The sequence below is a fragment of the Sorex araneus genome, chromosome 2 (assembly GCF_027595985.1).
Source record: "Sorex araneus isolate mSorAra2 chromosome 2, mSorAra2.pri, whole genome shotgun sequence".
NCBI lineage: Eukaryota > Metazoa > Chordata > Mammalia > Eulipotyphla > Soricidae > Sorex > Sorex araneus.
The window spans coordinates 158,113,616-158,257,794 of NC_073303.1; the positions used below are offsets into that span (position 1 = coordinate 158,113,616).

At 37.0% G+C, this 144,179-nt stretch overlaps 1 pseudogene; it reads left to right on the forward strand.

Annotated features, from left to right (window-relative positions):
- The first annotated feature begins 52,071 nt into the window (after window positions 1–52,071).
- Window positions 52,072–107,812, forward strand: LOC129401709 (histone H3-like; annotated as a pseudogene).
- Window positions 107,813–144,179: the final 36,367 nt, after the last annotated feature.

Consider the following 144,179-nt stretch of genomic DNA (forward strand, 5'->3'; position numbering starts at 1 on the left):
CAACATTGGTTCTCCCTATCCACGAGCAGGGTATATGTTTCCATTTCCTCATGTCTTCTTTGATTTCATGGAGTAGCGTTTTGTAGTTTTCTTTGTAGAGGTCTTTTACTTCCTTGGTTAAGCTGATTCCAAGGTACTTGATTTTCTGGGGCACGATTGTGAATGGGATTGCTTTTTTCATGACCCTTTCTTCTGCCTCATTGTTTGCATATATGAAGGCCATGGATTTTTGGGTATTGATTTTGTAGCCTGCAACTTTACTGTATAAATCTATTGTTTCTAAGAGTTTCTTAGTAGAGGCTTTAGGCTTCTCTAGATATAGTATCCTATCGTCTGCAAATAGTGAGAGTTTGATTTCTTCCTTTCCTATCTGGATGCCCTTAATCTCTTTTTCTTGTCTAATAGCTATCGCAAGTACTTCCAGTACTATATTGAAGAGGAGTGGTGAGAGTGGGCATCCTTGTCTTGTGCCTGATCTGAGAGGAAAGGCCTTTAGTTTCTCCCCGTTGAGGATAATGCTTGCCGTAGGCTTGTGATAGATGGCTTCGACTATCTTGAGGAAAGTTCCTCCAAACCCCATTTTGGCGAGGGTTTTCATCATGAAAGGATGTTGGATCTTGTCAAATGCTTTCTCTGCATCTATTGATATGATCATATGGTTTTTATCTTTACTTTTGTTGATATGGTGGATTATGTTGATTGATTTCCGAATGTTAAACTATCCTTGCATCCCCGGGATGAATCCCACTTGGTCGTGATGTATGATCTTTTTGATGAGTTGTTGGACCCTATTTGCTAGTATTTTGTTGAGGATCTTCGCATCGGTGTTCATCAGGGATATTGGTCTGTAATTTTCTTTCTTAGTGGTGTCTATGTTTGATTCTGGTATTAGGGAGATGTGTGCTTCATAGAAACTGTTTGGGAGAGTTCCTGTTTTTTCAATTTCCTGGAAAGTTTGAGGAAAACAGGAAACAGGTCTTCTTTAAATGTTTGGAAGAATTCGCCAGTGAAACCATCTGGGCCTGGGCTTTTGTGTTTGGGGAGGTTTTTGATTACAGTTTCAATTTCCTTAACATTGATGGGTCTATTCAGGTATTCCAAGTCTTCATTGTTCAGTCTTGGGAGATTGTAGGAATCGAGGAATCCATCCATTTCTTTTAGGTTCTCCTGTTTTGTGGCATATAGACTTTCAAAGTAGTCTCTAATGATCTTTTGAATCTCACTGGTTTCTGTTATGATGTCCCCCTTTTCATTTCTGATTCGATTTATTAGGGTTCTCTCTCTTTCTTTCTTTATGAGTCTTGCTAGCGGTTTATCAATCTTATTTATTTTCTCGAAGAACCAGCTCTTTGTTTCATTGATCTTTCGGATTGTCTTTTTGGTTTCCATGTCATTAATTTCTGCTCTAATTTTTATTATTTCTTTCCTTTGATCTGGTTTGGGTTCCTTTCTCTGGTCCTTTTCTAAGGTCTTCAGTCGTGAAGTCAAGCTGTCTATGTGGGCCCTTTCTTCCTTCCTGAGGAATGCTTATAGAGCTATAAATTTTCCCCTTATCATGGCTTTAGCTGCGTCCCATAGGTTTTGATAACTCGTGTCCTCATTTTCATTTGTTTCTAAGTATTTCTTGATTTCTTCTTTGATTTCCTTTCTGACCCACTCATTGTTCAGCATTGAGTTGTTTAATTTCCAAGTGTTTGATTTGATTCTCCGTGTCCGTGAGTGGTTAGCTTCTATCTTCAGCGCATCGTGGTCTGAGAAGATGGTTGATACAATTTCTATTTTTCCGATTCTATTGAGGTATGTTCTGGGGCCCAGTACATGGTCTATTTTAGAAAATGTTCCGTGTGCACTGGAAAAGAATGTGTATTCTTTCTTTTGGGGGTGTAAGGCCCTGTATAGGTCTATTAGGCCTCTCTCTTCAATTTCTTCTTTTAGAGTCAGTGTTTCCTTGTTGAGTTTTGTTCTTGTCGATCTATCTAGAGGCGACAAGGCCATATTGAAGTCTCCGACTACTATTGTGCTGTTAGTGATGTCCTCTTTGAAGTCTGTTAGGAGTTGTTTTAAATATTTAGCTGGTCGATCATTAGGTTCATAAATGTTTAAGAGTGTGATTTCTTCCTGTTGTACCTATCCCTTGATAAACAGAAAATGACCTTCGCTGTCCCTTTTAATCTTTTTCAACCTGAAGTCTATGTTGTCGGATATTAGGATGGACACTCCAGCTTTTTTAGGGGGGTTGTTTGCTTGTAGGATTGTTTTCCATCCTTTAACTTTGAGTCTATGTTTACTCTGTTTGTTCAGGTGAGTTTCTTGCAGGCAACAGAATGTTGGGTTTAATTTCCGGATCCATTTTGCCACTCTGTGTCTCTTGATAGGTGCATTTAGGCCGTTGACATTGAGAGAGATTATTGTGATGGGTTTTGTGTCATCTTTCTGTGGGATTTGTTGTTCTTATGGGGCTCCTACTTGTCTCACAGTAGCTCCTTTAGACCTTCTTTCAAGCTTGGTTTTGAGTCTATGAAGTTCCTGAGCTGTTGTTTGTCCGAGAAGTAGTGTATGCTTCCTTCGAGTTTGAGTGAGAGTTTAGCTGGATAAAGTATTCTAGGTGAGGCGTTCATTTCATTGAGTTTTTTCACTATGTCCCACCATTGTCTTCGGGCTTGGAGAGTTTCCTCTGACAGGTCTGCTGTAAATCTGAGGGGTGCTCCTTTGTATGTGATTTCCTTCTTTGACCTTGCTGCTTGCAGAATTGTGTCTCTATCCATAGCATCCATCATTCTATGATATGCCTTGGAGTCTTTTTATTTGGGTGTCTTTTTGCTGGTACTCTTAGGACTCCTTGTATCTGGATGCCTGCCTTCTCCAGCTCTGGGAATTTCTTAGCAATGATGTCTTTGACTGTGTTTTTTTCATTGGGGTTACTTCCCTGTGGTTCTGGTACTCCAATGATTCTAATGTTGTTCCTCTTGAAGTCATCCCCCAGGGCTCTGATTCATTCTATAGCCATTTTGAGGTCTTTGGCCATGATTTGTTGTTGTCTATAAGCTTTCTGTAGCTCATCTTTTAGGTCGCTGATTCTGTCTTCGGCTGTAGTCATTCTACTGTTGAGGCCATCTAATGAGATTTTTAGTGCATCTACTGATTCCTTTATTTGTGTGACTTCCGTTTGTAGGTTTGAAATTTCTGCTCTCATTTCTTCCTGCATTTTCTTGGTAGACCGTTGCAGTGCTTCATTCATCTCCTCCCGTAACTTATTGAATGTCTGTTCCATGGTTGCTTGTAATAGGTCGACTCTCCTCCAGATTTCCTCTCTGAATTGTTTATCTGAGAGGTCGTAGATGTGAGTATCCCCTGATGATGTTTCTGGAATCTTTTCATTTCCTTCTCTTGGTGGAGGGGATTTTCGCTGCTTCTTCATCTTGATATGGAGGTGTAGAGTCTGAGCTTTGTGGTTCTTTATTCCTGTTCCCTCTTGTTGTGGGAAGGAGGGTTTCTGTTTGTGCTAAGCTTCCCTTATTCAGTAATAGGTTGTATAAAGTTAGACTAAGCTAGTGGGTATTTTGCATAGGTGATTGAGATGATTAAAGTGATTTTCAAAGAAATAGACAATACCTATTGTGCTAAGGTCAGAGATAATATCTGTGGAGATAGTATCTGCGGCCACGTTAGCGTTGGCCGCTCTGACAGAAGGCCACGCCCACTTTGAGACCACACCCACTGAAATACAGAATCTTCCTGGCGGGGTCGCAGTTTCTCTCAGGTCCGCGCAGCACAGGGAAGTGTTTCCCGGTCGGTCCTCACCTGTTTAAGACGCGTGAGATGGGGCAGTGCTGGTCTGGATTGGCCGCCGAGGCAAGGTGGAAGAGGATGCAGAGAAGCCCAAGCCAGCAGGAAGCGCCCTTGTGGGACAGTTTCTCAGGTCCTTGCAGCGCAGGGAAGCGATTCCCAGTCGGTCCTCACCTGTTCAAGACCTTGTCTATCATTTCTTAACCTTGGTCTTCTGTACCCAATTTTACCAAGTACTCTTATTAAGCTATCCTAAATTATTGCTGTCCCTTCACCTTGGTATCTGATCAAGTTCCTCACAATGCCCCTTAGATATCTAATCTTGCCTTCAAAATTTCTATTAAGTTAGTCTAGGAAGCATCCCTCTAACAATATCTTCTTTTATTTTACAATTTCATTTTTTAATTTGAAATCAGTTTTTTTACTTCTTTTATTTTTTAATTTATTTATTTTCTAAATTGTTATTATGACACCACGATTTACAAATTTGTTCATAATAGAGTTGTTTCAAGGCATACAATATTCCAACACCAATCCTACCACAAATGTCCCCTTCTCTCCACCAGTGTCCCCAGAGTTTCCTGCTAGTTCCCAACTGCCCCCTTGGCAGGCATATAAAATACTTATTTCATATTGCCTGCTCCAACAAAACTTTAAAAAATGCCAAATGGAATTATCAGAAAATAAACCAAAAAACTAAATTTGTAGTAATTGATTGCTACATAATTTAAACCTATGTAAATTAATAAATTCAAATCATTTATATAATACAGTATACTGCCCATTCTCATTTACATAACTAAGTTTTCAACTCTGGTCTAAAATATATTGCCTTAAATTTTATTTTGTTCTTGGATCTTATTGTAGCAATCATCATATCTACCCTAGTCATAAATGAATCTTGTTGATTTGCTCCTTTGGCAAGCATATAGCAAATTTATTTTATATTACTTGTTCCAAAAAAACTTAAAGGAATGAATGGCAAATAGAATTATCAGAAAATCACTGTATCACTGTATCATTGTCATCTCATTGTTCATCGATTTTTTCGAGTGGGCACCAGTAACGTCGCCATTGTTAGACTTGTTGTTACTGTTTTTGGCATATTGAATACACCATGGGTAGATTGCCAGGTTCTGCTGTGAGGGCGGAATACTCTCAGTAGCTTGCCGGGCTCTCTTAGATGGGTAGAGGAATCAAACCCGGGTAGGCGACGTGCAAGACAAACGCCTTACCACTGTGCTATCTCTCCAGGCCTATCAGACAATAAATCAATAAAAGTCAAGTTGTGATGATTAATTACTATATGTTTTTAATCTTTCTAAATCTAGTAGAGGGGAACTCTAGAGATACTCAAGCATCACCAAAGTGATACAGGTAATTTCTGGCATCATAGGGACCAAGTAGCATCACATCCTTCGACCTTCACATTGTACTACTGGACCAGTTGGACCAGAATTACTAGTGGGGCATTCTTGGTCCATCACCTTTTCCTTACAGAAAAAGAATTTCAGGAGGAGGCAAAACAGTGAAGCAAAATCGTTTTTATTAAGCAAAAGTTGCTTAGAAATATACAGGAATGGGGAGTGGGGGATGAAGGAGGAAGTAGGAAAGGCATACTTGTTCAAGAAAGAATATCAACTTGAAAGAGAAATCAAGCAAAGAGACAGAAGAGACCAGCAAGTGAGATCCCTCCAAAAGTTTTTTTTCTCCTGGAGTTCACTGTATACGTAGAAGTTAATGTGGATATTGCCACAGTAAAGCCTTGCACTGTTGATGACCTTCTCAAAATCTCATCCCTTGCCTCTTGATAGTCCATTCATAATCTCATAGATTATTCTGTAGCTTCTTTTCTGAGATGTCCACACTTATCTGGGATTGGCCTTGGAATTCTGCATATGAGTTTTCTCTTCAAAGAGCCCAGGATTTGCATGTCAAAAGGATTGGTCTTCGTGCTTTGGGCTGCTTTGGGGCCAGATAACCTCTGCTTAAACTTTTTTATTTACTAAAAGTACATCATCAAATTCTTGACTGCAACACACACACACACACACACAACACACTCACACACACAACTGCATACAACTCTGTATGAATGCTGCTATTCTGGAATGGAATGTTGGGGATGCTATTAACCCTTTTCCAGACTATTTCCTCATCTGCATTATGCTCAGTTACCTGTTATTTTTGTTTTAAATTTTGTATTATTACCACGATTTCCAGGTCTATGAGGTATTGTTTTAAGTTTGATACCCTTGAAAATCTATACTTGCCATTTATGTAATGAATCAGTATAAAGCAATCTTCTTTTCAGCTGAAAGGCAAAGGAACTGTTTTTGACTAAGTTTAGGAAACCAATGCACTTAAAGCTATTTATAGCTAATTCATTTTAGGTATTTGCATTGGTACCATCACAGGTAATTTAATTTTCACTAACATATGGGCCTTTAATTGTCACTTAAATGTCTTCAAAAATATTATACCATGAGGGCTAGGAGGCAGCTTGAATATGCCAGAAACCGACACATCCAGGTAATGCAATTAGAGACAGAAGACATTGCCAGTGTTTTAGAAGAAACCATAGCACTGTAGCACTATCCACCATTGTTCATTGATTTGCTTGAGTGGGTACCAGTAACGTCCCCATTATGAGACTTGTTGTTACTGTTTTTGGCATATCAAATATGCCACAGGTAGCTTTCCAGGCTCTGTGATGCAGGCGGGATACTCTCAGTAGCTTGCCGGGCTCTCCAAGAGGGATGGAGGAATTGAACCCGGGTCAGCCACATGCAAGGTAAATGCCCTACCCGCTGTGCTATTGCTCCAGCCCAGAATAAACCATAGGACTTTTAAAAGTAGTGAAGCATAACAGGGCTGATTCATGCATTCGCATCGTGAAGGACTACCACTAGGGCACCAACATCTGCTTGACAAATGCTTCTATTCAGTTTTCAAGAGAAGCCATTATGCTTCCAAAAGTATGCACTCCGATTAAAGAAAAAAATTGAACTCTGAATTACAAGAAGCATCTTCAAACAATACACCTTGAAACACTTTGAAAGCAAACAAGAACTTTGGTTATCAAAAGCAGCATAAGACCAAATTGTATTATTTTTCCTACAGCATAAGGAAATCAGAAGAATCATTAAAATTTGACCATAAGAAAAAGTTGGCTGTGAGTTTATTATATAATAAATGTAATCATATTTATTAAAATAAGCTATATATCACTCATAAAACCAATACTTGAGTGCTTTGAGATTTATTGGTGAGTCTTATGAGAATAGTTTTATATCTTAAAAGAGATGGCATCTTTAAGAAAAGTATGAGGCCACCAGTATGAGTGAATCAAGTATATCTGTTTCCTTATTGCTATTTTAACAAATGAGCAGAAAATAAGTGGCTTAAAAGAATGAAAATTTATTATCATGCAGTTCTGGGTGATCAAATGTCAAAAATGGGTTTTTCAATGTTAAAGTCAAGGTGTCAGGGGGTTTGTATTCTGACTGGAGGCTCTAGAAAGGTGTCCATGCCCTGCTTTCGTAATTTCAAAAAGCTGTCTCATCCATTTTGGTGGGAATGCCCAATGGTCCAACCTGCTTGAAAACCAATATGGACATTCCTCAAAAAACAAGAAAAGAACCCAAAAAGAAAACAAAAAACAAAAAAACAAAAAACCCAAAAAGAAATTGAGCTCCTTTGTGACCCAGCAATACCACTTCTGGTTATATACCCCAGGGGCCAAAAAAAACACAGCAGAAATGTCACCTGCATGTCTATGTTCATACAGCGCTATTCATAATAACCAGAATCTGAAACAGCATGAGTACCAAAGAATAGATGACGGATAAAGAAACTATGGTACATCTACAATATGGAATATTACAGAGTCACCTGGAAAACATGAAATCATGAAATTCGCTTATAAATGGATGGTCTGGACAATATCATGATGGGTGAAATGAGTCTGAAGGAGAGGGACATTGACTGCACTCATTAGTGGGATATGAAAAATATAGTATGAGAATCCAAGAACAGAAAAAACGGCTCATGTCACAAATATGTGAGAAGAGAGAAAGTAGGGCAGTTAGAATAGTGAAGGCACCACCATGACAAAAATAGTTGGAAATGATCACTCTGGATAAGAACTGAGTGCTGAAAGCTGGTAAAGGGATATGCATGTTAACCTTTCAGTGTCTGTATTGCAAGCCATAATGCCCAAAAGGAAAAGGGGAGATAGAGAGAGAGGGAGAGAGAGAGAGAGAGAGAAATGGGAGAGAAAGTGAAGTGGGAGAGAGAGAGAGAGAGAGAGAGAGAGAAATGAGAGAAAGAGTGAAGTGGGAGAGAGAGAGAGAGAAATGGAAGAGAGAGTGAAGTAGGAGAGAGAGGGAGGGAGAGAGAGAGGGAGAGAAAGAGGTGGATGGCGAGGACATTTGTCATAGAGGTGGATGGCGAGGACAAGGATAACTGGAGATATTGGTGGTGGGAAACGTACACTGGTGGAGGTGTGGGTATTCGACTATTGTATGAATGAAACCAAATCATGAACAACTTTGTAACTGTATTTCACAGTGATTCAATAAAAAAACAAATTGACTGAGACTGGAGCCATAGCCCAGCGGGTAGGGCGTTTGCCTTGCACGAGGTGGACCCGGGTTCGATTCCCAGCATCCCATATAGTCCCCTGAGCACCGCCGGGGTCATTCCTGAGTGCAAAACCAGGAGTGACTCCTGTGCATGGCCAGGTGCGACCCAAAAAGAAAAAAAAAATTTAACTAACAAAATAAATAAACGTTGCTTATGTTCCTGGGCCTGTGACAACTTCATTTTCAAAGTCAGCAATCACAAACCTTCTACCTCTACTTCCATTTTGGTGTTGTTTTCTGTTCCTAGTAAGAACCAAAGTGACTATATGAGCCTGATTAAATCATTCAAGGATAATCTCCCAAATTCAAGATCTCTAGCTTAATCACATTGGCAAAAATCTAGTTCCAGATTCCAGAATTTAGACATCTCTTTGGGAGTTATTCTCCCCATGACAAACGTAAGTTAGAGGTAAGTTGGAGACTGTTTGTCATGTGGTCATTTGAATTTCATCCCATAAGTGTGCATTTCTATAAAGTTGTCATCTATTTCTGATTCCTTCTTTCCTCCTCCTCTTCCCCTCTAAACTGTCATCCTCAGTTTCTGATTAAGTATAAGTTTAGTTTAAACCCTCACAACACAAATATTTTTCTACTTCTGTGTTCTGTGTCATTAGGTGTTCATCTCCCTCATTGCATTTATTTATTAGTTTATAAAGTAGTTTTTGAGGACCAGGGATGTGGCTCAGTAGTAGAGCCCTTGACTCACTTGAATTTTACTTGTGTGAGGTTCCGGGTTCAATCGCCCTCACCAGAAAAAAAAAATTAAAAGATTAGTCAGTCTTGAGACGAGCAGAAAATTCTATTTTGTTGTATACATGACAATCTTTGATTCTCATTTAAGAAAAGCCCAAAACTATAAGCATGACTGCAAAAAATAGTTTTTCACATTTCATAAACTTTGATTATAGCATATCCGAGTTTCATTCCACATTTTGGCTTTGGTGCTCCTGGTTTTCTCTTGATGTATAACAACTGTTGTTTAGGTGACTCATTCATTCTGCATTGCTTATTGTTGAACCTTCGTCAAGTTCAAACCGCAAGTTTATGGGTTTGAAAACAGAGAGTGATTCCTGATGAATGTCCATTGGTTGAGGAATACAGTTCAATTTTCTATAACTCAGTCACCTACAGGAAATCAATTTCTCAGTACTTATCTGCCTTTAAGTTTTGTTTTGTTGAGTGTACAGTCATGAGATTTTTTTTTTTTCATTACCTCTAGTTCCATTTTAAATTCATTAAAAAAGAAATTCTTAAAAAACATTCCTTAAAACTTGGTGAAATGTAAATATGCTGTTACAGCACCCCCCCACACACACACATACACAGTCCTTTATCTTTTAAAATGTGCTTCGTAATATTAGAAATCAACAAACGTGATACAGTGCCAATTTCTTTAGAGAATGCAACTTCATCCTTAAATAGAAGGGTCAAACCACAACACTAGCCCTTAACTCAGGGACCTAGATAACTACATCCTGAGGATTATGTACTATATTTCAATTAATTTTACCTTCATGATTTTCAAATAACTTCAGAAATCTCTACGGAGGCTGAGGTTACTAACACAATTAACAACATTAGTGATCAATGGGTGACTTTTTGTTTGTTTGTTTTTCAAAAATGAAGGAAGGAAATTTAAAAAAAAAAACCTATGTCAATGAAACTTTAAAAGTTTCCAATTTAAACATGAAAGCCAGGAAATGCAAGTTAAATATCTCATGGGAGCATTAGTTGGTTCATATTTCATGTGCTTCATTTTAAGGTTTAACAGTTAACGGTATAATTAGCAATCAAAAATATTTTATCTGTGCACTGTGGGTGTTTGATGTTATTACAAGATCCTTGATTTTTGCATTTCCTGACTTCTGCTCTTAAATGTCTAACCTTAATGCTGCATTATTGTTGTGTCTCACATTAGTTATTGATGGCTTGTAAATGAAATAGATGCCCTAGCAGGTCTTTTCTACCTCTAACTTCCGTAGATAATTTCTGCAGACACACATTTTATGAACCAATATTACAGAAGCTCTATAAAAACCATAATGGAAAACAACACAATTCTTGCTGAAATGTATGGGGGTTTCTAAAAGGTTTTTCACTTTGTAACAATTATGCTGAGGAGTCTCTTTGAAAGGTTGTTACTTGTTTTGCTTCTTTATGTCATCACATCAATTTTACCTTGAGCTGAAAACATTTCAAAAATTAAAGCTCCACAACAATTTCCCTGCAATCAAGGGCTTAAATGTAGCTTTAAAAGATCTACATTATTCTGCTCTCTCTAACAAATCACCAAGCTCCCTAGCAACTGACAGAGTCGACACTTACAGGTATACTAATTATGAAAATAATTTATTTGAAAATTAATATTTATGATTTTCCAGTGATACATTTTACAAGCATGTAGAAAAGTGGAAGCAGTTTAAATGCTGGAGGCATTTCTAATTTAAGATGTTATCAGCTGAAGCTGCTAACTTTCAAACGTCATAAGTAGTTTCATCAAAAATAATGAAAAATAATTCCACAGAACAAAAGTCACTTGTATGTTTAAAAACCATCTCCCCACAATCTGATAAGGAAGATTTATGCCCTTTATAATTGTCCTCAGAGAGCTTCCTGTCTCTCCAGTTCAATGTATAAGAATAAATAGGATTCAAAGTCTGAATTCCCCAGTATTTTCCTGTCTAAATCTGAACCCAATTATATATATAATGACAAAGTATTATTCACAATTCTCTCTCTCTCTTTTCCCTCTCTCTCTTTCATTCTCTATCCCCCCCCTTCTCTTTTTCTCCCTCTCTCTCTCTCTGTCTTTCTCTTTCTCTATCCCGTTCTGGAGTCTTCCCCTTTTACCTCCTCTATATTACCATGCCCACACCATAGCTCCTGAATCTGCTTGCTGCTTCACCATTCTTGTTATATTCAGTCTTTTGGTGAATAAGTGCAGAGAAGGAAAATGGCAACCCCCAGACTGACCCCTCAGAGTCTTCTTAGGTTCATCTGGCACCCCATTTGGTTCCCCTGTACCATAGCCATCTCTCCACTGACTTTTCTCTTCAACCATATTTTTGTCTGTTTCATTCCGTGTGGGTGTTCACAGTCCTGAGTTGCTGCATCCTTGTGAAGAATAATGCATACATTCAACAAATAGAAGAGAAATAGGCATGTTATTTGGGGTGCAGATACCTCCAAGATCTCCTTTTATATCTTTTACATGCCCTGGAATACAGCCTTGCACGTAGGACTGATCAATGAGTGTTCATGGATTAGTCGATGTTTGGGGTTTCTGAAGGCACGTTCTGATCATTTTAAAGAAGGCCAAGAAATTGATTTTACTTCACTTGGGTTTTAACCAAACTTCTTTCCTTTTCCTTCATAAAAGCCATCTCTTTCATTTATTTTTGTGTATCCATCACAAAATATCTCGAAAGCACGACATTTGCTTACGCGCAACCGATCTCTTATTGTCTAGTTCTTCCTCCCGGAGAACTTGGCAAGCTACAGAGAGTATCCTGCCCACAAGGAGGCAGAGCCTGGCAAGCTCCCTGTGGTGTGTTCAATATGCCAAAAACAGTAACAATGTGGGTCTCATTCCCCTGACCCTGAAAGAGCCTCCAATGCGGCACCATTGGGAAGGACGAGTAAAGAGAGGTTGCTAAAATCTCAGGGGTAGGATGAATAGAGACATTACTGGCGCCCGCTCAAGTAAATCGATGAACAATGGGATGACAGTGACAGTGATGACAGTGATTATTCACAGTAAATAAATAAAAGTTTGACCATTGTCAAATATTGATTCAGAACTTAGAGATAGAAATTTTCATATCATAAATTAGAGGTATGACAAAATTAAAGATATGGTCAATGGAAGAGCGAACTACAGGAAATGACATTTAGGGTCAGATTCTATTATTTTAATGTCCACCTTGTCCCTGGAGCAACAAATCTGCTTTTCACAATTCTAGATTGACTTTTTCATGATGTCTTCAATTGATCAGTTTGGTTCTTGAAGAAATGCTAAGATTTTTGATGTTATTTGTTTATATGTATTAGTTCAATTACTTATTATTAATTTTTGACACACCATGAGTTACAAAGTTACAGAGTTATTCATGGTTAAATTCCATGCATATAATGTTCCAACATCTTTCCCTTCCCTCCCCACTTCTTCCCTTCATCTGGATTTATGGCAGGCATATTTTTATTTTACCTTTTGTTTCCCTCTTAGGCACTGGATTTACAATTTTGCTACTAATAAGATATCATACACATCCTTTTGGGCTGGAGCCATAGTGCAGCGGGTAGGGTGTTCGCCTTGCACGCAGCCAACCCGAGTTTGGTTCCTCCTTCCCTCTCAGAGAGCCCGGCAAGCTAACCGGCAAGCTAACCGGCAAGTATCTCGACCACACGGCAGAGCCTGGCAAACTACCCATGGTATATTAATATGCCAAAAACAGTAACAACAAGTCTCAAAATGGAGATGTTACTGGTGCCCGCTTGAGCAAATCGATGAGCAACGGGATGACAGTGATACAGTGATACACTCACTTTACCTCCTTTCAGCACCTCCTCATTCTCCTCCTCCTGCAGGGTGTCCACTTTGCTCACCATTGTCATAGCATTCCCTTCCTTAACCTCTTCCTGCCTGGCCCCAGTGGCAAGCTTCCTACTGAAGACTAGTTCTCATGTGATCTTAGTTTCTATAACCTCGAGGCATTTGTTATTTCTCTTCTATGTTTCTTTGTTCCTCACATACGATAAATCATTCTGTGTCTATTATTTTCACCCTGGCACACTTCACTCAGAATGATACTCTCCAGATCTATCCATGTAGCAGAAGATTGCATAACTTCCTCTTTTATTGGCTGAATAGTACTCCATTGTGTATGTGTACTATAATTCTTTATCTAGTCATCTGCTCTCGGACACCTGGGTCGTTTCCAGATTTTAGCTATTGTGAATAGTGCTGCAATAAACATAGGAGTGCAGATGCCCTTTCTGCATAGTGATTTTGAGTCCAAGAAGTGCAATTTCTAAATAACATGGAAGCTCAATTTCTAGTTTTTTGAGGAATGGCCATGTTGCTTTCCAAAGAATGTACCAGTTGACATTTCAACAGCAGTGAATGAGGGTTTGAGTTCCATTTTTATCTAGATTTTCTATTTTAATTTTTATCTTTAGTTCTAACACTTAAAATGTAATACGAATCTTTGCAAAATGTACTTCGTCACACATGGATATCATTTAGCCACACATAAAAAATCAAAAACTAAAAATTAAATATATCCCAGATATATGTGTGCAAGAAGCAGTTAGATGGCATTATGCTTATTTCCAGATATGTAAATTATTTTCCAAAATTTTCCTACTCTAAAACTATAATTTAGAGATACCTCACCCCAAATATATTCTTTTACTATAATCTATTGAATCTTAATGGGGAAGCTGACACAGTATTATGAGTGTTCTCTATAAAAGGTGTAACCTTGGGACTGGATAGTACAGGAGTTAAAGCATGTGGTGAACCCCACTCTAACACCCAGCATTACTTATGAGCCTTTAAGAACACAACCATGAATAACCCCTGAGCAATGCCATATCCTCCCCCTCAACTCCTGTAGAAACCATTATTAGCTATTGACCATAATTTAACCCACCTACTAAAGTTGGACTGAAGTGATAGCACAGGGGGTAAGGTGTTTGCCTTGCATGCAGCTAACCTGGGTTCGATTCCTCCACCCCTCTCAGAAAGCCTGGCAAACTACCAAGAGTATCCCGCCCACACGGCAGAGTCTGGCAAACTACCTGTGGCGTATTCAATATGCCAAAAACAGTAACAACAAGTCTCACAATAGAGACGTTACTTGTGCCTGTTCAAGCAAATCAATGAACAACGGGATGACAGTGACAGTGACAATGCTTCAAAGATCAAAAGCATCATGGTAATAATTATTTTGCATACACATTTGCCGTCTGTATCAGGGTGCAAGCTTAAGTGGGGACATATGTAGCTCCACCTACCAATAGGACCTATGGAGACAGGGAGATCAGCTGGAACTAGAGGATTGATGCTGTGAAGATTCCCTGGAGACGTGCAGAGAAGCTTCAAGCTCTGTGTTCCTTGCCAGTGAACTTCTCATGGAGTTGCTCAAGTTCCCTCCAGTTTCATGATTATATGTTAAAATAGTGCCCCAAGAAAACTATGCAGAAACTTTAAGACTTTATTTTATAATTATCTTTACTACATATAAAAGCTCTGTGGAAGTCACAAGTTACCTAGCTCAAGGACAAGAAACACATATACCATCCTGAAAGAGCATCAAAGAGGGTGGAATCACTGGGCTATTTTGAAGTATGTGCAATTTCACACTATCCCACAAGTTTGTCAAAAATGTATCCATGACCCTAGCACCTGAATATTAGGCTTCCTTTCTTCATATCAAATCTTGGACATATCTAAAGAGACTTAAGCAAATAACACATACATTTTTAGTCCAGTCTTGGAAGAGCCTTTACATAACTTCATAAAACTTTCTGCAAATTTAACATATTCAGTTGCAGAATACGAATTTTAAAACTAGACTCCACGTGTTTTTTTTTTCACCAGAAAACAGGCATATTAACTTTTTTAGGCGTGTGTAAAATTAGTTAAGGAACTTACGATACATCAGCTTACTAAAAGAGAAACATGTGCTAGATGGAGCCTTTCTCCTGGACAACTTCCCAAGGACAGAAAAATATCAGTTTGTTGCTTTAAAATGCATGGGATGCTTCTATGACATTTATTTTCTTTGTGAAGCCAAGGTTTTCACTGTCTTGCATATATGTTATTTGAGGTAACTTTTAATTTCAATAGTTCAGGTCCATCTTTCAGTTGCCTTACATTGCAGCACTCCAATAATCTCTTGCACATTTTGATATTGATCTAGACATGCACTGTGAGTGAGCAGTTAAGCAGCGTGCGGTAAGGAGAAGACAGGCTGTGGTGTATGCCACTGCCCATCTCAGCAATCAATTTAAAATACCACAACTTTATCAATTGTTTGAAGATCTATATATGTCATGAAGACCCATCGCAACAAACCACACGCTTCATGTTTGTTGGGCTTTGATTCGATTTTCTCCACTCAAAGGGATTGCTGACAGGACTAATGGAAACACCTGCATCATGTTGAATTGTTAGAGCAACGCAAACATCTTTTAGTCTTCTTGCATGTTCTAAAATCTGAGTAAATCAGACTAAACTAAATTAATAGCTGTAGGCATAATTTTATAGATTTTTAAAAAGTACTAGAAATCAAATGGTGTGACTAGATATGAGTAAAAATTGAGGTCACATGCTCTTGCAGTATCTCTATTGATACTATATGATACTGTTAAATAATTTTCTAAATAGGAAAGACAATGGTAGAGATCAAACTTAGGCTAGCAGTTGAAGGTCCTGCTTTGAATTTACTTGGAACAGACATTTGCTTTATTTTTATGCTAGTGTTTGCTTACTAGCATATGGGCTAAAGCGTTATCTTTGTGAGAAAAATTCAGATTCCAATAGGGAATACATACTATTTGTGGAAGTTTTAATATAGATTGTAGTCTTATTTGAGGAAGTTTGAGGAAAGTATAGAAAGTATTACAATTGCCACTACCTTTCAAATTATGAGTTGACATTGTAAAAGAAAAAGAATTTTCCTGATACTTTGCTAAATTTTCACTGTTCCTTATCACACAAGGCAAATAAACAAAGGTAAAGTGCACAAAAATGTATGGGTATTCTGTAGCACTGTAGCACTGTCATCCTGTTGTTTATCGATTTGCTCAAGCGGGCACCAGTAACATCTTCATTGTGAGACTTGTTGTTACTGTTTTTGGCATATCAAATACGCCAGGGGTAGCTTGTTAGGCTCTGCCGTGCAGGCAAGATACTCTCTGTAGCTTGCTGAGCCATCTAAAAGGGACAGAGGAATGGAACCATGGTCAGCCGCATGCAAGGCAAATGCCCTACCCGCTGTGCTATCGCTCCAGTCCATGGGTATACATAACCTGTATTTTCATAGGAGATCCCCAAATTAACAAATGAAAGATCCCTCAAGGTGACTTATAATTCAGGCTTAGTTATCATCTTAAACGTGTATATATAAATGTTAATGCTACAATGTGATCTCACCACCAAAGTTCCAGTACCCTTCCACCATTGTCTAAGTATCTTTACTCTCTACCTCTTTCTCTTGGTAAACTCAGTTCTATACTCAGAACCACAAAATATTTTGTTGTCAATGAACTACATCTATTCACTCACTTTGTTTATTTTTGTATTGCTCATAAATGTGATAATCCCAGCAGAGAAAGGCAAAGGGTGAGATTCATCTTTTACAGGATAGTCTGATTTTTGAAAAAAATGAATGAGTCCTAGGAGAAAAGATGAGGTATTGTTTGTAGCAAAGTTTGTTTGGATAAAGGGGCTGGGGCGATAGCACAGCGGGTAGGGCATTTGCCTTGCACAAGACCAACCTGGGTTCGATTCCCAGAATCCCATATAGACCCCCAAGCACTGCCAGGAGTAATCCCTAAGTGCAGAGCCATGAGTAACCCCTGGACATCGCCAGGTGTGATGCAAAAAGCTAAAAAAAAAAAAAAAAGAAAAAAGTTTCTCTGGAAGTACTGTGTACTTTTTGACGCTTGTGATAAGTCCTGTTTGATAAAATTTTTTCAAGAGTAAATAAGAACAAAGTTTCCTTTACAAATGAGACTTGAATCAGAGAAGTTAAATGTAAAGAAACCATCTCTTTCTGGTTTGGGGATAGCCTGTACTGAATGCCACAGTAATATTTCTGGTTATTTTATCTACCTCCCTGTATCATTTTGGGACAACAGCGACATCGGTCAGGCAAAACCTTTGATTGAATATAATGTGGTCAATTTCACCATGATGTGGAACTGTCCACCAGGAGACTCCCATGTCCAGTGTTTAGATTCGGCCTTCTGGAACTGTGAGTTACCATGGATGGTCTTGGTCGACATAATGAATTCAGACAGTCTCTCACCCTGATCGTTCCATTCTAGGCCATGGATCCCAATGAGGAGTTCTTCGGGTGACCTTCTAGGACCTATCTTGGCATTAAAATCACCGACAATGATCTTGTAGAAGGTGTGGTCTTCTTTATAGAGCTTCTCCAGTTCCATGTAGGCCCTCTCAATTTCTTCTTCATCGTAGTTGGAAGTTGGTGCGTAGACGACGAAGATAGAAATTGCAGGCAGTGAGCCACATCTATTCAAGCATAATCGTCCAATTCGGGTTGTTAGGCATTCTAATGAATCGATGCTCATGGCCAAGTTCATGTTGAAAGGACACCAACGTCACCAACGCCTCTGTTGTCGCATGTTCCAAGGAAAAATTCTTGTCCAGTGTCGAAAAAGGCGTGATGCGATTGATGTCTCTTCGTTTTAGTCAGACCAATGATGTCGTACTTGATCTTCTATGCTTGCACCATCAGGTCCTCGATGGATGCTTCTGATGCCAGTGTCAGTGTGTTGAAAGTACAGACAATCATTTTTGTCTTTCTTCGTTTGGGCAGTCTAGTTTGTCCCCGAGATTTTTTCAGCCTCTCCTTGCTCATATCTTTCTTAATGCTGCTGTATTGGGAGCTTTTTCGGTGACAGGTGAATGAGGTCAATAGTTGTTGTTGTTGCATATCGAATACGCCACAGGTAGCTTGCTAGGCTCTGCCATGCAGGCAGGATACTCTCAGTAGCTTGCCGGGCTGTCCGAGAGGGACGGAAGCATTTAGCACCCTTACAGGTGTTACCAGGGTTCACACCAAATTTGAATCCTATCAAATATGGTGCAAGAATAATGGGTATTAAGTGTTTTATGGTGTGTCACGAGGCTGCTTTGTGGCCAGGTCCAGAGAGCAGCCTGGAGCGTGGCGGTGGCTGGGTAGTGGATGTAGTGGGGGTCAGCCAGTGAGGTATTTATCTGGCTTGGGTAGGGTGGGGTGTCTGGGTTTGACCCCTCCCTCAGATGCCAGAGATTGGAGGAGGCAGACAGAGGATCTTGTTTCCAGGTCTCCTTGAACCTAGAGATCAAGGTCGCAAAGTTCTGCTTACCTGGTTTTGTGGGGCTTCACTCATGCGCGAGGTTCGGCCCAAGTGTCCAGAGAGCAGCCTGGAACATGGTGGTCGCTGGGTAGTGGATGAAATTGACCACATCATATTCAATCGAAGGTTTTGCCTGACTAATGTCGCTGTTGTCCCAAAATTCCAAACAGGATCAGACCACCGTCTCCTTCGTGCAAAATTTTACTTCACAGAGTGGGGAGAAAAGTCTGCAAAATTTGAGTCTAAGAAGGCAACTCCCAGAATGACACCAACTGGGAGCTCTTTGGCACTACTGCAGCAACGTGGGAAGATGCCGTCCTTGAAAACATCGATGAGGAATACGATCGACTAGTTCAGCACCTCCATATTTGCGCGAAGAGTGCCGTGAGTGAGAAAGCCACAAACAGACACCTGTCTTCAAAAACTCTCGAGCTCATTTGTCAACATGGTTTGGGGCAAGCCTCAGGCAACCACAAGCTAACGTCCGAGCTCACAAGCTGTGCAGACATGCAATAAAGGAAGATCTCAAAGAGAGAGAGCAGCAGTGTTGGCCAATGCAGCAGAAGGCGGGAAAAGTATTCGCAACGCTTGCCTGTCCTTCGCCAACTACAAGACCAAGATGACTGCCCTCCGATGTCCCAATGGATCTATCACATCTTCCAGAAAGGCAATGGAGAGGATTATTCACAACTTCTACTCGGATCTCTTTGATAGCCATGTCCACCTGCCCACATACCAAATTCCGCAGGATGGATATGTCGTTCCCAACGTTCTCCCTTCTGAAATCCGACATGCCATTTCGTTGGTAAAGACACGTACAGAACTTGGTCCGGACAAGGTCAGACCCGAACAACTGAAGAATCTGCCACCAGTACTCATCAATACACTGGCTCGACTCTTCACACATGATCTGTCTGAATGCAAGGTTCCATCTCAGTGGAAAACCAGTAGGATCATTCTGTTGTACAAGAAGGGAGACATCCACGACATCAGCAACTATCGCCCAATCTGCCTGCTGTCTGTCATCTACAAGTTGTTCACTCGTATCATCTTTTTTTTTTGGTTTTTTTTTGGGGGGGTCACACCTGGCGATGCACAGGGGTTACTCCTGGCTCTGCACTCAGGAATTACCCCTGGCGGTGCTCAGGGGACCATATGGGATGCTGGGATTAGAATCCGGGTCGGCCGCATACAAGGCAAATGCCCTACCCGCTGTGCTATCGCTCCAGCCCCCTCACTCGTATCATCTTGAATAGACTAGGCAGAACACTAGATGAAGGATAACCATTCGAGCAAGCCGGGTTCCGAAGGGCATTCAGCATGATAGACCATATCCACACAATGACCAAACTCATTGAAGTTTCGCAGGAGTTCAAGATGCCGCTCTGTCTAACATGCATCAACTTAAAGAAGGCCTTCGATTCTGTTGAGAATGAGGCGGTCATCAAAGCCCTGGCCAAACGGGGCGTTCAAACTCAGTATATCAAAATCCTCTTCGAGCTGTATTGTGGATTCACCACCAGAATCTCACCATTCTACAGGGAAGTGATCATTGATTTAAAGAGAGGGGTGCAGCAGGGTGATACATTTCACGAAAACTCTTCAGTGCCGCCCTCAAGAACATCATGCGATGACAGGAATGGGAAGGAATGGGAGTGAAGATAGACGGTTGGCAATTACACCACCTCCGCTACGCTAATGACATTCTCATAACACCAAACATTAACCAAGTGGCACAAATGCTGGCCGACTTCGACCACGAGTGTGGAAGGGTCGGATTGCAGCTGAATCTCAACAAGACGATGTTCATGAAAAACGAACTGGTTCCTGAAGCTCCATTTGCTCTCAATGGAACAAACATCTCCAAATGTAGCAGGTATGTGTACCTGGGTCGAGAAATCAACATGAGGAACGACTTGGTGCCAGAACTGCGCAGGAGGAAGAGAGCAGCGTGGAATCCATTCAAGAGCATCGAAAAAGTGATTAAGAGAACGAAGAACCTCCGGCTTCAGGCACATCTTTTCAATCCCACCGTTCTTCCTGCACATGCCTCAGAGACCTGGGCTCTACGCAAACAGGATGAGAATGCTATTAGGGTATCCCAAAGAGGAATCGAAAGAGCTATGCTGGGAATATCATGTCTCACTCAAGTGAGAGAAGGAATCCGGAGTTCTGACCTCTGTCGATGGTCAAAAATCAGAGATGCTGTCTCATTTGCCAAGGCATCAAAAATCAGATAGGGCCGTCATGTAATGCGATTCAGAGATGACCACTGGACTAGAGCTGTTACCAACTGGATTCCACGGGATGTCAGAAAACCTCAAGGCTGCCCACCAACTAGATGGTCAGATGTGTAAAAACACACAAAAAAGAAAAAGAAAGGGCGAAGGCGACACCTCACCGGGGAGGTTGAATGGCGATGACGAGGCAGGTGAAGGAAAGAATGGAGCCAAGATGGTTGGTCTCAATCGCAGTTTATTTCAATCTTCTCTCTATACACTCCTGTCTCTCTCTCTGCTTCTCCCCCAACCCTCAATCAAGCAACCTTAAATCCCCCCACCCCCACATCCGGCTCCGGATGCAGTGGCGCCAGGGCTTATGCATAGGTGTGGTTACAATCAATAGGTTACAATCAATAGGGGGTAAAGTTCTATCCCTTAGGGGATGCTTTCACTAGGACAGAATCTCTCTCAGCAGGACATCTGCCCAAGAGCGGAATCCCATGGGTGTGTTTCTCCTCTCTTTGTCCAACTAACATATAAGTATTCATATTATGAATCATTTTGTATGGACATAGCAAGAGACGCATTAAGCTTATAGAATTGCTCTCCCCGGGGTCACCTCAATCTCAGACTACAATGCTCATGCCAGATTAGTCTTTCCTAGCCCTAGCAGGGTTCTAGTCTCGTCGTTGCTTTTGGATCATGACATGACATGCCCATGACCAAGCTCTTAACATATAGTTAAACATTAGGTGCTTTGGCCAGGCCCATCTCGATGCCAGGGTAGCACATAACTCACCGCTTGCCCTGGGTCCGTCCCATCCCTCGTCGGGACCCTGATTTTGAGGGTGTTATGAAGTAAGGCCAGCTGAGGTTTAAGTCCAGAAAGCAGATGCCTGGGAGTGAATAATATTTGAAGCCAATTAAATCCCATGTTACCAAAGCATATTAACAACTGTCTTTCTTTGTCCATACAAAAAGGATATTGTTTTAAAGTAAACTATTCAAAAGGCATAAGAGAGGAGAAAGACAGTATTAACTTACAATACAAGTACACTGTCCTAGCAAGGTCTGACCTTACAAATTAACAGAGTTTGATTAGAGGAAGAGGAAATAAACTGGTAGAAGTGGTTACAGATAAACAAAGGAATGGGAGTGACTCGGGAGCACTTTGATGGGTGTGACTGATAAACCTAAGCTCCTAGTGGCAAGGGGAGCAGGACAAACCAATGATATCCAACAGTCAGATTTCTTCGTCAAATCCCTGAATGAACAATTTGAGGTTCTTCCTGTTCCTGGAGCAAGCAGATACTATTGGGCTGCACTAGCTCGCGACAGGGACAAATAGAGACGTTGCTGGTGCCCGCTCGAGCAAATCGAAGATCAACGGGACTACAAGTGACACAAGTGATACCCTGTATCATTAACTCTAAAACCTGATATCCTTCCACTGTAACAAGGAGAATATGAAAAATTGAATGTACTTATGACTGGTTTACAAGGATACCTTTAGTTTCCATCCTTAAATCCAAAATACATTTACATTTTTATATCCAAAAATCTTATCAATCCTATTATTTAATAATGTAAGTAATTCACACTAATTGTTTCAATCAGCAACAGACTACCATGACACGCAAAAATATCATCTGAGACTATGATGACTAATTTTCTATTGTATTCTAGAGGCCCGGCAAAAAAAATGGTATTAAAAGTAACCAAATATAAATATGACACCCATCTAATTCTCAAATTATGTATTATCTAGTCCTCTTTGGGTCAAGTCATAGAGTAGAAAGCTATATAAATTAACTACTTTAACCTAGACCCATCCACAAAAATTTCTTTGAATTTTGTCTCAATATTCAGTCTGAAATTTATACCTATGGTCCAAATGAGAAGGAATCATTAAGGATGCCACCATGGTACTACAAAAATCAGGAATTATTGCCTTTTAGATTATTCAGTGTTTCTTCTCTTGAAACTTTTAAATAGAGAGTATATGGGTTCCTCTTTTGAAGCAGCTGAAGTTGTTTAAATATGACAAGGTCATGATTTAACCTAGACCCTACATTAATTTAAGTTTGGTTGACAGAGTCAGCTGAGAGCAATAGGATATGAAACCCTGATCCTCATGAAGAAATAATAAAATTTTAAGATTTAGTACCTGGAAGGACCTCTTAGTCATGATGTCAAGTAAACCATATCTGTTTACTGTTTTTGCCTCTGAAAATTTTCACAAAATTATTTGCAAAGGAATAAAATATAATAATGGAAACTAACTAATTGCAATATCTCCAACATCCGGGCGTGCCTGTTTCATTTTGAGTTCTTAAGAATCAGACTTCTTTATCTATTTCATTATCTAAGAAAACCAGAGAAATTTCTGGGAGTGAAGCCTCTGTCTGCAGCAAGGAAAGACTCATAAAAGGGATGTAGTACAAAAAAAAATAGTGCAGGGGAAAGAAGCAGTTACCTAAGTAATAATGAAAAGATAAACACTGAGGTGGCAAGTGAAATAATTCAGAGATTAAGGTACTTGTTTGCATAAAGCTAACTTTTGTTCTATCCCCAACACCACATGTGGTCCCCTGAGCACTGTCAGAAGTGACCAAAACACTGAGCCAGATTGAGTAAACCTTATGTACTACTAGCTATATTCCAAATCTCCACCCTCAAAAGATACCCACTGAGAGATGCATATTAACAAATACTTGGGCAGTAAAAATAGGAAAATTAGTTAAAATTAAGCACCCATCTCGACCCATTAATGAACACCCACATATTTATTACCTTTTAAAAAATCAGAAGTCTCCTGTATAAAATATTTTTGAGCACAAGGAAAAAAATAATCAAATTCTGACTTTATTAAACAGTTTAACTGTCACATATTTGCGGCTGCTTGTAAAGTATAGATATACTTTAGTAGGGAGGAGAAAAAAATGGGGATATTTGGGGGTGGGAAATGTACACTGTTGAAGGAACAGGTGTTCAAACATTGTATGACTGAAACCCAATCATTAACAACTTTGTAACTGTGAAAAAAATTAAAATAATTGAACTTTAAAAAATATAAAGTGGAGCATAAGAGGATCTAATACAAAAAGATTAATATCTAATGAATGAGACTTCAGTTTATCATGTGAGAGTGGGAATCACTGTGTCACTGTCACTGTCATTCAGTTGTTCATCAATTTACTTGAGCGGGCACCAGTAACGTCTCTATTATACTCAGATCTAAGATTATAGCGGCCTCTCCTTACTCCTCTTTTCCAACGATTGGAAGCTCTTTCAGGGTCAGGGGAATGAGACCTATTGTTAGTTTTTGGCATATCAAATACGCCACACATAGCTTGTCAGGCTCTGCCATGCAGGCGGAATACTCTCAGTAGTTAAGAGAGTGGGAATAGATAAGGAAATCATTAAAAGAAAGATGAGCAAGACTTCCCTTCCCCAGGATTTAAGGACATAATTTTAGAATGGTAGATTGGATTAAGTGTGCAACGTAATGGATGGAAAACAATCCCGTTTGGACATGTGACTGTAAAATTTTGGGTGTCAAGGGTAAAGAAATTTTAAAATCTAGAGATAAAAATCTAAACATGAAGGAAAATGACCAGTAGACTTTTCATCAATACTAAATGCTAGAAAATAATAACAATGAGTCCACATTATGAGAGAAAATAATTCTTAAACTAGAAGAAAGTCCCAGAATTATAGCTTGGATTAAGGATCTAGGACACATGATTAGAGCAGGGAAACTAGCTCTTGAGAATAGTGGTTTCCGAGAAAGAGACTCAAAAAAACTATGAGGGCAATAGATAAAAAAAAAACTGGATGTAAAGTACTTGCCTTGCAAGCAAGCCAGGTTCAATTCTATGAACACTGCCTGGTTGACCTCATACAACTCAAAATAAATAAAATAGAATATGTCAACCAAACTTTTAAGGTAATGGCTTATGAAAGCAATTAGTAAATAAATTATACCTAGCATATTTCATATATGAAAACCAGATTCTTTCCATTATTACCTTACATAATCAGCATAATGAAAAAACATCTTAACTATACAATTTTAAGCCTAATTTATAGGCAAACTATATATTAGATAACATAAACATATATATGTATATGTGTGAGTGTGTATGTGTATATATATATATGCATACATATACGATATATAAAATAAAATAAGAAATGTTGGTCATCACCCTTGAAGCAATGCAGATGGAACGACTGGTTCAAATAAAAAGCTTTGATTTTCTACCCTGCCACCACATCCCCTGCTCCTAGCAACACCAAGTCTGACAGTGGAGACATACAAGTACCACAGGGCCAGAGCAGTGCTGCTTCTCTGGGATCCCAGGTCTCCTGGCAGTGGCCACAATTAGAAAAGTCAAAATGACAGAAGTTTGAATATGGGGGAGGGCAATAGACAGGGTAACGGATACTGATATCAGTGACTTATAGAGTGAGGATTCCAGAGATATGTTCATAATTAATGAGAAATGATGGACATCTATCTAATTATCCATATATGTTGGTATTTAATTTTAGAAAATAGTGGAGCGATAGCACAGCGGTTGGGCTTTCGCCTTTCACTCAGCCAACACGTGTTTGATTCCTCCGCCCCTCTCGGAGAGCCCGGCAAGCTACCGAGAGTATGGAGCCCGAGGGGCAGAGCCTGGCAAGCTACACGTGTGTACTGGATATGCCAAAAGCAGTAACAATAAGTCTCTCAATGAGAGACGTTACTGGTGCCCGCTGAAACAAATCGATGAGCAACGGGATGACAGTGGCAGTGACAGTAGAAAATTAAAAAATAATAATGTAATTTAATAGGAAAATGGAGGAAATAATGGACGAGAGTAAATTAATAAAAACAAATACACAATGGATGACAGCTATGAAAACTAGATACATGTCAAAATATATCATTCTTTAGAAAGCTAAGTTGACAACTGGTAACACTGCTGAAAAGATGAAAAAAATGAAACTTGTGTAAGAGAGATTGGAGTAAATATGTAATGCTTTCATCATAAATAATTGTATGTGACTATTTTTAATTTAGTATACATATTTCTACAATAACAAAATGTATGATTGATTAAATATAATTGCCCATATACAAAAAGAAAGCAATAACATTTGCTAATTGCTTCAAGTATATGGTTTCAATTTGTCTGTAATATAACCATTCACTTTTGGAGTCCAACTTTGAGACTATTCACTGCATTTTGGCATCATGTTACTAGTTATCATCTAAAATATCTAGGAAGACACAAACAACCTGCTAGATTCTGAAATTGCTAATTAAAAATAGTTTCTGGTAGCAAATATGTCCTTCGTGAAGAATTTCACAAAATATTTCAGGAACTACAAAAATAAATTTCCCGGCAAAGAAAGAATAAAACAATGTTTTAGGTGAATTCCTAGAATAATGGAATTTGTCATAAAGCATTGAGAAACTGAAAGAGAAATTTTTAAAAACCTGAGTATCCAGAAGAATAATTTGCACTTATGTATCTATCTTAAGAATAATTTTGAGAATTAAAAAAATAAGAGTAAATTTGCACAAATTTATCTCATTGAATAAACTCTCTGGGACCCTCCTACCAAGTATATTGCCAAATGAATTAAGCATACCACAAAGATTGAGAACAATGATTTTTTTTTTCTTTTTTGGATCACACCTGGCAATGCACAGGGGTTACTCCTGGCTCTACCTACACTCAGAAATTACTCCTGGCGGTGCACAGGGGACCACATGGGATGCTGGGAATCGAACCCGGGTCAGCCGTGTGCAAGGCAAACACCCTACCCGCTGTGCTATCACTCCAGCCCCAAACAATGATTTTTAAGGAGGGCTATTTCCAAGAGAGTGTAAGAAGATCCTTCCCAGAATCCCTGGCTTAATTTGCACACTTTGCTGAAATCAGTGAAAAAATAATTGAGAAAATAGGTAAAATATGAAAATTTTATTGCAAGAATTAAAACACAACAATGAGCACAAACATACAGTTCCTAGGGATTAGTCAAATTGAAGGCTGAGTACGATCAAACCAGGATCAGCTGTATGAAATGCAAGCACCTATCCCTCTGACCCTAACCAATAGTTTTCTGTGCTATTTATCAATGTTGAATATTCACTGTGGACTACAATGATGTTTATTTATGTTTTAATTAATTTTATTTGAAGCACCATGATTCATAATACTGTTAATGATGGGGTTTCAGTAATATGTGATTTAAACACCACATTATCCACCAGAGTGACCATTTCCCTTCACCACAGTCTCATGATCCTCTTCCACCTTTGACCCCCCACTCCCCAATCTACACACTCTCCCTTGGAAAGTTTAGTTCTACAGACCAGTTCTGTAGACCAGTTTTCAAGTTCTGTAGTCTCTGACCTTTTGTTATTCTCACATTGTATTTTATATGACAGTGATCATTCTGCTTCAGTGCCTCTCCTTTTGACTGACTGGCATAAATCTTTTGCTGTTTTTAATGTTGTTTAAATCTTAATAAATTTGACAGTATTCTTATATTTATAATAATTTGTTGGTGTACCCATAAGGCCTTTGAAGAATGCTAAAACAGTTTAATTTATGACTTGGAGCATTCCCAAACTGTAAAGTCATTCTAATTTCTTCTCAGCAAAGGCCAAAGACCAATTAATAAGTTAGGAATTTCAAAACATCATATCTTTTCTTTACACACAAAGATATAGTGGTACTAATAACTTTACAAATTAAGTTTTACTTCACACCTATTTCAAGAAGGACTGGCGAAAGCAGTGAACTTTTATTTGAAAGTAGGCTCTGTGTGTGTGTGTGTGTGTGTGTGTGTGTATGTGAGAGAGAGAGAGAGAGAGAGAGAGAGAGAGAGAGAGAGAGAGAGAGAGTACACGAGAGTGTGCATCAGGGACAAGACTAATACTGATAGATTCCAATGACAATTGTTGCGCATTCTAAATGTAGCTTGACAAAATGACATTGTACCAAAGAAGAAACAATTTAACTATTGTTGAGACTAGAAGAGGAAGTTTTGCATATTTGTAATCACTAAAAAAGAAATAAGGAGGATCAGAGAACTAGTACAGAGGGTAAAGTGCTCAACTTGCATGCAACTGGCCTGGGTTCAGTCCCTGGCATCTCATATGGTACCCTGTGCCAGGAATAATCCCTAAGCATTGTCAGGGATGCCCCTAGGGAAAAAAAAAAAGAACTAAGACTAGAAAAATGCCAGTCTTCCTTCTAAATTCATGGAACTGAAAGTAAAATTCAGTAACATTTCACTGTCTTTGTTTTAGTCTGATTTTCTTTTCCCTTCATTTCTATTATAGTCCAAATGTTGCAGGAGTATTTCTGCTGATTTCCTATCCTTTGCCAAGAAAGCAGTGGCCATACCTGAATCAGATAAGTAATTATACTCCTCCTCTACTGAATTTATAATTAAACTCTAAATAAAATGAGCTAACATTTTATTTAGAAAGAAATAACATTTGTCATTAAAAACATGAGTACAGAATAAAATTGGTGTGCAGTACAGTACAATAGTACAGACTAGTACAATAGTACAGAATTAAATTGGTAAATTAAAAACATTAACACATAGTAAAATCATATTCCCTGTTTTTCAAATATAGATAATTATATAAACTACTCTTTATCCTGTTTGATACTATAAAGATTCAGGGAGCTAGTATAATAATTACTTGCATCTAGCAACATTATACACTTGTTTAGGCTAATTGATTTACCCTCCTTTTTATTATTCATATTTTGATCATTCTGGATGTTGACTGTTGATGGGATTACACACACAGATGGGGTTCCTCTGCCCGTACCTTCATGCATGAGGCCTGTCTGAACGTGTAGAGGAGCCTCCAGCATGGCTGCAGCTAGGTTCCGGTGGTCTTCGGCCGCCTGGTGCTCTGCTTGGGGTGGGGAGGGAAGCTGGAGCCCATCCCCTCCGAGGGGCCCGGGGGAAGACAGCCAGGCGTGCTGGCAAGAGACTCTCTTAAAAGCAAGCTCTCAGAAGAGAATGATGCAGAGAGTCTCTTTAGCCTACTTCTCCCTCTAGGAGAAACTGGCAATCTTCTGAGTTTCCTGCCCCCATGGGACAGCCTTGCAAGCTCCCTATGGTGTATTCATATGCAAAATCCAGTAACAAGCTGGATCTCATTCCCCTGACCCTGAAGAGCCCCCCAGGCAACATTGTTAGGAGGGCCAAGTCAAAATAGACTTCTAAGATCTCAGGGAAAGGACGAAATGAGAAATCGGTGATTAACTGGATATTGTGTGTGTGTGTGATTTTGATGATTCTACTTCAAATGTTTACTGCACTTTTGTTTATTGGGAGATATATCATCAGACTAATAAAGATCAAAGATTATATACTATTTTCAAATTTAATATTTTTGAGAGTGTTCACACTTAGGATAATCTTAATTTATATTATTATTCCTATGTTTTAGTTATTTTGGTATCTGTTTGCTTGTTTGTTTATTTCCTATTTTTTAATGGGGAGGATTGTGCCATACCCAAAGTTTCTCTGGGTTTTCTCCTGGCTCTCTCAGGTCATAGCACCAGCTGCAATGCCAGGAATCAAATTGGGGTTGGCTGTGTGCAGGACTAGAGGCTTAAGCCCTATATTACCATCTGGCATAATTATTTCAATTTTAAAGACAAGAAAATAGGTGGATTCAATGAATTTTTAGAACAACTTGTGTTTAATTGTGAATCCAGAACTGTAATGTAAGCCTAGATGTTTCTTACAATAGTATTATAAAATAGTCACTTCCACAGAAAATGAAGTTAGTATCAGAGACTTGATAATATTTTCCCTGATTTTTCCTATGGTATTACTGGAGTATGTAATTCTCTCTGTTTTCACACACACACATCACACATACACACACACACTCACACACACACACACACACACACACACACCTCTTCTCTCTCTCTGTCTCTGTCTCTCTATCTGTCTCTCTGTGTCTCTCTCTCTCATACATACAGACACACCTGCATATGCATACACACACACCTAGACATCAAAAGATGCATGAATAAATACAAGATGCAAAATGAAACATTTACCTAAGTGGTTCTTATGCCTTCTTGACTTCTGTGACAATGATATTTTTACTCTCTTTCAAATCAAACTGGGAAAGTTGCAAGCATGCACATAAGGTCCAGGGAACAATGAAAAGCAGTGGGGAGTTGAAGTTTCTCTCATTTATGCCATCTAAAATCAAAACTAAAGGACTACTTTAGAGGTAAAGTCAGAGGTTTTTTCAAAATTATGACATATTAAATCTTTTAAAATTTGTCTGCAATGTTGTGGAGGCACCCCCAAACTTTTTAAAAGGAAAATGTATATTAATAAACCTGAATTGGACATTAACAAATCTGAAATGGTCTAAGTCAGCAATGCAGTTTGAAATATACATTTTTGATTTACAAAATCTTCCCAGATTCCTACCAGCATAGGAAGTTAAGAACAGGTTCACATTGGAAAATGCATTCACTTTGCTGAATTTTAATTCTCATTACTGGAAAGTCTGTATGGCAGATATTAGTGTGACTTGCTAACCACAGAAGTAATAATAATCAAGCAAATGTTATTTGGCAAAATAAAACATTTTAAACTGTTTTAATAGGAGGAACACTGTTTAAATATCCATAAATTTTTTAAAAAAACAATGAAAATATTCTTATAGAATTTACAGCTCTATTTGCTCCTTTCCACAGTTGGTTAATTTATCTTACTACTTATTTAAGTGCTTTAATTAGGGATCTGCTCAATCATCATATTTCATTAAAGGTGGTCTTGAACAGAGCACAATAGGAGGTTGTGACTGTACTGTAGTGCTCCCTTATGATTAGATACTCAGTAAAATGAAATGACTGCATACCGAATAAATAGATTTTTATAATTAAATAGCTTTACTTAAACTAGCAAAATTGACTGGCAAAAGTATGGTCTGTCTTACTCAGCATTAACAAGTTCCTGTTTGCATTCTGGACTTTTTGCCCAGCTATTTTTAAGCAACCCTAATTGTAAATAGCTTTTCCTATATTCAGAGCAATTAAATATTTTAAGTACTCTATAAGGAAAGCCCAATTTATCATTTTTATTGGCTCTCTTGAAAAGGGCATTAAGACTATCATTTACAAATGGAGTAGAGGACCACTAAGTTTAAGTGAATTGACCAAGATCTAATCATAAGAATAATTTTTGAATAATGTTTTTAAATCACAGGATGTTCTTGAAGACTTTTAAAATAAAGTATTGTGTGAAATGAATCTATTTCATCATTCTATTCATGAAGATATTTAACTCTAGTTACTACCAAGAATTGAAGATAGTAAAAAATTATGAAAATTCAAGAATTTTAGGGTAAATATCACAAAAACCTTAAACTACAAGGACCAAAGATAAAATACAATTCCTATTACATGACTCTGGTTTGATTCAGAAGCTACATCTGTACAAATCTGTTGCATCACTCACTAAGTAGTATTACATGTTAACTTGTGCAACATTTTACATATAATTAACTTAGCTCTACTATTGTTGTCAGTCTTGTTACATGCAACCAGAGAGTATATGCACATTTCTATAATTCTTATTTTCAGGATTAATTAACAAACAGTACATAGTTATGGACCCCATCAAAGCAAACTGTAGTACACCCATTTACATATGGGCTCTATATTTCAATTTAATTATCATTCCACATGCCAAAAAAGTCTTTTTGCTTATATCCTGTAGAAAATACACCAACTTAAGTGATTTATCTCCCAAACCAATCTTCTGCTAATAATTATAGCCAACAACAAAAAAACTGTCAAATTATTAACAAGTAATGTTGAATTACTGTAATCCAGACACTGTTTAGTAATTTTTTTATCGAATCACCATGAGATAGAACATTACAAAGCTATTCATACAATATTCCAACACCCATTCCTCCACCAGCACACATGTTCCAGCACCAGTGTCCCCAGTTTCCCTAACACCACTCCCGAAATACACCCCCACCAGAGCCTTCCTCTATGACAGGAAATTCTCTTCCTCTCCCCTTCTTTGGGGCATTGTGGTTAGCAACATAGACACTGAGCAGTTATCATGTATATCCCTTTTCCTATTTTCAACACTCAGTTCTTATCCAGAATTATCATTTACAGCTATTATTGTAGTTGAAAATGGAGAACTTTTTCTGAACCCTTCCCTATCTAAACTACCTTCCACTTCACACACAACATGGTAATTTCCAAATATTGACCAGTCTTCCTGGCCTTGGATATTGTTTTCATATTATTTTTATATCCCGCAAATGAATGCAGTCATTCTATATCTGTGCCTCTTCTTCTTGACTCATTTCACTCAGCACGATACTCTCCATGTCCATCGATTTATAAGCAAATTCCATGACTTCATTTTCCCAAATAGTTGCGTAGCATTCCGTTGTATATATGTAGGATAGATTCAGTAATTCTCTAGTGCAAATTTAAACAAACACAGACAAAGAAAGGAAGGAAGAAAGAAAAAAGAAAGAAGGAAGGAAGGAAGGAAGGAAGGAAGGAAGGAAGGAAGGAAGGAAGGAAGGAAGGAAGGAAGGAAGGAAGGAAGGAAGGAAGGAAGGAAGGAAGGAAGAAGAGAGAGAGAAGGGAAGAAAGAAGGAAAGAAAGAAGGAAAGAAAGAAAGAAAGAAAGAAAGAAAGAAAGAAAGAAAGAAAGAGAAAGAGAGAGAGAGAGAGAGAGAGAGAGAGAGAGAAAGAAAGAAAGAAAGAAAGAAAGAAAGAAAGAAAGAAAGAAAGAAAGAAAGAAAGAAAGAAAGAAAGAAAGAAAGAAAGAGAGAAGAAAGAAGAGAGAAAGAAAGAGAGAAAGAAAGAGAGAAAGAAAGAGAGAGAAAGAAAGAGAAAGAAAGAGAAAGAAAGAGAGAGAAAGAAAGAGAGAAGAAGAGAGAAAGAAGAGAGAAAGAAAGAAGAAGAAAGAAAGAGAGAAAGAAAGAGAGAAAGAAAGAAAGAGAAAGAGAGAAAGAGAGAGAGAAAGAAAGAGAGAAAGAGAGAGAGAGAAAGAGAGAGAGAGAGAAAGAGAGAGAAAGAAAGAAAGAAAGAAAGAAAGAAAGAAAGAAGAGAGAGAGAGAGAGAGAGAGAGAAGAAAGAAAGAAAGAAAGAAAGAAAGAAAGAAAGAAAGAAAGAAAGAAAGAAAGAAAGAAAGAAAGAAAGAAAGAAAGAAAGAAAGAAAGAAAGAAAGAAAGAAAGAAAGAAAGAAAGAAAGAAAGAAAGAAAGAAAGAGGCTGGAGAGATAGTACAGCAGGTAAGGCACTTGCCTTCCATGCAGCTGTTCTGGGGTTCCATTCCGAGCATCCTATATGGCCACCTGAGCACTGCCAATCTACCTGACCAGAGTGCTGATTTATGCACTGCAAATATCTCATTAATTTTTCTTGTCAAGCCTCAGCCTTCATTACTAAGATGGGGCATACTAGAAGGAAGGTTAAATAACAGATTTTCTCTGTATTAATTAAAAATGTTGAAGATGTCAACAATATCGATGTCAACAAATCTCAAACCATGGGCAGGCACTATAGACAGTAGATGTAATCTCAACAAACTTGACTGGTCCAGACGCAAATTTTGTTTCTCCATCCCACAGGAGCTCTCCACTTCACTCTAGTGCTGTACAGGGTATCCTCCTCAAGTACCACATTGTTTCCAAAGCTTTGGTTCCCAGAAGTCTTGTGATTTACCCTCCATGATAAACTCAATATATTTCAGTGGAAATTCTGGTAATATTTATAGACTTTCTGCAAATCAAGTATTAGTTTATGCACGGAGTACCATTTTTTTATTTATCTTGATACTATTGTTGCCCCCCAATTTTTTGAGATTTAGGCTATTTTTATTCTATTGGTTAAAAGCACATTAGATATTTTAATTAACACACATTTTTAGAATTCATTAATAAAGTGTTTTCATTTCTGCCTATATTCTGGAAGCAGCAATTTTTTTCTCTCTTACCAATCTCTTACTTTCTGTTCTATCAGTAAAAAGTGCTTAGTTTCACATCTTTTATATATTATCAAGTTAAAAATCATGAAGAAATTCCCTATACTTCATCATTACTATCATTTGAAAAGCACAACTTTTTTTTTTGTTTTGATGCCACCCCCAGCTATGCTCAGGTCTTACTCCTGGTCTTGTGCTCAGGGATCACTCCTAGTAGGACTTGAGGGACTAGATGTGGGACCAGGGATTAAATCCGGATCAGTCTCCTGTAAAGCAAAGCACATTATTTACTCTACCATTGTACCGTACCCTGGCTGTTGCTACTTTTAAATTTAGTAATGGCTTAATAAGTATAAACACAAAAAATAAATTGTCTCTAATACTTGTTCCTAGGGCAGCATTAATGCAGCAGATAGATTCCATCCTGAAGCAACAGATGGATACTTTCAGATTAAGAGAAGTTTGAAAGCTAAAATGAGATATTGTCAGTTTTAGTGCCCAGAGTTTGATCTCCTATTAATAAGTGATTTTAGAGTAATTGAATTTATAACAAACACACTGAAATATATGTTAACAAAATAGTTTCTTGTGAATACTATTCTTCAAAAATAGTTTATGGTAAGAATAAACCTTGTTGGATATTTTCAAGAAAAATTATATAATGGACACAGTTAATGAGAGCTGCAACTATGTTTTGAACAATAACAAATTAATGGCAAACAATATAGTTTGATAAGTTTTCATTTGCAAAGTTTCAAAATAGCTTTCAAATTTTGCACTGAAGAAAGATGTAAACTATGTATTCACTTTTTAAAATTGATCTTATCTTATTAAATATCTGCCCCAGAGTATCAGAAGGAGAAGGAAAGAAATAGAGTGGAGGAGAGACAGAGAAGGATCAAAAGCAACAGGTAGCAGAAATCAAAGAGATTCAGGTACACTGGTCGCGCTGAAGAATGGTAGAGCCAAATATCCAAACCACCAGTCGAACAACACTTAAAGCATGAGATAAAGCATGAGATCCAAACACTAGTAACCGAACTTAAAAAGGTAACTATATATTTCTATCAGAAACACGAGATTAAGCAAATATTTAATAAGAAACTGTACTTTGAAGTTGGCCATCTGACCAATTATGACCAAGAATTTCTAAAAATTGCTATCAATATCAACTCTCATAAAAATACTATTCTGTGTTAATGTTTTAGCTGTATTTTTATAGCAAAGATCATCAAAAATAAAATAAGTAATTTTTAAAAAAGAGAAAGTTAATTGAGGAGCATTCCAAACCTCACTATACATCTATGTCCCTTCTCACAGGAAGTGTGGTAATGTGTCAGATTTTGCCAGTGATTTATCTCTTTCGTGTGGTCTATTAATAGGTAGAATTTTTAACTTTCTGAGTAGTTTTGGTTGGTTTTAAATCTAAAAGTTTTCTTCTACTGTGAAACATCCAGACAAAAATAAACCCAAGTAGACTAAACTTCCAACCAAATATAGAAGTTATATTTCCTCAGTGTGTTAGATAAATTTATCAGTCATTCTTTATAAAAAAGTGATCCTCTCTTTGGGATACAATATATGCACCGATTGGCGTCAAGAAATTTAGAAAGTAAAATTTTGAATGAAAGACACATATTCTTAGAATGAATACTATTTACAAAGAAGTTGAATAGATGTCATCTTTTCATTTCTTTTTCCCCTTTTCCCTTTTCTTTTTTGTTTTTAATTTTTCAATCAAATCACCCTGATATACAATATTCTTCATGATTGAGTCTCATTCATACAATGTTCCAACATCCATCCCTTCACCAGTGTACATTTCATGACACCAATATCCAGTTTCCCTCGCACCGGTCCCACCTCACAGTTGGCCTCTATGGATGGCAGACTCCTCTCCTCTCTCTCTCTCCCTCTCTCTCTCTGTCTTTTGTGTGTGTGTGTGTGTGTGTGTGTGTGTGTGTGTGTGAGTCTTGGACACACTCTCACTTTCTTTTCCTTTTAGGCACTGTGGTTTGCAATACAAAGAGGTATCATGTTTATCACTTAACCTTCTTTTAGCACTCAGTTCTCGTCCAGAGTGATCATTTTCAACTATCATTGTCATAATCTAGGTCCTTTCTATGTTCTAACTGCTCTCTCCCTACCCTTTACACTTCTTTGTGAGATATAAAGAACACAGGATGGGAATATATATTTTCTAAGATGGCTTGCAACTGATCTGTTGTTGCATTATAAAAGCTAGTCAACATCACCAGTCATCAGGGATATGAGAATCAAGAATACAATGGGATATCACCCCACGTTAAAGATAAATGTGGGGTGATAAATAAATAAAATTTATTTATTTTATTTATTTAAAATAAATAATTTTAAATAAAGATAACAAATTCACTGTCATCCCATTGCTCATCGATTTCTTCGAGCGGGCACCAGAAACGTCTCTCATTGAGAGACTTATTGTTACTGTTTTTGGCATATCCAATACGCACGGGTAGCTTGCCAGGCTCTGCCGTGTGGGCTCAATAATCTCGGTAGCTTGCCAGAAAGATAACATAAAATATCTTTAATTTTATAAAGATAAATATAACAAATAACATAAAATAAATTTAGATATTTTATATAATATATAAAATATATTATAAAATATAAATATATAAATATATATATATATATATTTTGGTTTTTGGGTCACACCCGGCGATGCACAGGGGTTACTCCTGGATCTTCACTCAGGAATTACCCCTGGCGGTGCGCAGGAGACCATATGGGATGCTGGGATTTGAACCCGGGTCGGCCGCGTGCAAGGCAAATGCCCTACCCACTGTGCTATCCCTCCAGCCCCATATTTTATATATTTTATATAGAAATATAAAATAAATAAAAATAAAGATAACAAAATCTGGAGAAGATGTAGAAAAAAGGAAACATTTGTGAAGTCTTGAGAGTGTAAATTGATGGAGATTCTATGAAAAACAGTATGGAAATTCTTCAAAGAAAAATACAGAACTGTCAGAGTACCCAGCAATTATACTTCCAATTTTATTCAAAGAAAAAAATGACTATTTCAAGAGATACCTTGCTTGTTTCAGTATTATTCATAACAGCCAATACATATAGGCGACCTGTGTCTATCAGAGGCTGAATGGATCAAAAAAAAAGTGTGATGTTCAGTCATAAAAAGCAGGAAATACTGCCATTTGTAACAACATGAATGAATCTGGAGGTAATTGTGCTAAGTAAATTAAGTTAGACAAAAATATGTACTGGATGATCTCACTATATATAAAATCTAAATACATCTCAGAAAGACTTGAGGAATGGGGTGGAGAGGACTGTAAGTAGGGGATGCAGAGTGAGGGGATGCTGAGACAATGATAGGAGTGAACTGGCACTGTGGTAGAGAGCTGAATATTGGTGTTGAATATTGGATGACTAGTATTGGCAATATTACAAAATTGCAAATAACTGTAGCTAAAATATTTTTTTTAAATGAAACTCAGAATAAATGGATAGATTGATGGTCCCCAGAGGCAGATTATGAAGAAAATAGAGGAAGCTGGTCAAAGGATGCAACCTTGCAGGATAATGAATAAGTTCTGGGGGTCTAAAAATAGGATGAAAGTACAGTTAACTAATCTATTATATTCTCTCTTTCCTGACATTTTTCTGGAGGTACTGTTAAACCTCAATATACAGTACTGTTTCATGCATACATGACTCCAATACCTCTCCCATCACCACAGTGCCTGATTCCCTCCATCAGCATCTCAAGGATCCCTCCCAACCCTTGGTTCCATCCCTCACCCACCACTACAGTGCCTATTTCCCTACATCAACTCTCAAGGACTCCTCCCAACCTTTTGTTCCATCTCTACCACCCTTCCCCATCAGGTAAGCTCAGATCTGCAGACCAACTATTGGGTTTTCTTGCTCTGGCCATTTTCCACTCCCTTGTTATGTTTCTTTATACCCTACATATGAGAGAGTCCATTATGCATCTGCCCCTCTTTTTCTGATTGACTTTACTCAGCATGAGACTCTCTAGTTTACAGAACTGTTCTTATATTCTTGAAAGTTACTAAGAACACCAAACACAAGAAAATTATAATTATGTAAGCAATGAGTCAACTATTTTGTTAATTATTTTGCAATTCAGTAGAGTATATCAGATCAGTATTTTGTGCATTTTAAATGAACATAATACTTTATGTCAGTTAAATTCAATAATGATTTTCAAAAGAAATAAATAAATGTGCCAGGAAGCACAATAATTTGGGCTTTTGGCATGATCCTTAGGTCTAACACAGAAATCTGATACCTAACATCTTTTCTATTTGATTTTTTGTTTGTTTGTGTGGTTGTTTGTTTATTTGTTTGTTTGGACCACAACTGACTGTGCTCAGGGCTCACTGCTATCGCTATGTTCAGGGTTAATTCATGCCAGGACTAAGGATACTATATGGGGTACTGAAGATTGAACCTTGGTTGGTTATGTATAAGACAAGTGCCCTATCCACTGTACAATCTCTCTGGCCCCTATCAAGCAACTTTATCACAGGTACCAAACTCACTGCCTTGTGTCCATTAAAGTCAACGAATTCTGGCTGAAGACAAAGCCATCAGGGCTAGCCTGCTATTGACATATGGAAGATGTATGAATACAGCCTCCTGATGTTCAAGAAGGAAGTAAGAACTGGAAGATTACCAAAAGCCAACAGCTTTCCTTCTCTCTGCAGGCATATAGGCAAAATAAATCATTCCTGAGATGGTGTTTAATGTTTTATATCTTTCTACTTCTATTTCCAATAAAATTAAATTGACATACATCTAGTTACTTATGAGATTGAGTTCTTACTGCCTTCTCAAAGGCTGGTTTACTATTTATAACTGTGGTTAGCTATAGTGCTTTTTTTGTTTTGTTTTTCTTTAATGGCCTTGATAATAGTGGAGACATTAGAAGCGATTATGTTTTCTCCAATTAGTGAGTTTTATTTTGAAATCCCCTGGGGTAGAGTGGGTGGGGCTTTGACAAAACCATTCCGTAGCCCCATGCTCTGTTCTTTTCCAGTGACTAGTAGGGGTGCAGTCCTTATGGCTCTTGGCACAGCATCCTCATGTGAACTATACTATGCTTATGCCGACACATCAAGAGTGAAAATTTTTATGAAATGCAGTGTTAAATATACTTACGTATTCTGCCTCATACTTTTATATAGCTGTGATTGCTGTCACTTCACAAACTTTAAATTGGTATTGAATCATAAATCACATTCATTGAACACTTAACCATGATTGGATCTATTTGCATATTTCTAACATAAAATGATGATGTGTAAATGTCCTAAATGTCAATAAGTTGTCATATAAACCTTATTCCTTGACTCCATATTTAGATTATTTTAGGTAAAAATGATATAAAAAGCATGTGGGGTTGGAAAAAATGCAAAATTCCCTAACTCATTACATGAGTGATCTAGTCAAAGCATTTAATCTCTAAAAAATCTCTTAAAAGTAAATATTTTATGTCATCAGTAAAATAACTTAAGTATCATAGTATAGTTAATCAGGATGAAATAAATGTGTGCAGTTAAACAATGTAACATGTGGTGAGCACTTAATAAGTGTTAGCCATAATACTGTCACTGTTACTGTCATCCCGTTGCTCATCAATTTGTTCGAGCGGGCACCAGTAATGTCTCTCATTGTGAGACTTATTGTTACTGTTTTTGGCATATCCAATACACTACAGGTAGCTTGCCAGGCTCTGCCATGTGGGCATGATACTCTCAGTAGCTTGCCAGGCTCTCCAAGAGGGGTGGAGGAATCAAACATGGGTCAGCCGCGTGAAAGGTGAACGCCCTACCACTGTGCTATCGCTGCAGCCCATAGCCATAACAAAAAATTTTTAATTTTATAACAACTAATCAATATTATAAATAAGTTTATTTTACCAATTTTATCAATAAACTCTATAAGTTAATTTTATAAATACAAATGTATTAACAAATTGCTGGATTATTCAATCATACTGGTGTTATAAAAAACAAAAGAAGTAACCAAGGTTTCAAACCCATTAGTATATGCATAGCCATTATAAACACAGAATCAAGCTTGTGATACCATATTATAAATTCAATTATATACCACCTTAAAGACACTTTCATATTTTCAGGGTTCATATTTCAGTATTAAATTTTATGTATTTTTTAATCTTTTTCTAATGTTGAGTTTATATATAATATTACAATGGAAAATAAAATAATTGTATGAGAATTTGTATAACAATAATTTGAACCAAGCAGAACATTTTACAAACTTTTCCAATAATATATAATACATTATTTTCATAGATTTATTTTTTAATTATAAAAATTAAGATCCCTTATACCAGAAAATGAAGTATAGAGAGTCATTTTAATTCTCTCTCAGAATAGTCCAGAGCTTCCTAGATAGAAGATTGCTGTAATCTTCTAGAACACTTTTACTGAGAAATCTTTCCTTCAACTTAGGCAACAACTTGAGCAGCTGAAATATAAAGCTATAAATTTGAATTTGAAGAATGACATCCTGGACCTCTGGGGTGATCTTGGAAGGAAGCAGTCCATGTTTCTTTTTTTTAACTTTTTTTTATATTTTAAAAATTTTATTGAATCACCATGAGATAGTTACAAGCTTTCATGTTTGGGTTACAATCTCACAATGATCAAACACCCATCCCTCCACTGGTGCACATTCCCCACTACCAATATCCCAGGTATACTCCCCCTTTCCCACCCTCCCCCTGCCTCTAAGGCAGACAATATTCCCCATAAGCTCTCTCTACTTTTGGGCATTATAGCTTGCAACACATCTCTTTCTGACTCATTTCACTTAGCATGATACTCTCCATGTTTATCCATTTATAAGCAAATTTCATGACTTCATCTCTCCTAACAGCTGCATAGTATTCCACTGTGTAGATGTACCAAAGTTTCTTTAACCAGTCATTTGTTTTAGGGCACTCGGGTTGTTTGCACATTTTAGCTATTGTGAACAGTGCTGCAATGAACATATAGGTACAGATGTCATTTCTACTGTGCTCTTTTGCATCCTCAGGATATATTCCCAGAAGTGGTATTGTGGGGTAATATGGAAGTTCAATTTCTAGTTTTTGAAGGACTGTCCATATTGTTTTCCAGAAAGGCTGGACCAGTCGGTGTTCCCACCAACAGTGAAGGAGCATCCCTTTTTCCCCACATCCATGCCAGCACTGGTTGCTTTTTCTTTTAAATGTGTGCCAGTCTCTGTGGTGTGAGATGATATCTCATTGTTGTTTTGATTTGCATCTCCCTGATGACTAGTGATGTGGAGCATTTTTTCATGTGCCTTTTGGCCATTTGTATTTCTTTTTTGAGGAAACTTCTGTTCATTTTTTCTCTCCATTTTCTGATGGGGTTGGAGGTTTTTTTCTTATACAATTCTACAAGTATCTTGTATATCCTAGATATTAATCCCTTATCAGATGGGTATTGGGTAAATATTCTTTCCCATTCTGTGGTTTCTTTCTGTATTTTGGTCACTGTTTCTTTTGAAGTGCAGAAGCTTCTTATTTTGATGTAGTCCCATTTGTTTATGTTTGCTTCCACTTGCATGGTCAGTGCTGTTTCGTCCTTAAAGATGTTTTTAGCTTCATTGTCGTGGAGAGTTCTGCCTACATTTTCTTCTATGAACCTTATAGATTCATGTCTGATATTGATGTCTTTAATCCACTCTGATCTGACTTTTGTGCCTGGCATTAGACAGAGGTCAGAATTCATTATTTTTTCAGGTAGCTATCCAGTTTTCCCAGCACCACTTGTTGAAGAAGTTTTCCTTGTTCCACTTTGCATTTCTTGCTCCTTTGTCAAAGATTAAGTGGCCATATATTTGGGGGTCTGTGACAGGATATTCAACTCTGTTTTATTGGTCTGCAGGTCCGTTTTTATCCCAATACCATGCTGTTTTAATTACCACTGCTTTGTAGTACAGTTTGAAGTTGGGGAAGGTGACACCGCCCATCTTCTTTTTTCCAAGGATTGCTTTAGTTATTCGTAGGGGTTTATTGTTCCATATAAATTTCAGGAGAAGAAAGAGACATTAAAAATACAATCCCATCAATAGTACCTCAGAAGATCAAGTACCTTGGAATCAACTTAACCAAAGAGGTGAAGGACCTATACAAGGAAAATTACAAATCACTACTTCAAGAAATAAAGGAGGGCACTAGGAAATGGAGACACATCCCCTGCTCATGGACAGAGAGAATTAATATTATCAAAATGGCAATACTGTCCAAAGCACTATGCAAACTTAATGCAGTCCCTAACAGGGTACCCATGACATTTTTCAAAGAAATATGCAGTCCATGTTTCTACCCTGCTAAAGTCCCTGAAGCTGCATCACACCCCAAAAGCAGATACCATGCTTAGGACTGGACTCCACTGCTTCATGAATGAGATTCAGAGATGCCAAAATGTGAAAAAATTTCAGATACACTGGGTTGTTTGGGCTGGATACCACTGGCCTTCCAGAAGTGCCAGGAGTCACACCCACCACTGACGCTGCCTTGTAAATTCACTGCCCAGTTAAATATTTTGGATTTTCTGAAGCAACATCTCCAAATACTACAATGGCAACATCCCAGTAGGAACACACCAGATCGGATGGAAATGTACCATAGACACTAACTAAGCTTGATTAATAAAAACAGTAACACAAAGGCTCAACTAGCAACAACAGTTTGGTAAATCCTCAGGCAAAGCCTTAATGTCCGCATGATGAGATAAGACAGTTTTCACAAATTTTCTTTCCCTCAAACATTGTTTGATAATTCTATTAGTCATTTAGTGGTAACAAGCAATATAAACTTAATTTTTTTTTGGCCTCCTGCATGGGCAGGCTTGAGAAATGGTTTGGAAAATGGTAGAAAATGGTAGAGTGAAGATCACAGCAGTTGTAAGATTAGTGTTGAAATTCTGAATGCCTGGAACAAATGCATCATGAACAACTTTCTAAAACACGGTGTTTAAATAAAGTGGGTTAAAAAGGAATAACAGCTCAGTAACAAGTGAGATAGAGATAATGCGATTCTCTTCTATCCAGAAGTAAAATTTCTTCTAGGCATTATGGGCATTATCCTTCTGAGCATTATCCTGGGAGTCTCAGGAAATCAGAACTGCAGGGGATAGTAGAATGAGGAATGAGTGTCAGGTAAGAGCAAAGTGGACTTTCTTGAGGATTCTACTCCCTGATGCGTTTCCTAAAAAAAGACATTATGAGGGGCTGGAGTGATAGCACAGTGGGTAGGGCATTTGCCTTGCACGCGGCCGACCCAGGTTTGAATCCCAGCATCCCATATGGTCCCCTGAGCACCACCAGGGGTCATTCCTGAGTGCATGAGCCAGGAGTGACCCCTGTGCATCGCCGGGTGTGACCCAAAAATAAAAAAATAAAAAAGACATTATGATCTGTCAAAATTTTCAGGAAATATAATGAGAACTTTAGCATAAGAACTGAAGGTGCATTTTACTCTCTGAGGCCTAACTGACATGATACAACTATTAACAACAGTAATACAGTCAGTGAGAAATGGTAGTGCTAGGACCTACATAAAATCAACAGAGTTGAGTAGGCCTGGAAACACGTTCTGCTGACAACAGAGTCTAGGAAGGCAAACTGTGGTGGCCAAGAGATCATACTATATCAAGCACAATATGAAATATGTCAATAAATGAGAAAAAACACAAAGTGACAAAAGAATTCAGAGAAGCGTGATATTTTAAAACTCAACATGGACCAATAGACTTCAGGAAATTAGTTTTCATCACCAGGAAGAATTTAAGCTTTAGGTTTTCAGAAAGTCACTAGGGAAGATGCAACATTTTAATACAAAGCATGAATTATTAAACAGTGCAGAAGCCCTATAGTTAAAAATTGAAGCACAGGGTAGGTGGGAGGGAAACAGAGATATTGGTGGAGGGAAGTGGGCACTGGTGAAGGGATTAGTGTTGAAACATTGTGTTCTTGAAATAGAACCATAAATAAGTCTATAATTCACAGTCACTTAATAATTAAAATTGACAAAAATTAAGTAAAATAATAGTAATAATAATAATAATAAACTGAAGGACATCGAATGACCCTCGACTGAAAAATCAGGTGCAAGAAACACTTATTTTTTGTTAAAGGTAACTATGATGTAAGATTTTAGAGAAAGTTCCACTGATAAAGGGAAATAATTGGTATTCCAGAGAAGCATTGCCACCAAAATGGTCCAATGACTACACACTCAAAGAGAACAGTATTAAATGAGGGTTACCAAATGCAAAGCTGTAGCCAAACATTTGGTGAGTAAAGAGTTGGAAGATTGTTTACCTGGAACTCTATTATTAACAGTAATATAAATTTTGGTATGTAAATAAAAAGCAGCTATTTAAGAATATGGTTGTGCACTTAAATTTGAGATTATTTCCAAATAATCTTTTTTTTTGTTCACACACATATTTATACTTCTTTTTTCTTTCTTAAAGGTACACATATTATGGGTTACCATTTCTATTGTTTTATTGAGTACCAAGAGATAATTCAAGTTCATGTTTTAGAGGTTCATCTTTCAAGTTCATCTTTCAAGTTCATCTTTCTTTAAAATATACATTACACCATTTTCAAAATGTTTTTAAAAAAGTACCAAATAAGATTTCCAAAAGTAAGATAATGCTTATATTTAGATAAAAATTTAAAAGAGCTATGAAAACCTATGAAAAACTATAAAACTATAAATATGGGCATTTTAACATGAAGATATTATTTTTTAGGATACGAATATGCATTTGGTGACCATGTAAACTATAATGAGTGAGGATATTTGGAGATAAACTAAATTCAATGAATTTCTTTAAATGAATCAGATCACCTGTATCACCTGTCACCTGTTGTCCCTTTGCTCATTGATTTGCTCGAGCGGACACCAGTAACATCTCAAGTCATCCCTGTCACGTGCTAGAGTAGCCCATGGCATCTGCTCCATCGAGGAACGTGAAGAGCATCAAGCTGTTCGTTCAGAGTCTTGATGAAGAAGTCTGATTATCTCGTAGGTGGGTGGCCACACAGTCTTTTAAATCCACTCAGTAACAGCTCTTGTTCAGCTGTGGTCTCCAAATAGCATTACATGTTCAACCCATCTGATTTTCGGTGCCTTGGCAAACGACACAGCATCCCTGATTCTCGACCATCGACAGAGGACGGAACTCCAGATTCCTTCTCTCACTTGAGTAAAACATGATATTCCAAGCATAGCTCTTTTAATTCCTCTTTGGGAGACCCGAATAACGTTTTCATCCTGTTTTCATAGGGCCCAAGTCTCTGAGGCGTATACTAGTGCAGGAAGAGTGGTGGAGTCAAAAAGAAGTGCCTGGAGCCAGAGGTCTTTGTCCTCTTAACAACTTCTTCAACTCTTGAAGGCGTTTCACTCAGCTCTCTTCCTCCTGCACAGTTCTGGCACCAAGTCATCCATCATGTTGAGTTTTCAACCCAGGTACACATAACTGCTGCATTCAGAGATGTTTGTTCCATTGAGAGCAAATGGAACGTCAGGAATTAGTCCGTTTCTCATGAACATTATCTTCCTGAGATTCAGCTGCAGTCCAACCTTTCCACACTCGTAGTCGAAGTCGGCCAGCATTTATGATGCTTGGCTGATGTTTGGTGTTATTAGAACAATGTCACCAGCAAAGAGGAGGTGGTATAGTTGCCTACCGTCCATCTTCACTCCCATTTCTCCCCATTAGTCATCACATGATGTTCTTGAGGGTGGAACTGAAGAGTTTCGGTGAAATGGTATTGCCCTGCTGAACTCCTCTCTTTACGTCAATGATCCCTTCCTTGTAGAATGGTGAGATCCTGGTGGTGAATTCGTAAAACAACTCTCAGAGGATCCTAATGTACTAAGTTTGAACGCCCTGTTTAGCTAGGGCTTCTATGACCGCTTCAGTCTCAATCAATCAATCAATCAATCAATCAATCAGATATAGTAGGAAATTGCACTGGAAAAGATGGGTGTTGGAACATATATGACTCAAACCCAATCATGAACAACTTTGTAACTGCATATTTCACTGTGGTTCAACTACAAATAAACAAAAATATAAATAAATAAATCAGATAACTTTCTAATGAATACTAAAATATTTCTAATTGATCTACATGTTTCCTGAAATTGAAATTAAAGTTTCCAATAATATTTTCAGAGAAATAATGGAAATAAAAGTATACTTAAAAGTTATATGAGAATTCATGCTAAAGTCACACTAACATGTACATAAAATGCAGAAGAGATAAGAGAGCAGGAAAATTATTAGAGCAAATACCCTGCTAAGAACAATAAAAGGAGCAACTGTAAGAGAAGCAACCCTGCCATCAATTTTATTTTTGACATAATGATGCCTTCATAGTTGAACCCTTTGGAGATAGCCTCTGAGAGACCATGTCACAACAATCATGTGTGAGATTCTGAACAATGCTTTGATTTCTATGGACACAAAATTTTGTCGCTATATGTAAAACTCAAAATAATATTTTGACAAAACTTTTAAGAACTGAATATTTTCAGTCTGCAGTAATACAAATTATTGTCTAAACATAGTCCCCCAAAAATGATTAAATGCAGCCAAAGTAACTCTGTAACTAAAGGGGGGAAAATAGCTGCTAATTTTGCTTTTCCTTTCAAGTGAAAAGTCATTCTTCTGCCTCAGTCCTATAGAACCATTTTGTAATAATTAAATAAAATAATGTGATTATGGGCTGCGGCGATAGCACAGTGGATAGGGCATTTGTCTTGCATGCCCTGACCTCGGTTCAATTCCTCTGTTCCTCTGAGAGAGCCTGCAAGCTACCGAGAACATCCCCCCACACAGCAGAGCCTAGCAAGCTATCCGTGGCATATTTGATATGCCAAAAATAGTAACAACAAATCTCACAATGGAGACATTACTGGTGCCCACTTGAGCAAATCTATGAGCAATGGGATGACAGTGATACAGTGATATATACATAGACAATTTTCAGTAGGCAATCTCTTAGGAATCATAAAAGATTCTGTGCTCTCTTATGTATGAATTCTACAAATATGAAATTAGGAAACTCTTGTTGCTCGGGCTTATTAATTATGACTTTCTAACATAAGGTACAGCTCTTGATTGTAACAGAGAAATTAGATGATACCACCCAAGAGGAATTAAATAAATAATAATATCTAAGTTTCTTGCGGTAGAGCCTGGCAAGCTACCCGTGCATATTGGATATGCCAAAAACAGTAACAATAAGTCTCTCAATGAGAGACATTACTGGTGCCCGTTCAAACAAATCCATGAGCAACGGGATGACAGTGATACAGTGATCTAAGTTTCTATAAGACTATAAGACCAAGCTCCCGGAAGCCACTTTGGGGCCGAGCAACTTCTAATAGCCTGTTCTCCCTTTTAGAGAACCTGACAAGCTACCAAGAGTCTATTGCCCCACAGGAGAGCCTTGCAAGCTCCCCATGGCGTATTCCTATCCCCTATACAGTTACAGATATATACTTACCTCTCAGAGAGCCCGGCAAGCTACCAAGAGTAATTTGCCTGCACAGCAGAGCCTGGCAAGCTACCAGGCATATTTGATATGCCAAAAACAGTAACAATAGGTCTCATTCCCAACCCTGAAAGAGCCTCCAATCATTGGGAAAGATGAGTAAGGAGAGGCTGCTAAAAATTTCAGGGCCGAGTGTAATAGAGACTTTACTGGTGCCTGCTTGAGTAAATCCACGAACAACAGGATGAGAGTGATACAGTGATCTAAGTTTCTATTTAGATAAAATGTCCCACTCTCCCAAGAAACTTAGAGTTGAATAAATATAAGAAAAATTTAGTGAAAGTGCAAATTTAATCACACTGACATTATCAATTCAGGTCATATACTCTAAACAAATTTGAAAAAATTATAAATTTATTTATGAAACTGGACAACTTTAACATTCAGCCTCCTTATCTGGAAAATGTGAAACAATGCTATTTTGAAGCTTAGAAAAACTCCGAATAGCAATACAAAATAAAGTAAATATATCAGTATGATTTTACTAGGCAATAAAAATTATCACTCTGAGGCTGGAGTGATAGCACAGTGGGTTGGGCATTTGCTTTGCACGTGGCTGACTCAGGTTCGATTCCCAGCATTCCATATGGTCCCCCGAGCACCACCAGGAGTAATTCCTGAGTGCATGAGCCAGGAGTAATCCCGGTGCAACACCGGGTGTGATCCAAAAAGCAAAAAAAAAAAAAACTATGACTGAATACTCGATACCACCAATAAAATATAGAACTAGTGGTTAAGGCAAATTGAAAATTTCTGAAAATGCATATTCCTATGCTAGAATGAAAATGCCCACATTTTTTATCTCAGGCCCACCTCACAAGGATGCATTAGGTTGAAAGGTATGTGGTAGAGAAAAACTAAGTGGCATAAACTCATGAAGCAGAGCCAAAGAGAAAATCTTAATGATGGATCACTCACCTGTTTCCCCCACTACAAGAATATAGGTCAATTAATCAAACACTCAACAAATATTTAATGAGGACTCTGTGTATGTTTATCTGTGCAAGTCAGCATATTATTACATGCTCAGATTTTGACTAATATTCTATTGAGAGACAAGTAATATTCTTTTCTGTTGATTTTGGATACTTTATAAAACTATACATACAGAAAGACTGAAATCAGTAAGTGTATTATTTAGCATATACCTAATGTAATCTAACATTCTAACATGTATTGTCTATTGTATTTGAAAGTTTTTGTTAAAGTCTGCCTTAATAGTATATGATTAGCAAAAAGAGTACATCTACAATTGAGTACTCTGTTTAATAGAGAAAAGTAATTTATAAATTAATATTAAATCTAACACTGAATTTAAATATATATTTTTATTGAATCACATTAAGATACAGTTACAAACCTTTCATGTTTGAGTTTCAATCATACAGTAATCAAACACCCATCCCTCCACCAGTGCACATTCTCCACCACCAAAGTCCCCAGTATACCCTCCCTTTCCAATACTCCCCCTGCCTCTATGGCAGACAATTTTCCCCATACGCTCTCTCTATTTCTGAAAATTATGGTTGCAATATAGATACTGAGAGGAAATGTATTGGTTTTTAACTTTGCTATAATTATTTCTCATTTTGGAAAGAAAATAAAACCTAAAAGTATCTCTTACAAGTTTACAAATCAGAATAGTTTATTTTTTCCTTTTATTTCCTCTTATTTATAAAATTATGAATAATCCCTCCTTATTTCCATTTTGAATATAGTGACTTATGGAAAGAAAAAATATCCACTTAGCTTATATTAGCTATTGATAAAATTAAATAGCTCACTTCAAATACCTTTCCCTATAATACTGGTTAGAGACAATGCAAATCTTCTTGCTAAATTGCAAGATTCTAAGATTGAAAAAGAAGAAAAATTATCCACAGCATGAAGTAATGGCTCTTAAAATGCAAACATTGAAACAAATTTCTTAGAATGTTCATCACACAAAGTAAAATCATTTAAAATGGTGTTTTGATAATAATGCTAGTTTGAATGAACGTTTCCAGTGGGATAACGGCAAAAAAATATATGAAGACCAGTTTAAAAAGTAAAAATACCTTCTTTGCTAATATAGCTCACAGTATATTTAACTAAAAGGTAGGTAAAAGAAGAAAATGAGAATTTCAAAGCACCCCATGATAGTTGCTTGAATTTAATATCTCCCGTTTCCTTAGTTTTTTTTTTAAATTTATCTGTATTCAAAACAACTTTATCCACTTAGAATGAAGCTTTTTATTTGGGAAGCACATAGAAAATTCATTCAACCCCAAAGAACTTTTTTATTAGAACTATTTAAGTGAAACTAAAGATAAAGTAGTATTTGAGGCCATTTATACACAGTAGCACTGTAGCACTGTTGTCCTGTTGTTCATCGATTTGCTCGAGCGGGCACCAGTAATGTCTCCATTGTGAAACTTGTTGTTACTGTTTTGGGCATATTGAATACACCATGGGTAGCTTGCCAGGATCTGCCTTGCAGGTATAACACAGTACTCAGTACTCAGTTTAAATTAAAATTAACACAGGCCAAATCTAGAGACGTAGAATAAACTTATAAGATCTAGCTTAACTAACTGTCTCAATCTCTACATCTTAAATCAAACATCACCTTCATTATGAGGCTAATTTGCAATCATCCAATTTAATAACTTGTCTTTTCATGTCATTTTAATGACATTATCTTTATGTTTTCCATCTCTAAGAGCATTTGAGGATTAAAACCATTCACATACACAGAACGTTTTTATCAGGTATATGACCTGAGATTTCAGAGTGAATATAACACAGAACATTTTTGCCTCAGAAGTTACGGCTAAATCAAATAAATAATTAGACTCTTTTCTTACTGATAAACTGGGTAGAAATCCTGGATAAATGTAAGAAGCCAATCTCTTATGAGATCACTGGTGAGAACAAAGGAACTGGCAGACAGTGAAGAGAAGGGGAGGTACTCCGGGGTCTTAAGACCGTTATTCAGTAATCTTGAACCTTAAGCTGTCATAACCTTTAATGTGAAAGCATTGCAGTAGTTAATAGTGACATACATGTAGACATCAGCTAAATATACATCAGCATTTGGAATCCCTGAAATTACAAATATAATGATGTATTATAGTTCTTGAGATAGGATAATATTTTTATCTTCATTTTACACATGACATGTATAACGTGTTTGTAGTGGGTACCCCATAAGTACTGGAGTGAGCTGTGGCAGTCCCCACTCTGGGCCCACTGGGGCCCGGTAGCCTTTGCTTGTTTGTTTATTTCTTTGTTTGTTTTAGTAAATAGGTAGTTCCTTTTATTATTATTTTTAATTGGGTCACTGTGAGATAGTCTATATCTAGAAAGATACATAGATAGATAGATAGATAGATAGATAGATAGATAGATAGATAGATAGATAGGTAGATAGATAGGTAGATAGGTAGACAGATAGATAGATAATCGCACGATACAGCCGCTCAACATCTGATAGCCTAGTTCTCCCTCTTGGAGAACCTGGCAAGCTACCAAGAGTTTAGTGCCCACTTGGGGGAGAGCCTGGCATGCTCCCCATAGCATATTCATATGCCAAAACCAGTAACAATGCTGGGCCTCATTCCCCTGACCCTGAAGAGCCTCTAATCAGCACCATTGAGAAGGATGAGTTAAGAGAGGCTGCTAAAATCTCAAATTTCAAGACTAGGACAAATGGAGACATTACTGGGCCCACTCGAGCAAATCGATGATCATGGGGATGACAGTGACAGTGATTTTATTGAGACCCAAAAGAACTAAACAACAGATCCAAATTCATGTAACCATAAGTTTCAATAAAATATTTGTGAGTATTTTGGAGGGGAAAGGGATTGAGGTCAAACTTGGAGGTTTTAATGGGTTACTCCTGGTTCTGTGCTCAGATCTGAATCTAGACTATGCTTTGGGAAGCAAACAATATAAGGGACCTGATTGTACTTGACTACATTTGAAAACATGTGATTTTACTCCTGATAAATATAATATGTATAATTCTTGAACTTGAACTTAAGCAATCTAACACCAGATCTTATTCTCTCATAGTGTGTCATTTTTTCACAATTATCTTAAAAAGAAAAAAAAATGGTTATCCATGAACTATCAGATTCCAGTAACTATAGGAGGCAAATATAAAGGGGAATTGAAATGTAAATTAAGTGTAATTTCAGTAAAAATAATGTTTTATCAAGATGTACTAAAAAGCATGGATAGCTATAACTCAGAGATGTAGAGGTTTTTTGTATAAACTGAAAGTGAAAATGCACTGTTTACACATATTATTAAACAATTGCTCCAATTTTCCATGTTGTTGTTTGAGAAGACAGTAGGTTGGAAACAGGAGTTTGTCAAGTTTCCAGAAACATCCCTGGGGATGAAGCAGCAGTAGTTCCAACTGCAACTTGGCCAACACTCTTTTCATCTTGGAAGTAGACGATTAGCCATGATTGGAGGTGACTGCTAATGACAGCAGGAGAAAACTGAATCAGTTCTGCCAGCAGTTCTTCTAAATGTGTGATGGAGGAAAGCAGATACAACACTTCCCTCCTCCCTTTCTCCATTGCCTCATCTTACCAGATAGTAACACACTTCCTGGTTCTGCCTTCAACTCCTTGGGACTGGTTCAGGATACACTATGGTCCAGGTTTTACCTTCAAGAGTCTTGTAAAAAATGTTTATTGAAAATGAATCAATTTTATTACTCAGAAACAAAACGTAGCCCTTGCTTCCCATTGCTAGGTTCAAGTTGTCTTATAGTTAAAATAGCAATTGGGCTTACACTATCTCCTTCAAACCATTCTAAGAAGAAAATACTCTTCCTTTGATGGAGATGACACTCTTTGTTTCAATAGAAAGGAATAGAAACTACAGGACCTGAAATTTTTGTAATTCTGACATTTAAACTCATTCTATCCAAAAGTATAAAAAGTTAAGTTTATATTAATCTTTGCATTTTTCAATATGTAAATAATACACATATTAGGTGAATAATCTCAATCCAGTAAACAATTGATCAGCATTTAATAAACTGGAAAACAATACCCACGGGAGCTGAAAAACCAAATCCCTTAACACCAGCTTTCCTTTCAAATGAACTCCAGGTGGCAGCCAGACAATTTTTGACATGAAAAAAACCTGACACTTTACTGGAAAACAGATTCCAAATATTAAGGGGGCGGAAAAAAAAGATGGGACATTCAGTAAAGAATAGACAATGTTGTGCTAAAAGGCTATGTTGTTTTGCCAGAAAAAAATTCAATCTGTGTGCAAAATACCTCTTCTCATGTCTTTTGATCTGATGTAGCACTTGTCCAAATAGATGGGCTCCCTGAAGGGAAAACCCATTTCCAACACTGAGCAGTTTTAACAAATGCAAAGCACTCAACCTCAGGCTTAAATATCCCAAATGGTCTTTTGCTGGTAACAGGAGAACAAAATCAGTGTTTTACTCAGAAAACAGCTTTCCAGGCTTTTCTCTTCTGTTCCATTTGTGCATTGATATGAAGATCAGAGTCGTTGACTTGAATGTGATTTAGAATCTCTGTGCAAACAATGAAACATTAAACACTTTCTAGTCCTCTAAAATTTGTATTCAGACTTTTCTCCTTTCTGGGTATAATCACAATCCCATCAGTATTCGAGGGATTTGCGCACACAGACTGCTTCTGTCAAAATTGTAGCAAGTTAATGCATTCAGATATAACTTAGTTGTGCAAATGATTGCCTGAGACGGGGGATGTAACTCGGTATTTTGACATATGTCATCTTTTATGGAGCACAATATCTTTTTGGTTCTATTTTTTAGACCTTTTGGTTTCAACTTAGTCACATGAAGACTTGGAAAAACAAAATTATATGTTAAAAAAAAACTAAAAGGAAAAACAAGCTTGGAAAAAATAACCCAAAGTCAAAAAGAAAGGCAGACGCCAAAAATCACCAAGTACTATGGCCAAGCAAGAGGAGCAAAAGCTTTAGTCGAGGTAAAAAGTCTTTGGACTTTGCTTCTTGTCTTTTCAAAATGATAGATAATTTTGTGAGCATTTATTCATTTTGTGAGATTTAATAAGTATTGTTTTCTTTCACCACTTTGCCAATTTTCTTCAAAGGAAATTGCTACTTCAGACTCTTCATAAATCCTGTTGCCTCTATGAATTTCGTTTCCTCATGGGTAAGATGGGAATAACAATGCCTACTTTGTGGTGTTGGTACGATGGTTAGAAATAATGAATATATATATGAAAATCACCTAATGGTGCCGGGAACATAATGGAAGCCGTCACTATTGTTATTACTTGAAAGCTATATCTGGACATGTAAATTGGAATAAAACACTGAAGCCGTTTTCACACTAATTCAAACATAAGAACACATTTTCTTGCAGATTCAATGTAATTGAGGTAAATGTTAGAACATTTATGTGAATTATCAAGATACATAAATTGTTTCAATTTTCCACTTTCCATGTCCAGATATAGCTTTTGTGCATTGCCCCAGAGAACCTAGAGACTTTAAAAAACTTTGCCCATTACTGAAAACTCTCAGCATTAAGTTTAACTAGCCTTAGTACATAACTGCCAATATAGTGCTGGACAAACTCTATCCATTAGTAGAGCTATAGCCTCAGATATTAAAACCAAGAAAGCTAACCTTATATATAGGTCCAAAGCATATCCCTCTTTTAAATTTAAATCAGTGAAAATGAAATTTGCTTGAATACAAATAAACAAACAATGGGGCCATTTTCAGAAATATATTTGTCGTAATTCACCATAATGTAACTTTCAAGAGCATATTAAGAAAATTTACAGGAAAAAAGTAAATTCTGTAAGAAAATGAGGAAAAAATGATTTTTTACTACTTAAATTTTTCTTTTATGTCTTATATTTTGGTCTCTTGGAACAAGCTTAACAGCTGTTCTGGGAAAAAGAAAATAGGGAAAATGTTTCTCTAAGAAATAGTGAATTTGAAAAGAATATTTAATTTCACTTTAAGCATAACTATTCCTTATCAAGTTGTTTAAAAACTATTTTAAAAGCTCTGCATACATGAAATGTTATTGAACAAAGTTTAAAATCTGGAAATTATCAATTCTATATTTGTATCCTAAAATTAGTACAATATATCAGCATAATGTTAGAGAGTTCACACTAAAACAAGACTCAGATATTTAGACCTCTGTTCATTATAGGATACTAAACTTTACAGAGGATCCATTATTCTCATATATAAAATGAGAGGACGAGGCTAAGTTGTACATCCAACCTTCCAGCAATAATTCCTTTACCATGTAATTCACCCTTTGTTCCATGCCAAATAACCATAATACAAATTCAATTTTAGAAACAAAATTATTTTCATTCCTAGATTGGTCTAGGCTGGAACTTTCTGGATTATATCACTAGACTAAAATAAATGATGGAGAAGCTCAGTTCTCTAAGCATTGGAATCAAAAGATGAAGAAAAATGAATCAATAAAAATGAAAAATTTCTGGGGAGGACAAACGGAACTCAAAAGAAAAGGATTGTGTGATTGGGAAAGATCATATATTACAAAGAATATATAGTTGGAGCAATAGGACAGCAGGTAGGGCGTTTGCCTTGCATGCAGCTGACCTGGGTTTAATTCCTCCATCCCTCTCAGAGAGCCTGGCAAGCTACCGAGAGTATCCTGCCCACACAGCAGAGCCTAGCAAGATACCTGTGGCGTATTCAATATGCCAAAAACAGTAATAATAAGTCTCATAATGGAGACATTACTGGTGCCCGCTCGAGCAAACTGATGAGGAACAGAATGACAGTGATACAGTTGTACACTGTATATGGTTGTATACAGTGTTATAGTTGTACAGAGGCAAATCAGATGGAAGAGACATCACAGGGAAGCAGACTTTTCTGTACAGATAATACAGGTAAGAAAGAGAAGCTCAGTTCTCTAAGCAATGGAAAGAAAGAAGTTTTATTTTATAGTTATTTTGATGGGGGGCTGGAGCAATAGCACAGTGGTAGGGCATTCGCCTTGCACGCGGCTGACCTGGGTTCGATTCCTCCACCCCTCTCAGAAAGCCTGGCAAGCTACCGAGAGTATCTCACCCACATGGCAGAGCCTGGCAAGCTACCTGTGGTGTATTAGATATGCCAAAAACAGTAACAAGTCTCAAAATGGAGACGTTACTGGTGCCCATTTGAGCAAATCGATGAGCAACGAGAGGACAGTGATACAGTGATAGTGATTTTGATGGGGAAACTTAGAAATTATTAAATTTAAATTTAAACAAGAGAGCAAATTTCTTTGAGATATTACGTGAGTTTGAACCCAAGAAATGACTAAGCAGCTCCAGCATGGCTGGTAAATGAGTGATCTAATTAACCTGGTAAGAATAGTCATCTGGTAAGAAATTAGTTACTAAACAAATTTATTTTAAATTAAATTGAATTACGAGACAATAAGTATGGCTATGACTTTGCATGCATAGACATAATTTACTTCAGTTTTCAACAATTTAGATCCTCATTCAGTGAAACATCTTTACTATTTATTTTATTTTATTTTGTAAAACACTTCCGTGTGAATTAGCTGGTGAGTTGTAGAACTCGAGTGAAATAATAAATATAAATTAATCACATATATTTATATATACATATATAAAACAGATTCAAGAAATACATTCCAACTATACTAATACCCTGAGTAAGGATAATACAAAGTGGTCAGATGCATAAATAAGACTTCTACTTGAAAGTTACAGAAATATTTGAGTTCTTAAATGTAAAAGTGAAATTAGAAGTATCATTTCCATCTAATTTTCAGAATAGGAGCTTCCTAAGTGACTCTCAGGAGTCTGGGGACACTTCCACTGAACCTGACAGTTCAACATCAGAGCAATGCAGTACTGCAGCCCAGTGAGTCTGGGTTCCCCTGGGTTACACTGGGATGGCTGAGAGGCCATGGAGTGCCTTAGCTGTAGCTCAGAGCTTTGAGCGTGCAATACATTCATCCCTGACCCCTGAGTTATCTCCACCCCTATATTTACATATAAATTTACATATATATCTCTACATATGCATATTTACATATATGCCCAAGTAGCTCATGGAAGAGCCTGGCAAACTCCCCATGGTGTATTTGATATGCCAAATACAGTAACAAGGGGCCGGAGCGATAGCACAGCGGGTAGGGCGTTTGCCTTGCACGCGGCCGACCCGGGTTCGATCCCCGGCATCCCATATGGTCCCCCAAGCACCGCCAGGAGTAGTTCCTGAGTGCAAAGCCAGGAGTAACCCCTGAGCATCGCTGGGTGTGACCCAAAAAGCAAAAAAAAAAAAAAAAAAAAAAAAAAAAAAAAAAAAAAACAAATACAGTAACAATAACAGGTCTCGTTTCCCTGACCCTGAAAAGAGCTTCCAATGGCTGGGAAAAATGAGTAAGGATAGGCTGCTAAAATCTCAGGGCTGGAATTAATGAAGACGTTACTGGCGCCTCCTTGAGTAAATCGATGAACAATGGGATGACAGTGATACAGTGACACAGTGACCCAAATATCCACTTCCTTTGCTCTCAAAATCTAACTTCCCCTGTGTCTTTCCTTTTGGGGTGGAGGTAGAGGGAATCAGCAGTTTTATGTTACTCATCTTCCCGTCCTTCACAGGCTATTGTTCACTTCACCTCTGGCATTTCTCCCCAGGTCCCCATCTGGCATATTATGTATTGTCTCCTCAGAGTGGGGTGAGATGATAGTGAGATGCTGTTCTATAGTAAAGCATGTTCATCCCATGAAACTGAAGCAGACAGGAAGAAAGGGAGTCCCTAGCAATGAGTTGTTTCTCAAGAAGCAATAAAACCCAGATGTGATTTACAGAAGTTAGTCTGCCACCAACCCTGAAGTAGTCCAAAAGCGTGAAGAAAGGATTTTGCAAAGACCAATCCCTTACTCTATCCTGAAGCTATGGCACCCTGAGAACTTGGGTGATAAGGACTATATTCTGTGCCATGCAGATCAAATGGACCTCAGGAGCAGTTTGACAGCTGCCTTGTGAGATTAGTGAGAGGCTGGCATCCACACCACAGAGAGTTTGTAGCAGATAAAACCCACCTCCACACACTTCCCCAGGAAGATCAAAATGGGTTAAATCTCTCTCTCTCTCTCTCTCTCTCTCTCTCTCTCTCTCTCTCTCTCTCTCTCTCTCTCTCTCTCTCTCTGCTTCTCTCTCTCTGTCTCTCTGTCTCTCTGACTCTGCTTCTCTCTCTCTGTCTCTCTGAATCTGTCTTTTTGTTTCTGTCTGCCTGTCTGTCTCTCTCACTGTGTGTCTCTCTCTCCCTTTCTCTGTCTCTCCAACCCCTTGACTTCCCACTTCTCCCACCAACTTCATATGGGAAACTTCCAAAAGACCTACTTCATTCCAGTAGCCATTCTGGCTACCTTCAATAAAATTAAGTTCTCTACTATACCATCCTATAGATTCACTGAAAAACCCTGGCAATATTAAGGAAAAAACCAAGTAGGCTATAAAAACTCCAATCCAATAAGAAATAAGACATTTCCAGTTATGGGATAAGTACCTAACAAGCTGCTTCAATGTCATAGCTGTATAAAAACTAGCTTCTTTGATGCAATATTATTTGATTTTTCAGTCCTCAGATTACTCCACTTTTTCTAACTTCCACTTAGCATTAGGAAAATATTACTGAACATGAAAGAGATTATTCTCAACAAAGATCATCTATCTGCCCCAACATAAGCCTCTTGTGAGAGTCATTAATTCAGAATGATACCCTGAGGGTTTTCAACTCATCAACCTATAATGACTGATATAATTCAAAGTTTTACAGAACAAGTTACTGTGAAACGATTTTGATCTGGGCAACTTTCCTTTAAAACCTCCCTACTAAAAAAAAAAAAGGCGGGGGCTGAAGAGATAGCACAGAGGGTAGGACATTTGCCTTGCACGCGGCCGACCCGGGTTCAAATCCCAGCATCCCATATAGTCCCCTGAGCACGACCAGGGGTAATTCCTGAGTGCAGAGCCAGGAGTAACCCCTGTGCATCGCCAGGTGTGACCCAAAAAGCAAAAAAAAAAAAAAAACTCCCTACTAATAGTAGGTGCCTGTGATTCTTTTATTCCATTAATAGTATAAATTAGGATTGGTAAGAAAAATGAGACCAGCTCTAGATAAGTATGATCTAGTTAGTAGAACACAGACTGTTTTAACATTAGAAATACCAGGGAATAAAAGTCAGTCACTGTTGACTTCATGGAAGCCATAGCCAAGAATCAGAAAGAAAGGCCTCCACTTAGGATGATATCTACTTATCTCTTCGAAGTGGAGGATTTTCAAAGTAGCCCAGTTTTATGTCTCAGTAGTCTACGGTCACCACTAAACAACAATGGCTTCTTTTCCATATCCCAAATATTATAGAAGTTCCACTCATTGACAAAATTTCATCAGAAGTCTACTAAGAAACGAGGCCATCTTCAGAGAATAGTTTCAAAGCTTGGAATAATTCCCCATAGCTAATGTATATTTTTTATATTTATCACTCATACAAATTCATTGAGCAATTCTCAAATTTTCAAACAAAATAAAGGCAAGCATATGATTTTACCTAGATGTACCACTCTTCTGTCTTTCCCTTAGAAGGTGTGTTGGACTTTCACGTTCCATAATCCACAACATTTAACTGTTAGTGTCATTGCTATTCTAACTCGACCATAATTTTCCTCTGTTGTTCAGTTAAATGAAAATAGATAATTATCATACCTGATAAAAGCTGTCTCCCTAAAATCCATAGGTTAAAATTCTAACCCCCATGTGATTGTATTTGGAGAGAAGACCTTTAAAAAATAATGAAGGTTAAATTCAGTCATCAGATTGGGACTCCAGTCTGATAAGACACGTTTCCTTACAAAAAGAGAATGAGGCACAAGGGAATGTATACACATAAAATGAGCCAGATGAAGACATAGAAAGAGGATAATTTTCTGCAAATGAGTAAAAGAGGCCTCAGGTGAATTCAACCCTGATGATGCTGTATTTCACTGCATAATCATCATAATTGTTGCTTCAGCCCCAAAAAACTGGCTTACCACTTTTTAATCACAAAGTCATCACATGATACTATTCTGTTTTTCAGTTGCTTCAATGGTAAGAGTAACAATGTATTTACCAATATAATATAGATGTATAATTTTGCCTTCTTATTCATTGTGATCTAGCCTAGAACTCTCAATGCATGCATACATTTTGCCAGAATGCAAATATACTCTTTAAGGATCACTTGTTCTATTTCTAAGAGTAATCACCAGTTCATGCCCATAAGAAATATTAAGCACCATTCACTGGAACTGTTATCCACATGGTTATTTAACAGTTAGAACCTATACAATAGAAAATAAGAATCAGAGCTTCCAAGACACTGAAATTTCTAATACACAGATCTGAATATGATTCACAGTGGTTAAGGACACATTTATTTTGGTGTTGAGGACAATGAAACTACAACAGCCTTCACTTACAAAATATTCAGACACATAAGATTAAATAGCATAAGTTTACATTTCACAGAACTGTGGTAAATTTTCTCAAAGTAATGTTTTTTATTTAATTTTATTAAATCACCATGTGTAAAATTACAATGCTTTCAGATTTAAGTCTCAGTTATACATGCTAAAACAACCATCCTTTCACCAGTACCCATATTCCACCACCAAAAAAAAAAAACCACCAAAAACCCAGTATACCTTCCATCCCTCCCACCACCCCCCCAAACTGATAAATTTTACTTTACTTTCTCTTTACTTTGGTTACATTCAATATTTCAACAAAAACCTCACTATTCTTAGGAGTTCCCCACTAGAAGTCAGACCTGTTGTGAAGAGATATGAGGTAGTGTGGTCACGGCCGCGATACAGATTTTGGATTTCTGTATTTTAGCAACTATGTCCAGGGAAATTTCTTCCAGATATTGGATCATTGCAAGCTTGTAACTCTCATCTGCGGTCCTCATAATATGGCTGTCACCACACCCTTCATCCCCGGCAAGGAAAAAGGCAAGAGAGAGAAAAACCTTTCCCCTCCTGGGCAGGCATAGGGACTCGACTTAGTTCTCAGTCTGGAGACATTATGCAAGGAGCTGCCCATACCAAAAGTAGTTTAGCTGGCCTCTGGAGTCATGCTCATGCAGCTACAGAGAGGCCGAACACGTGCGGCCCCCAGGATCACATCTCGGCAGTGAACCTCAAAGTAATGTTTTGATAGCAATGTACAATAGCAACTAAAGTGTTCACTTTTCCTTCAGGTTGGAAAAATGATCATTAGATTGTTGTGAAGAAATAATGGGTCTCAACTCCCAAGTACCCATGCATCTTAATATTGCACAAATAATAGCTTAATAATAAATGATTTTAAGTAATACTGAGACAATTTTATAAAGCTTTGTTATGCCCCATGTTTAAAAAAAAAAGTACACTGATGAAGGGATGGGTGTTGGAACATTGTATGACTTACCCAATCATGCACAACCTTGCAACTGTACATTTCATGGTGATTCATGAAAGGAATAAATTTAAAAGAGATAGATATAATATAAAATAAATATGCAAAATAAAGCATAAGATCTGTAATGATTATGCAATGAAACAAAGTATCTCTTCCTTGTCTTTTCAGTCTCTATAATTTTAAGAAATAAATTTTTGACATTTGTGTCACTCAACTTATGGCATGGGGGGGGCAGGGGTTGAGTCACACCCAGTGATGTTCAGGGCTTACTCCTGATTCTGAACTCAGGAATTACTCCTGGTGGTGCTCAGGGAACCATATGGGATGCCAGAGATAAAACCTGAGTCAGTTGCTTGCAAGGCAAACAACCTACCCTCTGTACTATCACTCCAGTTCCAACCTATGAGATTTTATTGTAAAACCCAAGAAAATTAACACATATTTAACCACAGTCAGTCAACGTACATAAAACAGCAAGAAAGAGGCAGAGAGAGTTGGCAGATACATTTATTGCATAACTAAACAAAGATGGAAATACACATGGTCATGATGTGTAAGTTCTATGAGTTGCCTAGGTTTTGTATATTAATTCCCACAATTGTGTACTAAAGCCACAAATTACCTGTATTGCCATGATTGCCACTATCAGATAAACAACTCCCTCATTTGCTTCTTGATTTAGTGGCCTAAGGCACCAAGTGGTAAAATCAACATCTGGGTAAATGTATCCCGACTTTAGTCACCTAGTGTGATTGTTCCTTTCTTTGGAAATAAGAATTTTTCTATCTATAGATCCGAAACATTCAAGAGAAAGAAGTTTTAATTTTATGAGAGGAGAGTGAGTGAATCCACTCTACTTTGATCCCTTGGCTCATTGACTAGTATTTTAGCTATGAAATAAATTACATTTTTGGCTTTTTTTCTCTCTGGAGAAAGCTGTAATCTCTCCTGAACACATATCTCTCTCTTTCTCTTCCCTTACATCTAAGTTTCTTTCAATAAAAGTACTTTGTTAAACTAAAATGGACAAAAAGGGGAAATAACATTTGTCTAAAGGAGCCGAAGAGTGAGCAATCATACTGGGCCCAGTAGTACAGCTACTCAAATGTGGCAGAGTTGCAGTCTGCCAGAGTCACAGCCTTTGCTGCTAGGGGCCATATAGTATAGTAATCAAACTCAGGGACTTCAACATATAGGGAATGGCCTCTAGCCCTTTGAGTTATATTGATGGCTCCAGGGGAAAAAATACAATACATTTTGTGAGATCACCAAGTCAAAGCTTATATTATGTCATGTATGACAATTCCTCAAACACACAAGGGTTGTCACCCAGCCATTTTTGTATCCATTACACCATTACACTGTTCTATTCAACAGCCTGTATTTTGGGATGATGAGATACATGATAAAACCAGTGAAAAGCCCAATTCACCACATTCTCACCAAGGATTTAAGCCTAAGGCTTCTATTCTCCTTCTATTGTACAGTAATAGCCTTCTTTTTGTAGCTTTGCTTTTCTTTTGTTTCATTTTGTTCTGTCTTTGTTTCCTCGGGTCATATCTGGTGGTGCTTAAGGCTACTCCTCTGCACTCAGGGGTTCCTTCTGACAAGGCTCAGGAAACCATAATCAGGTGCTGGGATCAAATCAGCCAAATGCAAGGCAAGCATTCATTGTGAAATGGATAGAAATTGCACTATGATCCTAGTCCCATAATAGCCTTCTTAGCCTAAAGTGAAAATACCTTGATGCATTTAGCAAGCCCTGAATGACAGTACACGAAGAAGTGTTATTTAGGGCAGGAAGGAAGACTATCTTTTCCAGGGAGAACAAATTTCTGTTTGTTCTATGATAAAAACATTAATACAGTCAATTTGTGATCAATAGGTTAACTGGTGAGTGATTGTCCCCCATAGACAGTAGTGTATTATCATTGAGACAAAGGGCTCAAAGATGGACCCCATTAGTTGCAGTCTGGCTGATTAGCAGTGGAAGCACCTATTTCATGTCTGTTAAAAGAAATACCATAAATTTGAGTCCATGCAGGATAACTTTTATTCCTACAGCCATATCTATTTTAGTCATTGGTCCATTGTACCAGTAAAGTCTAAAGAAAGAGGCTGTGCTTGGGTATTATTCACATACTGAATGGGGAGTTTTACATGTTTTTATGTTTTTTTTTTTTAATCCTGCAAATGAGCACAATCATTCTATGTTTGTCCCATAGAAATTGAATAACATAAAATGTCATTAATTCATATGACAATCATTCTATGTTTGTCACTCTATGTATGTATGTAGGGGCCAAAAGGACTGGTCCATGGTAGGAAGCTTGCCACAAAGTAGGAGGGGGGACGCAGTTAGAACAGAGAATGGACCATTGTGACAATGATAGTTGTAAATGATTACTCTGGACAAAAATCTGAGCACTGAAATGAGGTAAGATGAAATGCATGATATTGTTATCCTTTCAGTAACAGTATTGCAAACCACAGTGCCTAAACGGAAAACAAGAGACAGAGAGAGAGAGAGAGAGAGAGAGAGAGAGAGAGAGAGAGAGAGAGAGAAGGAGAGAGAGGAAGAGAGTGTCGGCTGCGGAAGCTAGGGGTAGGGGTTGGAGTAGGCAGGCAGGATGGACACTGGGGACATTGGTGGTGGGAAATGTGCACTGGTGAAGGGAAGTTTGTTGGAACATCACATGAATAAAACATAATCATGAACAGCTTTATAACTGTATATCTCACGGTGATAAAATATATAATAGTAATAGTCCATTGAGGAGGAGAGGATTCTAAAAAAAAGGAGGCTTTTAGACCAGGGAGATAGTTTAGTGCTAGAATAATTGCCTTGTATATATGAGGCTGCCTGGACTTTATAAGAAAAGGGAAAAAAAGAAAAAGAATGGAGAGAAAGAGACAAACTGACATTCATGGATATAACATCTGTCTATGTAATAAATGAAAGCCTTACCTTTAGAATTTCTCTTTGATAAGCATTCATATATTACACAATTATTCTTGATTCATATACTGTTCATAGTTTTCCAGACAAATGAACCTATGTACAAGGTTCACATGCATATGATCTATTTCTATAGAGAGATAGAATATAAATATGCACATATTTATAAAGAGAGACAGGAGACAGACCAAGGCACAGAAACTAGAGAAACTGTGAGGAATTGGACACTCATCTGCTGTCAGTTACCTAACAAAAACTGTGATGACATTCTAGTCTGAATAAAAGACATGAGAACCATAAGAATCACAAAGATAATAAATAATCCAAATGTAGGAGATCAGTGTTCCAGCTGGAAGAGATCTGCAGAGAGAGTGAATTTTCCCTATACTACTAGATCTCCAATGGACTGGGATGATATTAGTCCAACTGCCCAATCATCCAGATTGGTGAGGACAATCTGCTTTATTCTGCCCATCAATTCAAATTTCATGCCTTTTAGAAATGTTCACAGACATTAAGAATGACTATAGCCTGACAAATGTTGCCATTTAAAAGTTAACAGCATCCCATTCAAAGAATATTATTCATATATATATATATATATATATATATATTCCTTCTCAGATCTTTTTGTCATTATTCCCCCAATCTTTTAGTTTCTAAATTTCTGATCATCTAATAAAATAGTTATCTTCCCTATGATGACTTTGATATATCTTTAGCTATCCATCTTTGGCAAGGAAAGCAAAGTGCTCCAAGTTCTAAGTTTGGCTCAGGGGATATCAATGTTTGAGTGCTCAATTCTTTAGTTGTGTCAGCATATTTACATAAGAATCTGTAAACAAGGTTAAATATTTTTACTTCTGTGTCTACTGGTAATAGAAAATGCACCATAAAGTTATAGTATGAGTTGAAGAACAGGCAATATCATAACAAAAGTAGATTTAAACCTCTGACCTACCTACTGCCATCTACTCATACCACTAACGTGCTTAAGTCAGGTCTCATATCCACTTGTGCATAATGAGATATTCCTGCTGCTGCCTGAGCCAAAATTATGCCTTTGGCAGTTATATGCCAGAGTTTGTAGTGGACAGTTTAATCGCCTTAGTTAGCCTTCTTCAAAGGAGAATAATTTCATAAGACATCAAAGGTTTTCTCAAAAACCTCCAATTAGCATTCAGCTGCTCAGAAAGTAACAAGAAAATGGAAGATATCAGTATTCTAGGGTGGACCTGGAGGTGGCATTTAAGTCTATAAGTAAGATACATTCCAACTGACTCAAGGCTCTCTGGAAATCCAGAGAATTCGATAAATGCAGTTTTAATCCCTCCTCTTCACCTCATCATTACAAATGCAGCTCTCCCCACGACAATTATAATATAGATAAATGGTTATTTCTAGATCAACAGCATCAACATCACTGGGGAATTAAATGCTATTAAACTGTGATTTTGCTTAAGTCTGGTAGCTATATTAATATATACCATAAGTTTTCTCAAAAGACTAGATTTTATTTTTGAGTAAGCAAATTATTCTCTATATAAATTGTTTTTTTTTTTGCTTTTTGGGTCACACCCAGCGATGCTCAGGGGTTACTCCTGGCTCTGCACTCAGGAATTATTCCTAGCGGTGCTTGGGGGACCATATGGGATGCCGGGGATCGAAACCAGGTCGGCCGCGTGCAAGGCAAATGCCCTACCCTCTGTGCTATCGCTCCGGCCCCTATAAATTGGTATTTTAAGTATAATTTAGCAATTATAAAATTCTTTGTAAAAATTGGTGAATATTTTTGAATTTTAATTACTAAAATTTGAAGCTTTAAAATTATAGTGATGGGATATGATGCCACCAACAAGTCAACCTGTACCTGTGGGGCAAGTGCATCAGCAGCCTGCTGGTGCCTTCAGAATCCCTGACACCCCAAAATTGCCACTGTGTCTTTGGCCAGACGGCAACAACTTGGGACCAAGTTTACCAAGAAATTGAACGGCCAAAAGTTAGGTATGTGGTAGCCATGCCCACAAACCATCTCCGACTCAACTATACAAGCTCATTATTTGATCTTATTTCAGAGATCTGTAGCTAAATCTCAGAAGAGACCAAAAACCACAGTTAATCTTGGACCCCTGCATGACTGAACAGACATCAGAGGGGGGCAGGTTGGACTGTGCCTGCCCAAGCAGATCCCCCAGCAGCTGCTTGTTTCCACAATCTAAACTCACCGCCATACCCCCAACCTGACTCCAGCATCTCAGGAAAGACCTCACCAAGATATAATCTGCAGAAAATTCAGGTATGCGGGTTTTGTGACTAAAATCACCAGGCTTTCATGGAGTTGGGGTTGGCTACCTCCCCCCACTTTCCAATACATGGAAGCACTGACAGTCACCCCATGAACCAACTCCAGCGCCACCCTGTAAACTCTATTACTGGCCTTGCTTGAGAGACCCATAAATAAATCCCAAAAGAGATCAAAAGCCAGAGACACAGCAGAGAGTCCCGAAGGACACCAGAGAACCAGAGATCACTCCAGACTCCAGACCGAGCCAATTTCAAGGGGTACCCCAGATGGATACTGCACCTCAAGTGCAGTTTCCCCACCTACTCCAGAGGGAATCCTGGCAACCAAGAGCTTCCACAAGCAAGGCCCAGGAAGGAGGGTTCTAGGACTAAATTTCCATGCCACATGGCAGCAGAGGTGCTAGGCTGTCCCTCCTCAGCTCTCCGCCCACTTGTCGCCCTGGCTGTCAGCCCACAGTGTGCCTCCGGGTGCCATCTTAGCACATCAAGAGCCCTGGTCCAGAGACACCCAATTGAATTCCAAAATGGATTAGTGCCCTACAGAAATGTCTCTGGAACCAAACCATTTACAATCTAAGATTCCAGAAGTGCTTGGCTGCAGCACCCAAGACTTTCAAAATGAGCAATGGACAATGAATGATCTAGCATCTACCACTGACATGAAGGCTTTAATGGTGATGGGAAAATTCGAGCAAAACATAATGCCCAAAAGTAGAGAGAGAGTATTAGGGAAATTGACTGGAATTGGAGGGGGTGGATATACAGGGGACACTGGTGGTGTAAAGTGTGAACTGGTGGAGGGATGAGTGTTCGATCATTGTACAGCTGAATCTCAAACACGAAAGCTTTGTAACTGTTTCTCATGGTGATTGAAAAATATATATAATGAGTGATCAGTTTACAATCAGGATTGATTCACTAACGCATAAGTTGTCTTCAACATTTTGGAAAGATTATATATGTATATATGTGTATATATTGGCTATTTATTGCTTTGTCACAAAATAACCTCCCAAACTTAGTATCTTGGAACAACAAATATTTATTACTCTATAATATTTGTGATCTAGGAACTCAGGAGTGACTCAAGTGGGTGATTTGACTAAAGGTCTCCGAGGACATATACTAAGAAGTTAGCAAGTCAGGGCCATAGAAATACATTGTGCTGAGTACATGAGGTAGGGTGCTTGCCCTGCATATAGACAATGTGGATTCAATCCCAGGTATCTCATATTATGGCCAGAGCCTCTTTGGTAGCAACCCCTGAACACAGAAGGATTATGTCCAAGTCATGAGAAAGTAGGACCCCAAAAGCAAAGGGAAGGAAAGAAAAATGTTAGGAATGGGTAAAATTTGATCCGAAGACTTGATTAATAAGGATGCATTTTCAAACTAACTCACATGAATATGATGCCGTAATACTTCTTTGCCAACTACTAGTCACAGGACTCTGTTTCTCTTCAAATGGGCCTCGCTATGACTGCTTGTTTGATTTCACATGCCAGTTGATTTCCTCACAGTGATTGGAGTGTGTGTACGTGTGTGCATGTGCATACGTGAGAGAGATAAAGATGGAAAGTGAAAGATAAAGAGAGAGGATAGAGTGAGAAGTTCTTATACAGAGACCACAATTCTTTGTATAGTATAATCTTGGGAAAAACTTTCACTCACTTGTGCCATATGCTGTATGCTGGATGATGTCCACAACAATATGCCTAACTACAGTATTTAACATACTGAATAATTTTCATGTAACACCCTTCATCTTAGATGACTATCAATCATATTACACAATTCTAAAATTCAACACAGCTCATAGCTAGGTATATTCTGGAAACTTAATCAACTTCTGAAAAGTTCTCTACAAATAAAATCTTTGTCAGTATGTTTTTCAACACCCATTTTCCTTTTTTTTGACTGTGAATTCATCAGGCAGGTACTATTTCTTATTCATGCTTTTATTTCTAGCTTCATGAACAGTGACTTACAAAAAAGTGCTAAAGTACATACATATTACTGGAGCCAAATCATATTATAATTGTCATCCCATTGCTCATCGATTTGTTCGAGCGGGCACCAGTAACGTCTCTCATTGAGAGACTTATTGTTACTGTTTTTGGCATATCCAATACGCACGGGTAGCTTGCCAGGCTCTGCCGAGCAGGCTTGATACTCTCAGTAGCTTGCCAGGCTCTCCGAGAGAGGTGGAGGAATCGAACTCAGGTCGGCCACGTGAAAGGCAAAAGCCCAACCACTGTGCTATCGCTCCAGCCCATTATAATTGAAAATGTAGTTATATTGCTTTACTTACAAATAAATTATATATTTAAAAATATAGAAGTTCTATAAAATAAAATACACAAATATTAAGTGTATTAATTAGTAATTTTTGATCATTAAATATATTCATGTCATCCTAAACAATATAGAGAATGCTGTCCCCATGTCTGAAAATTCCCATCTACCAATGGGAGTTTTCCTCTCCACTTCACATATTATCTAATTTCTTTATGTTAGTTCTACCTATTCTTAAATTCTATATAAATGAGACAAGCTTATACCAAATTCTATGTATTTATGTGATTTTATTGCTCAACATAATGTTTTATGAGAAATACATTGTTGTTGCATATGTCAATAGTCCATTTCTTTTTACTGTTATGCAATACATTAGTGAATGAATATACTTCAATTTGCTTATCCATTCTCCTCTTTCAGTACATTTGGAATTTTTCCACATTTGGTCATTATGAATAAAGTTGCTGTCAATATTCTTTTATGATTATTAAAAGAATAGACATATGATTCTATTTCTCTTGGGTAAATACTGGAGAGTGAGATTTCTGGATGACATTGTTTTTAATTAATCAAAAGACTTCTTTGTCTTCCAGTTCTGTTTTGGAATTTAAGACCTAATTTCTCAAAAGAATAGAAAGCAAAGAAAAAAAAATGAAAAGATTAGCTTTCGCAGTTTCTGGAGTAACCAAAAGCATTAGATAGCCTTTCATTGTGTAAGGTTTGTGTGTATAGCTGTGGAATGAATTCTCAACACTGCAAAGAGGTACCTCTGCAATATACAAACACTGAGAGATGAGGGGCTGAGAGAGTGAGGGAGCAGAGTGTTGAGAGATAGCAATGGGAGAAATGAGAGCACACTGTAGCATCATAGAAATAAATTGCCTTTCTCCCTATTCTCCTTAGGAATTAGACACAGTTAGAGGTTAAAGTCCTTTAATTACTTCTATTATCCCACTTTCAAGTCTTGAAAAAGTATCTTGTTCTTAATATCCATACACCTCTTATGGCTCTATTTTAGTCCACTTCACTTATTCCCTTAGTTGACAACTACTCATTAAATATTTACTATTTTGCAGGAAGCATTTAAGTAACTAAGGAAAACACACTAGAAAAAAATCCCTCATATTACTAAATATATTTTCATACAGATAAGCAAAGTATATATTTCACTAATATTTTTTGTCACCTAATGAATTGCAATCATATTACATCTTAATTCCTTGGAATATTGAGTAGTTTCTGCCACTGCTACTCTCACATGATAAGTGTCCATTTTATGATTTTGAATGCATAAGTCGAAAATATCCCGTAGTTTGAAGAATAAAGCAGTAATGTTTTTGTGTGTTTGTTTTGTGCCACACTGTGTGGCTCTCATGGTTTACTGCTGACTCTGTGACTGGCTCTGTGCTCAGAGATCAACCTTGCTGCAGATGATGGAACCATGCAGGGTATCTGGGAACACACCTGAGCTGGCTGCTTGCAGTATGAGTACCTTACCCACTATACTATCTCTTTGTCCTCTAAATAACGATCATTAAGTCATAACAATCATTAGGTGTATTAAGTCATAACAATAATTAAGTGAGCACATAAATAAGGATTTTCCAGGAGGCATATTAGTCATCTGAGCTAGACTAAAATTTTATAATTTAAATAATTGTAGCCACATTATATAGTCCCAAGCTAAATTAAAGTCTAGTTTTTCCTAGAAAAGTTAGAACATTTTCAGAGTGAAATAGAACATCAAATTTAACATAATGTCAGACATGTAATAATAGTTAAACAACCACTAAAGCAAATTACTTCATATTTCACTTATGTTTAAGTCTTTAGCGTGAGTATATTTCTAATAAAGGGAAAATCGTGTTTTATAAAATTCACCTGAGTGGAAAAAAATCTCATGTCTGAGAACCATTCATCTAAGAAAGCTGCAAATCCCAGGTTTTGCAAGGTCATGCTGCTTTCAAAGTGACTGGGATCAAAGGGTTTTAAGAACACTAGAAATACTTTCACACAGGAAGACACCACATCAAGGGGCTATCAAGAGTGACCCCTCTGAGATGATAATTCATTGCTAACAGACCTGCTTATATACAATCTTATTTCACCTTTTCCTGATCATGAAAGCACTAGTTACACATTTTAGGAAAAGTAAGCATATAAAGTAATAAAAAAATTTGGATCACACGGCAAAATCTCTAATAATATTCATGTTTCCTTCTGATCTATTTTCTTTGCATATTTTTAGTTTTGCTCTTGTATTATAAAGAAAAACTGTAACTGTTTTCCTTATGCAGACTACAATTTATGCTTCTACACTAGGTCATTACAAATCTCATTATACATTCTCTTAATGACTCTTAATATTTCATCTCTTTCCCATCTGATTATTATAGTGTTTGCACTTATTTTTTACTATTCTAAATCAATACTACAGAGGGCCAGATATGTTCGCCTAGTATGCAGCCAACTGGGGTTCAATTCCCGACACTCTATATGGTCCCCTGATGATGCAGGAGTATTGCGGCACAAAGCCTGCCCCAGGTCCCACTGAGGCCTTGTAGAGACCCCCAATTTTAAGTTATCCCTGAACATGGAGCCAGGAATAAACCCTGAGCACCTCTGGTGGTGGCACCAAAATAAAAACAAACAAAAAACTCAAATTAATGCGACATTAGCTATTCTGGACTTTGAAGAATTTGTTGATCATGCAGATTTTTGCAATTTGTGCAGGCAACCCAGACTTTTACTTAGGATTTATTCTCAGGAGTGAAATTAAACAACATGTATTTTCAAATAGTATATAATCTGACAAATTTGACACTTAAACGTAAGGTCCATTCCAGATATATAATATTCTCTAAAAAAACTATTGCAATCTAATGAACCATGGTAATCTGACATAGGATTTGATATAAATATAGAATTTATATTTCCATATTTAATACATTATCTGACCCTACTAAATTTTGCAATTTTATGTCAGTATTTTGTAAAAAGCAGCAAATGTTCTTTAGGTGGTAATAGAGATACAGTATACTCTTTTAAAAGTCGATATTATTATTATTATTATTACTTTTATTGAATATGAACTGGAGCGATAGCACAGCAGATAAGGCATTTGCCTTGCACGCAGCAGACTCGGGTTCGATTCTTCCATCCCTCTCAAAGAGCCCAGCAATCTACAGAGAGTATCCCGCACTCAGAGCAGAGCCTGTCAAGCTACCCATGGCATATCGATATGCCAAAAACAGTATGTGCATTATGGTTATCAATAAAGGTACTAAAAGATCATCATGTTTGTTCAGGGCATTCAGTATTTTTATTGGGAAGGTAAGACTGGAGTAGCTTTTTAAACTGCATGACAGCTTAGGGGTGTGAATGTGATTATCAAGGCTTCCAGAAGTTCAGGGAGGTTAGGGGAGGTAGCCCATTTCTACCCTGAGAAAGCCTGGAGATTGCAGTCACAAAAGCCTCATACCTTAATTTTCAGCAGATTATATCTTAGTGAGGTCTGTCCTCAGATGCTGGAGTCAATCTCCCTCCATTTACCTGTTTGTTCAGCTCTACATGGGTCCAAGGTTAGCTACAGCTTTTGATATCTTCCAAGATTTATTTATGGATTTCTGAAGCTAGGCAGGTAGAAGAGTTTACATGGTGGAGTGGAAGTTGGTTCGTGAGAGTGACTGCCAGTGCTTCCAGGAATATAGAGAAGTGGGGAGAAATAGCACATCCCAACTCCCAGATAACCTGGAGATTTCAGTCACAAGCCCTTCATATTCAAATTTTCAACAGGTTAATATCTCAGTGAGGTTCGTCCTGAGACAGTGAAGTCTAGCCAGGGGCATGGCAGCAATTTTGGATTGTGGGAAGAAGCAGATGCCGAGGTACTGGTTAGGTGGGCACGAGGCTGACCCACTCTGCTTCCATTTATTTATGCTGGTGTGTTCAGTCTTGCATGGGTCAAAAGTTAACTTCGGCTTTTGATCTCTTTAGAGATTTATTTATGGGTCTCCGAAGCAAGGCCAATAAATGAGCTTGTATAGCTGAGCCAGAGGTGGTTTGTGGACATGGCTCCCACATACCTAACTTTAATTTCTCTGGAAACTTGGTTCCAAGTTGTTGGGATCTGGCTAGAGGCACAGTGGCAATTTTAGGGTTCAGAAAGTCTGAAGGCACCATCAGGCTGCTGATGCCCTCACCCCAAGGCTACAGTTTTACCTGCTTGTGGCACCACATCTCCCGGCATATTATATATGCATATAACATTTTTGCATATTATATGCAAAAAGGCATATAATATGCAAATTTTGCATGTTATTATGCAAGAAATTTTAATGGGCCAAAGCTGAGTGCTGAATTTAAATATTTTATCTCATTAATTTCATTTCTGTTAAAATGAAAGGATTTTTCCTAAATATAAAGTAATCTAATTTAACATTAATAGATATTTTTTTCCTGTTGAAGATGTGCTAAACTACATATATACCTATAGACAAAGAAAAGCATACCTACTGAACCTTCCACTGTAGTTTTAAACTACCCTGATACATTAGACATGAGAAGTCATAAAGAGAACACAGCAGGTAACAAAGAAAACTGAGGTCAAAAATAGTGCAGATGAGCACTTGTCAATATAAACCCAGGCCAAAATTCAAAAACTTAAGGCTATGGTACTATTTGGTACTATTTGGGGTCCTGTTTTCTGGAATTTCATTATAGTAAAGCTGGGGATCTATTGAATCCTTAGGAATACAGCAGACTCAGGTTATCTGGGAAAAAAATAAGACTAAAACCTGTAAGAATCCTATCCAAAGTCTTTATTAAAAAGTTTTCAGGACTTGGGCTGGAGTGAAAGTATAGCGGGTAGGGTGTTTGCCTTGCACGTGGCCAACACAGGTTCAATCCCCAGCATCCCATATGGCCCCCCAAGCACTGCCAGAAGTTATTCCTGAGTGCAGAGCCAGGAGTAACTGGGTGTTACTGGGTGTTGCTGGGTGTGACCCAAAAAGAAAAAACAAATCAGGACTTAAATAAGATGCAGATATCAACACATGATTTTAGGTGAAATTAAAACAACTTATTCTGTCTTGTCATTAATTAAATGAAAATTAATGTCTAACCCACTCGGGATGGGAGATGCGTGCTGAAAGTACACTATAGATCAAACACAATGGTCACTCAATACCTCTATTGCAAACCACAACATCCCAAAGGAGAGAGAGAACAAAAGGGAATGCCCTGCCACAGAGGCCAGGTGTGGGGGGTTGGGGTGGGGGGTGGGAGAGATACTGGGATCATTGGTGGTGTAGAATGGGCACTGGTGGAGGGATGGGTACTGGAGCATTGTATGACTGAAACATAAGCATGAAAATATATAAATCTGTAACAGTACCTCACGGTGATTTACTAATAAATTTTTTTAAATAATAATAATAAATAAATAAAAGTATATCATCTCATGTTAAAAGATTAATGTCTAGCCTATAGAGATTAAAACAGTAAATTTTTTACTGTTTTAATGTAAATTTGAGACAGTGCATAAGAGTACTTAAGAATGAATGCATAGGTGTTCTAAAGCAATTCTTTTTTATTCAAATGCCAAGCAAATCCTTAGTAAGAAAAACATTCTTCAAGTTGTATAAAGAGCCTAATTTTTAAAATGGAAATGATTGTTGTCATTTCTAATATTGTCTTGCTCTATAATTCACAGAAAATTGATTTGTTTCTTTACTTTAAAAAATAATAGTTCAATGGGCATGTATTGAGCAACTGCTCTGAGCTAAGTATACTGACAGTTATAGCGATTACAAAGACAGGTAAAATGATTTCTTCTTGAAGGTATTTATTATCTAGCACTGTTTTAGGGCTCAAAATAATAACTGCACTCTGACCAATTGGGTACTTTCATATGTAAATTTCAACAAACATCCATTTTATCTTCAGGTGCAGACTTCTATAATTCAAGTCAATCAAAACACATTTATCTTCAGCCAACAAAATTACAAATAGTATAATTGTTTCCCTTCAACTGATGAATAAACACTTGGGTTAATAAATTCTACTCATGTAACACATACGTAGAAAAGCCAGGGTTTTAGGCAAGATCAAAGTTAAGTGTGTCTATTTATGTACGGAGAAAAGCCACGTTTCTGACACTAAAACCACTTAAGTTGAGATATCCAACAAATAATGTGACTATATAGAACTGATTACTGGAATATGTAAAACTTCATTTGTATCCACACCCAGATATGCTTCTCAGGGCTTACTCCTGGCTCTGTGCCCACAAGTCACCCCTGCCAGTGATCAGGGGAGAATATGGGATGCCAGGGATCGAACCCAGATCAGCTGCGTACAAGGTAAGCACCTCACTCACTACAGTATCCTTAGCCTCAATAAACTTCATATTTTCAAAACAATTCTTTCATCCTCATTTAGCACTCTCACCATAATTAGCTAAAGAATTTACTGCAACAATTGTCTTCCTCTTTAAAGTTGTTTCCCATTTCCAATTCACTTTCAACTATTTCTAATCTAACAGTCATTCCAAGCACTCTAAATCACTTGCTCTTGTCAAGAAGCATGGACCCTTCTTTACCCTCTTCTTATTGTACTTGAATGTGTCTCAGATACTTTCAACAAAACTGTTATCAGATACTTTCAACAAAACTGTTTCTGGAATCACTTTCCTTATTCCCCTTTCATGACACAGCTTTGCGCAATCTTACTATATGCCAGCATTTCCTCATCTCCTCTGATGACCTAAACTGGTAAATGTTATTAAGTGATTTCTTAGATCTAGGAAATTTTTCTCAGTCCATACCTTATTCTGTGCAATTCCATTAACTTTTATATCTTTAAATGCCATTTATATTCTGAAGATCACCAAACTCATTTATAAACTTCCAGTGACTTCCAGTGATCTCTCATCTGAGTACCAGAAATATATAACCAATTGTATATTTTACTTTCCCATTTAGTTATTGAATAATCATTTTGATTTCCCCTAGTCTTCCCATTTTAAACATATGACACCATAATCTTATGCAATTTCTAGATTCAAAACATTAAGGTGAAAAATAAATTAAGGTGATTCTTAAAGCCTCATATTTCTCACTTTTTCTACATCCAACTCAACAACAAACTCTAAAGTAATATAGAATTTACTTTAAATTTAATTTAATTTTTTAAATAATTTTTTTCACTCTTTCCGTCTTTAAGATGTGTTTTCCCCCCTGTAAAATACGGTGTATGAAGATAGAAACCCAAACTCTGTTTTATCAGTATTTTATCCCTCCATATCCTATAATTTTGTCTGGTAATAGAAAGTACTGTTAAACAAGTGATTAGCAATTGATTGAATGACTAGCAAAACTAACAATTTCAGTATTTTATTCATCAAAGTATATTAAAAATTCACCATGTGCTAAACATCAGCATAATTCTTTCTATTAGGGTTTATAAAAGACAAGTTAAATATTCTCTTATTTAAAATTAGAGAAATGTGGAATACAGGTGGCTGTAACAAACTTCTGCCAGGGGGAGACCAGAAGAGAACCCTGGCAGCTCTCCCCATTGGCTGCCTCCTGGGTTGGGGGGGTGGTCGATCCCAGGCTGCTCACCCAGCCAGAGCGGCCTGGGCCATGGGCCAGACGGAGGAGGAAACGAAGGCTAAACTGGTTGATTGATCAGTTGCCATTTATTCCATCTTCCAACTTTCTCATCCCCCGCACTCCTAGCTCCATCCTCTCTCTGGATCTACCGCTTGATCCTCCTTCACTAGTCTCTACCCCTACTTGTCTCTCTCCACCTTGCCCTCTAGGCTACACACAGCAAGGCAGCAAAATCAACATAAGAAAGCCCTTCCTGAGGGCCCAGCATTCCAAAGCCCTTCCTGACTACCAGCAGGCAAAATACCTCTTAAGATTTTTCTCCTTCCTTAGTCCAAACACTCATTAACATCTTAATACTAGTTATTTTTGTATGGACACATTAAGAAATACATTGAGGCTTGTAGGGCAGGTCTCCTGGCAACATCTTGCCACGGACTCAGACTGCAGCACTCAGGCCAGATTAATCATGCCTAACCCTAGCAGGGTCCAAATCTAGTTATTACTTCCTGGATCATGACAGCATTTGTCCATGACCAAGCTCTTAACTTATAGTTAAACATTAGGCACTTTGGCCAGGCCCATCTCTGTGCCAGGGTAGTACATAACTCATTGCTTGCCCTGGGTCCGTCCCGTCCCTCATTGGGACCCTGCTTTGGGGGATACTAGGAAGTAAGGGCAGCTGAGGCTTAGGTCATGAGAACAGATGCCTAGGAGGAAAACAACATGCAGAGTCAAAGGACTCCCAAGTTACAAAAGCATAGCATTTGCTACAGTCTTCCTCCTGTGCCCATACAAAAGGACCTGGCTCTGAATAAACTATGCAAAGGACTCAAGAAGAAGAGAATAACAATATTTACAAGTCAACAGAACACAAAGAAAGAAGTTACAAATAAACACAGAGGAGTGGGAGCACTGTGATGAGAACAACCCAATAAACCTAAACTACCTGATGCTATGTTATCCTACATAACATAGCAAAACAACTATGTGTCAATTAGGTGGCAAAACAACTTTTCAAATGATATGCTTATTCATGTTCCAAGAGCCTCACGCATGAAGGAACTAGCAGAGGAAACCAGGTGTGCGGGACCAGGGGCTGAGATCTCCAAGCCTGCTCAGATCGGGACTGAGCCTCTCCCACCCAGATCCCCCATTTTCCAGTAGCTAGGCAGTCACACCCAGAAACTGCCCCGGAGCCCTGTAATCCCATCAACAGCCAACATCTAGAGAATATAAAACCAAGCTCCCAGAAGCGACATCTAATAGCCTAGTTCTCCCTCTTGGAGAACCTGACAAGCTACCGAGAGTCTATTGCCAGCTCGGGAGAGCCTGATAGAGACGTTACTGGTGCCTGTTTGAGTAAATCAACGAATAACGAATAACGGGATGACAGTGATACAGTGATACAGTGATGCTTAATTCAAACTCTCTAGAAAATTGAAGCTAAAAGATTTGCAATCTACCCAAATTACGTAACTTAAAAGTATGTTACACTGACCTCAGTTGATACATGTCGTTTCCTGTAGATTTGCTTCTCACATTATGAAAACACTGTAATGAGAATGTGAGGAAAAAAAATGTCTCAGATTCTAGAATGCTGTTGTAAATTTAGGAAATGTCCACACTGGATGCCAATGTTAAATATGAAGCATAGATTTTTATACATTTTGATTAAAAAAATGATAATAAGTTTCATTTAAAAAATTTTGAAGTATTTGATGTATTTGAAGAGTATGCAATAATTTTTAAATTAGACTATATAGATTTAGGTTAGATTAGATTAGATTAGATTAGATAAATTAGACTAGTTAAGCTATATATACTATATATTCAAAATCACCATAGTGATTCTGATGGATAAGTTTTTTTTTTTAAAAGAAAAACTTATTGTAAGCAAATGCATCTGATTAAAGATAGGCCACCATTCTCTCCCATGATTCCTGCATATGAAGGAATATGAATAAAAAATACATAGATAAGAGTCAAGAGAATGAAATTAGGAAAAAATTATCAATAAAATTGACCCCAGGAATCTAGAAGGTGAGGAGTGTTTGGAGATATATAAATGAGGAAGACACAGATAATGCATAGTTCCAAATGTTCGCAGAATTTGCATCTTTGTAAGAAAAATCACCATCCCTGCAGAATCCAAAAAGATCACTACTTAAAAATATGAAATATTTGGTAAGGCATAGAAAAAATTGAAGGTGAAGTTGGAAGATAATAGCATATTTGTTTATAAAAGGGTTGAGTTAACACCAAATGGTCAAAATTCAAGACTTAAAATTCTTCCATGCAATGAACCGAAAGATTCCTTCCTAAAGTAATTAAAAGTACCAAACAAACATGTACAGAATGATTACAACATAACAATCAGATACCTACTCAGTCCTCTAAAACAGCTCTATGGTTGAGAATCTAATCCACCCAACAATGGATTGGATTAGTCTAAACTATTTTTTTTTTTTGCTTTTTGGGTCACACCCAGCAATGCACAGGGGTTACTCCTGACTCTGCACTCAGGAATTACTCCTAGCGGTGCTCAGGGGACCATATGGGATGCTGGGAATTGATCCCAGGTCGGCGCGTGCAAGGCAAATGTCCTACCCATTGTGCTATCGTTCCAGCCCCAGAGCTTTTTATTCATTGCCTGAAAATATAAATAATCAAAAATTGCCAAATTTTTAGTAGAAACTTCCATATAAAAGAGACAATAATTAATGAAAGGCTAAAAATATCAAAGAAATAGCAATAGTGAAAATTTGAGGAATAGGGAATAAAATAAATACATAATTTTTAAAACCCATATTAAAATCTTCAGATAGATAAGATGAAATTTTTACAGGGACAATTATTTAGAACTGAAGAACCTATCAAGGTATTTGCAAACTGAATGGAAATAGAACCAAAACTAGGAAAAACAAGTGATATGTCAAATACTAAGTACAAAAATAAGATTTTTTAAGGAATACAGAAGACAACAGTTTATCAAAAAAGAAGCAGCAAGAAAATGTCAGTAGAATTGTCAGCAGCAACACTGAATGCTTCAAAACTGTGCTTTGAAGTAATCCTTTAAAAGGCATGAGGAAAAATGACTTATAGCCTTGACTTCTGCATCGTTCCAGACTGCTCATTACCTAAAAGAGTAGAATAACCACTAGGGAAAGCAAATGAATGTACTATCCAACTGAAAATAATAATAGACAAAACACTTTCTGACTCAAAAAAATGCACCTCCTACACATCTTGACTAAGAAACTAATTGAAATATGTGTTCTACAAAAGGAGAAGATGTGTGTTGTAGGCCAAGAAAGACTAGAAGATAGCATTCTCATCCAAAAAATAATTAGGTAGGTGAACATCTATAGCATTTGTAAGATGGGCTTTATGGTACCGAGTTATAAAGTGCAAGAGAGACAGAACTCTGGGATCATGGGGAAATGTGGATGAGGGAAATAAAGGATGCCTCCCCCTCAAAAAAAAAGAAAAGAAAAAAGAAAAAAAAAGTTCTCATGCAAACCCATGAAGGGAATAAAGGCAAAAAACGTAAAGGGAAAAGGCAACACCGCCCCCCCCCCCCGTCCTCCCCTCCCCCAGCCACCGATCCCCAAAAAAACAAAAAACAAAATCTCACAGGAAATGTTTTGGTAGTATATAAAATAAAATAAACATACTTATCATTTTGAACCCCGAAAAAAGTAGCAATGGATCATAATACAGACGTGAAATATGCTGTGAGACTATTAGGAAATAGCAGACAGTATTTACTCTGATAAATGTTTGTGTTAGTGTATGTAAAGGACACCCTACTCCCTAACTGTCGATACAGACCTGGACAGTCAGATCACCAGTATCTGTTAGAAATAAAGTCAGTGGTGGTCCATTTTTCAAAACAAAGCATTTAACCCTGAATGGAAAATGATTGATAGAGTGTTGTCATAACGATTCGCAGATGCGACAGAGTATTTGAGCTAAATAGGGTGTGAGAAGGCAGATAAAGTCAAAGCTGTGTTGCCAGAAAGCATAAACTTTCCTGGAAAATTTTCCTGCCAAAAAATAATGGTGGGTGAAAACAAAGTCCCCGTCTAAAAAACCTGGTCTGGAGGGCTGAGAGACAGTACTGCAGGAAGGATACTTGCTGTGCGCACAGCCAACCCAGATTCAATCCAACAACTATAGTGAGTTTTGTGTTGAAATATGGAACGTAATCAAGGTAAAGAGAAAATGAAGTGAAATTCATTAGTTATACCGTAAGGGGTGGGGGTGGGGGCGGGGGGTATACTGGGGTTTTTGGTGGTGGAATATGGGCACTGGTGAAGGGATGGGTGTTTGAATATTGTATAACTGAGACATAAACCTGAGAACTTTGTAACTTTCCACATGGTGATTTAATAAAAAGTTAAAAAAAAAAACACTGAAAAAAAAAAATTGTCTTCCAGTGTACCTGCCTACCAGATCTCTGACCTTGCAAGACTGACAACAGTTGCCTCTGTTTTTCTTTGCTTCATGTCTTCCTGTTCATTCCTCAGATGTATAGATTGCTGTGCATGTCTCTCACATATTCAGTTCAAAAAACAAAATACGTTTGAATGGGAGAACTATCTGGAGTTGTTCATCAAGTAAAATGCAGGATTGAACAGCTAGTGGCTGTCCTTTCATCGTTTGTTTAAAAAAATCAGTGGAAATAAAAAGTCCTAATAACCTCATAAGAGCCCCAAAATACTGACACAACTTTATTTACAGCTACTCATAGAGTTTAGAAAGCCCATCAGACGCATGTTTTGCATACTGAAAACAGTTAACATCATAGAAAAACTTGCATTACAAGATAAACTTACAGTTTAATTTTATTCTCTTATGTTCTTATATAAATGGGGTTTGGCTTGAAAAAATGGAACATATTTAGAGATAAGAGTTAAAGTGACATTTTCATTTTCCCTCTGGATTTATGTGTTTTTGAGACATTTTGTAACTTTTGTGTCTAACTATTTTTAAAATTACAGCAATAAAATATTTAAAGAAAGAAGTTTATGTAAGACAATTGCTGAGAGAAAGAAATCCAAGAGAGCTAAAATACCAGCACGAGGGAAGCAGGACCATTTTTCTGGGGGGAAAATCGTCGGATTAAGAACAAAGAAATGAGGATATTTGATGACAATGCAGAATTTTGTCTGGGCCTAGTGATCCTGGAAAATAGATACAGTTAAATTAATTTTTCCGTCTTTGGTTCCACTGCTACTCCAGGGGGCCAATCTATGTAGAGATGAGATGACAGGTAGAAAAAGAGCTTTACCAGCAGTAAGCCGACTAGTTGGGAGATGGCAAATTCAGATACTAAAAAAATAGTCTTGCTCGTATGTTCACAAAAATCAGTTTATATAGAACAAAAAAAGATAATATTAGAAAGTCCCCAGTAGTCAATAAATTCCCTTCTCAGCTGACCCCCAGTGGTTTACTCCATTGTATCTGCAAGTCTAAACAATTTCTGATTAAGGGTTTAGTCTACATCTTATTTTCCCTGTATTAAGCTTTTGGGAAAATGTAGATAAGGGAAATATGTTTTTACATTCTCTAGATACCCTGCCCAGAAGAGTTTGTTGGATTTTTGTTTTTATAAAAAAATAAAAATTAATTCAGCTCAGTTTCTTTGGGGCCAGTTTCACATTCAGTGTTACAAAAAATTGTCTTTTTCAGAGAAACACCTTTCCCCTTAAAACTTAGATGAAAATACAGATGTCCTTTGTCTTCCTGTGATAAGGTCAGATTCAGATCCTACAAATACCCATTCTTTGTCTTATTAAAGATAAATGATTAGGGATTCTTCGTGTTTCAGTCAAATATTTGGCTAGACTTCCTTTCCCAAGTCCCTAACTTCATTCTTCTTTCAATCTGAGCCAGAATAGATCCACTTCTTCATTTATAGAAAATAATTAATGTAGTTTAGGTCACATGTCTGTAATAATATTAATGTTTATCGGTTTGACACATAGCTACCATACCTCACTACCACCATGGTACCCAAGACCCTCCACCAATGTCTTCAAATCCACTTCTTCATCTCCTGCTACTTGGTATTCTCAGTTCTATAATCTAGGTCCAAGGGTTTGTTATCATTTTATACTATCTATTCCTTTGTCATGTTTTTCTCTATATGCCATGTTGAGTGAAATCATCTAGTATTTATTCTTCTATTTTGCTTAATATGATATTACTGAAAAAGTGGATTTATTACTGAGCAGTGTATGAAAGAGTTGCATACAAAGCTCCAAGTGCTTAATAGGTAGTATTTATTTAATAGCAGTAATAATGTAGTTTTAGATCTCCTAATATTCTATGTCTTGGATTTACACTGTTCTAGGCTGGACCCTGGGCACCTTATCCATCAAAGGGCATGCAGGTCTCTCCTTGGTCATCTCTCAAGTTCACTGCTAATCTCTTGTTGCTTTTCCCCTAAATAATGTAGAGTCCATCCCTGGATTGCACGGCCTACCTCTTGAACCATGGCCCAGAAGCTTCCTGTATCTTAGGCATCCCTTAGTTCTCCATACATGAGTATGGCCGAGAACCCAACTGTCTTGTAATCTGCTGAGGTGCAAGTGTAGGTTCAAGAAAAGAGTTGCTTGACTTAGGGTTTCCTTCCAGGACTTACTATCTGTTATCCCCAACTACCTCATTGTCTATTTTCACTAAAAATCTTTTTGGGTGAGATTTTTAATGACTGATAAAATTAACTAGATTACCTGCTACTTTCCCCTTCACTCTCATTGTGACAATGATATCCTCAAAAATATCCTTCTTATCAATCCTTCCTAGAATGTATGAATCTCAGGATGAACCATTTTCTTGTTTACTGTCTTTTCAAAGTCTCACATATCCCACTTCCCTGGCCCTGGTTCCATCTAGCTCCAACTCTAAAACCTAACATTCAAGATGCCAGCAGAATGCATAGACCCAACATTCTCATTTGCATTAGTCTCCTTCCTCCTATAACTGCAGTCCATGCAATAAAGTCTTGCAATAAAATCAATCCTTACCTAATTCGAATTTTGCTTCATTCTGTTGATAATGATTAAAAGTTCAAAGAATTAAAAAAAAAGCCTCTAAGGTAAGACTAAAGAAAAATGTCCGAAGTATAAAAACAATACAAATTCCTAATCTGAGTTTGAACCAGTACTCAGACTTAGGGGTGTGGAGGGAAGAGGAAAGCTTGCAGGAGGAAAGCTTACTTAGAGTTCATCTTGATGTCTGAAAAGCCCACAGAGTGTTCACACAGAAAAATCTTAGGCCTCTTGATTCAAATTAGTGCTAGAATAACTCTACCCAGAACGAGAAGAGAAAAGGAAGGGCAATGTTATGGACAAAGGTAGCAGAAAACCAGACACCCTGGGATTATACCTGCAGTTCACAGACAAGTGATAGTGTATAGCGTCTGGAAGATAGTGTGCTGAATGCTGAAACAAAACCATCTCTAAATCCCAAATCCAAATTGCCAATGCTTGTTGATCAAAATAACTGTCAATCCTCTCCTTCCAGGCATGTATCACAATGGCATCCTTAATGAGAACTTCAACGTGTGTCGAATCTGAAGTAGTACAGAAGTCATAGGAAGAACACCTTTTAGACTGCAATCCTTATGATCTTTCTCAGAAAAATAGTTCATGCCTTAGGCAGAGAAACTAAGAACTAAGCTTTTGCTACTCCTCCTAGAACATTGTTAAAATAACTGCAGAGGAATTTCTGATCTTTTTTTCCTGAGGCATTAATTCAAGAAAGAGCCACTATTTTTAGGACACAAATTTGTAATGATCGAAGTCAAGTCCTGATTATCATTCTTAGTATTAAAAGCAGTACAATATTAGCCTAAAGCAGTAATTCTCAACTACTAAGTTGGGAGGAAAGGAGTAATAGAATCAACAAGTAGGGTAGAACATTTTTTTAATAATTCATAACAAATATATTCATATCACATTCTTATGTCCTTTGTGTTATTTTATATTTTCAAAAATTTATAAATTAATCCTTTTAAAAATACATTCATTGCAGGGTATTTAAATTTTGGGAAATTTAGAAATCTCTAGTTTAGGATTTTTAAAAATAATCACTGTGTCACTGTATCACTGTCATCCCATTGCTCATTGATTTGCTCCAGTGGGCACCAATGACGTCTCCTGTAAAAAACTAAGCACGCAGATGGGCATGTGCACTCATAGGCTCTCAGAGCAGCTCTGTCTCACTGCCCATGTTCACTGCTCTGGAACCATTGTGTGTGGCTGTTGGTCAAGGGCAGGCGAAGGAAGGAAGAAGGCCACATTAACTTATAATATAAGTTCAGTGTCCTAGAAAGGTCTGACCTTAAAATTAACAGAGTCAGATTAGGGGGAAAGCTGATTAATGTTTTGGGGAAGAGAGCATAGAGAAGTGATTTCAGTTAAAAAAGGAATGGGAGTTACTCGGGAACACCTTGATGGGTTTGACTGGAATAAGCCTAAACTCCTTGTGCCGAGGGGGAAGGACACTGCAACGTCATCCTACAGTCTCCATTGTGAGACTTGTTGTTACTGTTTTTTGGCATATCTAATATGCCATGGCTAGCCTACCAGGCTCTGCCATGTGGGTTAAGTCTCCTGGCTTGTATTGTCCAACCAGGAATATAGGGTGCTTATCAGTACCAAGGCAAACATAAACATCAGTCTGGCTCTTTTAATATACTCAATAACATATTGCAACTATTCTTTCTTATCCACATATGCGTAGTTTTTCTACCTGTGAATAAACCATAATATCATGGTTTATTTAAATTATTTTATTATTACTATTATTAATAATTATATTGTTAATATTATTTTTAATATTATGGTTTATTCACAGGTAGAATAACTATGCATATATGGATAAGAAAGAATAGTTGCAATATGTTATTGAGTATAATAAAAGAGTCAGACTGATGCATATGTTTGCCTTGGTACTGATGCACCCTAGATTCTTGGTTGGACAATACAAGCCAGGAGACCCCTCCCAGTGAAGGTGTTCTCACACTGTGGTCATCTTTCTCCACATTACCATACTTATAACACACATGTGATATGCAACCATTGTATATTCCTCAACTGTGCATGTTCACCATTTTTACTCACACCCATGCATGTGTTTTCTGAAAAACTGCTAAATATGTTTAGACTGATATGGCTTTCTTACTGTACCAAGCATAAAAGCAGCGCTCCACTTGCTCTCTTTGAAGCTTTGAAGCTTACAGACTCCGCTGGGAGACATTCTCCTGAACTAAAGCTGGTTACCTATCAATAAAGCTGTCTTTCTTCTCCAATCAGTTGACCCTGAGCTTTTGGGAATGACACAAATAATGAAACTAATATTATACATATTGATGAGAGAACACATTGAATAATAGATGTATTCCTATTATATATTTGGGAGATTCCAGTAAACACTGAGTAGTTCACTGAAATAGTTAATAGCTTAAATCACCTCTATAAATATCCTGTTAAAAATGAATGATAATGAGAGAAATGAACAGGGAAGTTCAGCTCAAATATGGAAGCTCAGCAGGAAATTCACAGATAAGTCATATTAGTGTGAATGTCACACAAATTCATATTGTTAATTTTCTTCCTGGGTTAACTTCAAAAAGGTTTTGTCCTGTAGATGTGGATTTTCCTTAGTACATGTAAACATGCCTTGCAAAGGACAATCTGTACCCAGGTTTCACACAACTTTCTTTGAAACAATACCTATACCAAAGAGATTTGGGGGAGGCAGATTTAGTTCCCCTACAACCCTTTGAACCATATTCAGCCTTTGGAAATGAAAAACAGAGACCTATTTAAATGAGGCCAGGGGGTTACAGAGTGCAGAAACATGGGTGAAGGAGCAAACAAAAACACTTAACCTTCATTTCGCCTCACACTGAATGCCTTTTAGATGGGACTGAGGGGTTGGTTCTCCTAGATTCTTGAACTTTGGGTTTCAATCCCATATGAGGTTTCGTAACTGAATGTAGGGTTTCAAGAACTTTCTAAAATCTGTTTGACAATAAGTATTCCTCAAATATCATTTTAAGTAAATATTTCATTTATGGGGCTGGAGCCATAGCACAGCAGTAGGGCATTTGCCTTACACACGGCTGACGTGTGTTCAATTCCTCAGCTCCTCTAGGAGAGCCCGGCAAGCTACCGAGAGTATCTCGCCCTCACGGCAGAGCCTGGCAAGCTACCCATGGCGTATTCAACATGCCAAAAACAGTAACCAACAAGTCTCACAAAGGAGACGTTACTGGTGCCCGCTGAGCAAATAGATGAGCAAGGGGATGACAGTGACAGTAATTTAATTTATATATCTATTGTTTATTCCAAGATAGCTCAGTTACTTAAAACTTCCCCAGGCAAAAATGAATTGCAACTAGAAAAATTTAAGAAGCCCTACCCTAGAGGTTACAATAAGGGGTTGTTAGTTTTTGATTTGGGGAAAATTAGCATGGATGTCAAAATAAAGACACTATTTAATCTGTTTTCTCTTCTGCTCTTTTTTGTTTCCAAACAACCATGTTCCAATCCAAATAATTAATTGATTTAGTTTAAGGAGAGTACAAATAAAAACACCCAGCAGTCAGAATTAGGAAGAAAAGCACATATTCACATTTTCTGCCAGGTACAAAAATTGTTTGTCATTTATTGTCTTTGATCTCATCACATTATTTATTATTCCAATGCTAATGCGCATGCTTTATTCTCCCTTTAGACTTACAAAATACTCAAAGATAAAATTATTTAGAATATAAAAAGGGTAAAACAGAATTTCGTTTTGTTTTAGTTTTGATTCTTTTGTTTTGGTGTCACACCAGCAGTGCTCAGGGCTTACTCCTGGTTCTGAACTCAGAAATTACTCTGAAGGTGCTGTGAGGACCAGATGGGATGCCAAGGATAGAACCTAGGTAAACCTCATGCAAGGCAAGCACCCTACCCAACGTACTACCTCTCCAGCTCTAAGGCAGAATTTTTAATAAGTACAGGGTCCTTCTGAGAGTAGACCATGTAAAAGGTATTTAAAATATATCCATAAATATGGTGCTAGTATTTCATCTGGAGAAACGCAATAAAAAATGCAAAAAAAAGTTGCCACAGCACTATATAGCAGTTATTACCATAGAGAAATGTGGGAGCTTATATGCCATAACATATAAAATATGTGCAAAAAAACAAAGATTGAGCTTTTTTTCTGTATTAATGGCAGTCTGAACAGTGAGTTCAAAAAATGCTGGAAATTTATTACATTCCTATTAATTTTGTCATTTGGTAATGCTTTTTAGTTTGTTGTTCAATAAATTGCTTTTTTTACAATGAAAATAAAAGAAATAGTGCTTGCTTATTTTTCTTTTAATTCCAATGGTCTGTTGCTCAAGAAAATTAATGATACACACATTATTTATAGTGTGTTTGTCACTGTTTACACTCAACAATTTGGACTCGTGGTAATTTCATTGACTCTTTGAAAAACAGGTGTCAGAGTCAGGTGAAGAATCATCAGCATACACTTCAAAAGTTAATAGGCATTTTAAGAAAAATTGCTCAAAGACAGTAGTTTAACATGTACAGCTGTGCAGCCCTATGAAGCATAACTTTTCATTAAGATCAAAAGATTATGCTTATAAATTAATTTCATTTATTTTTGTAAACCTATGAATTGTAAAATGACTGTTGTTAGTGGGTTGGCTTCATTAACTGTAAAACTTTGTAAATAGTTAAGTGACACCCGTTATTTATTTATGTTATCTTATGCTACAAGTAGAAAGCCAATTAATTCCAAAAATGATTTAATAGTTTCATCCAAATTATGGCATCAAAAATTGAAGTTTTAATAAACTCTTTATGCCAAAGATGAAATATTTGACCATGTTTTTAATCAAATTTAATGAAATATAATCTAAGCCTGATCCAATTCAACCACTTAAGTGTATTGATAATGAATTTTGGCAAATGCTCGTACTTACAAAGCCACCTTGGCCACAATGAAAATGCAGAATGTTTAAATCATCCCAAACAATTTGCTATTAATGCTTAATAATCAATTCCCGTGCCTAGGAAATCACTGATGTAGTGTCATTTCTGTTTAAAATACAAAAAATAGGCTACAAAATGTAGCTCTTCATTCTTGGTCAGAGGAGGCTGTGGTTTTTGTGATTTGTTTTTGCTTTTTTGCTTTTTTTTTTTGGGGGGGAGAAAGGGCAGGGATAAAGGGGAGGCCATAACACAGACTTAATTCCCAATGTGCTTCCAATTTTAACTTCTCCCTAAAGTCACCTTAAAACAAATAGTCTGTAGTTCTGTAATCTACGTGATAAGACCACCATGTTCTTCCTAAAAGGAGTGGTGACTTTACTGAAATAATCTTCCCTCTCCTAACAGCCTCTGACTGCAAAATGCCTCTGTTTTCTGCAGTTCCTGAAACTGAGGAACTGTTTCTATCTGCTAAATGGGTGCTTTTCAATTTGAGAATCATTTACAAAAATAAATTAGATCTCTAAATTTTGACACTATAAATTATAGCATTATAGATTTAATATAAAGGAATTATGCAATAGTACAAATGGAATAATGCATTATATATACTTTTGTACCTAAATCCTTTTACCCAGTAAAACTTTTTCTGATTTACTTATGTTATTTTATGTCCTTCATTTGTTCTTTGGTTGTTGTAGAGTATTCAACTGGGAAATTATACAAAGATTTATTTATCCATTTACCTGTTGACATGAGTGTTTTCTGTTTAATATTATCATTATTCAAGCTACTGTGGTATTAATTGGTATTGATTAGTGTCCCCAAAAATAGGTTCAGATGGACTTTTTCTAACATATATATATATATATACATATATACATATATGTGTGTACCAGGTATTTTCTACTACTTGTCACCTTGGTATTTTATCTTGGTATATCAAACTAAAGTCAATCTAGGTCTTATAGGTGTTGGAAGAAACTGTTACCATTACTTAAAGCATGCAGATCATCTAGATTTAGGATCATTTAGAGTCATCTCAATAAGGAGTATTATTCTTTTGTCAGATAAGCCAATTTTAAGGCAAATTCCAGAAGCAGAGTTTCTGAAGTTGCTGTCTTCTCCTTGTGTGAAACCACTCCTCTCAGCAAGAAATGTGAAGCAGAACAAGGAAAGCCTCTTCAACGAGTGGTGCTGGCAAAACTAGACAGCTACCTGCAAAAAATAAATAAATAAATAACTCTGCCCTCTATCTAATGCCAGGCACAAAAGTCAGATCAAAATGGACTAAAGATTTCAATATCATACCTGAATCCAAAAGCTACATGGAGGAAAATGTAGGCAGAACCCTTCATGACATTGAAGCAAAAAGCATCTTTAAGGATGAAACACGTCTGACCAAGCAAGTGAAAACAAACATAAACAAATGGAACTACATTAAATTAAGAAACTTCAGCACTTCAAAAGAAACAATGACCAAAATACAGGAGACCCCACAGAATGGGAAAGAATATTTACACAATATCCATCTGATAAGGGGTTAATATCCAGAATATACAAGATACTAGAAGAATTGTACAAGAAAAAAACCTTCAACCCCATTTAAAAAAATGGGAAGAAGAAATGAATAGGAGCTTCCTCAAATAAGAAATACAAATTGCCAAAAGGCATATGAAAAAATGCACTACATTGCTAATTATCGGGGAGATGCAAATCAAAACAACAATGAGATATCATCCCACACCACAAAGACTCACACACATCAAAAAGAACAATAACCAGTGTTAGGGCAGATGTGAGGAGAAAGGCACTCTCTTTCATTGTTGGTGGGAATGTGATGGTCTAGCCTTTTTGAAAAACAATATGGGCATTCTTTCAAAAACTAGAAATTGGGCGTCCATATTACCACTTCTGGGAATATATTCTGAGAGTGCAAAAAAGCACAGTAAAAGTGAAATCTGCACCTGTAGGTTCAATGCAGCACTGTTCACAATAGCCAGAATCTGGAAACCACATGAGTGCCCAAGAACAGACAACTGGTTGAAGAAACTTTGGTACACCTACACAGTGGAATACTATGCAGCTGTTAGGAAAGATGAAGTCATGAAATTTGCTTATGGTCATGGAGAGTTTCATGCTAAGTGAAATGAGTGAGAAAGAGAGGAGCAGACATAGAAGGACCACACTCATTTGTGGAACATGAAATAACATAAATAGCATAATATGAGACTGACACTCAAGGACAGTAGAGACAGGGTCAGGAATATTGCTCCATGGTTTTACTTGACCAAGCAAGTCCCATAAGCAAATGGGACTACATTAAATTAAGAAACTTCTGCACCTTAAAAGAAACAATGACCAAAATACAGAGAGACCCCACAAAATGGGAAAGAATATTTACCTGTCTCATGAGCTGGGGTACAAGGCAGCTGGAATAGAGAAAGGATCACTAAATCAATGATGGTTGGAAGACTTTGCTCAGTACCTGTACAGAACCCATAATACCCAAACCAGGGAGAGAGAGAGAGAGAGAGAGAGAGAGAGAGAGAGAGAGAGAGCAAAAAAAGTGCCTGTCATAGTTTAAGGCTGGGTTGGGGGGGGGCAGTAAGGAGTGTATATGGAGGGATGGATCTTGGAACATTGACTGAAACCCTACCAAGAAAGCTTTGTAACTGTTTCTCACAGTGATTCAATCAAAAAAAAAATAAAACTAAGAAACAAAAATAAATGATGTTTGGAAGAGAAATACGCAGAGTCTCTTGCCCACATACCTGGCTGTCTTCCCTGGGGCCCCTCAGAGGGGGCGGGCTTCAGTTTCCCTCCCCGCCCTGAGCAGAGCTCCCATAGCCAAAGACCTCTGGAATCTAGCCACAGCCATGCTCAAGGCCCCTCCCAACATGTTCATACGAGCCTCACGCATGAAGGTACCTGCTGAGGAACCCAGGTGTGTGGGACCCGGAGCTGAGACCTCCAAGCCTGCTGGGATCAGGACTGGGCCTCTTCTGCCCAGATTTCCCATTTTCCAGTAGCTAGGCCGTCACACCCAGGGACTGCCCCTGGTGCCGTGGAATCCCACCAAAGGACCACATCCAGAGACTTAAAACCAAGCACCAAGCTCCCGTACATCTTATAGCCTACTTCTCCCTCTAGGAGAACCTGGCAAGCTAGCGAGAGTTTTCTGCCCACATGGGAGAGCCTTGCAAATCCCCCATGGTGTATTCATATGCCAAAGCCAGTAACAATGATGGGTCTTATTCCCCTGGCCCTGAAAGAGCCTCCAATGAGGCATCGTTGGAAAGGATGAGTAAAGAGAGGTTTCTAAAATCTCAGGCTACGAGATATGGAGACAATACTGAGACCACTCGAGAAATTCGACGATCAACGGGATGATGATGATGATGATGATGATGATGATGATGATGATGATGATGATGATGATGATGATGATGATGATATAAGAGAAATCTTTCTGTACCCTCTGGTTCTGACTAACCACTCAGTATGATACTCTCTAGATTCATCCACATAGCAACAAATTGCATGATTTTGTCTTTTCTTATAGCCAAGTAGAATATCATAGTTTCTTTATCTAATAATTTGTTCTTGGACCCCTGAGATGTGTCCAGATTTGGGCTATTGTGAACAATGAACATAGAAGCACAGATGCCTTTTATGAATTAAATTTTTAGGCAGTTGGGGTAGATACCAAGAAGTGGAATTGCTGAGAAACAGGGGATCTCTAATTCTTAGTTAGTTTTTTAAGTTTTAGAAAAATGCCCATACTGTTTTCCCAAAAGGTTTAATTAATAGACATCCCAAAAAACAGTGAATAAGGCTTCCTTTTCAACCATATACCAGCCAACACTAGTTGTTTTAGTCCTTTTTTTAAAAAATTAAAAATTTTTTTTATTAGTGAATCACCGTGAAATACAGTTACAGGCTTACAAACTTTCGTGCTTGCGTTTTAGTCATACAAAGATCGAGCACCATCCCTCCACCAGTGCCCATTTTTCCACCACCAATGGTCCCAGCCAGTTGTGTTCTTTTTACTATGTATCATCAGTCTTATTAAGGAAGGTGATATATTTTTACTGTCTAAATTTGCATTTCCTTAATAATAAGTGATAAGAGCATTTTTCTAATACCTATTGGCCATCTGTATGCCTTATTTAAAGAAGTTTCTGTTCATCTTTTCTCTCCATTTTTTGCTGTGGTTGATTACTTTTCTTGTTCAGTTTTATGTGTTTCATATATCTAGGTTAACCCTTTGCCAGATGAATAGGTGGAAATATTTTCTCCAAGTCAATGATCATTTTTCATTTTAAAGTGCAGAAGCTTCAGTTTGGTCACTGTTTCTTTTGAAGTACAGAAGCTTCTTCCTATCACTATCACAGATGTCAGCCCAAAGTGAGTTGAAGTCCTATACATCAGATCTGAAGCCGTAAATTGTATTGAGGAAAATATAGTAGAGCATTTCATAACATTGGATCTATAAGTAATTATAATGGCTCAATCTCAGTGTTCAAGCAAACAGAAGAAAAGATAAACTAATGGGACTATATAACAGTGATTTTTATGACTTGGTATATTTTGCTAAATGTTTTTCTATATATATACTGAACTTTTTATTTTGTTCTGTCATTATGGTGCCTTAGGTAGGACAAGCTAAATTTGTTACCTAAATTTAAAAATATGATTTCACTTTTATTTTTGTTTTTTGGTTTTGGTTTTGTGTTTACATAAGTTATGCCAAGAAAAAATAGTTGACTAGAAATCCTAACATCTAAAATCCTATCTTGTGGCTTCTGATAGAATAGAAAGTAAAAGAAAAATGTTACCAAATCCTCACTCATCTCAATCTATCAGTTAAGCTACGTAGGTTGTTTCCACTTTTGGTATTGCATATAATGCTTAGATAAACAGATGTAAATTATTTTACATGCAGTATGTGTTTTAACTTATTTTGATCATATATCTAGAAGTGGAGTTGTTGGTCATGCAAACATTTAAGTATATAAACCTTTTGTTTAATATTTTAAGAAACTACCAATTTTTTTTCAAAGTGGATGCATCATTTAAAAATATCTCCATAATTTACAGTGTGTGGGAGGCAGAGGGTGGGTAAAACAGAAAAAGGACCAGTATGACAATAATAGTTGTAATAGTTGGAAATAAAGATGCTGGACAAGAACTGACTATTAAAAGTAGGTAAAGGAATATACACAACAGCCTTTCAGTATCTGTGTTGCTAACCACAATGCCCAACAGGGAGAGAGAGAGAGAGAGAGAGAGAGAGAGAGAGAGAGAGAGAGAGAGAGAGAGAGAGAGAGAGAAGTGCCTGCCATAGAGGCAGGCTGGAGTCAGAGTTGAAGGGTGATGAAACGGAAATTAAGGACATTGGTGCTGAGAAATATGGACTGGTGAAGGGATGGGTGTTGGAACACTGTATGGCTGAAACCTAACCATGAACAAATTTGTAAGGGTTTATCTCAAAGTTATTTTATTTAAAAAATAGAATATATATACAGAGAGAGATAAGTAACTGGAGTTCCAATTTCTCTACATCCTAGACAATGTTTATATTCTGTCTGATTTATTTTAATCACACTGAGTGTGAAGTGGTATCTCAATTTGGTTCTGGTTTATCTTTCCATAATGCAAAGATGTTGAAAATTTTTTGTATGCTGATTCCCATATATACTTATCTCAATCTGTGGATATTTTTCTTCATAGTCATTATAGAGAAAAACATTTTAATTTTGATGTTTAGTTTCTATGTTTGTCTCGTTGCTCATGCTTTTGTGTAACACCAAAGAATACATTGCTTAATCAAAAATGACAAAGATTTACAGAATTTTATAATTTAGTTGTTACATTTATTCTTTAAAGTACTTTTCATAAATTTTTTGTACATAAGTTGAGAAAGAAGTACAATTTGTTTCTTTCTTTAGTTTCTTTCCCTCCTTCCCTCCTTCCTCCCTCCCACCCTCCCTCCTTCGTTCCTTCCTTCGTTCCTTCTTTCCTTCTTTCCTTCCATCCTTCCTCTTTTCTTTCTTTTTTACTTTCTTTTCTTCTTTCTTTATTTCTCACTTTTTTCCTTTCTTCCTTCTTTCTTTCTTTCCTTTTCTCCAGCTGTCCAACTGCCACTTGGTGAAATAATTCTTTTCCTATTTTCTTGAACCTAAAAAAATGAACTTTCCAAAGTAGTATCATAGATTTCCCCCACAGAATTTTTAAGATTTGCCAATTTGGCATGTGAATTATTTTTAGCTAATGTAAATCAAGAACTGCAGATTCACAAAGATCTTTGTCATTACTGAAACTATCCAGAAGAATGATGATTTAGATCATTGTCTATGTAGCACTGTCATTCTGTTGTTCATTGATTTGCTCGAGTGGGCACCAGTAACCATTTTGAGACTTGTTACTGTTTTTGACATATAGAATATTCCACGGATAGCTTGCCAATCTCTGCCACGAGGGCGGAATACTCTTGGTAGCCTGCCAACCTCTCCAAGAGTCACAGAGAAATCGAACCTAGGTCAGCCATGTGCAAGGCAAATGCCCTACCTGCTATGTTATAGCTCTAGTCTATAACTATATTTAGCATTATCTCCATAAATAACCCTTCTAACATTTTTATATGACATCCCAAACGTCTTGTTATTAAGCATATAGCTTTTGTTGTTTGAATCACCATCCTCAGAAGTTTAACTTGATCACTCAACTAATCTGACAAGAACCTGAAGTATAGGAGTCATTTTCTCTTTGCTCCTATGGTACCTTATTGAAAATATCTTATTGTTTTCTTTTTCTAACTCATCTGTATTTCAAGAATGCTATATCCTCTTGAAAGCAGAAAGAGTGAGGTAAGGTGCTAATTTTTCAAAAATTAACAATTAGGGCATAGGAAATAATACTATGGTTATGGTACATGACTAATAGATGCCACACCAAGTTCCCCAAAGCATTGATAATTACAAGCCCTGAAGACCGAGTAGCACCACTGTGTGTGCTCAGGAGGCACCCCTAGAACTTCCACAGGTGCCCCAGCACTGCAGGGACTGGGAAGTGTTACATCTCTGAGTCTTTGCACTGAGTCTATGGATGAAGTGGCCATTCCAGTGGGACATCTGAGCCTCCTGAGTATCACTTGAAAGGTCCCCCAAATAAATAAGTAAAATGAAATCAATGTCTATAAATATTTCAAGTTTTTTAAATATTTGTTTTTGATAGCAGACATAAGCTGGTATTGTATGCCTTCCTTAAAAAGTGCCTTTCAGGAAAAGTCTCTCTAAGTTTCAACACAAAAGTTATTTTTTACCACTGACTTTCATCGGAGAACATTTAATAGTTTTTCATGGAAATCAAGAGTCCAATTTTTCATACAAATTAATTCATTATTACATAAGGAAAATTGAAATTAAATTCTTTCTGAAAAATCAAGTTCTTCAGAAATTGATTTACCTTTCAGTGCACTAAAGCAACTCATTTTGAGAAATTTTATATACTAAATAAATGCTATATGTAAATATTGTAAAAGTCAGTAATCCTTCATTGTATTCATGTTTCACATGAAAGTCTTAAATAAAATTTTACTTAGTGCAAGTTATCCCTTGCATTTATATTGTCTGTTGACATTTTGGTCTCTTAGAATTCTAATACTTCATATGACGTGAAATAATAAAAGTTCACATTATCATTAGTTTCAGATAACATTTACAAGATCATGTATTACATATATACATATATATATATATTTGTGTGTGTTTGTGTGTGTGTAGTCACTTTGCGATTGGGAATCCCGATACTCTCTCTCACCACCTGCATTTGGTGGTCTTGTGCCACTTCCCCACCCGCAACGACCAATGCCAAGGGCAAACAAAGGAGGAAACGAGAGCCAGGCTACTTGGTGATCAGTTGCCATTAATTCCATTCTCCCCACGCACCTGTTCCAATCTCACTAAGGCCCTCATACCCAACTCCTCCTGTCTCCCTCACTTGTCTCTCTACGCTTCGACTTACAGACTTGGGCTCTCTCTAGTCTCTCCCCAACTCCCAGTATCTATTTTGGGTAGCAACAACACCCAGGGTCTGGTAGCACAATCAATATATCAAAGCCCTTCCTGATCTCTTGCAGCTAGGAGAACAGGCTCAATGGCAGAAATATCACCTAGGGGTTTTTCGTTCTCTCCTTAGCTCAATAACTTAATTAATATCTTAATTCTACTTCTGAATATTAGTTATTTTGTATGGACACAATAAGAGATACATTAAACTTGCAGGGTGTCTCTCCTGGGGACATCTTGCTACAGATCCCAGACTACAGTGCTCAGGCCAGTTTAGTCTTTCCTAACCCGAGCAGGGTCCTAATCTAGCTGTTACTTTTTGGATAATGACAGAATTTGTCCATGACTATGCTCTTAACTTATAGCTAAGTATTAGGGCACTTTGGCCTGGCCCATTTTGATGCCAGGTTAGCTCACAGCTTACCCTGGTTCCATCCAGTCCTTCATCGGGACCCTGTTTTGGGCATTCTAGGAAGTAAAAGCAATTGAGGCTTAAATCCAGAGAACAGATGCCCCAGAGTGAATATTATTCGGAGTCAATTAGCTTCCAAGTTACATAAGTATAGCATTAACTGTCTTCTTGTGTCTATACAAAAAAGAACATTATTCTGAATTAACTGTTCAAAGGACTTAAGGAGAAGAGAAAAGCAATGTTTATAAGTTAACAGAGTCTGATTAGGAGCTAAAGGAGATTGACTGGTTGGGGAAGGAGAGCACAAAGAAAGAGGTTACAAATAAACACAGAAGAATGGGAGCCCTGTGACATTGTGATAAGAGTAACCCAATAAACCTAAGCTCCCTGTGACAAGGAATAAAGGACAAACCAATGTTATCCTACACACACACACACACACACACACATGCATATATATATATATACATATATATATATATATATATATTAGTTCAATGGCCACATACAGGCTGTGCTCAGGGCTTATTCCTGACTCTGTGCTCAGAGATTACTCCTGGCAGGCTTAGGGTCATATGAGGTATTGGGAATCAAACACAGATTAGTCATGTGCAAGGCAAATGCCTTACCTGCTGTATTATCACTCTGGCTTCTTATTTGTTTTAGATATATTTGTCCTTCCTTCTCAAATAGATTTTCCTTGAGTATTAGTATCATATATTTTAATATATTCATTATTATTAATTAATAATAGTTAATTAATTAAAAGCAAAATTAATATATTAAGTTGCTCAAAATAAAACCAAAAAATTGATGACCTAGGAATGGAGGTCCAAATCTTATACTTTTACTTTTTATAAAACAGCAATTAACTGACTATAGAGCAGATTATCCAGTATTGAGCTTTTTGTCACTGGGAATGCCCAACTATGGTCACACTAGGGTCAAGGAAACTTTGGATTTGTATGAAGAATTTGATTAGAGGACCACAAAGAAAATATAAACTATATCTAAATAAATTTTGGTGAAGTTTAAAGTAGTTTGCTTAATTTTGTCACGTGTGAAGCAAAATTACTAAAAGTCTATGTTAAATATTTCTGTATCACTCTATCACTGTCATCCCATTGTTCATCGATTTACTCGAGCAGGCACCAGTAACGTCTCTATTCCACCCAGCCCTGAGATTTTAGCAGCCTCTCCTTACTCATCTTTCCCAACAGTTGGAGGCTCTTTCAGGGTCAGGGAATGAGACCTATAGTTACTGTTTTTGGCATATTGAATATGCCACGGGTAGCTTGCTAGGCTCTGCCCGTGCAGGTGGAATAATCTCAGTAGCTTCCCAGGCTCTCCAAGAGGTATTTGTGTGTGTGTGTGTATATGTACATCTGTCCTCTACATATAATATATATATTATTCTCTATGATTAATATTTGTTAAATATTTAAACACTAATAAATATATATAGATGCATTCTATTTTGTTTGTTTGTTCTTGTGCTATATCCCAAAACTCAGTGAACAGGAGTAAGTTCATGACATACTTCTAGATCTGTGCTCAGATATAATTCTTGGTGGTACTCAGGATCATATGTAGTACCAGAGTTAAAACCAGGGTCGTTGGCAGTGTGTAAAGCACGTGCCTCCCACTGGACTATCTTTCTTGCCTCTGCTATTTAGGTTTTTATGGGGACCACAACTGGCAATGCTCAGGAACAACAAAAACCATCCCCAGTGGTGTGGAGCGGATATTTTGGTTTTGCCTAGTCATGATAATGGAGGATATGTAGTTCTAGGGATGGAAATCAGGACCTTATGTGGTTCTAAAGGTGGGAATCAATTCCTTCCACATTGCAGGCACATGCTCTACCATTTGAACTACCTGCCTGGACTGAAAAAGCTACATTTTATGAAACTGTTCTTTCCACTTATTAGGTAAAACTGATTTGTATGTGGTGTGTGTCTGTGTGTCTGTATGTTTGTTTCTGTATAGAGAGTGTTATAATATATATAAAGTTTATGTGTGCATACATAGACATTTTTTACCTTATTCCTATCCATAATACAAAATACAAATAATTTGACTTGGAGGAAACTCCACAACAATGCTCAGGAGACCTGGAATCCCTTTAGCATTTCTTGGTTAACCCCTGAGAGATTTAAAACAAGGGTCCATTGTAATACGGAAGGATATAACACAAAATCCCAACAAAATAAACACCTCACCATGAATACTATATCCAGCTAGATTTGAAAGAACTATACTGAGCTTCATGAACAGACAAAGCTTTGGGAATTCATAGTTTTGAAATCAGCTTTACAAGAAGCATTAAAAATGCTCCTTTAAAGCACAGGAAAAACTTCCCAAGACATGGTATTAAGTATGGCACTCATGCCTGAGAACAGACTCCTGGTTAAAGAAACTTTGGTGCATCTACACAATGGAATACTATGCAGCTGTTAGGAGAAATGAAGTTATGAAATTTGCTTGAAAGTGGATAGAAATGGAGAGAATCATGCTAAGTGAAATGATTCATAAAGAGAGGAACAGACATAGAAGGACTGCACTCATGTGTGGAATATAAGATAACATAATATGAGACTGATACCCAAGGACAGTAGACACAAGGGCCAGGAAGATTGTTCCATAGTTGGAAGCCTGCTTCATGAGCTGGGGGAGAAGGAAGTTGGAACATAGAAGGGATCACTAAGTCAATGATGGATGGAGGCATCAGTCGGGATGGGAGATCTGTGCTAAAGGTAGATAAAGGACCAAACGTGAAAACCTCTCAGTATTGCAAACCATAATGCTCAAAAGTAGAGATAGAGAATGGGGAAAATTGTCTGCCATGGAGGCAGGGGGAGGGTTGAATGCGGGGGACATTGGAGGTGGAGTATGTGCACTGGTAGAGGGATGGATGTCTGATCATTGTATGATTGTAACTCAAACATGAAAGCTTGTAACTGCATCTCACGGTAATTCAATAAAAAAAAAAAGTATGGCACTCTTTAATGGTGCTATATGGCTGTCTTATACTAGATTAATTCAGGTTGAAAATATATAGCAATTTATCATCAATAATTAATGATTTATTTTCTGATCAATCTTATTTGCTATTCCTTTAAGTTTTACTTGAAGCAAGTAATATGAAATAAATTTGCCAGATGCCTGCCAAGGGGGAGGACTGGTGGAGGAGGGGTGAACCAGGACCATTGGTAGAAGGAAGGAGCCATTGGAGTGGGGTTGGCATGAGAGCATTGTATGCCTGAAACAACTCAATTATGAAGAACTTTGTGAATCATAATGTCTTAATAAAAAAATTTTAAAAACCAAATAAATATAAATCAAGGGTCCCTGGATGCAATGCTTCTCGGTGCCTCTGGTGCTAGAGGTTTTGGGAACCAACCTGTTGGTGCTCAGGACCTCTGCAGCCACACCCTGCAATGGTGCTTTCAGCCCCCCCCCAAGCAGTTATTTTTTATTATATCATTGTGAAATAAACAGTTACAAATTTGTTCATGATTGGGTTTCAGTCATACAATGTTCCAAACCCTATATTCCTTCTAAAAGAAAGGCAATGCTGTGAGTTTATTTATTTTAAGTTAAAATCATCGTGTTTTCAAAGGAGAAGGAAAATGTTTTTATAAAAATAAAAACTTTTATTTTTATTTTATTTTATTTTTATTTTTTTATTTTTATAAAAATAAAAATAAATAAAATTTTAAATAAAAATAAAAAATAAAAATTGGCTTTATTATAGAAATTGTTGTTAGCTCAAAACAACTGCACTAAAAGGATTATAAAAATTTACATGAAAACTTAATAACTTCTGATTTCAAATAGCCAAAACAGAAAACTGGTTTGTTTGTTTGTTTGTTTGTTTGTTTGTTTTATGAAAGAGACGCCAGCTCAAGGACATGGAAAAGACTTGTTTTAACACCACTAATATCCTAAGCTCTAGGAAAGAAATATATATGAATATAGTCTGGCCTTCCATCTCCTGAACTTTGATGATTGCTTTATATGGAGAGATGCATCTGTTCCTCTTTTAGAACAGATCTCAAAGTCTTTAAAAGGATACAAAAGGACCTGCAGGAATCCTGAGGCAGAACCATTAAGCGTAGACCTCCACACATGTGGCTGTTAGCATGATGCTGTGTGCCTCGCGCACACTGTTAATGTTCATCAACACCCTCTCAGAGGCAGGAAAATGGAGATTTCATTTCAGGCTAACAACAGAGACATTTCAAAGCCAGATATTACTCAAGACAAATGGATACTTTGGCCTGAAATATTGAGCTTTTACAAAAGCATTTGATCTTTCAGCTTAGGCTTGCCTATTTGTTTATGTTTGAGAAACTAAAAGGGGGAATAAAGTCTATTCCGAAATATTTTTTTAAAATAGCTATAAAAATTAAAAATTTAAAAGACGTTTGGAAGGTTGAGGGAAAGAAGATTTATTTGAGTTTAGAATGATTTTTCTTGCAATAGTTGTGCTATCGAAGACAGTAGTCCTAATTTAACTTTTAAATTTAATTTAAAAGTTAAATTAAGCAGCTACTCAGTCATGCAAGTAATATTTTAGCACTTCATAGCCATATGTAGCAAGTAGTGACCATATCTGACAGGCAAATAAAGACCATTTCCGGGGCTAGAGCAATGGCATAGCAGGTAGGGCGTTTGCTTTGCACGCGGCCAACCTGGGTTCAATTCCCAGCATCCCATATGGTCCCCTGAACACCGCCAGATGTGATTCCTGAGTGCAGAGCCAGGAATAACCCCTGTGCATTGCTAGGTGTGACCCAAAAAGAAAGGGAAAAAAAAGACGATTTCCTTGTGGTCAGAGCAGTAGGACAGCAAATGGGGCCCTTGCCTTTCACATAGCTAACCTGGGTTGGATGCCTAGCATCCCATGTGGTCTCTGGAGCATTGCCAGGGGTAGTTGCTGAGTTTATAGAATGGAGCGAACCCTGAGCATCGCTGTGTATGGTCCCAAACCAATATATATATATATATATATATATATATATATGGTCCCAAACTAATATATATATGTATATGTATACACACACATATATACACACATATATAGTGTGTGTATTATAAATGTTATATATGCAACATTTCCATAAGAAAACAAATTCTGACAGCATCACTTTAGAGAGAGCAATGTTACTCAGAATTTATCTATGAAAAGAAAACATTTAAAAGAATACTAAACATGTTTTTATAAAGCCATATTACTTAAGGTAAGGAGAAGTATTTCACCTCAGCTTTATTAAATGTTCCCTTAAAATTAAATGTATTCTTAATATTCATTAGAGTTATTTTGTGCTATCCACAAAATCACAGACCAGACCATTGGAAATACAAAATAAAATCCATTACAAAGATATGAATCAACTAAAGATTTTCCCATCAAAAGTGAGACATTCTGAAGAATTTCTGAATACAAAAGGAATACAAATTAGTAATTTGTAAAGTAGACAAAAGCAGAGACTTCTAGAAGTTGAGTAGGCTGGACTCTTAGACCCTTTTACCTTCATCATAAAATTGTATGAACATCTAAATTAAAGTGAACCACTGATTCTTTTGAAGCTGAGCTCTAGTTTTTCACATTTCTAAAGCAGGAAATAATTTTTCATGAATGGAGCAAATTTGTTGCATGAGGCAAAAATATGAACTATTTTAATTTCCCCAAAGATGTCTTGATCTGAACCTCAGCTATGATCAAAACTTTTCTAGAAAATTTAAGGCAACAAACTTGCTAATACAGTAACATAGTTTTCAGTCTATCATCCTTTGGTTTTTGCACCAGAGCAAAACTTTTACTTATGAATTAGAACTTATAGTGATTAACTGAAGGAATAAGAGTTTTGGTAGAGTTATGGCACAGTATAACTCTCAAGAATCTAAAAACCGCTCCACAACATAGACTCAAACATTTAAAATCTAAAATGCTCAATTACATCAAATAAAATTTTTCTTTTCTTTTCTTTTCTTTTTTTTGTCAAATGAAAGTTCTTTTACCCTACATTTAGCCAACTCAAGTTAGATCTCTATTATTCCATATGTCCCCATGAGCGACTCCAGGAGTGATCCCTGAGCATAGAGGCATAAGCAAGTTCAAACAATACCCAGTGTCACCCAAAAGCCAATAAATAAATAAATAAATAAATAAATAGAAATAATAAATGGGATGATATCAGGAGTTGTTGTGAATTACCAGGTTATTGCAAGTATGATAAAAATAGAACCTGCGTGTAATAAACTTTTTCTTTCATCTATTTCCTACCTTCTTTTATGAATCATGTTTTGGTATTGTATTTATAAGACATTGCCATGCCAATCGTTCATCAAGGCTTTGTTATATGTTATCTCCTAGTACTTCTATAGCTTCATTTATGTTTGTGTTTATTTTGAGTCAATTTTTGTAAAAACAAAAAAATCTAAGGTTTATGTCTGCAGTGACTTTATTTGCAGTTGAATGGCCAATTGCTCCAGTACATGTTACCATTATTCCATTGTATTGTCTTTGCTCCTTGGTAAAAGATTAGTTTACTTATTTTGCTATATTTGGGGTCTTTCTATTCTATTTCACTGCTCTATTTCTCTATTGCTTTGCCAACATATTTCTTTATTACCTCAGCTTTATTGTAAGTCTTAACATAGGCTCAGTAGGTAAAATATGTAATTGTTTATGTAAATTCAAGACTCAGTTTGTTGATATTTAAAAAATAATGTATTGTATTACGGTTTTCTGCTGCATTGAATCTATCTGAATCTGTAGATTGTGTTGAGCAAACTGATATTTTGGCAATAGTGAATCTTCCTATCCATGAACATAAAGTATCTTTCCATTTATTTAGTTCTCTTTTGATATCTCTCATCACACTTTTGTAGTTTAACTCCCAGAATTTTATGCATATTTTGTGCAGATATTTGTATAGAGTTTTATACCTGTGTTTAAGTTTTAAGTTATAAAGTTTACTAGTAATGTCTTCATTTGTAATGACCAAAAACTTTAAGCAAACAAAATGAAAAAAGGAGAAACAAATACCTAATTAATTAAATACAATTAATTACTGGACAGCAATATAAATTAATCAACCATTGAGCTATGCATAAATATGAGATAATCTTAAACTGCTATGGTGAATCAAAAAGTCAAACAAAAGAGAGGAATATGCTATAGGAATATGTTTGTATAAAATTCTAGGAAATATGAACTAACTAGCCTAAAATCATAAAGTGCCTGTCAGTGATGTCTGAGAAATATCAGTGGAGAGGAGGGAAGGAGGATTAAAGAAAAAGCAACTCTCCTCAGCCCTGCCAGGAGCAAGCCCTGAGCATCTGCCATTATTCACAAACAAACCAAGAAAAACAGAAAGAGCAATGTCAAAAGGACACAAAAAGCTTTGGGTCTTACATAATGCTCATTGTACTGATTGTGATGACATTTTAATGTGTGCGTGTGTGTAACATATATATATACATATATATATATAAATTTACTAAATTCAAAGTCAATACATGTGATTGGTTTCATAAAAATTATATCATAATAAAGTTGTAGAAAAATTTTAAATTAACCTTAAACCCCCTGATATTGTAAGATTATGAAAGCTTTAGCAAAAATTATTTCTCAGTTAAAAACGTTTTTTAAATTAAATGTATTTAGTACAAACTTTTAATAGATTTTAAAAATGTTTTTATCAATAATAAATTCACCTCTTGGCTCCTGAGTAAAATTTAATCATTAACATATTATTAACTTTATAAAACAATTTATGGGGTAAATATTATTCTTAATAAATATAAATGTGAAACCTAATGATAATATTTAAAATTTTTTCAAGTGTCTTTCTTACATGTTTTCAAGAGAAACATTTTAGTGCACCTTAAGCCCATCAAAAATTTAGTTGGAATTCTCAGTTTTTAACTCAATTTGGATTGTAAAAACATATTCAAACAGTGTCACTTTAACCAAAGCAAGTAAGCAAGTACATAAGTAAACAATTTTATCTTCTACTTTCAGAAATTATACAAATAAGTAATGTATTAGAAATCTATCAGGACAATTTCTTGTAGTAATAAGCATGATCTTTATGTCTTTTCATGACCATTGTCATGTGCACTGATGTTTTCAAAAGACAGTCTCTCTTTTATTGTTCCCAAATTTTATTTTATTAAAGCCCTGTGCATTGCAAGGTTATTCATAGTTGAGTTTTTGACATATAATTTTTCATCACTGATCCAGCCACTAGTGCCAGCTTCCCTCCACCAGTGTGTCCAGGTTCCCTTTTCTACCACCACCAGCCCCCATCCTGACAGCCTTTCATTTGTAACTTCAGTATTAGGTTCTCTATACATGTAATGGGCTGGAGCGATTGCACAGAGGATAAGGCTGACCCGGGTTTGATTCCTCTGTCCCTCATGGAGAGCTCGGCAAGCTACCAAGAGGAGCCATGTTTTTGTACTATAACTTCGGCCCCAGATTTAAGTATTTTAATACTTTTTAATAACTGTTTAACTAAAAATATACAGCTGGTAAATTTGTGCTGGAGCGATAGCACAGCTGGTAGGGCATTTGCCTTGCATGCGGCTGACTCGGGTTCGATTCCTCCATCCCTCTCAGAGAGCCCGGCAAGCTACCAAGAGTCTCCCACCCTCGCGGCAGAACCTGCTAAGCTCCCCATGGCGTATTCAATATGCCCAAAATAGTAACAACAAGTCTCACAATGGAGACGTTACTGGTGCCTGCTCGAGCAAATCATTGAACAATGGGATGATAGTGCTACAGTGCTACAGAATTTTTTTGGATGTATGACATCTATTCGGGTATGAGATAAAAGCTATTGTATTTTTAAAATATCTGTATTTAATTATAAATAATGCTGAGCATTTTCTCATATGTCAATAGGACAGCTATGATTTTTTTCAACTTTATTTAAACACCGTGATTTACAAAGTTATTCATGATAACTTGTTTCATGTATTCAGTATTCCAACAGCAATTTCACCACCACTGGCACTTTCCCTCTACCATTGCCTCCATTTTCCCAATCACCCCTCAAGTCTGCTCCCATGGATAGCTGTATCTTTTAATTAGTAAAGTGTCTTTTAAAATGTTGTGAATTTTTTTAATTAGATGACCTTTTCTTGTTAAGTTTATGGGTTTTATAATTGAATATATATTTAGATATTAATATTTAGACATCTTAATTTGGTGTCACTATATGATATATAAATATCTTTTTTCAACTCTTAGGTTACCATTTAGTTTTTGTAGTAGTTTCTTTACTGTTTAAAGATTTTAGATTTGCTGTAGTCCCAATAACTTATGCTTGCTTTGATGCCTTTTAGATGGCAAAAGTATCTCTAAATAAATCTATGATATTGAGGTCCTAGAACTTATCTCTTTTGTTATCTTCTATTATTTTGACCTAATATCTAAGTCTTTAGTTCATTCGGAGTCAATTTTTGTGTATGGTGTTATGTTAATCAGTCACTGTCACTGTCATTCCATTGCTCATCTATTTGCTTGAGCTGGCTGAAGCTATAGCACAGCGGGTAGGGCATTCTCCTTGCACGTGGTTGAAACGGGTTCAATTCCTCTGCCCCTCTCGGAGCTACCGAGAGTATTTTGCCTGCACGGTAGAGCCTGGCAAACTACCTGTGGTGTATTTAAAAAAGCCAAAAACAGTAACATCTCACAATGGAGATGTTACTGGTGCCCGCTCAAGCAAATGTTAATCAATACTTTTTTCTTATTTCTTTTTTTACATGCATCTTTCTAGTTGTCTCATTACAATTTGTTGAAGAGGTAAAATTTATCATATTCTTTTGACTCCTTTATTATGGATTAGATGTTCCTATATGTGTGGGTTTATGTCAGGCCAAAGCAAATAACCTAATAAAAATATTCTTTCTTTGGATTTTACTATCATTCCCAGATAATCTAATCCATGCCTGCATGCCAGTCATATAACAAAAGGAAATGACTTTAAGCTTTTTTTATTTTTTTTTTTTTAGTATTAAGCTAAGGACAATATTAGAACAAAGATTTTAGGTCTTATGAAAAAACAAACGTGGATAATCTTCACTTGAAATCTTATTTACTTATTTATATTCTTACTGCAATAAGTTGTTATTGAGTGCATTTGATATCAGCTATCAAGATTTATTGATCTGAGTTGAATATATAAAATAATAAACACTCAAGAGACTATTAATCTTTATGAATGTTAAAATGTCATATCAATTTGTCTTTTATCATACCCCTATTTATTATAAAATTTCTTATAGAAAATAAAATTTTCAGAAAGTGTATGGTTTACTTTTGTTTTGGAGGGGACACACCTGGTTTGGTAAGGGCTTACTCCTGGCTCTGAACTCAGGGATCACTTCTGGTACTGTTTGGAGATCATTTATGCTGGGAATCAAACCTGGGTCAGCAGCACATAAGACAAAAGCCTTCCCTGCGCTGCTATCTCTCTGGTCCCTGTGGTTAATTTTGAAATAGAATAAGGGGATGAGAACCTTTTAAAATTGTATGTCTGAAAACTAAATCATAGTGTAACTTCTTGAGAGCTTGTTTGGAGGCTCTAGCAGGGGGGTGCAGCTACTCGTATACCCTCCACCGAGACCCGTCTGTCTCTCTTAGGGGAAGGCCGTTCTCTTCGGCCCAGCACGCAGCTATGGGAGGGATGCACATGGAGTGGTGAGGGAGGAAGGGGACACCAGCCTAGCCAGCCAGATCAGCCAAATCAATTCTGGCGATCAATTGGGGTGACAGATGTCGCAGCCAGATTGCCCTCACATGAGAGGGTTCATACTAAGCAGACAGCACGCAAGTCAACGGGCAGGAAGGCACCTCGCAAGCAGCTGGCCACCAAGGCGGCCCGCAAGAGTGGCACCAGCCACTGCAGGCATGAAGAAGCCACACTGCTACTGGCCAGACACCATAGCACTGTGTCCACTAAACTGCTTATCCTCAAGCTACGTTCCAGTGGCTGGTTTGCGAGATTGTACAGGACTTCAAGACCGACCTGCACTCCCAGAGCTTGGCCGTCAAGCCACTGCAGGAGGTGTCTGAGGCCTACCTGGTGGGGCTCTTCCAGGATACCAACATTTGCATCACCCACGCCAAGAGCGTCACCATTATGCCCAAGGACATCCAGCTGGCATGCCACATCTTCAGAGAGAGGGCATAATTTTACAATGCTAAAATCTCAGGGCTGCATTTGTTTACTTGCAGGATTGTTTTCCATCCTTTAATTTTGAGTCTGTGTTTGCTCTGACTGATAGATTGTACTCATTTGTGGAATATAAAGTAACAGAATGGGAGACTAACACCCAAGAATAGTAGAGATAAATACCAGGAGGATTACTCCACAGTTTAGAAGCAGGCCTCACATGCTGGGGGAAAAGGCAACTCAGATACAGAAGGGACCACCAAGTAAAGGGTGCTTGGAGGGCCGGCTCAGGATGGAAGATACAGGCTGAAAGTGGACTATAAACCGAACATGATCGCCACTTAATACCTTTATAGCAAACCACAACACCCAAAAGGAGAGAGAGAGCAAAAAGGGAATGCCCTGCCAAAGAGGCAGGGTGGAATGGAGGGGACGGGGTGGGGGTGGAGGGAGGGTTGCTGGGATCATTGATGGTGGAGAATGGGCACTGGTGGATGGATGGGCACTCGATCATTGTATGACTGAAATGCAAGCACGAAAGTTTGTAAGTCTGTAACTGTACCTCACGGTGATTCACTAATAAAATTTTTTTTTTTAATTTCAGAGCTGGGCCAAATGGAGACGCTACTGGTGCCCGCTTGAGCAAATCGATGATTAATGAGATGACAGTGCTACAGTGTAGCTTTGTATGTTGGTGGATGGATTATCTTTTCATGTTATTATTATTGTTATTACTATTATTATTATTTAATGGAAGACTAACTTCAAGCAGTGCTCAGGGCCCTGGCAGCATTCCTGGGTTTGGCCCCAGTGGTGCTGGATACTGTCAAGACCACACTGGTGGAGGTCTGGTGCAATTAGGGCCACATCCTGTGGTGCTAGGGATCAGATGTCAGACTTTACATGCAAAGCATGCATAAGAATTGGAGCAATTACAGACTTACTTAGATATGAGAAAGAGTGATACAATAGAAAAATGAGTAGGAAAGTTTCATTATACTAGTAATATGTTACCAATTCCATGTTTAATATTAAGCAATTGTTTATCTGTACCTTACTAGTAAAATAAGAATCTTCGGTAGGGGAATTGTGATTTTTCTAAATTCTAAAAATCTTTTAATCTAAAACTAAAATTTATCAAATATTGAAAGCAAAGAACATTGAGTGCTGTATTTGTGGTCCTTTAAATTTGAACATTCTTTAAATCTAAAACTAAAGTTTATCAAATATTGAAAGTAAGTGCATTTGTGGGTCTGCTGGGTGACAGAAATGTGTAAAATGATTGCTAATTACAAAGAGTGTGGAGAAAGGCTATGTAGAATATTTATGCCTCCGTACAGACATTTACATTAAAATTCTTTTAAAAGCATTTAGCTTGCCAGATAAAACACATTGGTAGTCCTGAATCTGTAACAATCAGCATTTTAAGTATTAGTCCTGATTAAGCCTTTCAGGATAGAGTTTAAAGGCTTTTGATGTAATTATCTCCTAAGTGATTCTAGTTGAGATAGGAATAATGAAATCCCGCTCTAAAAATAAAAACAAGTTATTCTATAAAATAATAGGTTAGAATGATTATAAACTATTCAATTATTTGTAGTAGTCATTTCAGTGTAAACTGAAATAACAGCAAGTGATAAGCAAATCATCTGTCAACAAAGAATGAAAACAGTCTGACTACAAAGTGCTAGCTTATACCTGGCAAGGTAGACAGAGTGTTCTACGCTGACATTCCAAGTTACTGATAGGAAACCCACTCCTCTGTTGTTAGTGGGAACTAATAAGGGACAGAAGTGTGTTACACATGGATAGCTCTGTAGCACTGTCTTCCCATTATTTATCGATTTGCTTGAGCGGGCAAAAGTAATATCTGCATTGTGAGACTTGTTGTTACTGTTTTTGGCATATCGAATATGCCATGGAGAGTTTGCCAGGTTATGCCGTGCAGGCTGGATACTCTCGGTAGCTTGCCTGGCTCTCTGAGGGGGATGGGGGAATTGAACTCAGATCGGCCGCATGCAAGGCAAACACCCTACCTGCTGTTCTCTCGCTCCAGCACAAATTTACCAGCTGTATATTTTTAGTTAAACAGTTATTAAAAAGTATTTAAAATGCTTAAATTTGGGGCCGAAGTTATAGTACTAAAACATGGCTCTTTGCATGTGCCCACCTGGGTTTGATTCCTGGCATCTCGTGTGGTCTCCTGAGAGTGTGAGGAGGCAGCCCTGAGAACAGAGCCAAAAGTAAACTGTTCGGCTAAAAACACAGAAGGCTAAACCTTTATCAACATGTCATCTCTTATAGAAGGGCTTAATGGTCCCTGGGTGAAATGCAACAATCTTCACACTCTTTCCTCTAAGGATACTTTTTTGTAGCATATTCAGCTGTTTCTTTTTTTATAACAATACAAAATATATTATTTCGGTTCTGCTTTGGGGCAGGGGTTGGGGTTCAGGATGGAAACATCTGAAATATGTTGGTGAGAAGGTACAATGGATGTGAGCTTAGTGTTTGAATATTAAATGTGATCAAATATTGTGAACTACTATATAAAATTAAAAAATAGCAAAAAAAACCCTCAATAATGTGAAGTTCTGACGTGCAACTAATATTCTCAAGCATTTCTATCTTTGGGAAAAGTTGGCAGTCATGGGGATGTGGACCACATCTGGCAGTGCTCAGGCTATTCCTGACTTGCTGCTCAGAAGTGCTGAAGAGTCAGATGTGGGCCAGATAATCTCATCAACAGCAACAATCTAGAGACTCACTGTCCTTCTCTCTTGGAAGAAAGCATAAAACAACACATGCCATAGCCATGCTGCTGGACCCCGTGCCAGGCTGTTTCATTCAGGGTACCTGGGGGGGAGGGGCAGATGAGACTCCTCCCCGCCCCAAGGGACCCAGCCCTGGCCACTGAAATCCTAGACTTCCACACAATATCAGATACCTCCACACCACTCATATTCCAAAAGTAGCACACCACATAAAAAAAAATAATAAAATTAGAAAACACTGGCAAGGTTTTTGAAGAAAAGGACCTTTGGTGCTGGTATATTGTTGGTAGCACTGCACTGTGGCACTGTCATTCCATTGTCCATCCATTTGCTCAAGTGGGCACCAGTAACATCTCCATTGTGAGACTTGTTACTGTTTTTGGTATATCAAATATGCCATGGGTAGTTTGCCAGGCTCTGCCATGCAGGCAGGATACTCTTGGTAGGTTGCTGGGAAAGAGGAATCGAACCCGGGTAGGCCACATGCAAGGCAAACGCCCTTACCTGCTGTGCTTCGATCTGGCCTTGTGCTGTCACTCCAGTCCACATACATTATTGGTGAGAATGTAAATTGATGCAGTCTATAGAAAATAATACGGAGATTCCTTTAAAAATAAAATTTAAAAAGTTCATATGATCCAGCAATACCAGTCCTAGGCATTTGTCTGACAGATATGAAAATATGAATTCAAAAAACATTTGTGCCCCTATGTCTAGAGGGACTATTTGCAATAGTCAAAACATAGACTCAAGCAAATGCTAAAATTTGACTGCAGAAATTTTGGTAAATAGACTCAGTGAATATAATGAAAGTATGCTCTTTGGAACAAAATGGATGGATCTTGAGTTGATTTTGCTTAGCGAGTAAAGAAATGAAAGACAATTATCAATTGCTTCACTCATATGTGTAACACAAATAGCTAAGGCAAATAAATTAATTGACCAGAAATAATAAAACTAACTCCTAGATTCAATGAAAATTACAGTTGCTACTAATAGAAAAAGAAAGTGGGGGCTGGGGAGTGAGGAATAAGGAAAGGGGTCTTTCAGGTGGTGGAATGACACTGGAATTTTGGTGTGGTGACAGAGTGGTGACAACTATAAACATGATTTTTGAAGCTAAACACTTGAAATTCCATAAGTTATAAGCTAATGATAAGTCAATAAAAATTAATAAATTATTTATATTAGAATACAGAAATTTCTTATATTTAACAAGCTAGATATATTCACTTGGTTTCTCAAGTCAGATCTTGTCTTCTTAAATACCTAGTAAATGGGAAGCAGTTCTTTGGCATTGAAGCAACTAAGTAGGATATTACACGACAGAGTACCAAAACATCAGTGTAGGTCCAATCCTGGAGTGTATAATACCTGCTTTGGGAAATACATAAGAAACAACCACTTAGGACAGAATTGAGCTAAAGTGAAGAAGGCCACATCTTCAGGTTTAAACTTGACCTGTGTGGTATCTAAGTCAGAAGTGCATGGGACAGGGAGCAAAAGCACAGGGGGTAAAGCACTTGAATGCAGCCAACCCAAGTTTGGTCCCTAGAGCCCATATGTTCCCCTGAGCCCTCCAGGAATGATCTCTGAGTATCTGAGTAATCCCTGAGGATCTCTGGGTATAACCCAAAACAAACAAACAAAAAAATCAAATATACTGTTAGTAAATTAAAAATCTGAGACTTTCCCCATTTTTCCTAAAGAAATGTGCAACTAGGATTCAATTGTTTTGGTGTACAGAGATGTGAAAAGAAAGTAAACTAATTTTCATAAATATCACAGATTCCTCCCAAGAGGAAAGTAATGAGACGTGCAGTTCTACTTCACAACACTGGAGTAGTGTTGCACTTTTGGAATTGATGACTATATTACTAACAGTTAGAATAAGCATAATGATAGCAGGAACGCACAATTTCTACCCACAATTTATTGTATGTGCCACTCAAGTAATTTTCACAAGCTAGGAGTGCAGCTCACTGATAGAGGGCATGCTTGCATGTACAAGGCCTTGGGTATAATCCTCCACTTGTACCACTTGTATCACTGTGGTCCCGCTTTTCATCGATTTGTTCAAGCGGGCGCCAGTAATGTCTCTATTCATCCCTATCTCATTCAGCGTCAGGGGAATGAGGCCCATTACTGTTACTATTTTTGGCATATCGAATATGCCACAGGTAGCTTGCCAGGCTCTGCTGTGTGAGATTCTGCATCGCTCGCTCTCTTCCAGGAGCTTTGTTTTATAGTCTCTGGATCTTGGCTGTTGATGAGATTACATGGCACTGGGTGGCAGTTTGTGGGTGTGACTGCCAACCTACTGGAATACCGGGGATCTGGGTAGAGGAGGCCCAGAGCAGGGCCTATCTTTGACTGTGATATATGATAATGAGAAGTCATAAGTAGGGGACACATGTAGCACTGCACTGTCATTGATTTGCTCGAGCAGGCACCAGTAATGTCTCCATTGTGAGAGTTGTTGTTACTGGTTTTGGCATATCGAATACACCACGGGTAGCTATATTTTTGGTAGCTTGCCAGGCTCCCTAAGAGGGACAGAGGAATCAAACCCGGGTCAGCTGCGTGCAAGGCAAACGCCCTACCTGCTGTGCTATTGCTCCTTATAATAACATTAGAAATATAATTGACATCCTTTAGACTGAGAAAAGCACTTGAAAATCTTGGTATAGCAGCAAAGGAGATTGTCTCAAATGGAAGATATGTTTTGACTTCCTGCCAAATAGAGACACTATATTTTGCTTGAATGATTAACTGGAAAAATAGGAACATGTGATATATTGTTACTTCTACTTGGTGAAGTGAGCCATTTTGTATATTTAAAACTAATCTATAATGTATATTCACATACAATAGTGGATTCTGATTTATACATGCTTCATAGAGGCAGAAGATGTTTTGAAAGTGCCCATAGCCTTGTGGATTTAATGGACCAAACGTTACTCACCCCCTTTAATGCAGCCAAAGAATTATTATCAACTAGAAACTGTATAATTAGGGAAACTCGTGGATTTCTTATTTTCTTACTTTAGTACATTGCTTCAAGTCTGAGTAGACAATGGCTTATAACTCCATTTAGTTCTCTTGACCAACTCCTCCTAGTTCTTGACCAACTAGACTGAGTAGCTGTGGTGCACTCGGGTTCTTACACAAGGCAACACCAGGTCCACATCAGTGGTGTGGAGTTTGGGTGGGGGCTCTCCAGGCCTACATCTGGGCTCTAGGTTCAACGTGGCACCAGAGACTAACCCAAGGTTCTCATGTACCCCTAAACCCTTCACAATCCCCCCAACTCTATAGTATTTCTTTTTAGAAAATTTAAACATACTGTTCCTTTGCAGTTGAAAAAGAACACCAGTTTGAAATGTCCTTTACAATTTTATTCATGAGATACAGCCATCCTTATATCAATAGTAGATAGTCAATTATAATTAATCATCTTGGAGAACCTGTTATTGCTTCTTATAAATCAGTTGCTGCTCCTAATCTTGCAAACTGCTTTTCAATGTATTCTCATCTATACTGTTGTCATATTTCCATCTTTTTAAGTTTCTTCTGAAATCCTTAGGGCTTAAAAGAATCTAGATATCCTCCAACTCAATTTACATGATAAGAAAATTGTCACTAAAAAATGTTAAGGAATTTGTGAAAGATTTTATCTTTCATTAATGGCAGATGTAGGGCAAGAGCCAATTTTCAGACTATTGCATCAAGTGCTCTTTCCACTATTCATAAACTTCTACCATAACCTCTTCATAGAATCAGAAAAAGCACATCTGATTTATATTTATGCATTAATCATTTTTCTCCTAAATATCGCAATGATATTATATGAGTGTGTGTTTTAACTCTTTGCTGCTTTTCTTTCTCCCCACATTGCTGTACAGATAGTACTGTACTGTACCACTGTAGCACTGCCGTCCCCACTGTTCATTGATTTCCTCAAGCGGGCACCAGTAACGTCTTTATTGTGAGACTTGTTGTTACTTTTCTTGGCATATTGAATATGCCATGGGTAGCTTGCCAGGCTCTGATGTGTGGGTGGGATACTTTCGGTAGCTTGCCGAGCTCTGAGAGAGGGACAGAGGAATTGAACCCGGGTCAGCCACATGCAAGACAAATGCCCTACCCGCCGTGCTATAACTCCAGTACTATACTAAATACTATATTGAAGAAGTATAGCAAAATTCCATCCTAGTTTAGGAAGTGTTTTATTTTTAGTTAATGGGTTAATTTTTTATTTAATCAAGTATTTTAAGTGCATAGTATGTTATTGACTTTTATTGGGCCCTGAAGTGGGGGTGAGGGAAACCAGTGTATCATTTATTGTATCATCTACAAGCCTATTACCTTGCAAACCCACATAAATCTTTTGCTTATAAGATATCCCCCAAGTAAAAATTATAAAAGAATTATACTTATGATGCTATGTACCATCAATTACTCTTAGCTGATTATATATCTCTTTATTCATATTGTTTGCAATATGATCTTATCCCTCTCTCATGGTAAAATAAGGTTGTCAACGAAATGCTAACAGATGTTATGGAACCAGAGACTTGAAAAGTACCTGTATGTTTGAGCTTTACTCTCTTGTGCCTCTGCCATGCAATGGAAAAGATACATTCAGGCTAGCTTTTTGCCCCACCCACCCACCTCAATATGAGGTGATTTGTTCCATTTATTTTGGAATTATCTTGGTAATAAGTTCATGATAGCTCAACTTATACAGGCTACAAGAAAAGTACTGACAGTACTGACATTTTGTAAAAATGACTACAAAGTGTGTAAAAAAAAGAGTTCCAGTTTTCCTCCATTATGAAGTCAGGTTGAATAATTTGAATTTCTATAAAAGGGCTAGGACATGATGCACAAGGTGGAGATTAAGAGCATGGCTATGAAGTGAGGTTACTCAGCTTCCCTCTTTGTCAGGTAGTGATTTAGGGTAAATTGCTTAATGTCATGTCCTTCATTCCATCATCTATAAATGAAGACAGTAATAGCACTCGTCAAATGCTGTATCTAGCCTGTAATAGATCCTCAGATGAGTTATGTTTGTGTTCCTCTCTACATATAGATGCTGATACTATCAGACAGAATTACCTGGGGACATATCCATGGGCCCACACTATTGTACGGTGAGTTCCACAGAATTTCTCCAGCTGGAATCAAAGTTGTAGCCTGAAGCTGCCCTTTTGGTTTTTCTTATTATCAGTAAATCCCACCTCAGTTTCCAGAACCTCCATTAGTAAATTTTGGTAGTACAATGTTCATCATAAGTTCTGGAGGTTACATGACTTTTCAGGGCCCACATAAGAAGATTTCTTCTGGGTAGAGAGAAATAGGAACCCATACATGGGATACTGTTTTTATGGTGGTTTACAGTAGAGTGTCTAGGATTTCAAGGATTCACTGTTCTATGTAAAAATTAAAATAAGGGAATAGAACCATGCTTTGCTTTTCAGAAAGAATTATGGGTAGAGAGTCCTGGATTGTTACCCAGTTGTGTAGGTTGAAATATGTTTATCTGTAATGGGGATCTTCAAAAGGGACCCCTCACCTATCAGAAGTACAATGTCAGGCAATTTAATTTCTTAAAGAACAAATTATCAGGTATTTACACTACAGATTAGCTACTGATCATACTATATTATTTATATATAATCTTGAGGCTTAGGTTACTATTTTATACTTACTGTAAAACCAATATTCTCTTAGCAGCTAAATTTTTAATTTATAGTAGCTTTCTAGTGGGACTGTGATTCCAAAGATATATTAACCTTTAGATGTGCTTATATAAGTTTTCGATTTCAAAAATTTCCCAACTGACATACATTAATATTTAACTTTTAATATATTTCTATATTTCTATTTGAGGATTCTTAACAACTCTACCGTACTTACAAATAGTTTGTGTGAGTAGTTCATGACTTTTATTACTTATAAATGAAGTATTGGTTAGTTTATTCTGTACTCAGATTAAATATATTCCTTTGGCTTCCTTTTAGGTTTGTTCTTTAGAACACCATACAGTAATTAATTTTTTAAAAAAATTGTTTATTTGCACTACTTAAAATTATAACTATTTTGCTCTTACACTTCAATAATAGTTTTCCTAACAAGAATCCAAGATTCAAGTTCTTCAGAATTTTATCACGACTTTATCAATATTCTTTAACCTTTAGTGTTGCAAAAGACAAATGTTTTTCTACCTTTCCTTCCTTACTTGTACACCTCTTTTCTCTTTAGGAAATTATAAGATTTTGTTTTTAATCATTGAATTTCATAAATTTCACCCTAATATTCTTAGATTCCTTTTTACAACATTGTTGCTTTATCGTCTATTTCCTTCATTGTTTAACTATATTACCAATTTGTATTGAATGTTGATTATGCTGGCAAGTCAAACTGCTAGATCAAGTGTAGGTATATTTTAAATATATTTTAAAATTCAATCATAGAGTTGTATTGTTTCTACATGCTCTTCTTATTAAAAAATGAAATCCTCAAAACAACTCCCCTCGGTAGCTAGTGTTTATCCAGGTTTTGCAGATTAGGAAATTAGGTTACAAAGTTTAGGTAACTTTCCCAAAGATACAGAACTGATTACCAATAATGTCTGGATTGAAATGCAGTCAAACTATTAAACTGTTACAGATAAATTATGTAAGTGAAATCACAATGCATTTGTAGTAATTATGTGGTATTTTTTTAAACCAGAAATTAGATCTAGTGTGATTGCCCTTTTTTATATTTGTAAACAAGTCTGTCCTGTCAACTTTTTAACATTTTTGATGATACTAATTAAGTTGCTTTAATATTATTAATAGATATGTAATAAATACTAAATGATATTGCATATTTTTAAAAATATTTAATAAACATCTTAATTTGAAATTGAGTATTCACAAGTGGAGATTTGAGGTGATTAATGCAGAATGATGTAGCTTTCTTCATAGTGAAGAGAGTTACAAGTGACAAAGATCACAGCAATGATGAATGAATAGGGATTTGTCATCATAGATGCCTCTGTTAGAGTGGATGAGAGCTTGCCATCATGATGTGGACGGTTTTCACTATTGGCAACTGATTTTACTGGAGAGCACTATTCAACTTTTCTCCCTAACGCAAGTATTCATTTTATCTGTTCCCTGCCTATTTTTAGTTGTCATCTACCCACTTTTTAGTAATCAAACTGCTTATACAGGTCTTACTGGAGCTAAGTAGAATCCTATTCCAGTTGCTTGGAGTGTCCTACTTTTACACATTTTTCTCTTCAGTACCACTAAATAAGTCCTATCCATAACTCCTAGAGTTCATTATTGTGGAAATAAATTTTTCTTAATTTTGCCCCCCCAAAACAAAACAAAACAAAAAACAAAATATACTCCCTTATTCAGCCATTACTTGCATTTATATTAGCTAAATGTTCCTACTTCATTTGCTTATTCCATCAGTACAATTCCTCTGCTTTCTATCTTTCAAAAATGTGTTCTTTGTTTTGCTTAATCTTTTACATGTCCTAATGTTATTAGTTATTATACAGTTATCCACATTTTTATTGGTTTACTTACTTCAATTCTGTGTTAAGTCTAGGAACACAAGAGTAAATGTGTACTCTTGGTCAGTAAATCTGAGGAAAATTAATTCCCAAAAGACTTTTGTTATTTTTCTTTTACCTTTTTATGTAATTTTTTCATTATTTTTGGTTTTACTTAGCTTATTCAAATAAATTATTAATTTATTTTATTGTGATAATTCTGTATTTGTCCAAGAGGTACAATTTCACTTGTCTTTAAAATGTGTTCCCACACCTACCACCAAAGTTCTAGTATCCCTACACCTCAATCCCGTGGTCCCCTTCCCCTGTTCAATTCTCCTCCCAAGTCCCCTTCTGGTAAACCCATCTGCAGTTAGAGTCTAAGAGTATGCTTTTAGTTTTGTTTGGCTTTATCTGTTCCCTTGCTTTATTACTTTATATCCCACATATGAGTATTGTCACTGGATATTTTTCATCCTCCTTCTGACTTATTTTATTAAGCACAAGCCCTTTAATTTCCACTTATGTTGTCACCAAGCACAATATTCTTTTGCTTCTAACTGAATAATACTATTGCATATACATACTACATCTTTTTTTTGATCAACTCCTTTATGGTTAGGTATTTAGGTTGTTTCTATATCTTGTTTTAAAATCCCTTGAAAGGGTAGAAAAGCAGCACCCCCTATACAGATATAGAAGTAATCTTCTATTTATTCTAATTATGATTTTCCCTTATAAATACTATCTAGAACATAGAAACTGTGCCCTTTCTGAAAAGTAAAGAGTGAAGCAAATTTTCATCCTATCCCAGACTTCATCTATCTTTAGCATAAAATTAAGAAGTCATTACCAGTTATGACTCTTGTTGAGCTGGATAGAGAAACATGAAAAATCTGAACAGCAGAGGTATTATCAGTAGCCCTCTGCTATAAACAAATGAACTTATCAGTTTTTACGTAACTGGGAATATCCACATGAAACTTGGAGAACTATGGAGAAACTAAGGAACCCACTAGAGACCCAGGCCAATCCTCAAGCCTGTTAAAACTCTTGAGACTGCTCATTGAGAATATGAAATTAATACTTACTTCATTGTCAATAAAAATTAATCAAGCATTGGTCAGTGGAAGTAAGCAATCACTAGATGAGAAATTTAACAACTCAAAGAAAAACTGATGTAGAGAATGAGACTCCATACAAAATAAAATTACAGAACTAAAGAATACAATAACAAGTCACAGCAGCAGAACTACACAGGTAGAGAGCCATATAGATGAACTTTAAGACAAAATACAAGACAACATTGACAGAGAAGAGAAGCACTAGAATGGAAGGAATGTACGGTACTTAATGGATAGCAAGAAGTAAAACAATGCTTGAATTATAGGAATACCAGAAGGAAAGGAAAAATAGGAAAAAGGGAAGAACAAATGATGAGAGAGATAATAGCTGGTAATTTTTCCAGTCTTTGGAGGGTGATTGATATACAGATTCAAGAGGCCAAAAGAGTATCAAACAAAATCAGCCCAAGCAGAACAACTTCAAGACATCTAGTAATCAAAACGGCAAAATCCAAAGAAAGAAACTTCTTAAAGCTTCTAAAGACAAGAGGAACTTTAAATATAAGGGAAACAACATAAAAATCACAACAGATCTCCCATATGAAATGGTACAGAAGAGAAAAGAGTGGAATGACATATTCAAATTACTCACTAAAAAAAAAAATTCAACCTAGAGTCACTACCACACAGAGCTCTTATTAAATGAAAGGGAAGGATAAAAAACATTCTCAAGGGGCTGGAGCGATAGCTCAGCGGGTGGGATGTTTGCCTTGCATGCAGCCAACCCAAGTTCGATTCCCAGCATCCCATATCGTCCCCTGAGCACTGCCAGGGGTAATTCCTGAGTGCAGAGCCAGGAGTGACCCCTGTGCATTGCCAGGTGTGATCCAAAAGGCAAAAGAAAATAAAAAAAAAAAACATTCTCAGAAAAACAAGTACTGACAGCATTTGCTATAACTCTCTTGGCCTGAATAAAATACTGAAAAATCATTCATATAAATCAAACAGCCAATTATAGAAGCAACAACCCCACACAGTAAAAGGGAAATACAGCACTTATTGACATTCAATAATTTCTCTGAATGTCGATGGACTGAACTTTCCCATCAAGAGACATAGAGTGGTGGAAACATCTAAACCCACAGGACAGAGTCAGGCTCAGAGTGAAAGTATGGAAAGCAACCATACAAGTCAACAATAAACACAAAAATTGGGACAGACATACTTATATGATACCAAACAGCATTCATCCATCTTAAGAAAGCAGTTAGAGATAGTTATGGACACTACTTACTGACTGCGAGAACAACAGATCAAGAAGTACTAACTATAGTTAATACGCACTCACCAAGCGTAGGATCAGCAAAGTTTATAAGGCTTTTGCTAAAAAACCTAAAGAAACATATGGGTGGAAACACAATAGTAGTGGGGGACTTCAACACTCCACTGTCACCACTGGAGATATCAACTAGATAGAAAAATCAGTAAAATCATAAGAGCACTAAAAGAAGAACTAGAAGGTCTAAACCAGTGGATTTATACAGGGTCTTATATCCTTTAGAAAGCTGAATGTATGTTCTTCTCTAGTGTATATGGAACACTCTCCAGGATAGATCACATTGTCCATAAGATAAACCTAAATAAATTCACAAACATAAAAATACATACCAAGTATCCTATCATACTACAGAGATAGAAATTAATAATAAAAAGATGTGGAGAAACTTTTGGAGACTAAACAAAAAACTACTAAATATCACTAGATCAAAAAGTATATCAAGAAGAGATTAAAAAAATATTCCTTGAGGGACCCTCTGCTCCTAAAGACTATGATCCAAGAGGTCTTCTAACCCATTTTGGCATCCAGAGCGGCTTCTTACAGAAATGCATCTAGACTGTGAACTGAGCTAAAATATCAGAAATCCAAAACCAGCGGCCGCACGATCTCATAGAGTCTTGATTCTCAGCAATGAAAAGAAATTATTAAATGATGCCTTTTCAGCAGGCCTGATTGTCGGGGGAAAATTCCAAACAATAATAGTGAGTTCTCTATTGAAATATTGAATGTATTCAAAGTTTTGAGAGAATAAAGTGAAGATCATTAGCTACTTAGGTGTGGGGTGGGTGGGAGGGTGTATATTGGGGTTCTTGTTGTGGAACATGTGCACTGGTGAAGGTATGGGGTTTAATCATCCAATGACTGAGACTTAAACCTAAAAGTTTTTTATGGTGATTCAATAAAATAAAAACTTTAAAAAAAATAACAAAAAAATTTCCTTGAGACTAATGATGATAAAGAATTGAGTCATCAAAACCTATGGGACACAGTAAAAGCTGCACCAAGAGGGAAATTCATAGTAATACAAGCTTACATTAGGAAATAAGGATATTATAAAATAAACAACTTAATGAATATCTCAAACATCTGGAGAACCAATAACAAATGAACGCAAAGGCCAGCAGAAGGAAGAAAATAATAAAAACCAAAGCAAAAATCAGCAATATAGAATCTAAGAAAGCAATATAAAAATTCAATGAAAGCAGAAGTTGGTTCTTCTAAAGAACTAACAAGATAGATGTATAATTTTGTAACTCATGCTTCAACAAAAAAAATTTCAAAAGGAAAAAATTCCATGGTATCAAAATTGCTTTGGTGCAACCTTTAACATTGAAATCTTGAATAATCATAATTAGTCTTAGCAACTGATTCTCAGAGCACTGCTGAACTGTGATCAGATCAGAGGGCAAATGAACGCCGAATTTGCTAAGCATAATATGAAAACATCATCTCCATGTTCGCTCCCCAACTTTGCCTAAACCCACTTAATTAAATCTAAGTTTGATTCCAAAATTTAAGAGTTCAAAACCTGAAAACCCTGGCCTGAGAAATTCCCAAGTGTCCTGAACTCTCTCTTCATCCAAACACCTTTGGCCAGGTTGTCCAACTGGGGTAAATTTCTCAAGTCAGGGAACTTTAAAACACACACACCATTGAAGTAACTCAATACCACTTGCAATCATCTGAAACTTTAGTGATGGCGAAATCAAAAGTCAAAATCATGGATAATTCCTACATTGGATTCTTTCATTTTGAATCACGTTTATACTATAGTTATTTTATTATTCTACTTATAAGAAACTTAAAGAAACACAGGAGTTTACAAATTTCACATTCACATTATAAATTGCCCAATATGGCTAGTTCAGTATTTTCAAACATACAAACTTGAATGAAAGCTTATTAAAGAACAGGCGGCTGGTCCCCATTCCCAGAATCTCTAATTCAAATAAATTTTGACAGGGCTCAAGAATTTACATTTTCCACAGGTTCCTAAGTGATAAAGTTGCTACTTATCCTGAAACTCCAGTGCACTAATTCAAAACTCTGAGTGTAGGGACCTAAGCAACAGTACATTGGGCAGGATATTTTCCCTGCATGTGACCTGCATGTTTAATTCCCAACACGCTATGCAGTCCCATGAACGCCACCAAGAATAATCCCTGATCTCAGAGCCAGAAGTAAAACTTGAGCACCTTTGGATTTAGCCCCCTCCAAAAAAGAAAAATAATCCGAATAAATGTGAGTTTAGTTCTGATGCTTGTGTTGCTCTTCAGACCTTTATTTCTTTTAATATTGAAACATGATATAATTTGGATATGATATATTAGATAATAACAAATAAAAAAATAAGCCTCTGAGGTCAGGTTTTATATTTTTCTAAGCATTAGGGTGTATTTCTATAGCCAGAAGTGTCACAGTCTTCCATTTCTTCCTGCAACTTGTTTTTTTCTCTCCTATTCTCTATAGGTTCACAAAAAAAAACCCTTAACAGGGGCTGGAGCAAAAACATAGCAGACAGGGCATCTGCCTTGCACACAGCTGACCCAAGTTTGGTTCCCAGCATCCCATATGATCCCATGAGCACTGCCAGGAGTAATTCCTGAGTGCAAAGCCAGGAGTTACCCCTGTGCATCACCAGGTGTGACCCCCCCCAAAAAAAAGACCTTCGACAGTCTGTTTCAGGTTATAATTTATCCTTGGGAGTACCATATTATGTAGGAACCCTATACATGTGAATTAAGGGAGTGAGGAGGGCAACAATCTGTAACATTATGAGTATATCCATTTTTTCTTGGGTCTAAATCCTTATGTTATAGTTTTTTTGAAGCATTATTATTACCATTTTTCATGTGAGACCGAAATGTCACAGAGGCTCTATTGTCAAATTGCTCTTCTTTCCTGCTGATGAGTCTCTAGCAAAGTTGTTTCTCTAGAAGGTAGGCCTTTGCTATGGTGAATACCAAGGGCATTTTCAACACGGTTGCTTTTTCTTTGCTCAAAGGGATTTTTCTTTATTAGTTGTAAAAATTTGGTGAGGTTCCAACATATAAATCTCATGAAAACATAAGGGCTTCCAACTACAACTAGGTTCCTAGTTGTTTGTGTATTGTTTGTTGGGTTTGGGGTACATGTCCAATGATGCTCAGGAGATACTCCTAGCTTTACACTCAGAAGTCACTCCTGGGAGGCTAAGGAGACCATTTAGAATGTCGGAGATTGAACACAGACTGCCCATTTGTAAGGAAAGAACCAGACTCTGCTGTGTTATCTCTCTGGCCCCTCCTAGGAGTTTTTAACTTTAAAGTTAGTCCAGGCACTGCCTCTAGCAATTTGCCAATACCTTCTTCTGCCTGTTCCATAGTCCACTGATTTGTGCTCCTGATCAATTGTGATTTTCTGTATTCATCTCTTTATCCAGTTTTCTAGTCAGTAAGTTTGCTATATCACCACAGTTCTCTGATAGGTCCTGAAAGGGTTGTTTTTATTATTTTGTTTTGATTTTGCTTGTAATAAGAGTAACAATTTCAGTTGCTATTTGAGAGGAAGCTAGAATTAGGGTTTTAAGAAGCAAGTGGCTTAGCAAGAGTATTGACACCTTTGGTAAATCACATGGACATTTTATACTCCATATGTAGTAACTGCCAGATCCTTCTCAATTAATTACATTTTTGTGGTATTATTTTTCTCCAGCTAACATTTTGCATGTCAGAAGCAATCCAGTAGGGTCAGAGCAAGAGTCTAGGACTTTCTATCCTTGACTAGAAGATCACGACTGTGCCCGGTGCTTACTCCCCTGAAACCACATCCTTAAGAAGATCTCTTGGAATATTTTTAGCTATAAATATCAAAACAACCCAACTTCACCAAGCACAAAACACCAGAATTGTTCTAACAATGAGTTTTAGCTACCATAAATGGAATCCTATAGAATTAGAAAACAAACATTCAGATCTATAGGGCCAAAGATGTTATTAGAGATTCAGTGTCAAGATTTTTCTACTTTTCCTTCGACTATCCACATTTTTCACTCCATTCTAAAGTCAGTTCTTGTTTACAGGAAGTTGTCAGTAGAAATAAAGTCTAGGAAGAATCCTGGCTGACGGGCACCACAAGCTGGAGAATGCTCCGGACCCCAGCCCGGGCCAACAATACCGGGGTGCCCCAGATGGAGAAAGTTCAGAGTCCCCACCTTCTCCAGATGGAATCCCGACGACACTGAGCTTCTACTAACATGGCTCTGGTATGTGGGAACCAGCTTATACGGCCACATGTCCTTTCCTGATGTACAAAAAACCACTCAGGAATGGCTACTCTACCCCTGAGCGGCCCTGATCCAGAGGCACACAAACCAATCTTGGAACACAGTGGCTGCTGGCATAAATACCTCTGGACTTAATTACCAAAATACCAGAATTCCAAAATCGTATGGCCACTTTCACAGATGTGCAACATCATATGCTCTTCATTATCAGCAATAGAAAACAAATGATCTAATGATGCCTTTTTGGCAGATCTTATTGTTCAGGGAAAAATTCCAAATAATAATAGTGGTTTTTCTGTCAAAAATTGAATGTAATCAAAGTAAAGAGAGAGTAAAGTGAAAATCATCTGCCGCACAGGCAGGGTGGGGAGTGGAAGGGTGGTATACTGGGGTTCTTGGTGGTGGAACGTGTGCACTGGTGAAGGGATGGGTGTTTGATCATTCTATGACTGAGACTTAATCCTAAAAGCTTTGTAACTTCTCACAGTGATTCAGTAAAAAAAAAAAAAAAAAAAGAAAAAGAAAGAAAAAAGAAATAAAGTCTACATTATTTTCCAACCAGGTCTATTGAAGAAAAAAATCTTTATCAAAATATTAAAGAAGAGGGGCTAGAGCGATAGCACAGCAGGTAGGGCGTTCGCCTTGCACGCGGCCGACGCGGGTTCGAATCCCAGCATCCCATATGGTCCCCCAAGCACCGCCAGAAGTAATTCCTGAAGCCAGGAGTAACCCCTGAGCATCGCTGGGTGTGACCCAAAAAGCAAAATATATATATATATATATATATATATATATATATATATATATATATATCAAAGAAGTGTTCTTTCTACTATGCTATACTGACACAATGGAATATTATGCAGCTCCCAGGAAAAATGAAGACATGAAATTTGTTTACAAATAGATGGACATGCTGAGTGAAAAGAATCAGATGGAGAGAGACAGACACAGAATTTTGTACTTATTTGCAGGATATGAAAACACAGTATGAGACTAATACCCAAAGACAGAAACTAGGGCTAGGACAATTGGTCCATGGTTGGAAGCTTGCCACAAGTAGGGTAGGGGAAGGGCAGTTAGAACAGAAAAGGGATCTCGATGACAATGATAGTTTAAAAAATGATCACTCTGGATAAGAACTGAGTGCTTAAATCAAGTAACATGTTTTATAGGATAACTTTTCAGTACCTGTATTACAAACCATAATGCCTTAAAGGAGAGAGAGATAGGAGACAGAGAGAGAGAGAGAGAGAGAGAGAGGGAGGGAGGGAGAAGGAGAGGGAGAGAGGGAGAGAGAGTGCTGTTTCTTGATTTCCAGAGAGGCAGGCTGGGGGGATGAGGGGTGGAGACTGGATGGATGGAAACTAGAGACATTGGTGGTGGAAAATGTACACTGGTGAAAGGATGGGTGTGAACTGTGAAACCCAATCATGAACAATTTTGTAACTGTATATCTCATGATTATTCAAAACGGAAGAAATTTCCTTTCTGGTAGACCAGTTAGGACTTAATATTCTCATGTCTGAGTTGATAATTGATGCCCCTCACAAAAAAAGTTGATTTACTTCATGTACTTTGCTAAACAACCATTTCTAAGCAGGATGAGAAATAGTTATGCTTCAACCAATCATTAGCTAACCATGAGCTCAGACAGTTCTGCAAACTACAAATTTCAGTACATGCAACTTTTGACATAATTTTTACATATGCAAACATGATTCTTCTTTTAATATGCACCACATTAGCATAACTGAGAGTGATTCTAATGACTCATCTTTAAAGCTCCTGGTATTTAAATATGTCAAATGCCTTGAAACAATATTAGTGATACCTATTGAATATATTCCTCCAAAGACAGCATGACAGGAAAAGCATCCCTTTTATTTCCTTCAGTCTTTTCAATTTCTTCACAACTATTTAGCAGGAAAAATATCAGCTAAACTTTAGCGCTTCTTTCATCTTGAACTCCTTTAGAAAGTTGTAACGCCTTACTTTCCTTTTGTAGTTCAGCAGTTTTGTTAGTGAGCTTATTTTGTTTTTTTCCTAAGCTGATCATTATGGATAAACATAAAATGTCTAAATAGATTTTCCTAGTCAGTTAACCATATTCTTGGGGGAAAACATAAGGTAGAATCATTATTAAAAAGCATTCTCAGTAATACACACATCTTTATTATGTCAGTCTTTTGCCAAAAAAAAAATAAGATTGATAGTAAAATCCACTTAATTTTTTTTCTTCACAGAATCAAGCCATCTGCCTCAAAATACACCATCAGACTCTGTTAGATGAATTCACACATTTTAAAGCCCCCAAGTAACCATTTGAATGGAAATTGGACACTTCTTGTCATTTAGGAAGCTTTTTTAAACTGGAAAGTCTTCTAATTTGTTCAATTAAATGTGTGTGTATGTAACACACTTTATGAAATTTATCCCAAAACAGCAAGGACTGAAATAATATTTGAAACAGATGGCACAGCTGCTGAATTTAGAGAGGTACCCATGGACATAGTTGGAGACATTGAGGGAACTCTGAAGTGCAAGTCAAAATATTGTACGATCAAGACTCTCAACCACAGCCATTAGAAATGGAGAAATCTTTTTAATGTCAACTCCTTTCCTAATGGAGGTATGTGAAAAGTATCAAGATGCAGTCAAGTGGAATCTACACTCCTCTCTTCACAGATTCTTTTTTTTTTCAGTCTAGCCTTAATTTTTTTAAATGCTTCATCTGCTGCTGAGATTTCTCTCTTGAATACTTTTCAAATGTGAAACAAATGCTGAAAGTATTGTTCTCAAGGGAATATTAGTTGTGTGTGCAGAGCAAAGAAAAGCAGAGATTTTAGAGCTGGAGAAGATGAGAGGAGTGGGCCCTAGAGACTATTTCTTGTCTGCTCTAGTTTTGTGAGAGAAAGAAGAGGATTCAGTGTCATCACCTTCTTCCCATAGAACTGATCACCTCAGAACATTCCAGAATAATTTCCACCTCAGACATTGTTGAACTGAATAAAAGGGGAAAATGGATTTTGTGCCTTTGAAGTTAATTTTATTTCAGTTCATTTTGAATAAGAAAGTCAGGTCTTTCGATGTTATACATTTTTAAGAAAACTTAGAATGACAAAGTATGGAAAGATCACATTTTCTTAAAACTATCTTAAGAAAAATACTTCACAAACATGGAAATAGGCATGCTCCAATTTCTGGAAACAGTGTGTGTTGACAGAATACTTGGCTAAATTTTTCATTTCACACTAATACACAGGTACACCTGTAGCTTGTTTTAAAAACACTAATATAATTATCCATATTAATCTAATCAAGAAGTAACACATCTAAAACAAAATTCTTCATTTCAGAATATTTGGATAGACAAATGCATTTGACCATATGAAGTCAGACAGAAAAGTCATAGACAAAAATTGGGATGAAAATATTTGAAAATTCATAGCACAAAGCTTATAAATGTGAGGTTTGGAGGTTCACACATTCCCTCTCAGTTGTGTTCTTATAAACATGCGTGTTGAAAGCAGATGCCTTTAGTTCATTTCAGGGAGATCCCTGAGCTACTGAAAATGACAAATCTCAGCAATCACATTTAGTTTCCTATATTCCTCTACATTGAAAAGAAATGGAAAAAACTCTTAGTAAGAAAAGCAGCAAATAACTGAGCATATCCATCATCATCTCCACAGTAAGAACTAATGAAACAGAAGTGAAGCCATGTCTGTCCTCAGAGGAACTTTTTCCCAATAGACAATGTTCCTGTACTTCAGAGAAGCCCTCCTGGAGAGAGCAAATAGGTTTTCTAAAACATCCCTGGTTATGTCAGGGGCAGAATAAAGTCAGAGTTTGACATGTTAACCTTCTACTGCATTTCTAAGACCAAATCTATACAACTGGAACAAAGGAAGAATTAGGGCACAGTTAGGTCACCTCTGCAGAAAGTCTATTTAGGCTGGAACTACCTTAACAATTTGTTCATTTACCACCTTTGCTTCACCAATTATTTTGCCATGGCTCTTGTTAACACATGGTCATAGCCCAGGCTTTGTTTCTGTGTATACCAAAGAAGTACTTTCTATAAAGTAATAACCACATGTAACCAATACATTTACTGACACCTGCAAAAGTCTCCCCAGAATAAGTCTCATTTCCCTATCATATACTCAAAGGAAACAAATTTTCCTAGTGCCCTGGGAAATTTATATTTTCTTGTTTCTATTACACGATATTTTTTGAGACTTTATGGAATTTTAAAGTCAGAAAAGCTTAAACACATTGATCTTAAATTTTCTTTTAAGTTACTAGCATTTTCTTTCTCATGTAATAGATATCAAAAGTCTGTCAACCACAATTAAAGAGTATTTCTTTTCTTGGGGCTGGAGCAATAGCACAGCAGGTGGGGTGTTTGCCTTGTACACGGCCAACCAGGTTCGATTCCCAGCATCGCATATGGTCCCCTGAGCATCACCAGGGTTAATTCCTGAGTGCAAAGCCAGAATTAACCCCTGTACATCATCACTAGGTATGACCCAAAAAGCAAAAAAAAAAAAAAAAGAGTATTTCTTTTCTTTAATGTAAAAAACTCCTTAATATGCTATATTAAAATTCATGTTTCACACATACAAATAAATTATTTCATATACTCATTAACTGGAGAAGAGAGAGAAAGAGAATGTGACTCAAAAGGTATCAACACAACAAATAATTTTTTATTCATTTTTATAATTTCATTTTTCCACTGGTTAGTAGTATAAATATTACTCAGGGCAATATAATAAGCTAATTTACTCCATATTCTTTTTTAATATTTTTAAGTTTTAAGTTGACAGATAATAAACTCATTCTGGGCCAGAAAGATAGTGTATTTGGCCTTTCACACAGCCAATCCGGGTTTGATCCAGGACCCCAGGATCCAGGAGAGATCCCTGATGACAAAACCAGGAGTAAAGCCAGTAGTAAGTCCTGAGCACTACTGGGTGTCGTTCAAAAAGAAAACAAAACAAAACAAAAGAAAATGAAAGAAAAGAAATTAATCATAAAATTAAAAATAATTCACATATACCATATCATTTGAGGACATTTGCAAATTTGTAGTGGAAGATATTATATGAGATACTAAATTATAAAAAAATATTCAATTTATCTTAAGGTAAACTAAATATTCCTGATCAATTGTGAGAAAGTATATAAAAGGTAATTAAAACAGGGACTTTAAAAGTAGTAAGGACTGAGGTTCAATGGGGGAACAGGGGCCAGAGGCCATGGGTGTACCGATAATGTTGGGAAGTGGTATGGCTATATATCCAAACCACAGGTTCAACAGCATATGAGATCCAAACAACAACCCCCAAACTTTAAAATATGCCTGTCAAGGTGGCAGACTGCAGGAGTTGAGGTTGGGGGTGGGTGGGGGGAGAGGCTTACCTAAGGAGGAAACGTGGGAATACTGGTGGAAACAAGTTGACACGGCCAGTGGGATTTGTTCTAGAATATTATCTGTTAAAAGCTCACTTATCAATAACTTTTGTAAATCACAATTCCTTAATTTAATAAGAAAAATTAAAAATAAAAGAATTATAAAACTGTCAAAAGAGAGAAAGAATGAGGGAACTTGTGTGCTATAGAGGCAAGGGGAGGGGTGGGGGGGACACTGAGGACATTGGTGGTGGAAAATATACACTGGTGGAAGGATGGGTGTTTGATCGTTGTATGACTGAAACTCAAACATGAAGCTTTGTAGCTGTAACTCACAGTGACTCAATAAAAAAATAAAACAAGAAAAAAAAGAATTATAAAACTGTCATCTCTTTGATGATAGGAGGAAAAAACAAGAACCTCTATAGAGGAAAAAAGTCCTCAAAATGAGCAATAACTTCAGAAAGACCTATCAAAGTAGAGTGAGAGCAGACAAACTATAGCAACCCACGCCCCCACAGCCCAGAGATAACAGAATTTAAGCTTCTATGCACACTATATATGCCACCCTCCAAATTCCAAGCTGTGTTGTTTTCCCCCTACTGTGAATTTCTAAGTTTTCTGGTTTGATTTCTTGAAAGCATGCCCAAACTTCTAAACATTAAGACCTCTCCCTTCTCATTGTGTATAAAGGGTTAAATTCTCATCTACGCAACTGAAATGTCTTTGGCTTATAAAATGAATTCTTGGCAGCAAATGTATAAAGTTCCATATGGTGCCTGTCTATTTCTTTATCTCTGTTGCAATTAGAATCCCTTCCCATAATAAAAACATGATGAGACTGACAGTTTTCTGAAATTGTTACTAGTATTTTAAGAAAACGCACTGTTTTCTATCAGTAGGCAGCATAACCCAGCCATGAATTGTTGACAAAAATTGTTTGGAAATTTTAACCACCTTCTTAAGCAATCATTTTCCCAGAAATAAAGTTTAACTTTAAGAACTGTGATATTTCCAGACTCCATAGGCTCAGGATGAGCCTCATCCAGAAAAAAAAAAAATCTGTTGAAAAACTCAGGTATGTGGGTTTTATGACCGAAATCTCCAGGCTCTCATGGAGTTGGGGATGGGAGACATCCCCCCTCCCCCTGTTCTACTGGGAGCGTGGCAGTCATGCTCATGAACTGCCTCTGGTGCCATACAAGCTTGTTAACTGGCCATGACCCAGAGACTCATGAACAAATCCTAAAAGAGATTAAGAAGCTGCAGAAATGCTTCTGGACCCCCAAAGTCACCCTCCAGTTAAAAATTCAACTCCAGCTGTATCATCCCATCAAAATTTTAGAATTCTTGGAGCAACATATCAAACTCTGCACCACTGATATTCCAGGAGTAGCACAACACATTGGATGGGATGTAAAGTAGAAGGTAACCAATCTCAATTAAGAAAATATTAGCACACAAGGCCTCATCTGCAACAACATGTTAGTAATCTCTTATACAAGGGCTTAATGGCTCCAAGGTGAGATGCAACCATCTTCACACATTTTCTTGTAAGGAAATGTCTTTTGATCATTTTTAGTGAATTATTCATAACAAGCAATACAAAATAAATTATTCAGGGCCTGCTATTGGGGCAGGTTTGGATGGTGTTTGGGAAAATTGGAAATAATGGTGGTGGAAAGGTGTAATGTGGTAGGGTTGGTGTTGGAATATTGAATGTAATAAATCATTGTGAACAACTTTATAAAAATAAAATTAAATTTGAAAAAGAACTCTGATATAAAGGCAATACATTATTATTTTCTCCAAGCATTAGAAAATAAAATGATCTATTCTCTGTTAAAATTTGTTTTAAAATTGTCTTCAAAATGTGTTGAAGATAGGAATGGGTGTTTGAGCATTGTGCAACTGAGACTTGAGCCTGAAAAAAAAAGAAAAAATATGTGTTGAAGATAAATGGGAGTTGTTGAAAAGTAGAAAGTAACTTGCAAAAAACATCAGTCTTCAGAATGTGCATGTGCCAACTATAATATTTAAAAACCTATTTTCAGTAAAACTTTAGAATTCCTTATTATCCCAAGATAGAAACTTTGAATATGCTTCAATGACACAATTTTCTTCAAGTGGCACTTCCTCATGCTCTTTATCAGTTCTTTCTTGATTCAATCTGATGATTAATAAGCTGTCTTCATTCTCATCCCTTAATCAACACTATTTTTCTAGTAACCAGGAAGCAATACTCTAGCCAAAACCTGCCACTCTGTGCTTTGCTTCACACTTCTGTTTTTGGATAACACAAATCTCCATACTCTCTCTTCCTTTAGTTCCCAAATCTCGTAAACTTTGATTTCAGAAATACTGACTCTGACACTACTGGAAATATTTGTTATTATATCCACAGACCTTTTCCAGATTTTAATATCATGTTAAATATATTATATTAATATAATATCATAATTATATTATCATAATTATATTATTAAAGATAATAACAAGAGAAATAATTGTGAAAATTTTTATCATGAGTATATTAACAATATGATGATTTAATTCAAATGATTGGGGGGTAGAAGGGTCTTTGAAGTGGTACTCAGGATGCCATGGTGTCCCACCCTAAATTTTCAGGCCACGTGGCCTGCAGTTCAATATAAAGAACGAATGTACAGCGTGGACCAAAGGTGTGAGAATATATGGACCAATTCATCAGTGCTGGAAGCTTCCACAGTTGCACCCAGTGATGCTGAGGGGACCATGTGGTGCAAGTAATCAAACTCTATTGGGTGCATCATTGGGTGCATGCCTAGGGGAATCCTGAGTGTTATCTATATCTCCTCAGACTCAAAATAATGTGAAAAATAGAGAAACAAACAACATCATACTACTAAACACAAATAATGTCCCATCTCATAGCCTTTGAGTTACATCTCAAGTCAAGTGGCTACTAAATCTGAATCTTGTGTCTCACATTTAAACTTTTATGGGCTTGAATGTCATCCACAACTTATTAGCCTATTCTAAATAATCACATTGGTCTGACTTTGAAGTAAAGTTTAACATATGCAAACTTTATTGTAGTATTTTATTTAGAATGGACTTTTAATTATTATCAGCTACTTTTAGGCATAAAATCCTAATGAAAAATTAATTACTTTCAAAAATAATTCATTTTTTATTACTTGATGGTGATTGAAAATAAACCCCAATGAACCCATATATTCTACTGGTATTTCTGAAATTGTTAAAAGAAGTAAATTCTAGTTTAAGGGCTTGGTATTTAGCTTTACAGTACCAATCCACAATCCCCACAGTACATAATGTTGGGAAAGAGGGCATTAGTGTCAAGTCATGGAGAAGAGAGTAGCTACAACACTGAATGAAAAGGTGCTTGAATTTAATTGTCTTCCTCTTTTTCAGGGTCTGTCACAACATAGAGGCACACAAAGCAGCATTTTTATTTATGAGGCTTTCATCTCCTGTCAGTAAGAAGAGCCTGGAAAACTCTCAGATCAAAGTGGTAATCTAATTCCGAAGAAGATGATGCATTTTATCAAAGTTCTATGAGAAAGATTCTTGCGGATAAGGCCAGATGGAAAGCTGCAGAACTTTGCGGGGAAGAAATTTATATGAGAATAAGAGTCAGAGGAGGGGAGGAACCCCTACTATGCTCCAATTTCCGACAGTTCCCGGCATAAATTTAACCAAATTAAAAGCTTTTCACACGGGTACAGCTGAGATAGCCATTACTACACAGAAATATATTCAATATATTACAGATATAAATGTATTAGCAAAAGCCGTTTGGCAGCATTGAAGTATCCCAGAGGATACCGGTATGGGTGCAGATCATTTTTTCATTCACAAAGTCTACATTTTTATTACAGCTCATTGCCATAGACTCCGAAGAGAAAAGTACTTGGATTTTCTTTCCATTTTCTTCTCTTGGTTAACTTAGAGAAATTTTGCTATGATAAAAAGCATAATATATAATTGAATGTACAACTCAACTTGGACATTTTAATTCTAATGGAAAAGTGGCAGAATGGCAAAATATTGCACACTTCTGCCAGAGACCCCAGTTATTCTTTCTCCCACTCTTCTGATCTCTGTTTCACCTCAATAGTGCACTATTTTATTGCTAGTGTTATTTCCCTAAAGTGCCACAAGTTGGGTGAACCAAACCTGAATGAGATTGACCACAAGAGAATGGATTTATCAGATTCTCATGTCACAGGCCACTGAGAGGAAAGGTGGGTTCAACAGTAAGAGCAATGACTTGCAGTTGCTAAAAGTTGGTCAGGAGGACACACTTAGTAAATCAACTAAACTTACCAATAGAAAAGAGTGAAGATTGTCAAAGATAATGAACAAAGACACAGATGAAAGAGTCCATAATTTTTTCCTTTTGACATTTCAAACTATATCGATACTGTCAATTCATTTCCCAAATATATTTTTACCTCTAAAATGATTCTTTCTATGGGTCACCAGCAAGTCTTCCATACATTTATATCTATCAGGCCTCCATTTATAAATGTGTGTTATAAAATTTCACTTCCATGAAGCAACTAGAGTCTTAAAATTAACAAAATCTAAAACACACCTTAATCTCCAAAAAATTTTAACAAATCACATTGGCATAGGCACTCAAACTAGCATATTTCAACCATCTTATCCTCCATCTTACTCAATCTCTCTTATTGTAGTCTAATCAGTAACCAATCCTATCATTTTCATAATTTTTTCTGTATATAAATGGTACCATGAAAAAAAAACAACTCATTCTGAGACGTACAAAGAAAAGAGTCTGTGGATGGTTGGATAAAGAGCCCTCGGGAAGACAAGAGATAGGGAAAGAACAAGATATCATTGGTAAGCAAAAAGACAGAATTAAAGTAACTAAAAAAAATTATTTCTTGGGACCCTCTCCTCCTAAAGACTTTGATTGAGAGGTCTTCTAACCCATTTTGGCACCCAGAGCGACTTCTTGCAGCTATGCATCTAGACTGTGAACTGAGCTACAACCTCGTGCCAACCGGGGAGGGATTTTCCCTCTCTGCCCTGATTTTCTGAGCAGAAAATGGCGGTGGTGGCAGCATCCATGTGGCGAGAGCCACCCTCTAAGACCCCCAACCCAGAGGTAGGACTTTTTAGTGATGTAGCCTGTAGGTGGTCCTAGGAACAAGGGTGGGGGGGGTGGGCATTACTGGCACAACTTCCACCCAGATACGATCCGGAGCTGCGGCATGAGAAACGGACCCTCTGCTCCTAAAGACTTTGATCAAGAGGTCTTCTAACCCATTTTGGCACCCAGAGCGGCTTTTTGCAGCAATGCATCTAGACTGTGAACTGAGCTAAAATATCAGAAACCCAAAACCACCCGGCCGCTGTTGTGGCTGCACGAATTCAGAGTCTTCACTCTCAGAATGAAAAGAAATTATTAAATGAAGCCTTTTCAGCAGGCCTGATTGTTGGGGGGAAATTCCAAACAATAATAGTGAGTTCTCTATTGAAATATTGAATGTATTCAAAGTATAGAGAGAATAAAATGAAGATCATTAGCTACTTAGGTGGTGGGTGGGTGGGAGGGGCGTATATTGGGGTTCTTGGTGGTGGAACATGTGCACTGGTGAAGGGATGGAGATTTAATCAGTATATGACTGAGACTTAAACCTGAAAGCTTTGTAATTTTTTTCACAGTGATTCAATAAAATAAAAACTTTTAAAAAATATTTCTTTTCTTCTTGAATAGAATTAATATTTTTAGAACTCTTAAAGGAATAATTGGTCTGCAGCTGACTTGTTGGCATTTACTGTTAGAGGCCATGGATCTTAGATAAGGAAAACATCCAGGTATTACAGGATAAGAATTGGGGAGCATCTCCCTTCTCTATCCCAGTTGCCATGCTGAAAGTAGACTATGGACCAAACATGATGGCCATTTACTACTTGTCTTGCAAACCATAACACCCAAAAGGAGAGAGAGAAAAAAAGAAAAGTACCTGCCACAGAGGCGGGAGATGGGGGTGGGGTGATGTGGGGAAGGTGGGAGGGATATTGGGAAGATTGATGGTGGAGAAAGGAAACTGGCAGAGGGATGGGTACCCCGTTTTGCACTCAATTTATAAAGGACTTTAGTCAAGCCTCCATAGCACATCCCATATATTGTCTTAATTTGTCAAAAGCTTAATTTCCCAAACATGGAAAGTGCCAGAGAGTGTGTGCTTCTATATATGCAAAAATATAAGTAAAATAACATTTAATTTTGTCATCACAGCTAGCGGTACAGGCACAGCTGCTCAGGGTCATTTCTGGAGCTACCCATGAAACCTAGGACTCCTGCATTTAAAATATGTGCTCCAGCCCTCTGAGTACACATTTATTTAAATTTTTGGTTCCAATGGACACTTTTCTGCTTCTATTGCTGCTGTAACGGATTGGCATGAACTTAATGACTTAAGTTAATGCCTAAATATTATTCAAAGTTCGACAGGTCAAACTCTAACGTGATCATATTGGACTAAAATCATTAAGTCAGCAGAACTTCATCCTCTTCTATAATCTCTAGAGAGATTCCATTGCCTTACTTTTTAGAGCTCATGCATATTCCTTGGCTTATGAGTTCTTTTTCATCTTCAACACCAAGGAAAGTATATCTCTAACTCTTCTTCTATCACATAATTCTTTGACTAAACTCAGGAAGGTTTCTCTGCTTTTAAGGATCCACACGAAAGTCTTTCCAGATGAGTCCTTTCCAGAGTGGTTGACCCACCCCTTGGGGTTCTGAAACAATCCAAGAGTAGTCCCTGGTGCAACTGGGGAAGGGAACTGCCTTCTGCTTTTTAGCTTAACAAAGGTAGATTTCCAAGGGGAATCTGAGTAATTTTTTTTTTTCTGATAGGCCAGTTGATCAGATAAGGTTAGGAGCCTCGGATCTGCAGTTCAGTTTAAATTTTCCATCTCAAATTTCATAGCCTCTATGTTCCTCTAGATGTGACACAAAAACAAAAATAAACCAAAAATCACCCATCAAATTTATTAAATTCCCACTAGAGCAAATCAATGTACAACAGAACAACAGTGCGACAGTGCTACAGTACAATTACATCTGAAAAGCCTCGTTGTTGTTGTAAGGTAATTGCTTCACAGTCTCCAAAGATTTGGATGTGTACAGCATTGGGGACACATTACCTACCACATCTAGAAATTAAACTTCTAAAATGTTACAAAACATTCTACTATTTTTTTCATGATTTCCAACATTTCCTGAGATATCACTAACAAATGTATAGTTATGTGTATTTCAGTTTCATTATTCATTTCTGCTCTGATATTTGTTATTTTATTCATTCTACTATCTCTAGGCATAAAGAACTCAATAGTTCCTTAACATGTAAGTTTAGGTTGTTTATTTGAGATTTTTCTTTTTCTTGGGGTGGGTATTCCTTGATAGAAATTTCCCTACCAAAGCTGCTTTTGAAGTTTTTTCTTTTTCTACTTTTTTATAATTGTGCTTTCATTTTCATTTGTCTCAAGACCTTTTTTAATTGACCTTGATTTCTTCTTTGATTAATTGGCAGTTCAGTTCTATGTTGTTAATTCTTCATGTATTTGTGAATTTTCCACTTTTCCTCTTGTAATTGATTACGAGTTTCACATCATTGTGCGCAAAGAGCTCTTGATACGATTTCAATTTTATCAAAATAATTAGATTGACTCTGTAGTCTAATCTATCCTGAAATGCTTGTTTGCACTTAAGAAAGAATGTGCGTTATGCTGCTGTTCTGTTTATGCTCCAAGTCTGTTTATATTTTCTTTATATAATAAGGTGGTATGATTTTGAACCAATAATTACAAAAGTTATATATTCTTGATGTATTCACTCTTTACATAATATCATTACATAATACTCATCCTTATCTCTCATTATAGTTTTCAACTTAAATTCTTAATATCTTGTCTGATACTAAAGTGTCCATTCCTGATTTGCTTTGAATTTATATGGTGTATGTTTTTCAATTTTTTTTACACTTTTAGTCTATGCGCATCCTTAAAAATAAAACAAATCTCTTGCAGGCAACAAACAGTTGGGTTTTTTTTATTAATTTGTGAACTCTATGTATTTTTATTGAAGAATTTAAAGCACTTATATTTAAAGTAAGTAGTGATTGGTGTTCACTTACCACAGTCATTTTGTTCATTTGTAGTCACAATATCTCTATTTTATTTTTCCTCATTCTCTTAACAATATAGTTTTAGGCTTTTCTAAAGTACCTTGCTTGATTCTCAAGATCTTTTATTTATCTAATACAAACTTTTTATTAAAATAACCTTAAAAGTTTGCCGTAAGGCTTACGAAAAAGTATCTTATAGTTATAAAAACCAATTCTAAGCTAATAGAAACTTATATCAAATGCATGCAAAAACTTTTACATTTCCTTCTCCTACTATTTTGTATGGTAGGGAGTAAGGACTTCCCAAGAGTATAACAGGAGACTTGAAGTATTCTCAGTAATATTCAGACAACTAGTCAGATAGTTCAAAATTATGGTGTGATGATACCGAGCTGATTAGGCATAAAAGAGCTGGTGGATCACTTTGGTCATCCATGCAATGCTCAGGAGGCCAGTGATACCACAAATGGATTCTTGCACATTCAATATATGTACCCTAACACCTGAGCAATATCCACAGCCCTTTATGATTTTTATGTCACAGCTTCTTTTTCATATTGCTACACTTTATGTTGGCTAATTCACATACTGACAATATATAATGGCATATTTATTTGTTCCCTCCGCAACGAGGCCTGGGAGAATATAACCAACTAGGTTTACATTTTCATTAACAACATCTTTATTTACTATAGTCCTGCCTGTGAAACTAATGTATATGTGCTCCATGGACGTTCAGAGCTATTTATTTAAGAAATCCATGCTTCGGAAGCAACCTTAGACATTGAGACACTGTGTGATCATTTTGTTCTATTTTCTTTAAAAAATGTCGTTGAGACTTTTCATTGCAATGTATCTACAAAATGCTTTGGGTGAGATGAACACTTTTTAACAATATTAATACTTTAATTCATGAACGCAATAAATTTCTATTCCCTTGTTTTCTATAACTCAAAAAAAAATTGCATAGCTTTCAATGTATCGGTCTATCACCTCTTTGTTAAGTTGATAGGAACCAACTTATCAAAAGGTGTACGATAATTACAATTACTTAATAATTCTTGATGTTATAGTAAATGTCAGTGTTTTCTCGACTTTTCTTCAATCTGTTGTATGCATGTAAAGATAAAACATTTATTTACATTAATTTGTAAGAATACAACTTTAATGTGTAGTTTTATTGTTTCTAATAATTTGGGATTTTTATTTTTAGTGGAATAATTAAGGCTATTATGTTAACTACAGACATATAGTTTACTTCCTTTTTTCCAAATTAAATTTCATTTTTTTACTTTTCTTGCCTATTTTCTCTGGATTGAACTTCTTTAGTAGTAAGAGTATACATCCTTGTCTTAGATATTATTTTTTTGGTAAAATCTTCTTGTGTGTATGCACAATAGGTATGTCAATTTCTAGGGGCCTTCAGAATTGTGATTAAATACAAACCACCTCAAATCAAGAAATTGACAAGTATATTTTCATACTAAAATAACCACCATACACTTAAACACAGATTATGCATCTTCCTAAATATAAATTTTTCTTTAAAACTCATATAACAAAAACACAATTTGCTTTTAAGTAGGTTGTATTTTTGATTCAATTATTGAGTATCACTGTCACTGTCATCACATTGTTCATCGATTTACTCAAGTGGGTGCCAGTAACGTCTCCATTTAGCCCTGACCTGAGATTTTGCAGCCTCTCCTTACTCATTTGTCCCAACAATTGGAGGCTCTTTTCCGGGTCAGGAGAATAAGACCTGTTATCGTTACTGCATTTGGCATATTGAATGTACACCACAGGGAGTTTACCAGGGGATACTCTCGGTAGCTTGCCAGGCTCTATGATATATATATGTATATATATATATATATATATATACATGTATATATGTATATATATACATATATATATGTGTCACTTTATGATGATGCTTCACAGCCACAGCCACACGGTCCAGAAATATGTTCACTCATGCGTGAGGCTCCTCCCGATCATGTGGAAAGTGGCCTGGAGCATGGCAGTGGTAGGGTAGTGGAGGTTGGGGGCTGGATCCCTTGGGGTGGGGAGGGGCACCCCTGGTGCAGAGTCTGGTGACATGGTTATGGGGGCCTCATTTTATGCTTATGGGAGAAGCAGCAGTGAGTTCTGGAGGGTGGCCGATGAGGCGATTATCTGGCACCAGTCGGAGGTGCCTTATGGATGTGTCCCCTGGGTTGCTAGAGATTGGGGGAAGCAGGCAGAGGATCTCTGCTCCCAGTCCCATTGAGCCTAGAGTCCAAGATCACAAAGTTCTGCATTACCTGGGTTCTGTGGGACTTCGCTCATGCATGAGGAAGGGAGCATAAAATGAGGATCCCATAACCCTGCCACCAGACTCCGCACCAGGGGTGCCCCAGAGGGGTGTGGGTGAGAGTCCTCCCCTCCCCAAGGGACCCAGCCCCAGCAGCCGACCTCCACTACCTCACTGTCACCATGCTCCAAGCCGCTTTCCACATGCTCGGGCCGAGCCTCAATTATTAGTATGATTATCACTGTATCACTGTATCGCTGTCATCCCATTTTTCATCAATTTGCTCGAGCGGGCACCAGTAATGTCTCCATTCATCTTAGTCCTGAGATTTTAGCAACCTCTCCTTACTCATCGTTCCCAACGGTGCTGCACTGGAGGCTCTTTCAAGGTCGAGAATGAGACCTATCTTTATTACTGGTTTTGACATATCAAATACACCACAGGGATCTTGCCAGGCTCTGCTGCACATTAAACTATATAAAAACCTCTCTTGAGCAAATCAATGAGCAACAGGATGACAGTGACAGTGACAGTATTATTATAATATTTGAAATAGATTATCAAATTGAAAATTAGTACTATTATAAAATTTAAAATAATTAGTCAGAATGTTTAATAAGACAACTTGAGTGAGCAAAAACAACATGCAAATACAAACAAAACCAAAATAAGCAGTTTAATATTAGTACATAAAGGGTAAATTCAAGAAAATATCACAACCAACAAACAAGACCTAAAGAGAAGCAAACAGACCTACTTTATCAACAGGGAGTGAATACAGAGAAAATCAGGGGTCTATTTGCAGGAGTGACAATAGTGGTATTGAGAGCTATTGACAATTTTTGAATGAGTGTTGATCACAATATAATTTCTTCTTTATGAATTTTATTATAACGGTTGCCTATTAAGTTTTCTTTATTATCCCATTTGAATATTCAGAGGTATGCAAAAAAGATTATACAATTGTACTTATTTATGTACTCATTTAAGTTATGTGAACAAGTTTGTTTATTTTTCACAACATTCCCACCAACAATGATTGTTTCCAATCTTTTTGATATAGATTATTCTCTTTGAGATGATTTCTCATTTTTGTTTTAATTTGAATTTCCCTAACAATAAGTAGTAAGAAGTATCTTTTCAGATACCTGTTGGCTATCTGTATGTCTTATTAAAGAAAAGTGTCTATTTTTTTTCCATTTTTGGAGTTGTCAGGTTTTTTGTTTTTGAGTTTTGTGAGACCTTGTTTTTTCTCCTAGTGAGTTTTATCCCTCTGTCAAGTATGCAGTTCTCAATGGCCTCCTGCTCCCTCTCTGGCTTCATGCTAATCCCTGCTCAAGGTATCTCCTTGATGGTTTTTACAATAAAAAACATCCTCAGCAGATTGTCTAAAACAGTCCTCTTCCATCTCATCAACTTAGTCATTCCCCATCTTCTTTCCAGGTTTATTTTTCTTCAAAGCACTTGCTAACCATGTAAAAATCATCTATATTTACTTTCCATTTTTGGGGGGTGGCTTTTTGGGTCAAACCCAGCAATGCACAACACAAGGGTTACTCCTGGCTCATGCACTCAGGAATTACTCCTGGCAGTGCTCGGGGGACCATATGGGATGCTGGGGATCAAACCCGGGTAGGCCTCGTGCAAGGCAAACACTCTATCTGCTGTGCTATTGCTCCAGTCCCTATTTACTTTCTTGATTACTTTCTGCATGCTATACTAACATAAGCTTCATAAAACTTAGATGTATTTTTCTCCTAATTCCACCATCTGTCACATATAAAAAACAATTTAAACTGATTAACATGTATACTTTAAGTAACTTGAGTAAATGAATAAATGATTCACTGTATTTCATATATCTTAAAATTTTATTCCAGGGAACATGGAATACTTATAAAAAAAAACTGATCCTTGAAGCTAGAGCAATAGTACACCTAGTAGGGCACTTGCCTTGCATGCCACCAACCTGGTTTTCATCCTCTACATGCTATATATTCCCTGAGTAGCACCAGGAGTAATTCCTGAGTGAAAAGCCAGGAGTTAGTCCTGAGCAATTCTGGGTTTTACCAAAAAACAAAAAGATAGTACTAGTAAATTATCTTTTTAAAAAAGATCGTGTATTAAACTAAAGAGAAAGCTATAATAATTTACATAAGTGCACACAATGCAGAAAACATTTATTAGCCATAATTCAATAATAGTGAAATTTATTTAATAGAAAGAGAAATAAAACTCTTATCACTTGAAATTTTTTACAATCAAAATTTTATACTGAAGCATATCTGGAAAAGAGTAGTTTTGAATACCCTATTCAGTATAACCTATATACCATAGCCACAGAAATGTTCTTATAGATATAGAACAATCACAGTTTAAAATGTATTACTAAACAAGCTAAAGTAACTATTAGTACCTCAACCAAAGAACTTGAAAAAACAAAAAATAAATAAATAAAATAATGAAAGTTAATGTGAGGGTAGCACTTTCGTCATCCCATTGCTCATCAATTTGCTGGAGCGGACACCAGTAACGTCTCCATTGTGAGACTGGTCGTTACTGTTTTTTTGCATATCAAATATGCCACTGGTAGCTTGCCAGGCTCTGCCATGCGGGTGGGATACTCTCGATAGCTTGCCGGGTTCTCGAGACTCTTGAGAGGGATGGAGGAATCAAACCCGGGTCAGCCACATGCAAGGCAAACGCCTTACCCACTGTGCTATCTCTCCAGTCCAATGAAAGGCTGCATTAGGCAAGGAAATATATACATTATCCTGAGAGCAGAATAATGATATCTTTAAAATCTAAAAAAATAATTTTAAGTAGTAATTCTAGTCAACATTTTTTAAAGTAGGGCTAGAGAGACAGCATGAAGGTTTAGATGCCTGCCATTCTGGTTCCACGTCGAACACCATATATGATCCCCCCGCCCTGAGACAAGTGTCCCTGAGCCCATATGGAGCCAGAATTAATCCCTATGCACTGCCAGGTGTGGCCCCAAAACAAAACAACAATAGCAAATAAACAAAAGTGTTAAATATAGCACAAAATGCAGTATAGACTTGTATAAATATATATTGTTCTAGTAAGTATATTCTAAATGTGAATGAGATTGTTTTCCAGATGGTATGAATTTCATTAAGACTTGAAGAAAGCTAATTTTGAGGCTAAATATTACAGAGTCAAAAACTAAGTAAATTTTCAAACTCAGTACAGAGAATAATCCAACCACGATGTAGATAATAGTTTATGAACATATATGCAATGATTTTTCAAGTCAATCTGAGAAAATATTTTTAAATACAGTAGCAGAATTACCCCATTTATGATAAAAAGAAGAGGCAATAATTTAAAAGTAAACATATAAGATAATTTTATATTGCAAAAATCTCCATTTTGCCCAACTTATTCTATAAAAAAAATTAAACTACTTAATTTTTGCAGTGACTCTTACCAAAATTCAAGTTTATCTAGACAAATATAAGCACTTGCTAA